Source organism: Giraffa tippelskirchi, chromosome 5, assembly GCF_054371585.1.
Source record: "Giraffa tippelskirchi isolate mGirTip1 chromosome 5, T2T-mGirTip1v1.2.pri, whole genome shotgun sequence".
Classification (NCBI taxonomy): Eukaryota; Metazoa; Chordata; class Mammalia; order Artiodactyla; family Giraffidae; genus Giraffa; species Giraffa tippelskirchi.
In genome coordinates, this window is record NC_137279.1 from 172,341,325 (window position 1) to 172,485,503 (window position 144,179).

Here is a 144,179-nt window from a genome sequence, read left to right on the forward strand (position 1 = left end):
CAGGAGTGGGAAAACAGAATTAAGAGCACTGAAGGGAAAGGTGTATCAATTCTGAGTACTGATTTTGATATGTCTATGGTGAAGATAGCTAGCAGGCAAGTGTATCAGGATCTGGTCTCAGGTCATGACTAGTGAGATAATGAAATTATCAACTTAACAGAAATATATGAAAGCATAAAATTAGAATGATATTGCACAAGAAAATAAAACTATGGGGGTAGGAAAGGTAAAAAAGCTCTCTGTAATACAAATATTTTAGAGAACCATCAAAACAGAGGATTATGAGGATAAATATCTGAAAGATACAGGGTTAATAAAGCCATCACTGCTTTCATCAGAAACTTTGCTAAACTAAATCTCATGTTGTTTCTTTGGTACAAATTGCTAACTGCTAAAGAGTAAAAAAATCCACTCCTTGTGGCTAGTTATGCTGGCCATTATACTTGAAAATTCAGTTCACTGAATTTTATACTAGTGTTTTATCTAACCTGAGGCTACTACTAAAATGTAATGGGGCATTATGGTAGAATGTCATATTTCAAGGATGACAAATAAATACTGACACTTCAATACAAATTAGTTTATCAAAACTCAGTAATGACCAATGAGGAAACGCAGCCCAAGACAATGTGACTTTAATGAACTCATTTACTTTCTTGTCACACATCTTAATTGTGAAAAACAACATTGCATTTCAATCAAGTGAAGTTCTTTTCTCCAAGAAGCAACAGTGATATTTATGTAAAAGTTGGAAATATTTCTAGATCTAACCAAGGAAGAGGCAATAAAAAACATTTTCTTAGGTCATTTTAAGTATTTTCCTTAACTTATATATAGTGTTTGTGATTCTAAAATTTAGGTATAACAACTTAAAATAGTGTAATAACATGTATATTTTTAAATCAATATATGAATTGCAATACAGACCATGATGATTTCAGGCTTAGAGAAAAAGAAATGAATAATATGTGTACCTGTACAACCCTAGGGAAAAATATCCTTTTCAATTTACTCTTCAGACCTAACTATACTGAACAAAATATTCCTATTATAAAAATTCAGTCCTGCAGGGAAGTGAAGGATTTCCAGATACAACATAGTCTCAGAAAGATGCTGAACTCAGACTCTACGACTCATTTAATTCTGTCATCAGAGAAGTATATTAACATGTTCCTAATTCTCATCCACCATGTAGATCTCACAGAGGAACTTTTCAAATCACCGGGGACCTAAGAGAGAGGAAGACTGCTTAAAAATAAGCCAGTCTTACAACAGTCCTATCCCTTAGCATCACTGATTGTCTCCTCTTGCTTTATTTCTCCTAATTTCTGAGGCCAAAGCATTAATAATCTTAAAAGTCCAATTTAAACTCCACCTCCAGAAATCTTTCTTTGAGGTGTTAGGTCCCCATTAAACTTTTCCTTCTGTAATCTAGCATTTTGAATTACAGTATAACAGTTCACTCTCTTAAAGTCTCACGTAGACACTTATTCATTGCCTTGGATTGATTTCTGTACTGTGAAAGGCAAGTATATCATGTCTAAATGTGTTCCTTTTCCCAATACATTTCACTAAGTGACATTTGTAGTTATCACATAAATATAGATTAAGACCCAGTGAGATAGCACCACATGCCAACCAAAATGGCTAAAGTTTAAAATGCTGTGTAGTAATCCTGGAGATCAAACCAGTCAATCCTAAAAGAAATCAACCTTGAATACTCATTGGAATGATTGATGCTGAAGCTGAAGCTCCAATACTTCAGCCACCTGATGTGAAGTTGACTCATTGGAAAAGACCTTGATGCTGGGAAAGATTGAATGCAGGAGAAGAAGGGGACAACAGAGGATGAGAAGGTAGGATGGCATCACCAACTCAATGGACATGGGTTTGAGCAAGCTTCAAGAGTTGGTGAAGGACAGGGAAGCCTCGTGTGCTGCAGTCCATGGGGTCGCAAATAGTCGGACACGACTGAGCAACTGAACAACAACAATAGTAATCCTCTTTATCTATAGGAATTACATTTTCTTTATAATTACAAGCATTAATATCAGTATGCATGCATGTGCATGCTAAGTCACTTCTGTCATGTCTGCTTTATGACCCTCTGTACTGTAGCCTGCCAGGCTCCTCCATCCATGGAATTTTCCAGGCAAGAAAGCTGGAGTGGGTTGCCATGCTCTCCTCCAGGGGATCTTCCTGATCCAGGGATCAAACTCACATCTCTCAAGTCTCCTGCATCAGCAGGGGGTTCTTTACCACGTGTGCTACCTGGGAAACCCTAATATCAGTATACAGCTATTATTTTCCAGGTTTTTTTAATCCCTTTACACTGAAACTGTTTTCATCATTACATTTTAGGCATATATACTAGTCATTATTCTCAAGAGAAACAGAACCAATAGGATATATGTAGAGATATATAACAGGACATATGTTATAGGAATTGGATCACATAGTTGAAGATACCAGTAGAAGTACCACAGTCTTCCAACTGCAAGCTGGAGAATCAGGAAAGCCAGTGGTATAATTCAGTCCAAATTCAAGACCTGAGAACCAGGGGAACTGAAGGTGTAACTCCCAATCTAAGACCTAAGAGTCGAGGGTCATTGATGTTAAGTTCTGGAGTCTGAAGGCCTGAGAACCAGGATCTCTGATGTCCGAGGTCAGGAGAAGTAGAGATCTCAACTTAAGAAGAGACAGAATTTGCCCTTCCCCCACCTCTTTGATTTATTCAGACCTTCAACACATTGGATGATGTCGTCCCATCTTGAAGAGAGCTAACTGCTTTATTTGGTCTACTGATTAAGATCTTAATCTCTTTGGGCAACACGCTCACAGACACACCCAGAAGTGTTTTGTCATTTATCCGGGGGTCCCTTAGCCCAGTCAGGTTGACACATAAAATTAACCATCAAAGCATATATCCTGAAAACCAACAGTTTTCTATTTTGCAACTTCATCCAATTTAAGTCTCATTTTGCAAGTCACAGATTTTAGTCCTTTTATGTTTCTGACTATGGTATGTTTGGATTATTTAAGGGAAACATTTAGATTTTATGATACATTTAATTGTTTCTCAGCTTACCACTTTTCCTATATATGAGATAGTCTCCTAGCTTGAGATCTTAATTATGGCACAATTGCACTTGCCTTAGGTAATTTCTCACATAAATTTGCAAGGAAGATACATAGATGATATATTTTAGGAGTCTTAGAATATATATGGAAATTTTAATTTGCTCTCATACATTGGAAATTATTTGGGTTTACACAAAAGTATAGGCTCTTGGTCCAAAATGCTTTTTCCTCAAAGTTTTATACTGCTGGTTCTACGGTCTTCAAGTGTACTATGTTTCGTATGAGAAGTTGAATGTCCATCATTGTGGAAAACTTGTTACAGAAGCAATAATATTGAGTAATATTGAAGGTGTATAAGTTAAAGTCTAATTAGTTAGATATTGGGGGAGTGTACACCAGAGGCCATGCTGGTACTCCATGACATCCACAGAACAGTAGAGATCAAGGTAAAGGTCTACATTTTCTAGATAAAATAAAATTGGACAAAGAAGAACCACTTTGATTGTGATGTTCTATACAGTTAAGTTCTAGCGCATAAACCAATATTAGCAATCATTTTTATGTAAATTACAAGGGTCATTGAAGAAGATTTGAAAGATAGAGAGATATGTAGAGACAAACAAAGATAATGCTTTAAGTATCATGCAAGCCACAAAATTTGAGAACTGCCTTCAATAAACTTGGAGTTCCAGAAAAACATCTATTTCCGCTTTATTGACTATGCCAAAGCCTTTGACAGTGTGGATCACAATAAACTGTGGAAAATCCTCAAAGAGATGGGAATACCAGACCATCTGACCTGTCTTTTGAGAAACCTGTATGCATGTCAGGAAGCAACAGTTAGAACTGGACATGGAACAACAGACTGGTTCCAAATAGGAAAAGGAGTACGTCAAGGCCGTATATTGTCACCCTACTTATTTAACTTCCAAGCAGAGTACATCATGAGAAACGCTGGGCTGGAAGAAACACAAGCTAGAATCAAGATTGCTGAGAGAAATATCAATAACCTCAGATATGCAGATGACACCACCCTTATGGCAGAAAGTGAAGAAGAACTGAAGAGCCTCTTGATGAAAGTGAAAGAGGAAAGTGAAAAAGTTGGCTTAAAGCTCAACATTCAGAAAACTAAGATCATGGCATCTGGCCCCATCATTTCATGGAAAATAGATGGGGAAACAGTGGCAGACTTTATTTTTCTGGGCTCCAAAATCACTGCTGATGGTGATTGCAGCCATGAAATTAAAAGACACTTACTCCTTGGAAGGAAGGTTATGACCACCTAGATAGCATATTTAAAAGCAGAGACATTACTTTGCCAACAAAGGTCCGTCTAGTCAAGGCTATGGTTTTTCCAGTAGTCATGTATGGATGTGAGAGTTGGACGGTGAAGAAAGCTGAGCACCGAAGAATTGATGCTTTTGAACTGTGGTGTTGGAGAAGACTCTCAAGAGTCCCTTGGACTGCAAGAAGATCCAACCAGTCCATCCTAAAGGAGATGAGTCCTGGGTGTTCATTGGAAGGACTGATGTTGAAGCTGAAACTCCAATACTTTGGCCACCTCATGAGAAGAGTTGACTCATTGGAAAAGACCCTAATGCTGGGAAGGATTGGGGGCAGCAGGAGAAGGGGACGACAGAGGATGAGATGGCTGGATGGCATCACTGACTCGATGGACATGGGTTTGGGTAGACTCTGGGAGTTGGTGATGGATAGGGAGGCCTGGCGTGCTGTGATTCATGGTGTCGCAAAGAGTCGGACACGACTGAGCGACTGAACTGAACTGATACAATTTTGAAAAGAGAATAGAGTCTCACAAGACAGATATAGTTCTAATTCCATATTGGAATATTCAGAATATATTTTTCAGGAAAAACATTAAGTGGTATTATTTGGAAGTAGAACATTAACTCAGATATCATAGCCATGACCCATTTCTTTGGCAATTGCAGTCCAGGTAAAGGAAGCCTGATACCTCTGAAACTGCTTGACTTAGAAACAAGTCAGGACAAGACACACTCTGACACCTCTCAGAAAAGGAAATTCGTGATTCACAAGCTTAGGGAACTGTTGGGTATTTTGGACATCAGCAAATTAGGACCAATTTGGAATCTATCTGATCCTCTTTTGACAGAAGGGAAAACCCTTGAACAGTAGCAAGAAAGGGACAAAAGGAGTTTATGTTAGAGTGAACACAGCCCTTTTCTGGTTATTATGCTCTTGCTTTGTTCTTTCTTTTGTTGGCACGCTGTGCTTCTGGAGACATTGTTTAATACATGGATGGTGTGCTACCTCCCCTCCATGTGGACTTTCATCTTCATCTCTGGCAGGAAGCAGAGCCTTAATATAAGTCTCCACTGGGGCAAACACGCTTTTTTGTGTCATTTCTAAAAGTTTTATTTTGTTCTTCTTTTAATATACCTGGTCATTTAGAGAGTCACTTTTTTAATATCATCAAATTTATAATCCCCTGCTTTATTTCTTTTTTTAAATTGGTTTTTGTTGAAGGATAATTGCTTTACAGAATTTTGCTGTTTTCTGTGAAACCTCAATATGAATCAGCCATAGGTATATATATATATATATCCCCTCCCTTTTGAAACTCCCTCCGTACTGAAGAATTTATTTACAGAGCAACAATGGAGAAACAGACATAGAGAATACACTTACGAACATGGGGAGAGGGGAGGAGAGGGTGAGATGTATGGAAAGAATAACATGGAAACTTACATTACTATACGTAAAATAGATAGCCAATGGGAATTTGCTGTATGGCTCAGGAAACAAACAAACACACTTTTGTCCTGTCTTTCTTTCCCTTGTCCTGATTTTTTTGCTTGACTGCTGTGCCTTATTGGACTGGACTTCCTACACAATTGTAGTGGGAAAGTCAACAGGGTAGATCATTGTTGTGTTTATGGGTCTAAGACATTTGGTGCCATTTTAGTTCATGGTATGAAGCTCAACTCAAATTTAAATGGCAGTAGGCTCAGTCTCCACTTGCTGAAGTTTAACTCTTTGCAGAAAGTTCTAAGTACTATGGAGTGGTAACTTTCCTAGCCATGTCTCTGTTTATTACTTGCCTTGGGAATACTGTCTGTGTAATTAGTGGATAGTAAATAATAAGAATAGAGGATTCAGATTCTGTAACCTTGTCTAAGTATCTCTATTTCTTTTCTATTTCCTGTATCTAGAATTGGAAGGAATTATTATAAAAGAAACTAATGTTTAGGTATCTATGGCCCACATGACAAGCCTGTAGAATTAAAATGTCAAACTTTAAGCAAAATGAGAAAAAGTTTCAGTAAGTAGGATTTTTTTGACATTTTATTCATGAACTTGAAAGTGCAGAATAGGAAGATTAATGTGATCTCCATTCTTCTTCACTATGTAACCCCCAAATCCTTAAAGAAACTACACTTGTTTATTAGTCCCAAAGAAGTATAATGACTGAGTAATTAATTAGGGTTTGGAATGATGGCATTCAGAAGGGTATGAAATGAATCTGCTTTTGTTGCTCTGGCTCTTATGCTATTGAATCTGCTCTTTCTTTTTGCTAACATGTGACTCTTACGTGGAGATTGCTCATGATTTGGATTATATGCTACTCCTCCCTGTATGAGTGCCTTCCTCACCACGTCATAAGCTTCAGGTGAAGGAAGAGTTCCATGGAGATGTCAAAGAGGACCTTCCTTGTGGGTCTTCTCTGTAAAAAGAAAATATTCAATAATTAATTGGTCAACAGCTAGGTGTGGTTGGGCTGAGGTCTTTCTCTGGTGACACTAAGTCTTTATTTAATATAAATGGTAAAACCCCTATTCTCACACTTCTGTGTTCTTTTATCAGGGAAGGGGAATTTTAGAATTTAATGGAATGAGCACTTAACAAGGCATGAGGTTAAACCCTAAAATGCCCTTGTTCTGCTTGCTAATGTAGAAGAAAACATGAATAACCCAAGCTACCTTTTTTTTTCTTGTGCTTATTTAACCATGTAAGAGAAGTTTCAAGAGTGCAGGTTTAACACTCAAGCGATTCAGCTGGGGGCATAGGAGATAACATTCTCAGAGCTCCTCCCATTGCTGCCTCACTTACCTTACAGGGTCTGCAGTAGACAATAATTGAGTACGGGGAAAAATATCATCAGTACAGTCAGGATCACACATATATCACACATCCAAGTACTATACAATGGGAATAGGTCATCTGAATCAGAGACTGGAAAAGAGGGAGGATTAAAAAAAAAAGGTATTTTTTAAACAAAATGAAACAGAATTGGAAAAGATGCACAAATAAGGGAAACATGTGTAGAGCCCACTTGATAAGAAGATTGAGCATTGATAAAGAAAAATCTGCCTTGTAGCCCTCATTTACTTTTATTTTCTGAGCCCAGTTTGTGACAGCACCTCCAGGCTTTGTGACAAGATAAGTCTTGCTGGCTTGGATGAACCAGGGTGTGCATGCAGTTTGGACTGAGTCTTGAATGCAAACTGTGAAGTTCCATCTCTACTCACTCATCCACAGATAACTGAAGACAGACTCTTATTTGTTTTTATACTCTTGGTTAGGAGATATAGAAGCAAAATGTTCCAGAAATGTCATAGATGTAATACAGTGGGCCTCTGTGCAGGTGGCTAAAACAAAATTATTTGTAACTGCAGCTCAGTGGTGGAAGGCAAAATTTGAATATGCACTGGATATGATCACAATATTGAAGGAGCTCAGAGTCAATCTATTTAAATAACAAATGGACAAACAGTGATAGAAGGGAGTCATGATCACTCAATTCAAATCTTTAAAGTCTGTCAGAGTGATAAAACCCTGGAAGAACCAACCAAAAAGTTAGAGATAGGAGTCTTCATTTCATTAATGCCAAATGTTGTAACTAAAATGTACACTCCAGGAGGTTAGGGTCTTCTCATTTTTTGTTTATTGCTGAATCATCTGTTCTTAGAAATATGTCTGGCCCTTATTAAATATTTGTTGAATGAATTAGAACTACAAAGACAATATTAAGCATAAATCCAAAGCAGATTCAAAATAATTTTAGATATTTCAATTATAAGACAGAACCTTATAAAACATTATGCATATTATATTTCAAAAATTGAAATAAACAAGAAATATTAGAAATGTAAGAAGTATATGCAGTACAGAAAATGAGACATGGTACCTGTGGAAAGTAGTAAATAGATGGAATTGAAACATAACATCTAAAATAGAGAATTCAAAGGTGGGTTCCAAAACAGAGTAGTCATATTTCAGGAGGTAACTGATAAACTAAATAATAAATGGGAAGACACGAACATGAAGAGAAAACAGAAAATAAAAAAGAGAAGGAAAGAGACATATACCATGGAGTAGAAAGTTCTGATTGATAATTATCCACAGCTGTAAAAAAAGAGGAGTTAAAGAATGGAAAAAGGGAAGAATTTGAAACAATGGTAGTTGACAATTTTTGAGACCTCATAAAAAACACTAATCTAGAAAATCAGGGAACCCTACAAACCTCTATTATGAAAACTTTTTAAAATCCAACAGTAAGGTATATACACGTGCGCATGCGCGCGCGCGCACACACACACACACACACACACACACACACACACACACACACACACACACACACACGCACAAATAAAATTTCTTTAATCAGCCAGAGGATAAAACAGTTCACATTCAAGAGTCACAGTCAAACTGACAGCAGATTTCTGAATAGAATAGAAGCCAAAATAATGACATAATATATTCAATGCACTGGAAGAAAATAACTTTCAACTTAAAATTCTGTAACTATTGAAATAAAGTTGAGGTAAAGGTTGCCAGTCAGAATGTTAGTATTTGTGAAGTCTGAGATGCAAGAAAGAATAAATGTTTTTTAAAAACTGTAAATATATAGATAAACTTAAACAATGGTATATAAAGCAATGGTTGTAATAATCTCTTCTGAGGCTTAACTATACACAGCATTAAAATTCCCAACAACCACAATATGTAACTCAACAAGGCTAAATGCTATTGAATTAGTCTAAAGTCATTTTATCTTCTAACGGTGTTTAAAGTATTAATTCACTTTGGACTTGGTAAGTTAAGTGTACATGTTACAATTTCTAAGGGAATCACTTAGATAATAGAAATGCTGTATAAATTATATGCCAATTATAAGTGAAAACATATGGAATTATTTGAAATTATAAAAATAAAAATGTAATTACTAAAAATATACAACAAAAGTGAATGCAAGAATGGAAACATACATAAAAGAAGAAGATCTCAAAGTATTAAGAAGCACAAAATATTGTTAGAGATTTGAAACATCAATAAGCAAAAGGGATAAGTGATCCACTTAAATGACAATTATTATCAACATCGATTTAAAAACTAAAATTTAATTACATGATTTTTTGCAAGAAGAATATAAAACATAAGCACACAGACAAATTTAAATAAAGATTTTTATAAGATTGAGGGTTAATAAAAGATATACAATGCAAACAAAAGATACCAGTGTAGTTATACTACATTTAACAAAATACATACTAAGGTAAGAAAGCATTATTACCTACACTGTAATGATTAATATTCTCTTTCATCAGTAACATTTATCAATTTTAAATGTATGTATAACCAATATGGCTTCAAGTTAAAGAAGTGTAAAGGAAAATTGACAAATTAAACCATTTATATTCAATGCAATTATTGATATTTTGGATTTACGTTTTTATCATTTTTTAAATTTACTTTCTATATTTCCCCTATTTCTTATTTCTCTGTTTCCCCTTTACAGAATTTTTGAGGTACTTTGAACTTTTTATTATTGTATTTAATTTATCTTTTGTGTTTTGAAATTCTATCATTTTACACAGTTTTGTTTATTTTTTCTGCTTCAATGATTGCACTAGGCATTAAAATATACACATTCAACTTTCTACAACCTACTTGGAATCAAAATTTTACCACTACAATTAGGTCCCTTTAATTGTCACTACTTTATGTTGTAGTTGTCTTTTTTGTTGCTGTTGTTGTTTTTTTTTTAAGTTGTTTTTATTGTGACATTATCATAGTAGAAAAGAATCAAGAAAGAGAAACAGTTATCTACCAGTCCAATATAACCCAGCATTAACTGTATTCACAGTTCTACTTTTTTAGGTACACACACAGACACTTTTACATAATTAGAATATAGACAAAAATTTGTAGTGTGTTTTCATTTAACATTGTAGTACACATTTTTCAGATTGTGCTGAGTCATTAGAATTTTTGGTATTTTATTAAACTTACTAATTGAAATATCAGAAATGTAAGGATAAAATTGCTCACAATTTTATTCCAAATAATAGTATATCATCATTTAAAAATCCACTTCAGTTGTCTTATATATTACATCTATATCTATATACATTAAAATCCAGTGGGACAATATTGATTTTTGTTTTCCACCATCAAACGTTTTGGAAGGTTGTTTTTGTATGTTTGTTTTTTACTTACCTCCATTGCTATGGTCTGAATTTTCATGTCCCTCTCAAAATTTATATGTCAAAATCCTAACACTGAATGTGATGGTATTAGGAAGTGTAGCCTTTGGGAGGTCATGAGGTTGGAACATCATGAATAGGATTAGTGTTATTATAAAGGAGACCACACTAAGTTCCCTGGGTCCCTTCTGCCATGTTAGGACATAGTGACAAGGTGCCAGCTATGAAACAGGAAGAAGGCTCTCACTAGAAAATGATCATCCTGGCACTTTAATCTTGGACACTTCAGCTTCCAGAACTGTAAGAAATTAATTTCTATTGTTTATAAGCTACCAGATCTGTGGCACTTCGTTATAGTAGCCTCAATGGACTAAGACCAAGCCATTTGTTATACACTTCCAGTGATGGTACCTTTGTCCAGAGTCAATTCGTAGGGCAACATGGAGAGAAATAGCCAATGGCTTTTCAAGAACTCAAGAGAAGAAGGACATAATAGATTTATCTAACTATTTACCATTTCTCTTGTGCTCTGCTTAGTCACTCAGTCGTGGCCGACTCTTTGTGACCTCATGGACCATAGTCCACCAGGCTCTGCTGTCCACGGGGATTCTCCAGGCAAGAATACTGGAGTGGGTTGCCATGCTCTCCTCCGTCGGATTTTCCCAACCCAGGGTCTCCTGCATTGCAGGTGGATTCTTTACCAGCTGAGCTTCACAGGAAGCCCACCATTTCTGTTACTCTTCCTTAATTCCTAATGTTCATATTTCCTTCCGGTATTATTTCCCTTCTGTTTGAAAATTTTTTTTTTAGCAATGCTTCTCAATAGCTAACCTGAAACTAATGGTGTGTAGGTACATGATAGATAGATGATAGATAAATATGTAGATGTTAGAAGGTTAGATAAATAGGTAGATACATAGTAGGTATTGCAGCATGTATATTGTAGTCTGACATTGGTTTAGGGTATTTAAACCTCTGATACTGTTAGAATTTCATCTTGTACAGTCTTACATAGTTTTACTGCTTTTTAATTAACTTCATAGGGTTCGCCTTTGTGTTCATCTTTGTAAGGATTTGAGACTTGGGTTTATAAATGGAGGTGCAAATGGTTTATATATACCTGGACATGCAAATAGTTTATATATAACTGGAGATGCAAATAATTTATAACTGGAGATGCAAACTGGAGATGCAAATGTGCTTTGTTTGTGGGCAATTAAGAAATATGTAATAGATGGGGGAAAGCCCTAGCAAATAATAAAGGGATTCTTTTGTTCACTTTGACAGTCATTGTTCTATGTAAATATTTTCCAGTGATTGAAAACTAATGAAAAGTATTGCTAAATTCTCAGATATTAGCATCATAAGGCATATGGCATAGTATAATTGCACTTCTAAATGACACCTAAATATATAGTAAAGAGAGTTAAGAGATAACTTTCAACAGTTTTGAAATTGAGTAGGTAATAAAAATAAGCAAAAATATACATTTTAATTTTTTCATTAATTTTTCAAAGAAGATCTCTAACCCAAAACTGCTTATGAATCATGACTTGGAGTCAATCTATAGGTAACATCAATAATCGAGTTTTACAATGGAAAAAGATATATATAAACATGTAATTAAATCACTTTATAGCAAAAAGTAACTTAACAAAGTAAACTTAACAAAGTAACTTGTAAATCACCTATATAGTTCAATGAAATAAATTTAAAAAAAAAAATTGGGTTTTGTCCAAGTGCCCCTCCAAAGATGATTGGTTTAAGAAGATGTGAGATACACACACACACACACACACACACAGGAAAATTACTCAACCATAAAAAAGAATTAAATATTGCCACTTGCAGCAATATGGATAGACCTACAGAATATCATATAAAGTGAAATCAGACAAAGACAAATACTATGTGATATATGTGGAACCTAAAAAAATACAAATGAATCTATATATAAAACAGAAACAAAGACATAGAGAACAAACGTGGTTACCAAAGGGTAAAAAGGAGGCAGGAGAGGGATAATTTAGGAGTATGGGATTAACAGATACAAACTACTATACATAAAATAAAGAGGCAACATGGATTTAGTCTACAGCACAAGGAGTTATTAATATACTCAATATCTTATATAACCTACAATGAAAACTAATTTTGAAATGAATATATATAAGCTAATTACTTGGCTATATACCTGAAGTTAACACAATACTGTATATCAATGACACTTCAAAGAAATAATAATTGGGTTTTTAAAATAAGTGCCTGGATTTGATAAATTTGGATGAAATGGCTATAAGGCCTGAAGGAATGTATATTTTCCCTTGGAGCACAAGCAAATATGACCATAAGTGGTGGCAGAAATACAGCTACCAGTACAGCCTAACTCTGGGCCTCAAACAGTTCAGGGAGCAGAATCCAAAGCCTCTGGCACGTCACCTAAACCCCAACTCCTTATCCTGTTGCTGCTACAAAGATCACCCAGCTTTATTTAAATACTACTAATCACAAGGGTACCAGGCAAGAGAGATCCCATTTTCATAGTCCCGTTTACCTCCAATCTTGAATTTCAAGTAGACAGGTGAGATGCCAGCATGTATCATGAGAGGGATACAGTATGAAAAGAGAAAAAACCATCTATTCTGTGAAACTGAAAAAAAAAAAGTCAAAGAGAAAGAGAGTTAGGAAGATAGGTCTTTGGGGATACACTGGAATAACAACAAACATTCTGGTTACAGGAAACTTTGGAAATGTCTCATTGCTATATCCGTTCACGTGTGTTTAACCCATGTCAGAGCTCAGGCATAAAAATTAGGAGTTGGGCTGAAGTTTGGGCTTACAGACATTTGCATTGAAGACAGAGAAGGGTTAGGAAGAATTATCTCCCTCTGCACAATGCAGCACATCATCAGCCTTGAAATAAGATCTAGAAAGAGTAGGGACCTGGTCACTATAACCTTGAAAATGCTTAAGGGTCTAAAGTTTATAGAACCAACAAAGTGGTAGTTCGCAGAAACTGAATTAGCTAAGAGGACAAAAGTACCTTGGAAGCCAAGAATTTAACAGATGTAAGAGCCATAAGGTAAAATGAAAGCCTCTCCCCTACAACATCTCTGTCATATAGCTATTTAATCTTTGCTTGAATATTCATATACTAAGAAGCTTACTACAATGTAAGAAAGATCATTTCAAGACTAGACAACTCTTTTTATTAAATCATGAGTTCCTACAGCAAGTAAAATGAAAAAGATTCATTTATTGATTCTTAACATTTCTAGAGGAAAATGACAAGATTGTTGGGTAATCCTGAAATATACTATGCAAGGAACAAATAACTATGAATGCTTGGCTTAGAATAGAGAAGGCCCAGAAAGTATTTGCTTTTATTTTTGTCTTAGTTCTTTGTTTTGTTTTTTAAATCACAAATACCAGAAATTACCAACAAGAAAGTTCCAAAAGGAAGAGTTTTCTCATGTCACCCTAGAAGTAAACTCTACAAGGGCAAAGACTTTTTCCTTGTACTTTATTGTCAATATCTAGAACAGTACCTAGTATCTAAGAGAGGTTTAATATAAATATGTTGAATAAATAAGTCAATTTTCTAATAAGCCAGTGACCTCTCTATCATTGTAAAATAAGCAAAGCATAGTCTTGGTAAGACACAACATCAACATGAAGAAGAGCATGGTGGCTGGAGTAAAGTGATGTTTGAAACATCTGGGTTCCAATCTTGCCTCTATATTTATAGGTTGTTTGAGCTGGAACGAGTCGCTTAAAAACTCTGCTCCTTAATTTCTTCATCTAAAGAATGATGATAATAAATAGAGCCTACCTTATAGGAATGTTTGGGTAAGTTAGTAAGTGGTTTACTACTTACTGTTTGTTGCATCGGTTGACATATGATAAATACTCATTCAAGGTTATAGAAGGATTTATGAATTGGGTAGAAGGCTGGACAAGTTGAATCCTATGTTATTTTTTAGCCTTATATTTCCTGAATCATAGGTAAGTCTCATTTTCATGACAGCTCTCAAAAGGAACTTGTCTTGTGAATTGTGTTTGTGTCATTTTTTCACCATATATCAGATAATCTCCCAAAGTCTCCTGATCCATCTCTTCCTCCTTTCAGAAAAGCCTAGAATGTATGACAGCTTCTTTCTCTCAGAAAGTCTAAAGTATTTGATGTCATAAGCAGTCACTTCTATTACTCATCTTTCATGCTCTTAAGTTCCTAAGGTCAAAGTCATTTTCTAACATATCTGATAACTTCAACTGCCCTCTGTTTTCAGTTCACTTAAATTAAGCTTCCATTTCCTACTTCTAATGGGGAAAAAGAATATATGTTCAGGTTAATTTATAGGAAGAGAAAAAGGGGAGTTGAGACGAAATTGAGAAGGGACAAGAATCTGTGTATTGGTCCATATGTTTTTCTTTTATTCTTGTTATCAGGTAAAATATGCGTGGTACAGGGTGCTCGGGGCTGGTGCACCAGGATGACCCAGAGGGATGGGATGGAGAGGGAGGTGGGAGGGGGGTTCTGGAAGGGGAAAACATGTACACCCATGGTGGATTCATGTCAATGTATGGCAAAACAAATATAATATTGTAAAGTTAAAAAATAAAAATAAATAAAAATAAATATTCTGAACCATTCTAGTAATAGATTTAAAGATCCATGGCTGCCTATGGAAAAGGACAGATTATTATCATTAAGATTTCAGAAAATGGCCCAAGTGATATGAAATGATATCTCTGAAAGGACCAGGAGATCTTGGTAGTAATAGACATTATAGCAGCAGCAGTGCTGGAGAATCACATAAGGAGAGAAGATGGCAGCCTGACCTGACATAACTCAAGACATTGAGACCTTCTTTGACAAACAGAGGAGTGGGGTACATTGAGGTGCAGGTTTACAGTTTTGTATGAGCCTTCCCTAGGCATGTGATATCAGATAAAGAATGGGGTGACTTCAGAGCTTTTTACCTTTCCTGGGTAAAATACATTTTATTGTGCAACACGGAAGAACAAGTAAAATGATCAGATATATCAGGAGGTATAAGTTCTCATATAACATCCATGCACACTTTGATTTGAATAGGATATCTGAAAGAGAGAGAAAGATGTGATAAGCAGGGCAATGGTCTCACAAGGCTCCACTGGGCATAGACTACTGCTGCTAAGGAAGCAGGACCCACTCTCAAGGCATCTATTACACTCTGCACCATGTACCGGGCTCAGATGAAGGCTACTGGAGGAAGACTAAAATTAGGCAATTTGGGGGCCAAGGATGGGACAGGCTTGGATTGGATGGGGGAATAACTTCCTGCTTTTTTCCTTTTAATTCTAGGGGACAATTCCATGAAATGAAGAAAATTACAGGACAGGGACCTGGGCACCACAATACACGCAACATTTGGGGTTGCCAATGGCCGTGGAACTGGATCAGGACATGACTCAATGAAATTTTAGAAAGTTTTAAAATATGAAAAATAGCTGAAATTCTAGAAATAAAACTGAGTCACCTAACTTTCAGTGTTTAAATTCTCTCTAGTTTAAGACTGACATGATAAAACTTCCCCTAGGAAAGAAAACCTAATATCCTTCTCAAAATATTTTGTAAAGCTATGAATTTCTCAGTGGAAATAAATCAAGGAAGTCCTCAAACTCCCCAAAGTGCAGAAAAGTGCAATGCCAGCACTTGCCCCATCATTACTATCAATTGCCAGTGACCTGAAGTTGTGGTTTAATTGCTAAGTTATGTCTGACTCTTTTGCGACCCCAAGGACAGAAACCCCAATTCTAACTATTAAAGTGGCATATGGTCACCAAGTGAAAGATTATATGTATTAGTCTCTTTGGCAGTTAGCTGTGACAATTAATATTAAGTCAATGGGATAGAACTGGAGTGATATATGCAACTTCCAAATGTGAAAGAAAATTGCTTTTTTTCTGCTTCTTCCCTTTCTACATCCCCAAGACTTGGGATAAAGTTGTAATGATGAAAATCAGACCTAACCATACAAGGAGGACTAGAACCCTTGAGGTTGCAGAGCAGTAAGGTAGAAAGAACCCAGGTATCTGATTATCTCAAGGAGTACAGAGAGCCTCATAAACTATTTGACTATTTCTGTTGTGTTTGAACTACTGCTGGGGGTAGTAATCTTTCTGTATAACAGTTGAACTGTTGTTCTAACTAAATGGGGCTTTTCTCTCCTCCTGTCATTTCCATCCACCTTGACTTCTTTGGGGACTGTACCTAGTCACTGGCTGAAGCACAAAGGACACAGTTTATTGTGTTTACCTCTGACTTCCCTGATAACACTTACCCTTTGTCAGAAAATAGCCTTGCTTAGATCATAGGTACTCACCATGTGAACTGGGCCCCAATCTTAGATTTGTCACTTACTGGTTCCTGGATATTTACTAACTGTTCTGTGTATCTATACATAAGGTGGTAATAAAGGCCACTTGTGGCATCCGTAATTGTTAAGTCAATCTCAGTTCTGCATTTTGCTTTATGTCTTGTAAAGCCATTTCATTTGCAATGTTTCATTTCAAATTCAAAATGCCATCTATCTATGCTATCATTTCCAAATGAGAAAAATGAGTGATCTTAAAGGTTAAGTGGATCTAGAAACCTAGAAAGAGTGAATCTAGCACTCAAATAACAAAGTTCACAAAGCTAGAAAATAGTGGATCTAGCATTTGAATGACTTATAATTTTTGAAGCCTTAACATGTTAAACGGAATAAGGGCTCTTTATCTAATTAATGTAATTATTTCCATTTAAAAAAAAATCCCCTTTAACATCCTGTGTTTTCCCTGCTCCTGGGAACTTAATAAGGTTTAAATATTACATGTCTAGAGCAGTTTGTAGTTTATAAAGCAATTTCGCATTTATTTATTTCAGTCAGTTTTATCTTTAGGCTGTCACATAGATGAAAACAGTTTCTCCTTGATAGAGCCAAGCCGCAAGCACTCACCTGGTAGGATAACACCTGCCCTTTTCTCTTGACCAGTGACTGGATTACAAATGCAGCAAGTGACAGGACTGTGGGTGCTGTTTTTAAGAAGAACACTCATCTTCAGGTGCAATAATCCAGCTCCATCCACCGAGGAGGACTTTGATGAGTGTGGAATTACATTTCCCCTGCTGTCTCTCCACTCCATCTGGGGTGATGGGAACCACCCTCCCGAGTTGCACTCCAGCATGAGCCCTTCTGTGTCAGGAACCTGAACATTAATCTGTATATCCAAGCCTAGAGCTGAAGGAGAAGACAGAATGCCATTATAATTATTGTTGTGGACTCAAAAGCTGAAACATAAATGTTTCCTCTGATTCTCTGTGGTCTGTTATATACACCATAAGTTATTACTTATGGGCATGGGATGGGCAAATTAGGACAAGGGTAATACTCCAATCCAAATCCAGGATGGCAGGACACTAAAGGTATGAACCATAGAAGAAAAGATTGTCATTATGTTTATAATTCATAAATTAGACTTTACAATGGTTAATAATTTCTGTTCATCAAAAGACAACAGGTAGAAGGTGAAAAAGCAAGCTATAGACTAGGAGAAGATGTTCATGATACATTTGAGAAAGAATCTGAGTCCAAAATATATTTTTTAAATACTATAAATCAATAAGAGCAAACCTGGTTGTTAAAATTAGCAAAGATTTGAAGCATTTGATTTTATATATATATATTATATATACATATAATATGTGTGTGTGTGTGTGTGTGTGTGTATCTTCAGATGGTCAACACACATATGCAAAGATGCTCAACATCACCAGCTATCAGAAAAAGGCAAAGTAAGATCTCAATGAGATACCACTTTACCCCCAACAGAATGTTTACATGTTTACAACACACAGGACTGGAACCAGCATCACCAAGGGACACGGGGATGGCAGAGGTCTTCTACATGGTTGGCTCCAGGGAGGTAAATGGGTCCAATCTCTGTGGAAAATTATTAGTATCTACTAACATTAAGCATATACTTATGACCCAGCAATTTCACTCCTAGTTAACAATGCAAGAGAAATGAGTACTAATGTCCACCTAAAAGGATTTTCAAGAATATCCATGGCAGTGTTATTCATTAATAGCCCCAAACTGAAAGTAACCCAAATGGTCAACCATGCATAAAATACTACAAAGAAATACAGAAGAACAAACTTTTGCTATTCACAACATAAATGAATAATGGTGAGCAGGTAATGGTAATCATAAATGTTAAACATATGTTTTCACTTATATCAAGTTCTAGAAGAGGCAAAACTTATCTATGGTGATAGAAGTTAAAGGACTGTTTCCCTCAGTAGGAAGAGAATGTTATTGACTACGAAGGAGAAAGATGGAACCATCTGGATATTATCTTCATCTGAAGGGCAAGTTCGTGGGTATCTCAATATGTAAAAATTCACTGAGCTATACATTTAAGATTTGTGCCCTCTACTGTATGTAAAGCATACCTCAATACAAAAAGAAAAATAACTTTTAAAAATCCAAAGCTAAAACCAAATTCCACTAGGTATTCCCATCTCTATAGTGGCTATTTTGAAATTTGAGTCACTCTTTGAGCATAGAAATGGAATCAATTTATTTCAGGGAGTAGATAAGTATACAAATAGTAACTACAACTAAAAAATATTAACTGTGTGTTTAGAGTAGTAATGATGATGCAGTATTTTGAACCAATCTTTCTGCTGAAGACAACCCAAATGTGAATGAAATTACAAAAACTCATCCCCTAATATTTTCTTGAATGTCTAACAAGACAGAGAAATTACAGGACTTGAAGAGGTAAAGGGCTTCCCTGGTAGCTCAGCTGGTGAAGAATCCTCCCACAATGCAGCCGACTCCAGTTTGATTCCTTGATTCCTAGGAAAGATCCCCTGAATAAGGGATAGGCTATCCATTCCAGTATTCTTGGGCTTTCCTGGTTACTCAGATGGTAAAGAATCCACCTGCAATGCAGGAGACTAGGGTTCAATCTCTGGGTTGGGAAGATCCCCTGGGGGAGGGCATAGCAACCCACTCCAGTATTGTTGCCTGGAGAATCCCCACGGACAGAGAGCCTGGTGGACTACAGTCCATGGAGAGGTAATGGATTGGAATTCAGGGAGGGTATAGCCATTTCTGCCTCTGGTCATAGCTTGTCAGGAAGGTAACTCATGACCGTGGGTTTTTGTGTTTTTTTAAGAGAACTTCCGGGAGTAAAAGAGAAAGGATTGGAAACTAGAGGCCCAGGAGGGTGAAGATCCTGGTACATCAACCCCACTCCATACCCATATAGATATCAGACAGTTACTGGCCTTTCCCCTGGAGACCTTTTCTGATTACCTAGAGGCAATTTGAAAATAATGAGCATCTTGGAGTTCCCTAAAAGTATAAGAGGCCCTTCATTAAAGGAGTTTGGTACCTATCAACGCAGAAATTTCAATATAGAAAGTAATGCTATGGATTAGGATCCTGTAGAGTTCAAACTGATGCAGGAGAATAAACTGTACCAGATGCAGAAAGAAATATCAGTTCTCTCAAAATTTCTCTGTCAATTTAATGAAGTCTAATTAAAAGCCCTTTTCATCATATGGGACTGGAATGCAAAAATAGGAAGTCAAGAGATACCTGGAGTAACAGTCAAATTTGGCCTTGGAGTACAGAATGAAGCAGGGCAAAGGCTAACAGAGTTTTGGTGAGAGAACGCACTGGTCTTAGCAAACACCCTCTTCCAACAACACAAGAGAAGATTCTACACATGGACTTCACCAGATGATTAACACCAAAATCAGATTGATTATATTCCTTGCACCCAAAGATGGAGAAGCTCTATACAGCCAGTAAAAACAAGAACGGGAGCTGACTGTGGCTCAGATCATGAACTCCATATTGCCAAATTCAGACTTAAGTTGAAGAAAGTAGGGAAAACCACTAGACCATTCAGGTATGACCTAAATCAAATTCCTTACGATTATACAGTGGAAGTAACAAATAGATTCAAGGGATTAAATCTGATAGAGAGAGTGACTGAAAACTATGGATGAAGGTTTGTAACACTGTACAGGAGGCAGTGATCAAAAGCATACTCAAGAAAAAGAAATGCAAAAAGGCAAAATGATTTTCTGAGGAGGCCTTACAAATAGCTGAGAAAAGAAGAGAAGCTAAGGGCAAAGGAGAAAAGGAAAGATATATCCATGTGAATACAAAGTTCCAAAGGATAGCAAGGAGAGATAAGAAAGCCTTCCTAAATGATCAGTGCAAAGAAATAGAGGAAAACAATAGAAAGGGAAAGACTAGAGATCTCTTCAAGAAAATCAGAGATACCAAGGGAACATTTGATGCAAAGATGAGCACAATAAAGGACAGAAGATATGGACCTAACAGAAGCAGAAGATATTAAGAAGAGGTGGCAAGAATACACAGAAGAACTATACAAAAAAGATCTTAATGACCTAGATAACCACAATGGTATGATCACTCACCTATAGCCAGACATCCTGGAATGTAAAGTCAAGAGGGCCTTAGCAACACTATGAACAAAGTTAGTGGAGGTGGTGGAATTCCAGTTGAGCTCTTTCAAATTCTAAAAGTTGATGCTGTGAAAGTGCTGCACTCAATATGCCAGCAAATTTGGAAAACTCAGTAGTGGCCACAGGACTGGAAAATGTCAGTTTTCATTCCAATCCTAAAGAAGGGCAATGCCAAAGAATGCTCAAACTACTGCACGATTGCATTCATTTCACACACTAGCAAACCAATGCTCAAGATTCTCCAAGCTAGGCTTCAATAGTATGTGAACTGTGAACTTCCAGACATCCAAACTGGATTTAGAAAAGGCAGAGGAACCAGAGATCAAATTGCCAACATCCATTGGATCATAGAAAAAGCAAGAGAATTCCAGAAAAATATCTACTTCTGCTTTATTGATTGAGTAGTACTACTTCTGCTCTATTGAGTCAAGGCTAAAGCCTTTGACTATGTAAATCACAACAAACTGTGGAAAATTCTTAAAGAGACGGGAATACCAGACCACCTTACCTGCCTCATGAAAAATATGGATGCAGGTCAAGAAGCAACAATTAGAACCGGACATGGAACAACAGACTGGTTCCAAATCAGGAAAGGAGTATGCTGAGGCTGTATATTGTCACCCTGCTTATTTAACTTATATACAGAGTACATCATGCGAAATGCTGGGATGGATGAAGCATAAGCTGGAATCAAGATTGCTGGGAGAAATATCAATAACCTCAGATATGCAGATGACACCACCTTTGTGGCAGAAAGCAAAGAGGAACTGAAGAGCCTCTTGGTGGAAGTGAAAGAGAAGAGTGAGAAAGCTAGCTTAAAACTCAACATTCAGAAATCTAAGATCATGGCATCTGGTCCCATCACTTCATGGCAAATAGGTGGGAAAATAATGGAAACAGTGACAGACTTTATTTTCTTGGGCTCCAAAATCACTGCAGATGGTGACTGCTGCCATGAAATTAAAAGACACTTGTTCCTTGGAAGAAAAGCTATGACCAACCTAGACAGCATATTAAAAAGCAGAGACATTACTTTGCTGACAAAGGTCTGTCTAGTCAAAGCTATGGTTTTTCCAGTAATCATGTATGGATGTGAGAGTTGGACCATAAAGAAAGCTGAGTGCTGAAGAATTGATGCTTTTGAACTGTGGTGTTGAAGAAGACTCTTGAGAGTCCCTTGGACTGCAAGGGGATCAAACCAGTTCATTCTAAAGGAGATCAGTCCCAAATATTCATTGGAAGCACCGATGCTGAAGCTGAAACTCCAATACTTTGGCCACCTAATGGGAAGAACTGACTCCTTGGAAAATACCCTGATGCTGGGAAAAATTGAAGGCAGGAGGAGAAGGGGATGACAGAGGATGAGATGGTTGGATGGCATCACCGACTCTATGAACATGAGTTTGAGTAAGCTCTGGGAGTTGGTGATGGACAGGGAAGCCTGGCGTGCTGCAGTCCATGGGGTCGCAAAGAGTCAGACACGACTGGGTGACTGAGCTGAACTGAATAAAACACCTAAAAAATATGAGTGAGTGTGTGTCCATGTGTTCGTGTGAGTATATGTGTGATTTGACAAACTGATGCTAAAATTTTATACACAGACACACACTTGACATGTGTGAAATTACATATGTAGTAATTTATTTAAATAATTAAATAGAGTATTGCTTGCTTATCAAACGGTTGAAAGCAACCTATATGTCCTTTAATAGGATATGGGTAAAATAATTCTGAATGATCCACACAATGGAAAACTTTGCAACCATAAAAGGACTAGGAAAAAAAAACCAATACATTGATATGACTTCAGTTTACATTATTAAGTTAAAGAAACAAGTTGCAAAACAAAATATATACAGTATTACCATTTAGAAAGAAGATATGGATATATAAATATTTATATAAGGATAAATACTTGTATGTCTATATGTTTGCAAGGACATATACATATGTATGTATATTTACATTATGTACATATGTAAATAAGCAAACTATCTCCGGAAGTGGTTCAGGGTAGTGTTACCAAGGAAACTTGGAGATGACTTTTTTTATCCTTACCTGCTACCCTCAGATCCATGATGGCCTCTTCAGAGGTGTCACCATCTTTAAAGAAACAGTGGTACTGTCCCCCATCAAGAACACTGATATTATGGATCCTGAGGGTGACTTTGCCTTCTCCTAGGATGTCCTTCAGGAGTACTGTGCGATTCATATAGTTGTAAGTGCTTTTTCCAGAGACTTCTTCCCCATCCTTGTACAGGTGAACCAGCTGGGAATAGTGTTCATGAAACCAGCCCACCTCCATGTGCTCTGCACTCTGCGGTGGGGACAGCTGGCAGCTGAACTCAGCTTGTCCACCCAGCAGGACCACCTGGGGGCTCCTGGAGCTACTCACAGTGAACTGCTCTGCGGAGAAAGTCGGAGATCAAGGATTTATTCTGAAGGCCACAGGAGAAAGCTTTACCTAGGTCCCTCTGCTCTGGACACATTGGCCTAATTCCTAGTTCTTGATGCCAAGTCCTTTCTGATTTTAGAACTTTGCTCTCAAAGATACCTTCACTCCGACAGCAGTGCTCTTCTTTCATACTCTCCCATCGCTGCCTCCTTCTTACTTCTCAGGCCCCGGCTTCAATGTCAACTTCTTAGGGAAAAATTTTATCACCACCCATTTAACATTTCCCCAGTCATATCTTCATAGCACTTACTATTACTGATATTTTAAATTCCTATCTTTATTTTCTCTTATAACCAACTAAAATGTAAGCTGTGCAATAACAGAGTCTCTATCTTTTTTAAAATGCTCTTATTATCCCCAGTGCATAAAACATTGCCAGAACAGGGGAGGTACTCCATAAATATTTAATGAAGGAATGTGAATAGCTCACACCATTGAGAGGCGGGATGTGGACCACTATGGCTGAGTAACAGCCTTTACTTATCAAATACACCAGCTGCTTTTTTCAGTATCAGTTTTTGGTGCATTAAAGATGGCCACAAATTTTCTGATGCTCCATCCATGAACAGAAAGTGCCTATGTCCCCTCCTTTTAAAACTGTCCTCTGATACTGTTTTGCTCAATAGAACATAGCAGAAGACTACCTGTAATCGTTCCTGGATCTGTCTTAGAAATGAGCAGGTCTCATTCCTGTTTTTTTTCTTTTCATTCTTTCTGGAAGCCATCAGTAGCCATATACAAAGTCTGATGACCCTGAGACCATCATAACAAAAAGGCCATGTGTTAACATGCCAGTTGACAGTGCCAGGGGATCCCAGCCTTCCAGCTACTCTGCCAAAATGCTAGACATATGAATGAAGCCACCTTGAGCTCTTTGGACCACTCTGCGCACAAGCTGAATGTACGAAGAGACCTCAGTCTATCATGTGAAACAGAGGATTCACCCAACTGAGCACCGGCTTGAATTCCTGACCAGCAAGATATGAGATATAATAAAATGGTTACTTTTAATCACTAATCTGGGAGATAATTTGCTTTGAAGCTATCACACAGCTCTTCCCATAATCTTACTTTTCCCTCCTTTCAAGTATACCAAATTCATTCATTTCTCTGCCAGCAATGTTTATCCTTTTCACTATAAGGTATCTGAGTTATCAGACTTAAGGCCTATTGTTCTAAGAAAATTTGTGAACAGCTCTAGTTCATACCAACTTCTTTATCTGAGGTCCTACTAAACTTACAATTCATATTACCACATAAATGACCATGGTTTGTTCTTAAACACAAGGGATCTATTTATTATGATTTGCCAGTGAGGATTTGAGGCTCCCAAAGGTAGATGTTGGACAGGTATTTGTCTCTTATCCTTGGCACATCACTTTTTTTTTTAACATATGGCTAGTTTTATTTTGTTTTGCTTTTCTTTTGGCCACAGCCCATGGCATGTGGGACCATAGTTTCCTGACCAGGGATCAAACTTGCGGCCCCTGCAGTGGAAATGTCGATTCTTAACCACTGGACAGCCGGGGAGGGAAGTCTCCCTCGTTGGCACATTATTGCAGCACTGTGGCATGGAGTTGGGGCTCAGGAAGACAAAGGAATTAAAATGATGTCTTATAAGTTGTTTTAACATTCATTTCTATCCTGAAGACTAGAACAGAAAAGGTAGAATCTGAGAACAGCAATGGAAAAGCTTCCTCATTTCCTTCAGTGTCCTTTATCTTCATTATTTTCCCTTATAGATGTAACATACCTTGAAAAAGAAGTAGATAACCCTACCTGAGGGGAGTACTGCCATTTGTAAGAGGAGAATGGCTACAGAGTATCCAGATACAAAGGAAAATGCAAGCTCCATCACACCTGGAAAATGGAATAGCAATTGTGGGTAACACAGGAAAACAAACAGAGGCAATTTTGAAATCCTGCCTTTTGAGAGAATTCTCTTTGATGTGCCACTGAATAACTTAGCCAAACCACAGGTGTCAGATCCACTAGATTAGGTCTTTTCCTCTTTCTTTCCTGTGCCTTTCCTATGGCTCATGCCTTCATTAGATGACTACTACAGAGGGCAGCTGTGGTAGACAAGAGCATAAACAGTGTACAGAACTCAGCTACGCACATCCCAGATTCACTTGGCCTCAACTGCATCTTGGCTTAAGCCACTCACTCAATTCGGAGCCCTGGCTGCTGGCTCTGACATTGCCTCACTTCCTAATGGAAACACTTGTGTGCCTTCTGCTATGGGCAACAGGCCAGTTTTGGCAAAACATTCATAATTCCTCTATTACAGGCAAGTCTGCCTGGATCTATGACCTTCTGGCTCCATCCACTGCTTCCACATTCAAGGAAACGCCACATCAGAGAGGTGGGACCTAGACTCCCCAGTAGCTGCCCAGAGAGCCTGCATAAAAAAAGCTCAGCTATAAAAGTATGCTAACCGCCTGGCAGAAAATCTTGGATCAATCAGATACAAGAAATAAGTAAGATTTTTTTTCTTCTTCCAATATTATACTCAAACATGTGGAAACCTGATCCATGATAACACTAGGACTGCAAACTGGAGAAAGAATTGTTGTTCTGTGAATGGTGCTGAGACGATGCACAGGAAAGCAAAGCTTTGGAATCTCCATTCACACCACGCACAGATCAAAGACACGAACGTGAAAACCAAAGCTAAGCAAATATTAGACCACTTTGTAACAATAGACTTTTCATGTAATTGGGGTATGAACAAATTCCTCAGACTGAATAAAATGATGGCAAATGTTAAATTAAACTTCATTAAATTTAGGTGTGTTTATATCAAAAGATATAAAGAAAGCAAATGACAAGTCCTGATAAAGAAAACATTTACAACAACTAGAGCTCAAAAGACTCAATATCTAAAATATATTAATTAATCTTTGCCATTCAAATTGCCGGTTGTCTTTTTAAAAAGACAATTCTTTCCTTACTTAGAGAGCATATCTAATGTTCATTGAGTAACTTGGACAACTTTAAGATTACACTTTTCAGATTCCTTGCAGCCAGGTGAGCTATAGGACTGATTTCTGGTCAATGCGATGTAAACAGAACTATAAAGAACTTACTTTAATCCCTAAATTCAGAAGAGAAACCTTCCCTTCCTCTTTGCAGCCAGACTGAAGCCCATCCAATGGCTGTACCTAAGATAGAACCTGGACCTTGAAGAGAAAGCCACAGGCTGAAGATGGAGCAGAAAGTAAGATAGAAGCTTGGTCCTTCACTTTATGAACCTGTCTCTTGGAAACTAACTTTGGTCTTCTTTTACCTCATTTAATGATGAAACATGTCTTTTTACTTAAATGGATTACAGTTACATGGTTGTTCAGTTTATAATGCAAATATATTATCAATAATATTTATACAAATTAAATATTTATCTTTAAAGTTTTCTTAAAATGAAAGACCAAAGGCAAGCATTTCAAGACTGGTAAGCCATCTTACCAAAATTGCTTAAAGTCCTACGTTCCTTCCAGATACTTTGAATGTATCTCACCCACTCTTAAACACACACATACAGGCTAAGAATCACTGAAATTATACCTTATATGTGTGGGAGATTTATATTTATGATTTATAAAAAGTCATGAAGCATATTAATATATATATGCAAATATGTATATATATAAAGTGAATCACCTCATTACAATTTTGTTTTAATTCTCAGAGACTTAGTTACTTAAGGCACAATTTTGGCTTCTACTCTATCTAGAAATGGAACAATTAGTTTAGCCTATTTTAGAGATACCTTGAACAGAGTCAATGTTTTTTTGTTATTATCATCAATTCAAAGGAATGAGTAGCACATACTTGTTGGTACTCAGTATACACAGAGTTATTTCTAAGCCCATTTCCAATGGAATTTGAAATAATAGAGTTTAAAATAATAGAGACCTACTGAACACATAAATTTTCTTAACCTCTAAAGCAAATTACTCTGAAGGAAAGCAGTGAAAAGGAGCAAAAACAAAAACAAAGACAAATAAACATCAAAACAAAACCCAGACAGAATAAAAAGGACCTAAGGTCAAAAACACTGGATAGCTTTATATGCAGCTTATATAGTCAAGCAAAGGAGTAATAAAAGAAATAAACCAAATAGAAGCATCTCAAATTTTCTCATTTACTTGTTCCCCAAAATAAAAGACAGATCTAAGAAAGACTCCAGGCTCTTCAGAAAGGACCTCATCCAAATGCCTGTAAATCTATACCTGGATCAGCTGGGTTCCTGCTGTCACAAAAACCACAAGCAGATGTGCTGTAGTCACATGGCAACCTGCAGGACTTTCTGTAAGAACCCCAATGGATGCCTGTGTGCAACAGCTTATTTTTCCAGCCTAAAATATATATTTCCCTCACAAAAGAAGTGCGAAGGTGGCAGCCTCACCCAGTGTGTAAGACTGCTTGTTCAAACTCATTTTTAACATTAGGATGCAAAAACAATTCTCAAGCAAGCACAGGTTTCAACTTGACTTGCCTCCCCTTGAAAGTAAAGCATGAAACAATGTTTATTATGTAACACGTCGTTTGGATCAATTTAAACTATGAAGGAGAAACAACACTATAATGTCTGAAGAATATTATATAAGGGAATACTGTGACTATAGTCTTTGAAAATGAAAGTAGGAAGGATCTTCCTTATCTTGATAAAGGCTATCTTTAAAAATCTCCAAAAACATTTTTAATGAGAAAAAAATCTTTGCAATCTTTCTCTTTTACACTCTGGCACAGTCTTAGTAATTTTTTTTTTTTGATCTGTCTCCTCTGGCAAGGGAAATAAAAACATAAATAAATGCCACTTAAACTTAAAATCTTTTAAACAGTGAGAAAATCTATCAACAAAATAAAAGGGCACCCTACTGAATGAGAGAAGATATTTGCAAATGATATGTCTGATAAGGGGTTAATATCCAAAGTATAGAAAGAACTCATACAACTTAGTGTAAAAAATTAAAACAACTTGATTTAAAAAATGGGCAGAGGACCTGAATAGACATTTTCCCAAAGACATACAGATGGCCAGTAGGTACATGAAAATACTCAACATTACTGATCGTCAGGAAAGTGTAAAACAAAACCTCAGTGAGATATCACCTCATACCTGTCAGAATGACTCTTGTCAAAAAGACAACAAATAAGTGTTGAGGAGGACATGGAGAAAAGGGAACCTTTGTACAGTGTTGTTGGGAATGTAAATTGATGCAGCCACTATGGAAAACAGTATGGAGGTTCCTCAAAATATTAAAAATATAACTAATATACAACTCAAAAAATTAATAAATAAATCTAAATAATTAAATGTTTTTATCTAACATGATCAGAAAATGAAGCTGTCAAAGTAGCACAAGTATGAGAAAGGAAGGAGAAAAATGAACAAATGTGGATGAAATAATTTACATGGAAAGTAATAAGAAAATAGAGAAATACAATTTTTAAGAATAGTACTTTTCTCTAGCTTAAGTTAAATAATGTGTGAGAATGCTTAGGAATTTTAAGAATATTTTTCGAAACCTAAAAAACTGGATAACAATATCATGTTCATGGAAGAGGAAAATATTAACATTTTAAAAATAAAAGTTGCCATCATATTAGTCTACAGACCATAAAATTTTAATACAATCATAGCAGAATAGTAGGAGCAATAGGGTAGCTTAACCTCAAAATTATGTGGAAGAATTAACATTCACTAATAACAAAGATAATCATAAAACAATGAAGAGACATGTTTCTAAATTTACTGTACTAGATATTAACATATATAATAAAGCCATAGTAAAAGGACACAGAGTGGTATTGGTGCAAAAAGACAAATCCAAATGGAACAGACTAGAGAGATGAGAAAAATAAATGTGGTATTTGATGTAAGTGGTGTATGTAGGTCTTTCTCCATTTGTCCCCTCAGATCCACTCTCTTCTTCTTTCCTTTATCCTCTAGCTTGCAGAGCTGCTCTCTACCAAGTCAGTCACTTCCCTTCTGGCCTATGAGAGTCATGGGAGACTGAAGGATGAGAAGAGAAAGAGGCCAAAGCATGTTTCCTTGCTCCCTTCCTGTTTTGTTGCCACATGTCAGTGGGCTCATCCCCCTACAACTACAGCTCCTGCCCACAGCCCATCATCCATGGCTCCAGATCGCCCAGGCTCTGACAACACTCTTTCATCATTTATCATTAATGTGTGAGGAGTGACAAGTTTCAACAGTAGCCAGACCTTGAGGATCTTGTTGGTTCACTTAATTCCAATCACTCTTAAGTAAACATGTTCTTCATTTGATGATATTCAGAATGTCATTTGAATCTGCCTTGTGTTCCTTGCCAAAATCCTGACTAAAAACAGGTGGAATCACATATCAGTTGAAAAAAGAGGGGTTCCAGCGGAAAATTGGTTCCCTCTATGGGAAAACAGGATGCAAGTAAAAACTCAGGATAATGTCTTTGTGACATTGGGGTGCAAAGGATTTCTTAATATAACTCCAAAATACAAACTGTATAAGAAAAATTAATTTGACAACCTTAAATATCTATGCTAAATTAAGGACATTATAGACAAAGTTAGTGGATGTCTGACATGACACTATGATATTTTCAAAGCCTAATGATATCAAGGGATCAGTACCTAGATAGGAATGCCTGCAAATCACAGGGTAACAAGACAAAATCTGACAAATAATTTGTTACACTATGTAAATAAGAAATCCACAAAGGGTAGAACTATCTATATTTGTATCAAGAAATTAATAATCTTGCTAGTAATCAGGTAAAGGCATATAAATGTAAAAGGAGATACAATTTATTACCCATTAGATAAGCAAAATTAAAAAGTTGAATAACACTGAGTACTGATGAGGATTAGGACACTGGGCATGTGGGAGTGAAAATAAACCCATCTATTCTGGAATCTCTTTAAATGTTAGTTGCTTAATCATGTCCAACTCTTTGCGACCCCAAGGACTGTGTCCTTCCCAGCTCCTCTGCCCACGGAATTCTCCAGGCAAGAATACTGGAGTGGGTAGCCATTCCCTTCTCCAAGGGAATTCCCTTCTTGACCCAGGGAACTAACCCAGGTCTCCAACCCAGGTCTCCTGCATTGCAGGTGGATTCTTTACAGTCTCAACCACCAGGAAAGCCACTGGAATCTCTTAACAGCATTAAATTAAGGATTTAAGTATTTATGACATGCTAAGGACATATTATGGGCTTCCCTGATAGTTCAGCTGGTAAAGAATCCACCTGCAATGCAGGAGACCTCAGTTCGATTCCTGGATTGGGAAGATCCACTGGAGAAGGGATAGGCCACCCACTCCAGTATTCTTGGGCTTCCCTGGTGGCTCAGCTGGTAAAGAATGCACCTGCAACGCGGGAGATCTGGGTTCAATCCCTGGTTTGGGAAGATCCCCTGGAGAAGGGAAAGGCTACCCACTCCAGTATTCTGGCCTAGAGAATTTAAAAAAAAAAAACAAAAAACCCTGATGCTGGGAAAGATTGAAGGTGGGAAGAGAAGGGGATGACAGAGGATGAGATGGTTGGATGGCATCACCGACTCAATGGACATGAGTTTGAGCAAACTCTAGGAGTTGGTGATGGACAGGGAGGCCTGGTGTGCTGCAGTCCATGGGGTTCCAAAGGGTCGGACATGACTGAGTGACTGAACTGAACTGAAGGACATGTTTGGATATATACCTCTAAGAAATTCTTTTGAAATTGTCAAGGTGACATGCAAGAGAATGTTTCTGACATAAGAAGAAGGTTAGAAGCAGTCTCTGTAATAATCATTTCAACAATGGGGAAGAAAAGGCTATTTGACAACTCTGAAAGCAGGAGAAATACAAAGGAAAACACTCCAAGGCATATCATGATTAAATTGCTTAAAACTAAAAGTAGCCAGAGAAATGAGATGTGTTATATATAGGGGCCAAAAGATAAGAATCACTACAAACTTCTTGATAGAAGTGAAACAAGACATAAGTATGGAAATGAGTAACAGGCTGCAAGAGAAAAAAAAGTCAGCCTTAACCTCTGTATCAAGTTAAAATGTAAGTCAGAAATCTTCAGAAAAATTAAAGCAGAAAGAATTCTTTGCCTGAATTTCTGGGCTAACAGAAGTATAAATTGAAGTTTTCAGAATGAAGGAATATTATTCCATATGTAAATTCCAATCTATCAGAGGAGAAAAGTTCTAGAAATAGTAAATGGGTGGGTAAATTTAAAGACATTTTCTTCTTTGTTAATTTTCTTTCTTGAAATTCTATTGACTGATTACTGAAAAATAAAAATATAATACAGTTTATAACATGCAGAAGTAAAAAAGAATAACAATAGCATAAAAATGGGGTGAGAAGAGAACAGAAGTATACTCTTGGGTGTTTCTTATGTTATACATTAACTGACATGATATTATTTTATTTTATTTATTTGTTTTGTTTTCTTTATTTTTTTAAATTTATTTTAATTGGAGGCTAATTACTTTACAATATTGTAGTGGTTTTTGCCATGCATTGACATGAATCAGCCATGAGTGTACATGTGTTCCCCATCCTGAACCTCCCTCCCACCTCCCTCCCCATCCCATCCCTCAGGGTCATCCCAGTGCACCAGCCCTGAGCACTCTGTCTCATGCATCGAACCTGGACTGGTGATCTATTTCACATATGATAATATACATGTTTCAATGCTATTCTCTCAAATCATTCCACCCTCGCCTTCTCCCACAGAGTCCAAAAGTCTGTTCTTTACATCTGTGTCTCTTTTGCTGTCTCGCATATAGGGTCATTGTTACCATCTTTCTAAATTCCATATATATGCATTAATATACTGTGTTGGTGTTTTTCTTTCTGACTTACTCCACTCTGTATAATAGGTCCAGTTTCATCCACCTCATTAGAACTGATTCAAATGCATTCTTTTTAATAGCTGAGTAATATTCCATTGTGTATACATACCACAGCTTCCTTATCCATTCGTCTGCTGATGGACATCTAGGTTGCTTCCATGTCCTGGCTATTGTAAACAGTGCTGCGATGAACATTGGGGTGCATGCGTCTCTTTCAATTCTGGTTTCCTCAGTGTGTATGCCCAACAGTGGGATTGCTGGGTCATATGGCAGTTCTATTCCCAGTTTTTTAAGGAATCTCCACACTGTTCTCCATAGTGGCGGCACTAGTTTGCATTCCCACCAACTGTGTAAGAGGGTTCCCTTTTCTCCACACTCTCTCCTGCATTTATTGTTTGTAGACTTTTGGATAGCAGCTATTCTGACCAGTGTGAGATGGTACCACATTGTGGTTTTGATTTGCATTTCTCTGATAATGAGTGATGTTGAGCATCTTTTCATGTGTTTGTTAGCCATTTGTATGTCTTCTTTGGAGAAATGTCTGTTTAGTTCTTTGGCTCATTTTTTGATTGGGTTGCTTATTTTTCTGGAATTGAGCTGCAGGAGTTGCTTGTATATTTTTGAGATTAATTCTTTGTCAGGTACTTCATTTGCTATTATTTTCTCCCATTCTGAAGGCTGTCTTTTCACCTTGCTTATAGTTTCCTTCATTGTGCAAAAGCTTTTAAGTTTAATTAGGTCACATTTGTTTATTTTTGCTTTTATTTCCATTACTCTGGGAGGTGGGTCATAGAGAATCCTTCTGTGATTTATGTCAGAGAGTGTTTTGCCTATGTTTTCCTCTAGGGGTTTCATAGTTTTTGGTCTTATATTTAGATCTTTAATCCTTTTGAGTTTATTTTTGTGTATGGTGTTAGAAAGTGTTCTAATTTCAATCTTTTACAAGTGGTTGACCAGTTTTCCCAGCACCATTTGTTAAAGAGATTGTCTTTTCTCCATTGTATATTTTTGCCTCCTTTATCAAAGATAGGTGTCCATAGGTGCGTGGATTTATCTCTGGGCTTTCTATTTTGTTCCATTGATCTGTGTTTCTGTCTTTGTGCCAGTACCATACTGTCTTGATGACTGTAGCTTTGTAGTATAGCCTGAAGTCAGGCAGGTTGATTCCTTCAGTTCCATTCTTCTTTCTCAAGATTGCTTTGGCTAGTCAAGGTTTTTTGTATTTCCATACAGATTGTGAAATTATTTGTTCTAGTTCTCTGAAAAATACCATCAGTAGCTTGACAGGGATTGCTTTGGGTAGCATACTCATTTTCACTATATTGATTCTTCCAATCCATGAACATGGTATATTTCTCCATCTATTGTGTCATCTTTGATTTCTTTCATCAGTGTTTTATAATTTCCTATCTATAGGTCTTTTGTTTTTTAGGTAGATTTATTCCTAAGTATTTTATTCTTTTCATTGCAATGGTGAATGGAATTGTTTCCTTAATTTCTCTTTCTGTTTTCTCATTGTTAGTGTATAGGAATGCAAGGGATTTCTGTGTGTTAATTTTATATTCTGCAACTTTACTACATTTATTGATTAGCTCTAGTAATTTTCTGGTGGAGTCTTTAGGGTTTTCTATGTAGAGGATCATGATATGATATTATCTTAAAGTGGACTTTGACAAGTTAAAGATGTATATTTTAAAGCAAAGGGAACCATTAAAAAATCCATAATTAATAAGAAAGTAGTAGAATGCTAAAGGATACTCATCTAGCATAAAACAAGGTGTAAAAGGAAAATACAAGAGACTTCAAACTGGGTAAAAATGAGATATCATATCATTATATTATTATAATTTTAAGTTAAATATAAATACACAGAAAGTTTAAAAGTAAATGCTTGAAAAAATATATACTTTGTAAACAGTAAGCATATTAATATCTTACTATATTAATATCAGACAACATAGACTTCAGAACAAATAATATTAACAGAGATAAAGAGGAACAGTTCAAAGTGATGAAAATGCAATTCATCAAGAAAACATAGCAATCATAAATGTGTATACTTCTAGCTAAAGAAATTCAAAAGACATGAGCAAAAGCTGACCAAAATAAAAAGAGAAATAATCAAATCCACAACTATAGTTGCACATTTTAACCCTTCTCTTTCAGTATTTGATAGAAAAAGTAAACAGAAATAAAGACTTTTAAATCCTACAAAAACTTAACACTATATTTACAAAAGATTATACACAAGTCAGTATAAAACACTAATTTTGCTGCATGGAAATTTAATTTGTACATGGAAATAGTATACCAAAGACTGGGGACAGGGCATAAGAACTGAGAGAGCTCTTCCCTAAGGTACACAGGACATTCTTCAAGTGCAAAATAGTAGCTGCTGATGACTGAAGAAAACATGAGAGAAATTCTTTCAAGAAACTCCCTCTAAAGTTTATACAGAGACCAAACTTAATATCAAAAGCCAAGCAGGTTTTTGAGGAGTAAATTGACATAGTGCATATAAAATGAAATGGAAAAGTTCAGGATATTGAATAGACAATTTTTAAAAGAACAAAGTTAGAGGCATCATTTAAATTCAAGATGTATTATATTATTTAAATTCAAGATATATTGTAAAACCATTATAGATATATAATGGTCAGAGGGATTGATACATATGTTAGTAACTGATATTTGACAAGGGTTCAAAGAACAAAAAATTTGGATACATTTTTAGACTGTATTCTATTTCAGTGATCCATGTGTGTGTCTTTACAGTAGTCGAACACTGTTTTAATTAGTGTAATTTTATATTGAGCTTTGAAATCCGATTGCCTGACTCAGTTCTTCTTTTTTGAGAATCATCATGTAACTACCTACAGATTTGGAGAATAGGCACCCCATCTTCTACAAATAACTATTCTCCTTTAGAGAACCAGCTTCTGGGCTGTTCCTGGACTCTAATAGATACTAGTAACCTGATAAGGAGACAGCGGATGATCATAAAAATCTACACTGGCTCATGAACACCAGCTGGTCAGAATTGTGGAATAAACCAAGTTGTAAGATTAGTAACGACTGAGAAGTTACATGTATGAATTCACCTCTTACAATGAGCCCAAAGTATGAGCATATTTGCAAGTTATTTGCATGTCATCCAAAGTTGCCTATTGTAGGGAAGCCCTCAATTAGCCAAGTGAGAAAAGTGCCCATCCTGTGAACATCCATCGGTCTCTTTTATCAGCAACTCTGGTACTTGTTTAATGGGCTCAAGTATTTGCAGTGGGATGTGGGGTAATGCATGAGCTCAACAAGATGGATTTTCCCTCCCCGTGGCTTCTGCCTACTGGAACCATTGATCTCCCAACTGTCAATACCCAGGATTAAACCTTAAGCCCCATATTTTCAACTAATGCCCTGCATGACAAAACATTCTCCACTAATTGATTGTATTGGACCTCTGCCACCCTAAAGAAAAGGAAAATTTGCTTTCACTGGATGGGATAATTATCCCTATGTATGTTTGCCTTCCTTGGCTACAGTGGTTCTTCCAGCATCACCAAAAACAGACGCAACAATGCCTTATTGTCATTGTGGTGTTCCTTACAAAGTATTAATATAGTTTCTAATTGAGAAACTTATTTTACCATAAAGGAAGTGGAGTGATGAGCTCCTACATATGGGATCCGTGGAACTTACCATATACCCCTTCACAAAGGAGCAGCTGATCTCATAGATCACTGGAGTGGCCTATTGAAGACTCTTGTTATGGTGCTAGCTGGAAAGCACTATGTACAAAGCTGCAACACTACTTCATAAATTGCAGTTCTTTTTCTGAATCAATGACTTGCAAGTGGTGCTTTTTTATTCCATTACCAGAATATATAGGTTTAAGATTAGAGAGACAAAGATAGAAGAGATTTCTTTTACTATCACACCCAATAATCCACATTCCTACTCTTGCTTTCTATTCCCACAATTCCGAACTATGTTAGGTTAAAGACCTTCTCAAGGAAGGAATAACATCATAAAAGTAAGCAGTGTTCGCCTGGTGATGTGTAAGTGGAGATTGTCACCTAACTGATTTGGGCTGTCTATGCCACTGAAAGTGAAAGTCCCTCAGTCGTGTCCAAGTCTTTGTGACCCCCATGGACTATACAGTCCATAGAATTCTCCAGGCCAGAATACTGGAGTGGGTAGCCTTTCCCTTCTCCGGGGGATCTTCCCAACCCAGGGATCGAACCCAGGTCTCTTGCACTGCAGGTGGATTCTTCATCAGCTGAGCCACCAATCAATAGGCAAATAAAAAGATATTGAAATCAGGGTATAAGGGACTTCCTTGGTGGTCCAGTGGCTAAGACTCCACACTCCCAATGCAGGGGTCCCGAGTCCAATTCCTGGTCAGAGAACTAGATCCCACCTGCCGCAACTAAGAGTTTACACCTGCTGCAACTAAGAGTTTACATCTTCGGTTTACAACTAAAGACCTTGCATACTTCAAGGAAAATCAAAGATTCCTCCTGCCACAACTAAGACCTGACACAGACAAATAAATAAATAAATAAGAGTATTAAAGGGAAACAGATACCATCAAGGTAGAGAGAATCCAGGGGATTCTCTTGAATACACCTAATTACTTCAAGGTCAATAGTTCAGTTCAGTTCAGTTCAGTCGCTCAGTCATGTCCGACTCTTTGAGACCCCATGAACCGCAACACGCCAGGCCTCCCTGTCCATCACCAACTCTTGGAGTCCACCCAAACCCATGTCCATCGAGTCAATGATGCCATCCAGCCATCTCTGTCATCCCCTTCTCCTCCTGCCCTCAATCTTTCCCAGCATCAGAGTCTTTTCCAATGAGTCAGCTCTTTGCATCAGGTGGCCAAAGTATTGGAGTTTCAGCTTCAACATCAGTCCTTCCAATGAACACTCAAGACTGATCTCCTTTAGGATGGACTGGTTGGATCTCCTTGCAGGCCAAGGGACTCTCAAGAGTCTTCTCCAACACCACAGGTCAAAAGCATCAATTCTTCAGCGCTCAGCTTTCTTTATAGTCCAACTCTCACATCCATACATAACCACTGGAAAAACCATAGCCTTGACTAGATGGACCTTTGCTGGCAAAGTAATGTCTCTGCTTTTTAATATGCTATCTAGGTTGGTCATAACTTTCTTTCCAAGGAATAAGGACCTGTATGCAGGTCAGGAAGCAACAGTTAGAACTGGACATGGAACAACAGACTGGTTCCAAATAGGAAAAGGAGTATGTCAAGGCTGTATATTGTTACCCTGCTTATTTAACTTATATGCAGAGTACATCATGAGAAATGCTGGGCTGGATGAAGCACAAGCTGGAATCAAGATTGCCAGGAGAAATATCAATAACCTCAGATATGCAGATGACACCACCCTTATAGCAGAAAGCGAAGAAGAACTAAAGAGCCTCTTGAATAGTACATGCTAATTAAAGACCACAGTAATAAAGGCAAGCCTGCTAAAGACTCAGATGCTTTAGGAATAAAGATTAGGGTCTCCCCACATTGGAAGGACTGATGTTCAAGCTGAAACTCCAATACTTTGGCCACCTGATTCGAAGAACTGACTCATTTGAAAAGACCCTGATGCTAGGAAAGATTGAAGGTGGGAGGAGAAGGGGACGACAGAGAATGAGATGGTTTGATGGCATCACTGACTCAATGGGCATGAGTCTGTGTAATCTCTGGGAGTTGGTGATGGACAGGGAGGCCTGGCGCGCTGCGGTTCATGGGGTTGCAAGGAGTTGGACACAACTGAGCGACTGAACTGAACTGAACTGAACTAAAGAACCCCAATACTCTGAAGTGAGGGAAAAGGGAATATGGATTAGATAGAGGAAAAGTTATAAATATTATTTATAGCTTCATAACTAGTTTCTGACATGAGAAATGTAGCAGCAATATCTTCTTTCTCTCCTGTTGGGGAGGTATTATAAGCATACTCCATGTAACTTCTTCCTCCGGGAGTAGGTAAATTTGTACTTGAAATCCTGGAAATCAGAGGTGATTAGAAGGCTTGCTATTCTAAGAACTATGTCATATATGTCAGATATGAAATCATATATATATTAAATATGTATTATATATACATATATAAGCATATATATATATGCTTGCTGGAGAATCCCATGGACAGAGGTGCCTGGCCGGCTACAGTCCATAGGGTCGCACAGAGTCAGACATGACTGAAGCAACTTAGCACTCATGCACATATATATATTCATATATATATGTATTTTCCCCATTAATAGAATATGAACGTGTCCTATCTGCAGTGACCTGTGCCCATTACTCTGTGGTGCACTGACACCTGGCCTTCTGTGTTTTTGAAGATGCTTGTGCTCAGTGGCTTCAGTCCAGCCCTCCAGGCCCCTCTGTCCATGGGATTCTCCAGGCAAGAATACTGCAGTGGGTTGTCATGCCCTTCTGCAGGGAATCTTCCCAACTCAGGGATCGAACCCATGTCTCTTGAATCTCCTGCATTGCAGGTGGATTCTTTACCACTGAGCTACCAGGGAAGCCCATTTCTGAAGATGGCAGGCACTTAAATCTAAGAAAGACCAGGTTAAATGACCCCGATCATTAGGAAAAATCAAAATGAATCATTGTCTTAAAGAGGAATAAGTAATCCTTTTTCTTACCCTGAACCTGGACACACTTCTCCTGCACTCCCTATTGCTGTTAGTGTCCATAACCAAACTGACAAAAAGAAAGCCAACAAGATTTCTGCACCTGCTTTTCCCAGCATCTGTTTGTCTCTGAACTCGTTTTTCTTTGTGAATTTTCCCAAAATGAACCAGTAGCAAACTTCCCTTCATGGAGCAGAGCAGGAGACAATAGAGTAAGGAAAAGCAGACCAGAGCCCCAGGTATGTTTCTAATGAGCAGCCATGTTTTAAAACAACTGGACTATGAGGATCTTTTACTTTTATCTAGCTTGCTTCCCTCTTTCTATTTCATATCCAGTGCTCCATTTCATTTAGTTTATGTTCTCCAGTTTCTTCATCTCTTCTTTCTTCAAAAAACATTCTTACTCAAGCCTTTATCAAGCATAGTAGAAAAGCTCTAGTATACATACATACAAATAATATATATAATGTATATATTTTAGAAAACTTCTGAATTTTTGCCTAACTAAAAAAATTATGACATTTTGATTCTACTTGTTTGACTTAGTATGAATAGAATGCTAGATTTCTTTTTTTTCCCTTTTTTTTTATTTAATAAATTTATTTATTTTAGTTGGGGGCTAATTACTTTACAATATTGTAGTGGTTTTTGCCATACACTGGCATGAATCAGCCATGGGTTTACATGCGTTCCCCTTCCTGAACCCCCCTGCCCACCTCCCTCCCCATCCCATCCCTCTGGGTCATCCCATTGCCCCAGCCCTGAGCATTTGTCTCATGCATCGAACCTGGAATGGTGTTCTGTTTCACATATGATAATATACATGTTTCAATGCTATTGTCCCAGAACGTCCCACCCTCACCTTCTCCCTCAGAGTCCATAAGATTGTTCTATGCATCTGTGTCTCTTATTCTGTCTCGCATATAGGGTTATCGTTACCATCTTTCAAATTCCATATATATGCATTAGTATACTGTATTGATGTTTTTCTTTCTGGCTTACTTCACTCTGTATAATGGGCTCCAGTTTCATCCATCTCAATAGAACCGATTCAAATGCATTTTTTTAATGGCTGAGTAATATTCCATTGTGTATATGTACCACAGCTTCCTTATCCATTCGTCTGCTGATGGACATCTAGGTTGCTTCCATGTCCTGGCTATTGTAAACAGTGCTGCGATGAACATTGGGGTACATGCGTCTCTTTCAATTCTGGTTTCCTCAGTGTGTATGCCCAACAGTGGGATTGCTGGGTCATATGGCAGTTCTATTCCCAGTTTTTTAAGGAATCTCCACACTGTTCTCCATAGTGGCTGTACTAGTTTGCATTCCCACCAACAGTGTAAGAGGGTTCCCTTTTCTCCACACCCTCTCCAGCATTTATCGCTTGTAGACTTTTGGATAGCAGCCATTCTGACTGCTGTGAAATGGTACCTCATTGTGGTTTTGATTTGCATTTCTCTAATAATGAGTGATGTTGAGTATCTTTTCATGTGTTTGTTAGCCATCTGTATGTCTTCTTTGGAGAAATGTCTGTTTAGTTCTTTGGCCCATTTTTTGATTGGGTCGTTTATTTTTCTGGAATTCAGCTGCAGGAGTTGCTTGTATATTTTTGAGATTAATTGTTTGTCTGTTGCTTCGTTTGCTATTATTTCTTCCCATTCTGAAGGCTGTCTTTTCACCTTGCTTATAGTTTCCTTTGTTGTGCAAAAGCTTTTAATTTTAATTAGGTCCCATTTGTTTATTTTTGCTTTTATTTCCAATATTCTGGGAGGTGGGTCATGGAGGATCCTGCTGTGATTTACGTCGGAGAGTGTTTTGCCTGTTTTCCTCTAGGAGTTTTATAGTTTCTGGTCTTACATTTAGATCTTTAATCTATTTTGAGTTTATTTTTGTGTATGGTGTTAGGAAGTGTTCTAGTTTCACTAGAATTTTTGCCTAACTAAAAAAATTATGACATTTTGATTCTACTTGTTTGACTTAGTATGAATAGAATGCTAGATTTCTAATTAAAAAAAATAGATATGTGACAAGCAGCAAAGGTTTACTGTATAGCATGGGGAATTATAGTCAATATCTTGTAATAAGCTTTAATGGAAAATAATTTCAAAAATAATACATGGTAAATGCATAACAGAATCACAAAAAAAATTATGCCTTTTGAAATTTAGTAATGTTTACCTTTTCACCAGTTTTTCTAAATGTCCTACGGACATCTAATAATAATGTTTGAGATACAAACTTTAAATATATTTGTGTAGGATATAAAATTAATATAAATAGAAATCTATTATATTTAAATTATTAATGACAAAATTCAAGTTGCTCCTATTATTTTTTCTGTACTTGATAAAATGTTCTCAGAGAAATTTTAATATGCCTCACTATGATTATATTTTTTTTTGTTTTTCCCTTATATTTCTTCTTATTTTTGCTTTATGTATCTTTGTTTCTTTGTTGTTAGGTATATCATCATTTATGATGTTTATCTTCTTTGTGCATTGTACCTTTTACTATTAAAAATATTCATCTTTGTTTCATTTTTTAAAAAAGTTTACAGAATGGAACCTAGATTGGAAGACGATTAGACTACTCACCTGCCTATAACTTAATCCATCCAAAATTTTGACAAATCCTTCCTCTTTCTATGTTACCAGAAACACCACCTTGGTAACTGCTGCTGCTGTGCAGTGAGAACAGGTTGAGGCAGGACTGCACTAGCAACCAGCTTACTCTTGGTGAGTGATTCAAATGAGCATCCTCTAGTCAAGCCAAGGCAAGTCAACAGTAGCATAGGTATATCCAAGCCTCAGCCACACTCCTAGATGAAGGAAATCCCCTCTCTGGTATCATATTACAGAACTTGATTTGGTCTTTTTTGTTTTTCTGATATAACTCTCCTGCTTCTGGAACTGGAAATTTGTATCATCAATTATCACTGTCTTCTGAAATCCTAAAGAAAGTAAAATAACCCTCACATTTTGGGTAAAGAGAATGAATTAATCAGAGAAGGGATTTGACTCTGACCTGTTATCAAGAGGTTAGGAGACATTAGGAATAACGAAAGTTAGAGTCCAGAGCCAGGATGTGACTTCTCATCACTTCTAATCACTATGCTTGCCCAGCAGGGCCTCCAGTGGTTCATGCTTAAAGAATCTCAGGGCATAACATGGTCACAACCAGACATTTTTCCCCTTTTGGAGCTTTCCCCTTTGCTTGTGTCTGTCAGGGACCTTCCAGTCTCTCAAGAGTGACCTTCTAGAGATTTCTAACTCATAAAGCCCATTGGGCTCTAGACAGCAGCTCCAATAGCCCCTTCCAGGTTATTATGACAAAGCAGAGAAGCAGTTCAGGGCTAGGTCTTAATGAGACAAATGAACAGTTATAATAAGAAAATATGTGAGAAAACCTGTGGGTGTAAAGGTACTGTCAGAAATTGTTATTTTATACTGTAAGATTTCAGACAGGTGGAGTAGTTTCTGGTGATGACAACTGAGGTCTCAGAAGGCTAGTAATTCCAGCTCCTTATCACCAACAAAATTTCTGGCTTAATGTAAGAGCCAAATGAGCTTGTTAGTGCTCCCTGCCCAACCATCCTCCCCCACCCGTATCATCACAGGATCAACCACCTGAAAGGAGATCAGTGTTTGAAGAACAAGCACACTGTCTGGAATTTTATTCTAGTCTGAGTTTAAGAACGAGATTTAATCCCTGTGGTAACTGACTTTTGAGAAATCATCTCCATGCAAATTGAGAAAAATGTGAGCTAATGCTGCCATCAACCAATCATAACACCTTGTCCCCTTCTGACAGGCAAAGGAAAGTCATGGGGCAAGAAGCCAGTAGTGTTTGGGGAAATTTCCTTCTCGTGGAAATCACAGGAATGGTTTTCTTAAACAGACATTTTCTTGTGCTGAAATATATAAAAGGAGTTTGTGATAAGTGGATGGGGAGCTTTAAGGAACGTGCTCCCCTCTTAAACTAACGAAATAGAAGATATTACTGGAGAGTGAGTGGACAAAGAGGAATTCAAGTCAAAGATTTTGCAGTAAAGGTCAAAGCACTTTGAAACTAGGAGTGCTGGAAGTCTTCTTAGGGCTATTGAAGCCCCATGTACAAGGCTGTACAAAGATCTGTACTGAACAGAAGCATAATAATCGCTAATAACACCTATCAAGTGCCTACTATGAGTCTCACAATGTTCAGTGTTTTAGACACACCTAACAACTATTCTTCAAGAGAGATGTGATTTTCTCAAAGCCTAGGCTGGAGCCAGACATTATTATCTTGAATGGATGAGTAGAAGTAGTGTGAAGGTTGGTCAATGTCAAAAGTAAGAAACTTAAAAGTAGCGCTACCTTGGTTGAATAATACCAATAAAAAAGAAAAATGGGTTTTTACCTGAAAGGAAAAGAGTGTGACTTCTGAGAAAGCTTGCAGAATGCTGACTCTGCCTCTTGGCTCTGTGGTCCACTGTGGGAGGATTAAAGTGGTAGCAATTATCGATACCCACATGGTGGAAAGCGGTTTCCACAGGGCTGAGTCAAATTTTCTCAGGGAGTGTATTAGTCAAGGTTTTCCAGAGAAACAAAGCCAATTAGATGTGTATTCATATATAGAGAGATTTATTTTACTTATGTAATTGTGTAGACTGGCGAGTCTGAGATCTGTAGGGCAGGCCAGGAGTACGGACCCTCAGGGACCTTAGTCTTTTAAGGCTTTCAGCTGGTTGGATGAGGCCCAGCCATATCACTGAGGGGAATCTGCTTTACTCAAAGTTTACTGAATTAAATGTCAGTTAGACCAAAAAATGTCTTTACAGCAACATCTAGATTGGTATTTCACTAAACGCTGGGAACAGTGACCTACCCAAGTAGCCATATAAATTTAGCCATCACAGGGAAGCAGTATCCTCCTTGGGGTCAGGTCACTGACCCTTGCCTTGACCCAGCCCAACTTTGTTCCAGTAAGCCCTTCATGTAGCATCACAAAGAAGCGTATTCTAAGCCCCGAGGGTATTACTGACAATCGATTTAGATGTGGAGGTTCATCTAGCAAAAAAAAAGATAACAGAACCCAGCAATAACAACCTCCCTGCCCAATCTGTTCTTTGGGGCTATTTCAGCTGATTCTCTGAGCTGCTGGATCCTGAACCCTGCCAGCCTGCTGAAATATAGTAACTATCTGCTCAACATCCTTATCTGAACTAGATCCAACCCTTTTCTCTTACTGATTTCCAGGATCCCTACTGGGGGAACTTCATATTCTGATGACTTGTGGTCCATGTTGTAAAACCCACACACACCTGGAGAAGGTGAGCAGCGTAACAGATTAAGTCTCACTGGCCTAGGTTATAATCCTGACATCTATTTGCTGTGTGCTGCGTGAATTGCAGCAAGGCTTTATTAAAAAGTAATATTAATTCTGTTCTCAAAGTGTTATTGTATTAAATGGAACCAAGTCTTCTGTTAATGTAACCAAACTGCCACACTGCTGAACAAATGTCACTGCTGAGTTAGTTAAGTATGAATGTGAAGGAATATTAGTATGATTTTGACATCCCACCTGCATTTATCTGAGACAAAGAAACTTAGGGACTGTGGTCCTGCTCACCACTCAGCCAGAAAAGCTTGATTATCATAGCTTCTATACCAAACACAATAACTCTGAATAAACATGGAAGCATGGACCATTTATTTATTAAATTAATTTTTATTGGAGTATAGTTGCTTTACAATGTTGTGTTAGTTTCTACTGTATAGTTTGTGAATCAGCTAAACATACACATATATCTCCTCTTTTTTGGATTTCCTTCCCATTTAGGTCACCACAGAGCATTGAGTAGACTTCCCTATGCTATACAGTAGTTTCTCATTAGTTATTTATTTTATACATAGTATCAATAGTATATATTCATCAATCCCAGTCTCCCAATTCATCCCACCCCCCTTTCCCCCTTGGTATCCATACGTTTGTTCCCTATGTCTGTGTCTCTATTTACTTTTTAAAGATTTCTTAAAATGGTAAGTTCTTCCTTTTGCAATTACATCTTACATGATAATAATTATGCGTCTAAACAGTCAAATCTAGGGCATGTAAGAGAAATAGATTTTTTATTCTTCTTATTTCTTTTTGCCTGCACCATTACACTACTGAGTTCCGTTTCCCCTGCGAGCTAGAAAATGAAACCCTTCTGAATATTCAAGAAGAAAAAGGGAGGGAAGCATGAGAGACACATTACTTCTAACCCACTGCTCCAACACATTTCCTTCCATAGTAGAATCCAATGATGAGGAAGACAATTGATAAAGTTTAAGGTCAGGAATTACAGTTTCCACAAGTTCTCTGCAGACATAATATATGTGGAATGGTGTGTTATCATAAGTAAGCCTTGCTCTAGCTGAAATATCATGTAAGATGGAATGGTAGGTGGGGAGTTTATAGAAGCATAGCAGAAATTCCCTTGCCAGATAGAAGGTTGGACTGAAAGGAGGATATAAACAGAGCCTAGAAGAGAATCCAGGTCATTCCTGGATGAGACTATAGTGACTGAATGGTAAAAAGAAAGGAATGATTGGTAATAGCATCCATTTTCCCTGGCACTGCCAATCCCTTGTTTTTATATGCTGCTTGATTATTTCAGTTCACATCCCTGCCCTAGATCTGCCTGGAATCCCATCTTCTCTGGACTGGACTACTAACTGGTTATGATAGAAAATAGACTGCCTCAACTGATCATAGACTAGGTTTGATTTGCTAATATGTATTTAGAATATGTTGATCTATGTTGATCTACATAAAATTGTAATTTTTCTAGGTTAAAATGATTAAATATCAGCAATTTCATGTTGTTCAAATTGTATAACTTAGGTCATTATTAGCCTGTCACTCTCCTGTTTTATACTGATTTTATCAAGTTTGATATAAATATATAGTGGAGTGTTCACTAGTCTTAATTTTTTTGATGTATTTATATAATGTTTGCATTTGTTGTTATTGTTCAGTATCATTCAGTTGTGTCTAATTCTTTGTAACCCCATGGACTGCAGCACACCAGCCTTCCCAGTCCTTCACTATCTCTTGGAGTCTGCTCAGACTCACATCCATTGAGTTGTTGATGCCATCCAACCATCTCATCCTCCGTTGCCCCCTTCTCCTTCTGCCCTCAGTCTTACCCAGCATCAGGGTCTTTTCCAATGAGTTGGCTCTTTGCATCAGGTGGCCAAAGGGTTAGAGCTTTAGTTTCAGCATCAGTCTTTCCAATGAATATTCAGGATTGATTTCCTTTAGGATTGACTGGTTTGATTTCCTTGCTGTCCAAGGGACTCTCAAGAGTCTTCACTAGCACCACTTCCTCTTTAAATATGTTGTAGAATGTAAAAGTTCGATCCCTGGGTCAGGTAGATCCCTGGAGAAAGAGATGGCAACCCACTCCAGTATTCTTGCCTAGAGAATCCTTAGGACAGAGGAGCCTGACAGGCTATAGTCCATGGGTTTGCAAAGAGTCAGACATGACTGAGCACGCACACACACACACACACACACACACACACACACGCACATTAAAATCGCTCACTTTTGAAATTTACTTCATGGGGTGGTGGAAAGGTTTGATTTCTGGCATTCATCATTCATATTTTTTGCATCATTTTGTGCTGATTTGGTCAAATTTTTGTGTGTAGAAATTTGTCAATTTAATCTAAACTTTTAATTTTATTGATATGGTCCCTGGTCCCTAGCATGGTGTGCATGGTGACATCTAAGTGGCCCGTGGAATTCAAGATGGTGCTGCTGAGCCTTGGCTCCCCAAAGTGGCGACACTGCACTCCCTGCCCTTGCCCACTTCAGGCCTCCCATCTCTGAATGCTAAGCCACTGCCACTATTGCCGCTGCTTCAGACACAGACCCCCACCCCAACTAGCTATGTATCTAGTTCCTCAGCCAGGGATTGAACCTATGACCTCTGCAGTGGAAGTGCAGTTTCTTAACCGCTGAACCTAGAGTTTGTCATACAGAGTGAAGTAAGAAAGAGAAAAACAAATATTGTGTATTAACACATATATATGGAATCTAGGAAAATGGTACTGATGAACCTATTTGCAGGGCAGGAGTAGAGATGCAGACCTAGAGAATGAACTTTATGGATACAGCAGGGGATGGAGAGGGTGGGACGAATTGAGAGAGTAAGACTGACATATATACACTACATATATACAGTACTATGTGTAAGATAGCTAGCTAGTGGGAAGCTGCTGTATAGCACAGGGAGCTTAAGGTGCTCTGTGATGACCTTAGAGGAATGGGATTGGGGTGGGATGGGAGGGAGGCGCAAGAGGGAGGGGGTATATGTATACATATGGCTGATTAATGTTATTGTACAGCAATTATACTCCAACTAAAAAATAAATAAAGAATATAATTGTTATCGAAGATGGAGACATATAGAAGTTGTTCGCAAAGAAGCTTATACTTTGAAAGTCAGCCTCACTCCTTAGCACTCACAGTACTCACAGTTCCCCAGCTTTCTCACGGGTGAAGAAGGATGAGCCCACCTTTACCCTCTGACAAACTGGAATAATATGAGTGTCTCTTAAAAGATGATGAAGATGAAATTCGGGAGGAGTATGAGCAAATCCTCAATACCAAGCTAGCAGAACAATATGAATCTTTTGTGAAATTCACGCAAGATCAGATTATGCAACATGTGAAACAAAGCCAACAAGCTACATGTCCTGAAGCTTTCTTGCATATCTGAGTACCAGGTTTGACCTCATGAGATGGTTGCTGCACACTTTTTACAACTGCTTTGATATCACATTTCAGCTCCAACTCTGCATCCTGAGACCACTTAAACATTTCTACAGGTCCATTTTATACAACTTGAAAGACCTTTAAATTTTCTGGTTGCCACAAGCATATTTTTCTTTTCTGTTCATCCGATATAGAGCTGTGCCCTACTGTGAGAGATTTTGCAAACAAAAATATCTGGAGCAGCAGTTTAGCAAAAATATGCTCTCGGTGGCACTCAACAAATGAAGTTTCCCCAAGCACAATTCTGTAAGTGTGTGAGAGTGTGTGTATATATGCATATGTATTTTAAGTTGCATGTGTGGTCAATCATGTGCAACTCTTTGCGATTCCCTGTACTGTAGCCCACCAAGCTCCTCTGTCCATGAAATTTTCCCAGCAAGAATACTGGAATGGGTTGCCATGTCCTACTCCAGGGGAATCTTCCCAACCCAGGGATCGAAAGCACCTCTCTGGCATCTCCCCCAAGGGCACATTCTTTACCACTGTGCCACCGTGGAGGCCCAGGTATTTTAAATTATTATTTATACTGTGCAAATATTTTTGATTTGGGGGTTCTGGTTGTGAATTTTATGCACAACAATTATAGTTAAAAACGTTTGCTTGGTCTACAGAAGATCATTCATGTTTTGTGATGATATAAGTTGTAACAGTGAATTGTTTTGTGTGTAGGTATTATTAAATACTGGGACTGTTTCTAGGTACAGAATATGAATCATAAGTTAGGATGAACATTAGATGTGATTATGATGGCATAGCAAAGATCTGTGGTCCTAGGTATACAAATGCATGGTGAGGAATTAGAACAAACCCAAGACAGGCCATTTGACAGCTTACTCTCCCTAGCTGTTAGAACATGATTTTTTGACTCCAAGCCCACGTGGAGCCTGTGCTCACCTCACGCACACAGGAGCTCCCTGGACACTGAACCTCTCAGAAGAAAGTCTCCTCTTTGGCAGGAGTATCAGGGTTTGCTTGGGAGCACAACAAACATGGGCACAGGGCTGGGCCAGGCCCCGGAGGCACTGATCCTTGGAAGGTTGACTCTTTGCAACCCCATGGACTGTAACCTGCCAGGCTCCTCTATTCATGGGATTTCCCAGACAAGAATACTGGAGTGGGTTGCCATTTCCTTCTCCAGGGGATCTCCCTGACCCAGGGATTGAACCTTCATCTCTTCACAGCTGTATCCTCAGTGCCTCTACCAATTCTTGTAACATGAGAGGTGCTCGGATATTCATTGAATAAAGGCATGACCATGAGACACTAAGCAGGGTGAGGAGAAGGAGAGATGCTTTGACTCAAGCACAAAATTCAACCAGCCCAGGCTAAGCTTTGTTCTCACAACTTCTCATCCAAACTCAAATCCACTTGCTTCTCTCCATGGCTAGAGAATTGAAGATGACAGGGTGTCTTTCACCAGATCTTGCCTCATCTCCTGTTTCTGTATTCCTACATTGTTGTTTGTTACATCTTTTGGTATATTTCAGAGTCTCTACTTTTCATGATCTTTCCAAATACAATGTTCATGATTGTGATCTTGATTCATCCTGTCTACTGATCTATGGTAGAATGAGTAACAGCAAAGGGAAATAAACATGAAATTGAAGAAGACAGGTTTTCTCTGCTTGTCACTTGAGACAAAACAGTTATTTACTCCAGGGAAGGACTGTGCTGGGATCTTATTCCCTCTCAGCCCCATAGTCCAAGGCTTGACCCTCTGCGAGGATCCAGAGAGGTGATGGAGTCACTAGAAAGACTGTCTCAAAAACATCTGTGTCATCTGATCAAATATGTATCATACAGGATGCCAGGCTGTTCAGTCTCAAATGATAGGGGAGCCTGGTGTGTGTCAGTCCACGGTTTCACAAAGAGTTGGACACAACTGAGCAACAGAACAACAACAAAATAGGCTGAGAAGAGGTATACATGGATGAAGTAAGAATAAACCAGATTAAAAAAACATGTTTTTCCCTCCTGTGGCATTTTATTAACCATCGGTGGACATCCTGACCTAGAGAAACATAGTTGGATGCAAATTTGGACAGACATTGGCCGGAGCCACTGGTTGAGTTCCTTTGAAAGCCAAGTTGCAAAGGCTAAAAAATACATGAGTGCCATCTAGAGGTAAAATTCATAAGGCAGGCTTTTAAAAATCTCTTAGAAAAGGAATAATAGAGATTTGCTTCCAGAGACCCCCCAATCTTCGCAGTCTGATGAATGTCATTAAGTAAGTTTTTTTCACATCTTGGGTCAAAATCTGCCTCCACTTTCCCTGACCACTGCAGACCACAGCAACCTCCCTTTCTCTGACCTTTTCTAGGATATTTTCTTTATCATCAATTCAGTTCCAAGTCAGAGCACTTTCAATCTTCAACAAACATTTTTTAACATATTCTTTGAGCCAGACTGTGCTCAACAAAGAGACTGCCTGCTGACTCACGACCAGTCAGTCCCTGGGCTGGAGGGGACATTGTGCAACCTCCAGGCCCCTTGGTTGGAGCACATTGTACAACGTCTCTGAAAAGTGTCCCCTGCCCTTGTCAGGACAGGATTCTCTGAAAAGCGTGTCCCACCATCTCCAGGACAGTTGAACCTTTGCAGGCAGATCACTATGCAGTGTAGATCATGGGTTTGAAACTCAGCATGATGTAATACTGAATCCTAGCTCAGCTACTTACCCAACGTGCAAACTACCTAATCTTGAGCAAATTACTAAGATTTGATTTTCTACTTTGTTAAATGGAATGATAATAGTTACCTTGTGGTCTTATAGTAAGGATTAGAGACAGTATTTATTATTTATATAGGACCTAGCATAATACCTGAAACAAAGTAGGTGGTAAGAACTTATTAGCTTTTTCTAGCACTGTAATAATAATAAAAATTCAAGCTATGAGATTAACTCACCTACCTTGCAAAATTGTTGAAAGTATTAAATTACGTTCACATGTATGATAGACTGCCAAGTGACACAGAACTTAAGATTTTTTTCGTAAAGAGAAATTGCCAGTGAATTTCTGTCTGACAAACACTGTAAGTTTTGTCACCTTGAAGTAGATCTTTGGTTTTCCTTTGAACACTTTAGACATACCTCTTAGTTATCACTAACAAAAGACCACCAAGTACACACTGAGATGTGGGATGGGATATGATAGAACACTTTCAGGTTCACAAAGATTGCTCTCTGCAAGACCTCCCAAGATCTGACCACTTAGAAGAAGGAGATAAACTTGCCTGGAGTTGAGGAATCTCCAGGAAGATTACAATCTCCTTGACAGACTGACTGCACTTGGAAGCATCATTCAGCCCTCTGTGCTTTGTGATATTCTTGAAAGTTCTTGATGTTCTTGGACCTCAAGGGAGGTAGATATTCTAGGTCGGTAGGCTTGAACAATTAATTAAGAAGTAAAGCATCTTGTAAACCTTACTGATGCCTCAGACTAGTGAAGGGGGTCATTTAAGCATTGCATCTGGATGACGGCAGTGCTCAGTCAGTGCTGGTTCTTAGGACTGATAGGATTGTTTCAGGTGGCTTCTTGCTAATCCAAGCTAGAGCTCGTGTCACTTAGCAGCAGGCTCACCCAGGTCCCCTTAGCATCCTCTCCATGATACCCACTCCGTGGTTCAGCCAGAACTCTCTCAGGATGGAGGGAGAGACTGCAGGGCAGAGGGGCAGGCCAGGCTGACATTCACAGATGCAGCTCGGAATTCTAAAATGTTCTTCACACGCTCCTCCCCTTCAGTGCATGAGGTTCTCTAGCAGGGAGGCATATCTCAAAACAACACTTATCCTTTGGATATTTCTAATATGAACTAGCTGGAAGTGGTGAATCTGAAGAGTAGCTGCCCAAGTTGCAGACCGTTTTTCCTTTCTCTTTTCCTTTTCCCCACCACTGTTCTGTTTCTGGCACAGTTCACGGGATACAGGGAGAACAAACAGGAGAGGGAATGAAGTAATAGTTCGTATGGATGTGACAAAGTCCAGAGGCCTCCAAAGTCTCTTGAGTGTGTTGTACTTTCTCTCCCGGTGGACTTCCTGTGTTTGCTACATGAATAATGCACTTTTAAGCACTTGAAACAACACAATGGTAACCTTAACAAAATGGCATTTTGAAGGTAAACTGCCATCACTAATTTGCATCTCAACAGTGCAGCCTTCTTTTAATGCACACTTAATTACATTAGAGGCATGGGGGATAAATTATATTCCCATGGCCCATTGATGGGATTACCCCACGGACACAAACATCCAGAACTATCTTGAGGTTTATTGGTGACAAACATCAGCCCATTGTCCTAATGGTGAAATAACATCATCTATAGGATGATTTGTACAGGATACAAATTAAATTTAGTGAAATACTTTAAAAGCAATCTCAGAGTTACAGACAATGAGAGTTTGAGGGGTTCGGAAAAATAGCCCACGCCTTTCTCAGCCATGGCAACATACTGTAATCACCTGAGGAAATTAAAAAAATAGCAATGCACAGGCCCCACCTCAGACCTATTAAGTCAGAATCTCTAGGGAGAGAGCCCAGTTATCAGGATATTTTCAAACTTCCCAGGTGATTAATAAGTACAGCCTAGAATGAACAGCACCAACATAAATCAACTCAGTGATTTTGCAGGCAGGGGCTCCAAGGCCCTACGGTGGAGGGTAACTGATTTGTGCAGGGCTCCCAAGGGTGGCTGGAGAGCAGAGTCTGGAGCCTCGAGCTCTGCCCAGCTAGCACTCTTCCCTCATTGGTTCTCTCTTTACCCCACGTCTGCCTTATCAGTAAACAGAGGATATGAAAGCCATCAAGCCACTACAGCTGCCCTGAGGGGGAACCCTGAGGCAACTCCAGTGTGTGTGTGTGTGTGTGTGTGTGTGTGTGTGTGTGTGTTCGGTCGTGGCCGACTCTTGGCAACCCTTAGTCCACCAGGCCCCTCCGTCCATGGGATTTTTCAGGCAAGAATACTGGAATGGGCTGCCATTTCCTCATCCAGGGTACCTTCTTCCTCCAAGGGATCTTCCTGACCCAGGGATCAAACCCAGGTCTTCTGTGTCTCCCGCAGGTGAATTCTTTAACCAGGTGAACCACCGGGAAAGCCCTAGTGGAGACAAATGGACTGCGTGCAGCTAAGTCCTCAGCTACAGCAGCCCTGCCCCGCCCCACCACTGGTGAACTCAGAGGGAACTCAGGATGGAAAAGGATAGGATGCTGGCCCTAGATAGCTAAGGTGCGTATCAAAGGAATGATTTCAATGAGCCCAGAGTCTTGTACCTTCCCATACACAGAAAAGCACTAAACTCCTTAACTTGAGATATCTAGTTTTCTTTAATTAATAGTAATCGTTTGATGTTCAGACTACCTGGCCTTTGTTGCAAAAACTCCCATATATCCTGGCTCCTCCCTTAGTCTGCCAGGCTTGAAGTCCTCAGAATGTCTGCTGAATGAAACATAGTTTTCAACATTTAGGTTGTGCTTATTTTTTTTTCCCCTGACCTCCCCAATGGCTCACCTCAGCCTCCAAGTCTTATTTCATTCAATGACTCTTTGCATAGCACACCTACTGTGTGCCAGAGAACTCCACTGCTGGAATATGCTCTTAGCCAAACCTTTCTCAGGTGGCTCAGTGGTAAAGAACCTGCCTGCCAATGCAGGAGACATGGGTTTTATCCCTAGGTCGAGAAGATCCACTGGAGAAGGAAATGGCAACCCATTCCAGCATTCAGCATTCTTGCCTGGGAAATCCCATGGTCAGAGGAACCTGGCGGGCTACCATCCATGGGGTTGCAAGAGTCGGACACAACTGAGCGCTGAGCGTGCACATACATGTCTACTCGGAAACTGTTAATTTTCTACCCTTAGTGCCCAGCCCGGAAAGAACACATCTGAATGAATGAATGAAGGTTACCTCTGGGCCACAGGCAGCCATACTACTGATCCCAAGTTAACTCCAGGGCAACTAAACAATTACAACCAACCTTTTTCACTTCAGTGATTTTTTCAGTGTTCCTGACAGGCGTCGCTCCTCCAAGCCATCTTCTGACTAATCCAACCACAAGAGGGAGCCAAGTGCCCCGTTCTTTTTTTGGTCGAGACCCACAGGTTGGAGTGATCAAGGAGAGAGCAAGCAGATGACAAACTCAGTTGCTAAAGTATCCGCCTGCAATGCAGGAGACCCTGGTTCGATTCCTCGTTGGGAAGATCCCCTGGAAAAGGAAACGGCTACCCACTACAGTATTCTGGCCTAGAGAATTCTTCGGACTGTATAGTCCATGAGATCACAAAGAGTTGGACACAATTGAGCGACTTTCACTTCACTTCACTTCAAGCAGATTACAGGAGGCCGGGTTGGGGGGAGGGGTCAAGAAATGACCTCTGGCAACATTTCAGGTCAGAGGTGCTGTGCTACCCACCCTGAGGAAGGCAGTACTCCACCCAGAACTGAGCAGGCTTTCCAGCCAGGCCTACCTAGAGCCTTCCTGGTTGAGAGCCCACCTCAGATCATCATCTGTGAAACACAGAAGCTTGTAAAAGGAGTCAGTGTGGTCTGAAATCTAGTAGGTGCCCACTAAACACTGGATGCTACCTTCTGCTGTCCCTCCCCTTGCCCTTTCTCCCACCACCCCCATTTTTATTTTGTTTTTTTTTCAGTCTTTTGGCTGAGCAGCACAGCATGTAGGACCTTAGTTCCCCGACCAAGCCTCGAACCTGCGCCTCCTGAATTAGCAGTGCAGAGTCTTAACCATTAGATCACAAGGAAGTCCCTCTCCCCTCTTTCTTTTCCTCATCTAATGTAGACAATGTTTATTTCCTCCCAAATTCATTTGTTCAGATCCTAACCTCCAGTGTGATGAGCCTTTGGGAGGTGATAAGGTCATGAGGGAGGAGCTATCTCTTACAAAAGAGACCCCAGAGAGCTCTCTTCCCACCGTGTGAGGATACTGCAAGAAGACAGCTCATCTATGAACCAGGAAGCAAGCCCTCACCAGACACCAGCCAGCTGGCACCTTGATCTTGAACTTCCAGCTTCCAGAACTGAGAAATTTCTGTCATCTATATTGCTACCCTCTCTGTGGTATTTTGTTACAGCAGCCCAAATGGACTAAGAAAGCATCATATTCTCTTGCCTTTCCCAAAAGGCCAAATCATGCTGGATGCAGGGACATTCTGGGGCACAGAGGATCCACATCTCCAGGGAAGGTAGGAATTCATTGGTTAGCTTCCCTTGTAGGCTTGAACTCTAAACTTTAAACTGTAAACTTTACATTCTCCAGTTATGAGATGAACAGTGTCTCAATTGGACCTGTTTATCACCTACCTTTCCACCAGATAGTTCCTCCTCTGTCAGGGGATCTGCAGCATCATGGCTCTCCCTTCCCACCCTCCCTGCCTCCCAGCCCCACTGATGCGCAGTCCTTCGCCTCCAGGCCCCACTGAACATTGCCAGGTTTGGAACTCAGTGCCTTCCCAGGCAGCCCACGGTTAGGACAGCTGTCCTTCTACTCAGCCAAAGCTTGGCTCTCTACCACTGCTTCTGCCTCAGCCCTTCAGAGGTTTGGAGTCAGAGACACAGCCCCCAGAGTCTTCTCTCCTTGAGATTTTAACCAACCAATCACTCCCATCCTAGTAAAATCTCCTCCCATGTGTGGTCTCCACATCTGAAGGTGACTGCTTCGTTGTACTTCAGTCAGCCTGTTACCTCCCGTTCATCTGGTGGTCGCATCTAGTTCTCAGATGGTTCTCACATGACTAGTGCGAAAGACTGAGCTCCCCAAGACTAGATATTCATAGCTGGGAGCTTGTACATGAAGTCAGACCAAATCCACCAGCCACCCCTTCCCCTGTGCCCTCTCCCTCTCCTACTCCCCGTGACCTCTCCCAACCCACAGGTGGGTGTCTATCTGTTAACCAATACCTGCAGAGCTCAGCTCTCTTGATTTCAAAAATCTCTTTCTTTAAAGCTTCTTTTTTTTAAAAAAAAAAAAATGTATTTATTTGGCTGTGTTGGGTCTTAGCTGCAGCATGCAAGATCTTTTGTATTGGCGTGCAGGCTCAGTGGTTGCATAGACTTAGTTGCTCCATGGCATGTGGGATCTTAGTTCCCCGAGCAGGGACTGAACCTGTGTCCTCTGCATTGAAAGGCAGATTCTTAACCACCGGACCACCAGGGAAGTCCTCAAAAACCTCTTATGGAAAGAGTCTATCTCCAAGAGTTTTCTCCAGTAGATACTAACCAGTTTCCAAATGAAAAATCACCTGCCCACTCTCACTGGGCACGACCTCAGTTAATCTTGACCAGCAGATAGAGTAACTAGTTCCTCCCAGGACTGTAGGAGGACACAGTTCTCATGTTGTGCAACAGCCAGCTCCCTCGCTTCCCCACCCTCCCAATATACACACACACATGCACACCCAATATACATGCACATACACACACATGCATTGCCATGCCATGCAGCTGCAGAGAGCTGAAAACTCTCTGAAGCACAGGGACTGCCCCAGTTTCATTCCTGTATCCCCAGGAAAGTGCCTGGTGCCCAATACATTCTCTGTAAATGTTTGCTGGACTGAAGAGGGTCACAGAGGAAACAATTCAAGGAGCTTCTTCGAGTATCAGTGAGAAAAATGTCCTGTCTGGATTTCCTGCTGCTCAAATCCTGCATATAAAGTTCTAAATGGAAGATTTTAAATGTAAAAACATTTCTGTGAGACCCACCTCCCATCCTTTCCTACAAAACTTAGACTCCATCTTTGGTTTCAGTGATGTAGCCCCTTATCTCTTGGCTGCAGCCTTTTGAGGAGAGTGTAAGCAATTCTGATGGATATTTCAAGCTCTTTCTTGACCTACTTCTGTGTTCCCAAGAAACCTGGGATCCTGGGGTAGCCTGTCATCAGACAGTGTCTGCCTCATGTAGAGTCCTTCAGTCTCAGAACTTTCTAAACAATATTGTAACCAGTTTAGCCAGACTCCAGAGCCTGTGCTTGAAACCACTGTGCCACACAGCCCCCAACGCTGTCAGCAGTGAGAGGGCCCCTGTGATGGAAGTGGCATCTGCCAGCGTCTTGTGCTGCAGGCAGGGAATCACAGGAGGGGCCCAGCCTGGCTTCAAGAGGAAGCAATCATCATTGTCAGAAAAACCTCTGAGGCTGGATGACTGCTTGGGTGGGAACTCATCCATTCATTCCTAGAAAAGAGACATCATGGAACGTGGCCAAAGCAAGGTTCTAGAGTCAGACACAGCTGGGTTTAAACCTTGGCTCTGCCACTTAAAATCTACACACCTTGGGAAAGTCACTTGAAACTCCTCACTCAACTAAATTTAAAGATAATTACATTCCTATGTCAAAAGCTGTGGCGAAGATTAAGTGAGATAATGTGTACCATATAGTCATCTAATCCTCATAAGTCTGACCAGAGAGATACTGTTATCTCATTTTACAGATGAGGAAACCAAGGCACTTAGGAGGGGAGGAAGTGGTCCAAGTGTGCACAGCCTGTCGCTGGCAAAAAGGGACCCAGGATGTAATTCTTTCTAGCCAGTCAGCCTGTGGGACTTGTCGGGATGTGTGGGGTGCCCACCCTTGCAAGCCAGGCATCACCACAGACCAGGAAAACATCCTCTGTGCCCTCAAAAATCAGTGGCTGCTCTCTTCCATGGGCTTCTTTGCGGCACCAAAAATGGACTGGTCCCTACTCTGGTTCCCTGCCAGGTTTGGGAAGGCCAAAGCCCCACATCCTGCCACCAACATGCACATCACTAAAGCCTGCCTTGTTCCCTGTCTGCAGTGGGCAGAGCCTGAAGCTCTCTCCTGCTTCCCAAAACTACCTCTGCCACTCTCTGATGCTCTGGAAATAAGGAGGAGACTTAATGCTCAGCGCAGGTGTGATGCGTCTCCCTGCCTCCGGCAGCCCCTCACCCCAGTGGGAGCTCACCAGGCCCCTCTCAAGGAGTCCCACCCCACCCATCTTCTCTCTCTGACTCTCTCATCTCAGAACACAGGTCTCCTTGATTTCACAGTTCTCTTGTCTCCAAGTATAGAGGACAAGCACTTCTCTGAGATTAGCCATGTCAACATCATGAAAAAAGTAGATTTTTATGACTCTGATAGATGACAAGAACATAAAAATCACCATAGATAGTTGTTTAAAGTGATCCCCCTGCAAGAGATTTTTATTTGGAAGAGGTTGATGCCAAAGAAGCTGCAGTTTTAATCGTGGAGACTTCTGACACCAGCCCTGGGGAGCACGCTGCTTTAATCCCCTGACTCGGGGTCTTGAAGCAGGACACCAGCCATTAAAACTCAGCCAGGACCTCCAACCGAGGTGAAACTGACAAAGCCCAGGCTTCCACGTCAGAGAAGTTGGCCTCACATCCCAGCTGTACCACTTTCCAGCCATGTAGTTTGGGTCCAATGACTTAACATCTGTGAGCCTGAATTATGCTGTCCCTAGGTCACCCTCCTTTGTGCCTATTTTTAGAGTTATCATGAGGGTTAATTGAGGTAGTACATGTTAATTGAATGGCTGTGAAATCAGATTCAGTTAGTCTCTGCTTCTCTTCCACCACGATGATATCACTCCACCTCTCTGGGTTAGCATCTGCGATAACAGATTGAGAATGTCTGGGTGTGTCTGTCTCTCCCCAGTGGGCTGTGAACTCCATGAGGTGGGTTGTGATTAGACCCTCTTTCTGTTTCTTGAACCAGGGCCTAACGCAAAGTCCAGCACACAGTAGGGTCTCCATGAGTTGCAGGGACTATTAAACTAGAGAGAAAAGGCTTTCCACATGTTCTTCCACCCTTGAATCCTCAGTTCATAAAAGAATAACAAAATTTACCAGTGTTTATTGAACAACTTCTTAGTACCAGGCAACGGGCTAGTGGCTTGGCATACCTCGCTTCTAATCTTACCAAATCCCCAAGGGTATCAGTTACTAAACTTGATCTCTCCACAACCTTTCTCTTTTTTTTTTAACTTTGGAGGTGACTGCCTTCCAAAAGCTAAGGTATCTTGCCTCAAGTCACACAGCTAGAAGATGTGCTAGGACTAGAACTCAAATTCGTCTAACCTCAAAGCTTATGAAACAAGAGCCTCACCCCCATCATCAAGAACAAAACCCTTTGCCCACAGCTCTTTTCCCACCTTCAGGACTCGTGGAGGTCACAATGAAAGGCACAGTAGAAGTCCAATAAATCCTGGGGCCCACAGCAGGCCTTCATGCCCATCTGATGCATACTCATCCAAAATTCTCAGCAGACTGAAACTATAAAGATCATAGCCTTATTTAGTGTTTCTCCAAATCGAGCTCTGAGGCAGCTCCATAACTCTTGGCCAGGAATATTATTTCAAATAACTCATGCAGACAGCTGAGTAACCAAGAGGAGAGATAGATGGGTCCTGGAATGCCCCGTTGCTGTAGATCATAACCCCCCACTCTTGCGCCCTCCCCCAAGCTGCCCGGACAGAAAGGGTCAATGATTAATTATGCTAAGATAAACAGAGTTAATTTTCTTCCTGGATAAAACTAATTACAACTGTGTTTGTTTTGGTAGGACACGGAATTACTGTCCCCGGTGACAAATCTTCCTAATTGAAAAGAGTGTTTATTTTAAAGGGGTGGGGGCTGGGGTCACTAAACAATAGTTAGCTAGTGTTTTCCCCATTTTTCATTTGAAGAGGGACAGTGATTAGGTGTTGACCTCAAAGGAACAAGCAAAATCTCTTGCTCTGGGTCCCCCTCCCTCAGGCCTGCTCAAGAGCCAGGCAACAGCATGGGGAGAAGAATTTGGCAGTTTGGGTGGAGATTTCCTGGAAGTCATGGCCTGTGGTTGATTCACTCTTGGCGAGTATTGTATGAAATCAGGGTAGCATCCTCTTTGGCAACCCAGTGAGGGCCAAGGAAGGAATATTTTGAACCCCACTGCCCACCAACATTATAAACTGTGGGAGAACAATGACCCAACTCAGATTCTTGTAGCATCACGCTGGTCAGATTCAGTGCTAAGGCACCACAGAGAAAGAAAAGAGAGAAACAGACTCTTTGCTCTCAAGGAGGCCATGACCCAGTAAGGGACCTGGTATGAATACTTGTAAGGCCCTGAAGGAGCAGAGAGGTGAGGCCTGGAGGAGAGGTGGGGGTAGGGAGGGAGACAAGCCTTCGTGCGAAGGGACCAGCATGAGCGGAGATATGCATGTGTCTGGTGTGTTTAGAGAGCCCTAAGCAATTGGATGTGACTGAGATGATGGGGACAAGACCGCTGATGAAGCTGAAAGAGATTTGGAGGTTGGTAGTCGATATGTGGATTATGCTGCTGCTGCTGCTAAGTCGCTTCAGTCGTGTCCGACTCTGTGCGACCCCATAGACGGCAGCCCACCAGGCTCCGCCACCCCTGGGATTCTCCAGGCAAGAATTCTGGAGTGGGTTGCCATTGCCTTCTCCAGTACATGAATGGGAAAAGTGAAAGTGAAGTCGCTCAGTCATGTCCGACTCTTCGCGACCCCATAGACTGCAGCCTACCAGGCTCCTCCGTCCATGGGATTTTCCAGGCAAGAGTACTGGAGTGGGGTGCCATTGCCTTCTCCATGTGGATTATGACAAGATGTATTATGCTGCTAGGGCTGCAGTAACAAAGTACCACCACCTGGGTGAGTAAGACAACAGAAATTTGTCTGACAATCCTGGAGGCTGGAAGTCCAGAATCAAGATGTTGGCAAGGCCACACTCCCTCCACAGTGCCTAGGAGAGTTTCTCTCCTTGACTTTTCCAGTTTCTGGTAGCAGCCCCAGGACCTCATCATGCCAGCCTCCACCTTCATCTTCACATGGCCTTCCTCCATCTGTGTCTGTGTCCAAATTCCTCCTTATTAGAAAAACACCAGTCATATTGGATTAAGGGCTTACCCTCCTTCTATATGACTTCATCTTAACACATCTGACTTAAACACATTTTAACCAGGCATCTCTGGTGGCTCAGATGGTAAAGAATCTGCTGGCAATGCAGGAGAGGCAGATTCAGTTCCTAGTTCAGGAAGATCCCCTGGAGAAGGAACTGAATCTGCCTCTCCTGGCTACCCACTCCAGTATTCTTGCCTGGGAAATCCCATGGACAGAGGAGCATGCACGTATTTTAACTACCCCATTCCCCAAGAAGGTTGCATTCTGCAGTACCAAGGCTTAGGATCTCCACAGCTTTTGGTGGAGACACAACTCAACTCATAACATGGGTTATAGAGGCCACCTTCGGGAGCAGGATGCTCACCCTGCAGGCAGAGGGGAGACACTGAAGGGCTATCAATGATGGAGTGGTTTTGTTTTCTTGTTTGTTTTTGAGAAGAGTTCCCTGGATCCAGTGTGGAGGACTGATGAGTGAGCATGAGCAGTTAGGTAAGGGTTGTCATAATGGCCCAGGTGAGAAAAGAAGGGTTGGAGAGAAAAGAATCTGTGAGAAGGATTGTTATAGCTCCAAGATTCTGTGATTCGAACAACATCGTGATTACCGGGATGCCAGAGGAGCACAGGAGAGGGAGGCTTCAGAAATGACTTACAGGTTTTCCAGAGCTCAAGGAGGAAAAGCCGGTTGGGAGAGAAAGAAATTGTTTGGGACAAGTGCCGTTGAGCTATCAGGTCAGAGGTGTTCTGGAGGCAGGTGGATACAAGGGTCAGGAACTCACAGAGCCTATTCTTTCTGCAGATACAGATTCAGAAGCACGAAGAAGTGGATGATCGTTGACTCAGGGAAACAGATGAAACCGCATACAACCACACAGAGTGAGAAAAGATTCGAAGACAGAAACCTGAGGAACCTGGCGGACAAGGGGTTAAAAGACATGGGGAGTCAGAGAGTAGGTTGAGGGGGCACCATCACAGAGGTGGGGAGACCACAGTACAGCAGCCTCCCAACCTCAAGCCAGATGACCTGCCCTCCTACCATCACCACCATTGAACACAGCAATGTTGACATAGAGCCCCTACACCTTCTTCTTGATGCTTAGTGTCCTTGAGGGTGTGTGTGTGTGTGTGTGTGTGTGTGTGTGTGTATCTGTGTCTGTGTTGAGTGTGCTTATGTGTGTGTGTGGACTTTCTCCCCTCAAACTCTGCCAAATCCTTGAGGATAGAAGACATGGATCATGTCCTTCTCTGCTTCTCTTGGATCCCTCACAGCTCCCCTGAAAATAATTTAACACAAACCAAGTGCTTATTGCTAAATATGTGATCGTGTGCATGTGTGTGCTCAGTCATGTCCAACTCTTTGCAACCCCATGGACTGTAGCCCACCAAGTTCCTCTGGCAGTGGAATTTTCCAAGCAAGAATGCTGGAGTGGGTAGCCATTTCCTTCTCCAGAATATGTGATTAAGTGTAAATAAATAAACCACCATCAAACACTTACTTAGTATGTATTATAGATGAGATTCTCCAACACTGACCTAACACACGACACTAACACAAGTGCTCCGTAAAGGCTAATGGAAGGAAAGTGGGAAGAGGAGGGAGAGGAGACAACCAGCTAGCAGTCAGGAATCTGTGAAATAATAATAGTAAGAGGTTCCGTGGAAGGGCTGCAGGGCCATGTGCCTGTGATACGGAGGGAAGGACAGGGGTACAGAGTGAGTTCGCCTAGATTCGAACTCCCCTCTCACAGTCATCCAGCTTTCTGGGCTCCATTTCTATAAACTTAGGGGTTTAGGATATAGATTTTTCCAAGGTCCTAGGCCTCTAGGAAACTAGTATTGAAAGTCAGAGAGGGTTTAGAGGCAAGATAATCCCTAACTCTTTTCTACAATTACACACACAGCAGTGCCTACATTTTCTCATGCAATCATTATCCCTGTCTCCCAGAGGAGGAAGCTGACACCCAGAGAAGTCTTGATTTGCCCAAGGACTGTGAGAGGATGGAGGGGGAGCAGAGTGGGGTACAGAGTGGGAGGCAGGGAGAGTTGCCCAGGTGCTGGAGGAAGGGCCGTGATGCAGTGCAATTAAGAACATCGTCTGTGGGACCAGGCCACCAAGGGGTGAATCCCAGTTCAGGCAAAAACATGTTCTATAGAGTTTTGAATTATTGGGGAGTTGGGGTTGTTCCAATAGCAGCTAAAGACACTGATTCAGGCAGGGGAGTCTTCCTGTAGCTTTCAAAAGTATTCTTAGGTCACTGGGCTAGTGGGGAAGTGTGACAGCATCGTCACCACAGAGCAGGTCTCTGACCTCAGGCAAGCCCTCCTGGCCTCGGTCTCCTGATCCTTACTTTGTGCTGCATTAGTGAGCCGTCAGGTCAACTCTGTCACGCTGTAAAACCCCTCACCCACTGAGGCCCAGGAGCCCAGGGTGGTGATCTGTGCTGCCCTTCATGCTTGCGTGCGGCTACCACTCTCTGGAACACTCTAAAGCAGTGGCTTCCAGATGCAGGTCTCTGCAACCAGCTGAACCGTAATTCCCTGTGGAGCCTTTAAAAAATGCATATGCCTCGGCCCCACACCAAACCCACAGCATCAGCATCCTGGGCTAGGGCCTAGGCATCTGGGTTGTTACAGATCTCACAGGGGATTCTGGTGCCACCAGCAGAACTGGTTGTGTAGCAGCCCCACCCACTTTTCAGATGCAGCACCTGCTGCCTAGCGCACATGGAAGGTACTGTAGGGACCCACGTGGCTACTCAGGCCTTTGCAGAGGGAATGGAACAAGACTCCAGAGCTTCTCATCTGGGTAACCAGACAGAGATGGGCTTAACTACCCCCTCTGACACCCTCCAGCAGTGTAACCAGAAGTATACTCTGGGAAGCTGGGTAGAAATCCACTGTCAGATGTGGGTTCTTTCCAGGAAGAGCAAAAATTCTCCCCCTTCTTGCTCTTGTGAGTGGGGAGAGTGGTTTTGCTAAGTAAAGATATGTTTCTTGGGGGTGATGATGGACATGAGAGAGGAGACATGAAAATACAGAGAAAAAAGTTAATGCCTATGTTTGGGTTCATTCAGATATTTTCCTTCAGTAGGGGAAAGGAAGTTACCTAGTATTAGAGGACAGATAACAATAATGGTTAACCCTTGGCTAGAGGAGGCCATTGGCCAGATATTGATCAAGGGTTTTGTCTATACTGACACTTTGTTCTTCACAACAGTGCTATGGGCTAGGTACTATTACTGCTATGGTCCCCCCAAATTCATATGTTGAAACCCTAACCCCTAAAGTAAAGATATGAGTATGTAGGACCTTTGGGAAGTGACTCAGTCTTGATGATAGAGCCCTGGTAATGGGGTTAGTGCTCTTATGAAAGAATCCAGAGAGGTCCCCAGTACCTTCTGCCAGGTGAGGCTACCAAAAGGAGTCTGAATCTGGAAGAGGGCCCTCACTTCACCACGCTGACACCCTGACCTGAGACTTCTGGCCAGCAAAACTGTGAGAAATAAATTTCTGTTGTTCCTAAGCTTCCACTGTGTGGTATTTTGTTAGAGTAGCCCAAAAGTACTAAGACAATTACTATCCTCATGTGACATGTCAGGAAGACAAAGCACAGAGAGATTAAGTGACTTGTTCAAGGCCACCCACCTATTTGATGTCTCTCGGTCAGACAGGAGCCCTGATCCAACATTTCATCTTCTTAAAATGAAGGTTTTCCAATAATATCCCCTTCTCTCATCTGCCTCCATCACAGTAGTTAAGCTGCCCAGGTCTCAATAGGAAATGCTTGACAGAACATAGCCCGGGGAAGTGGAACAAACTCTGAATACAGGCAAAATGTTTAGGAAAGTATTGTGAGTAAGAGTAATGCAGTTGAGTAGAATGGGTTTTCCTTAGACTAGAGTGATGCACATGAAATTGTTCCCATCAGTATTTCAGATCTGAAATTTCTACATTCTATATTTAGGCAAATCAGTGGTGTCTCAGTTTACCTCACCTGCAAAATGGAGGAAATAAAATGGTAACTATCTTGTAGGTTATGAAGAACAAATATGGTAAGTACATCACTCAGTATAGTGCCTGTCTCAATATTTGGGAGCTATTGCTAACAAATCAGATGTAGCCAGTTTACTGAGAAGCCTCAATTCACTGGAGGTATAAATAAAGATCAATTTATTTTCTTCATTCCCTGCAGTTAACTAGCTCTGTCCAGTCTCTCAGTCTCACTGCCCAAGGAACCTCCAAGCAGACTCCAACCATCACTTTCCTGTCAATGTCATTACTCAAAGTCCAGTCCAGTTTACAACTTCAATATTATATCCAAGTCTTTCCCCCTCTTCAGAGTTTGCCAGACTTGTAACTCAAGTTCCAAGAGTGAGAAGAGGACTTGATCTTGTCTTCTTGTCTCCTTGTCTTTTATTCCTTCTCCTTTCTTTACTCCATCTAGTGCCTCTCATGTGAAGGGAAGAAGGCAGAATAAAAGGAATAGAGAAGGCCACTTTAAATAAATGGCTTCTTATCTCTGGTGGAAAGAGGTCCCTGCTCTCACACTGGCTTGACCTGTTTCTCTCTGTTGTTGGTGGCTTCTGGCAATATGTCAGTCTCCTATTAAATAGTATGGGGTGTGGAGTTGTGTTTTTAGAGGGAGATGTTCATTTTTATGCCACACCTTCCACCACTGAGAAACCCAAGTGGGGGGTAACCATGTCTCCCTTCGTCCTGGAAACAATCTTTGCCCCCAATTTTTCTCCATCTGGATGCCATCTTACTTGGTCCATGGCCACAAGAGCTGTCACCTTCTCCTATGATTTCTATTCTCTCATTGTAGTGGAGCCGGTTAAATTATTGGAGTTAGATTTACCCTCCTGCCTTAAACAAACAAAACATAAAATAGAAACAGATAAAATATTTTTAAAAACACACAATTTTCAAGACACTTAACAAAGGATAGGGATCCTTGAGAGATAAGAAACAAAGGAGGTAAGCCAATGATTGTCCCAGCTTGATGCCTTCAGAGTTTCCAGGCTGTGGTGCAGAGAACAAAACTCTGAGTATAAGAGATGATGCTGAGAGTTGGATCACCAAGTGGCAATTCATAGGACAGAGCAACAGAGGAAGAACCAACAGGGGGAGCACCCCAAAGATCTGCAAAGGACCACCTTTCTGATATTCAGGAGGGTACCAATCAATAAATGCAGGTGAAGAAACATAGTGGCCAGGGAAAAAATAATCTGAAAAGATTAGAAAACAAAGTCCAACATTCACCCAGGGCTGGGAATGCTGCATCTTCCCCTAGCTGGACTGAAAAGAATCATAACTCCTGAGCCTGGGGTTTGAGTACTCAAGAAGGTTTTGCTCAGTAGTGGGGAATAATTCACCTTAGATTGCTGCATATAGATTGCTGGTATATATACCAAATATATCATAAAAGCAAGACCCAAGAAGAGCAAATTATTCCTAAGTAGTATCCCAGAACAAACTCAAGATTTATAAGAACAAAAATGATCCACCATCCAACAAGGTAAAAGTCACTGTTTCTGGCATCTAATTGAGGATTTCCAGACATGCAATAAAGCAGGGAAACACAGTCCCTAATAAGGAGAATAATCAATCTATCAAAATAGTCCAAGAACTGAGACAGATGTTAAAATTAGCAGTCTAAGATTTCAAAATAATTGTTTTAACTGTATTCTATGTATTCAAAAAGTTGAGACAGGAAAGATATCAAAAAGACTCAAATAGAACTTCTAGATGTGAAAAATACATTTTTTATGAAAAATGCTGTGGAATTTAGGATATATTAAACATGGCAGAAGAAAAGATTAGTTAACTTGAAGGCATAGCAGTTTTAAAAAAGAACAAATTAGCATAAAGTAAGAAGAAATAAAATAATAAATTTCAGTGTGGTAATCAGTAAAATAAAAGACACTAAATCAATTTTAAAAATCAGTGAGATCAAAAGCTGTTTCTTTAAGTTCAATAAGGTTGATTAATCTCTTAGCTAGCTTGATAAGGAAAAAAAAGAAAAACACAGATTATAAAATCAGGAATGAGAGAAGTAATATCACCACAGATTCCACAAATATTTTTTTAAATAAGAGACTACTTTCAATAACTTTATACTTATAAATTTGACAATCCAGCTGAAATGGACCAGTTCCCTAAAAGATGCAAACTACCAAAGCTTAGTCAAGAAAGAATAGATAACCTTAATAGCTCTGTATCTATTAAAGAAATAGAACTTGTAGTTTAAAAACTCTCCTATAAGGAAAACTCTAGACCACATGGAATCACTAGTGAATTCTACCAAACATTAGGGAAGAAGCAATACCAATTCTACATAAACTCTTCCAGAAAATTGAAAAAGAAGGTATGCCTCCCAACACATTATTTGATGTCAGCATTGCTGTGAAGATGAAACCAGAAAATGCTATCACCAGAAAAGAAACTGTAAACCAATATTTTTCAAAAACACAGCTGAAAAAGCCTAAACAAAATTTTAGCAAATCAAACCCAACAACATATAAAAAAGGTAATATATTATGGTCAAGTGGAATTTTTCCAAGGAATGTAGGGTGGATTTAACATTCAGAAATCATTGCAGATACTGAGAATCTGTTGCACAGCAATGTGAATGTAATTAACACTTTAATATGGTTAAGACAGTAAATGTTATGTCATGTGTTTTTTTATTATAATTAAACATTTTTAAAATCAATGCAATTTATCATATTAACAAAACAAACAGGAAAAATACATGATCATCTTAATAAATGCTGAAAAAGCATTTAACAAAACCCAACATGACTTCACTTTCACTTTTCACCTTCATGCACTGGAGAAGGAAAGGGCAATCCACTCCAGTGTTCTTGCCTGGAGAATCCCAGGGACGGCGGACCCTGGTGGGCTGCCGTCTATGGGATCACACAGAGTCGGACACGACTGAAGCGACTTAGCAGCAGAAGCAGCAACATGCTTATAAAATCCAATCAATCTGGATACAGACTCAACAAACTAGGTACAAAAGGGAACTTCCTCAATTCAAAACGCATTATCTACACACGCAAAAAAAGATACCTAACATTCTACTTAATGGTAAAAATGTTTAAAATATCAGAAACAAACAAAAAAAGGATCACCACTTTTTTCAACATTGTATAATATAATAATTATATAAAAAGAATAAAAGGAATCCAAATTGAATGGAATAAGTAAAATTATTCTCATTCCTAGGCAAAATGAGTATCTATATAGAAAATCTAGTGGAATGTGCAGAAAATCAACTATAACTAATAAGCATGTTTAACAAAATTGCAGGATGCAAGATCAATATAAAGAAATCAACTGTATTTCTATGTGCTACCAATAAATTATCAGAAATAAAGATTTTAAATAGAACTGCCATATGACCCAGCAATCCCACTGCTGGGCATATACACGGAGGAAACCAGACTTGAAAGAGACACATGTACCCCAATGTTCATCGCAGCACTGTTTATAATAGCCAGGACATGGAAGCAGCCTAGATGCCCATCAGCAGATGAATGCATAAGGAAGCTGTGGTACATATACACAATGGAATATTACTCAGCCATTAAAAAGGATACATTCGAATCAGTTCTAATGAGGTGGATGAAACTGGAGCCTATTATACAGAGTGAAGTAAACCAGAAAGAAAAACACCAATACAATATACTAACACATATATACGGTATTTAGTCAATCGGTAAAGATAACCCTGTATGCAAGACATCAAAATCATGTCAATGTATGGCAAAATGAATACAATATTGTAAAGTTAAAAAATAGAAAATAAACTAATTTAAAAAAAAGAAATAAAGATTTAAAAACATTTACAAAGTATTTAAAGTACTAAATAGTTCATGATAAATATGACAAAATTTATGGAAAAAATGTACACTTAAAACTCCAAAACATTACTGAAAGTAAAGATGACCTAAATAAATGAAGATATATCTTGTTCATGAGTCAGAAGATTAACCATAGTTAAAAATGTCAATTATTTCCAAATTGATCTATAGACTCATAAAATCCCAAATAAAATCCCGAAACCTTTTTGCAGAAATTGACAAGTTGATTCTAAAATATACATGGAAATGCAGAGGACCTAGAAGAACTAAAACAACTTTGAAAAAGAATAGTGCTAGTGGGATAATTATACTTGATTTCAAGACTTACTAAAAAGTTACAGTAATCAAAAGTGTGGCATTGGAATACAAATAGACATACAGGTCAATGGACTAGAACTAGGAGTCCAGAAACAGATTTACACATATATAAATAACTGATTTTTGACAAAGATGTAAAGATAATTTGGTGGAGAAAGAACAGTCTCTTCAATAAATGTTGTTGGGACAATTGGATAAACATAAGCAAAAAAACCAAAAAAAAAATAGTGAATGTTCAGTCCATAATTCACACTGTATACAAAAATTTAACTAAAAATCCATCATAGACTTAAATGAGGGTCATAAAGCTATAATATTTTTAGGAGAAAGTCTTTGTAACCTTAGGATAGCAAAGTTTTTTTAGATTTAACATCAAAGTACAACCCATAAAAGAAACTTTTGATAAGCTGTTGTTGTTCAGTCACTAAGTTGTGTCCAACTCTTTGTTGCCCCACAGACTGGAAAACACCAGGCTCCCCTGTCCTTCACTATCTCCCAGAGTTTGTTCAAACTCATGTCCACTGAATCCATTTTTTTTGTTGTTGTTGTTGGGGGCTAATTACTTTACAATATTGTAATAGTTTTTGCGTTTAAAACTTTTCAAAATTTAAAACTTGTATACCTCCAAAGGCATGAAAAGACCAGATACAAGCTAAGTGAAAATATATGCAGAGTGTATATTTGATAAAGATTTGTATCCAAAATCAATCAAGAACTCTCACAACTCAGTAAAAAGAAAACAACATAATAAAAAAAATGGACAAAATATTTGAAAAGACATTTTCCCAAAGATATGAAAATGATCACGTGAAAAGGTGATCATTAGGAACTTTAAAACCACAATATGATACCACCACATATGTATGAAAATGGCTATAATTTATAACTGATCATGCTGGGTGTTGGCAAGGACACAGAAGGAGTAGAATTCTTATACACTGCTGATGGGAACGAAAAATGGTAAGACCACTTCAGACAACAGTTCGGCAGTTTCTTAGAATGTACAGCTATCATATGATCTAACCATTCCACTGAAGATATAGGAAAGCATGTCTATACGAAGACTGGTACATGAATGGACATAGCAGCTTTATTTACAACAGCCCCAAAGTGGAAACTACTCAAAGTTCCATAGACTGGGGAATGGATAAGTAAATTGTTGTATATGTATACAATGGAATGCTGCTCAGCAACAAAAGAGAATGAGCCAGTGATACACACAGCAACATGGATGAATCTCAAAGTATTTATACTGAGTGAAAGAAGCCAGATAAAAAGAGTACATACTGTATGACTCCACTTATACAAAACTCTAGCAAATGCAAGTGAATTCTGTAGTAACAAAAAGCAGTCTGATGGTTATTTGGTGGAGAGTTGGTATGGAGTGGCATGAGGGGAGTAATTTATGGAGGGGCAATCTTTTACAAAGGAGTACTGGGGATGTGGCCTTACTCACTGTCTTCTTTGTGGTGATGGTTTCATGAATACATACATGTCATGAAATTGCATACTTTAAATATGTGCAGTAGGTCAATTGTACCTCTTTTTAAAAAGAAGCAAGTAAAAAAAAAAAAACCCTAATTAATCACTTTTAAAAAGAAGCAAATATCAATCTCTAGTTTATGTGTACCCTCAAATTCCAGTGGACAGAGGTCAAGCTCTTCCTAGAACCCTCTCTCTTGTTCTGCTGTGCTCTCGTGACAGGTCTGGGAGGTGCCTGCAGATTCAGCACCTCAGCAAGCATCTCACCAAGGAGTGAACTCCCAGTTCCTTCTTCCTACAGACACTCCCAGTCTCTAAGGGTCTTTCTCTTGGAAACTCCTCCATCACTTAGATTAAACTAGAAGAGAGAGGAGGAGGGAATATCCTCTCCATGAAAGCTGCACTTCCCATGATGATTATGACAAATTTCCCTTTCTCGCCTGACCTATCTTCCTGTGCAGGCTTGATGGTGGAATGCTGCAAAGCTGCAGTGAAGATTGGATTTGGCTGGGATGTTTACCTGGGAAGGATGTATCTGATCCCAATCGTTAGCAGCTGCAGGGCAGTCTCTTGCACAGATAAAAACAGGTCCAGAGGAGAAGCTGGATGGAGGGAGCCTTACTGTTTGCCCCAGGCTGCAGGAGAAGGAGGGGGCTTCTAAATGACGAGTGGGTAGGGGCAGCCGTGGGCCCAGAAAACTTCAGGCTGCATATTGAGCTAAGTCAACAAGTCTTTAATGACGGCTCTCTTGGGGGGATTAAGACTCAGGTCAGCCAGATCTTGAAGCCAGCAGTTTTGTGTCTTCCCCCACATTCTTCCTCCCTCCATCCTTCCTCCTTTCAGCGCTTGGCATCGCTGAGCAAGTAGAAGAGACAACTCTTTTATGTCTAATGTTTTTCCACTGTGTTCTTTTTGGCACACAAGTGTTTAGCCTTGACTTAAAACAATTTAAATATCAAATCATGTACAGGTATACCTTGGGGGTACTGAGGTTTTGTTTCCAGACCACAGCAATAAAGAGAGTCACACGAATTTTTTGGTTTCCTAGCACATATAAAAGTTATATCCACATTATATTGTGGTCCATTAAGTCAGCAATAGCATTATGCTGGAAAAAACATGTATATATTTTTTAATTAAAAATACTTTCTTGTTTAAAAATATTAACCATTATCTGAGCCTTCAACTAGTCATAGTAGTAACATCAGAATCACTGATCACAGATCACTGTAACAAATATGACAATAATGAAAAAGCTTGAAATATGGCAAGAATTATCAATATGTGATGCAAAGACATGAAATGAGCAAATGTTATGGGAAAATGGTACTGATAAACTTGCTCGATGCAAGGTTGCCACAAACCTTCAAATTATCTGTGAAGCTCAATCAAGTGCAATAGTACAAGGTATGCCTATACATGTCATGTCAACCAGGTATATTTTAATGATGCCTGCTCTTTGCTGGGACCTGTTCTGGATGAGAGAAGATGAGGAGAAAAATCCTGATAGGGATTCCGTAGAAAACTCTAGGCAGTTTTCTCTCTGAGCTGTGTCTAGAGTCTGTCTTTTATTCTCCATGCCCACAGGCTGACCTCTCACTTCTCACCTGCACAGAAATCCTCTGCCTCTTCTTTGAAGCTCTCAAAGAGACCATGCAAAGATGCCTGAGACACTGGCTCCCAGACAGGCTGGGGTTAATGTAAGACTTAACACGCAGATTTGCCAGGAAGCATGTCTCTGAGCTCCCAACTTTGCCCAAATGGACCACATCAATCACTACTGAGACTTCCTTCTGAGGAAGTGAGGATAAGGGCCTGGTTATTTATGACAACCTCCTGAGGACTTTCCTCTGCCAACTGGGTTCCCCAGGAGGGGAGATGGCCATTAAACTCCCCGCCTCTGCTATGCCCTTCTTTATAAACAAGATCCCGTTCTTCAAGAGGAGACCAATGCCAAGAAAAGGAGGCCAAGAGAGGCACATAAATGGGGCAGACAAGCTTACATTGAATCTGAGAGTTATTAGGAAAGTCACCTTGCTAACTGCCCAGCAAGGGCCCTAAGGTCCAGCTCAGGAGTGCCCGAAGCTGCATAGAGAGAGACGCAGGCCTAAAACTAGGGTCAAATGTCTCCCCTACTCAACCAAGGGTCTTTTTTTTTTTTGGCTGCATTGTGTCTTCATTGCTCTGCATGGGTTTTTCTCTAGTTGTGGCAAACAGGGGCTACTCTTCGTTGCAGTGCATGAGTTTCTTACTTCAGTGGCTTCTCTCGTTGCAGAGCAGGGGCTCTATAGAGTGCGTGGGCTTCAGTAGTTGTGGCTCATGGGCTTAGCTGCTCTGCAGCCTGTGGAATCTTCCCAGACCGCTGATTGAACCCTTGTCCTCTGCATTGGCAAGTGGATTCTTTACCACTGGACCACAAGGGAAGTCACAACTGAGGGTCATTTTTTGCAGTCATTTTCATTTTCAAAACAAATTTCTGAGTAACAGAGATTTCTCAGAATCCTGCTTTTAGATACCTTGAATACTGAAATTTCTTCTTGCAAAGTTCTTCCTTCTCCTAGAGCTGAGTTTTGTAATGAGGATGGAATTTCATTTTCTGGAATGGGGTATCTCAGAATTTTCTTCTGAGTAGACAAAGGAAGGATCACTTCTCCAAATGTAGGCCAAGATAGAGCAGGAGAAACCCTCACAGCAACCCAAGGGAGGTAAATTTTATTACCTCCGTTTTGTAGATTAGCAGAGCACCAAAGAGTTAAAGCAGTTTGCCTTAGCAAACTGAAATCGTGGTTAATCCATCTGAATGACTTAAGAATTAAAAGAACCGGACCTCTATGGTGGCCCAGTGGTTAAGAATCCTCCTGCCAATACAGGAGACACGGGTTTGATTCCTGGTCCAGGAAGATTCCACATGCTGTGAAGCAACTAAGTCCATGTACCACGACTGCTGAGCCCACACTTTAGAGGACACATGCTGCAACTTCTGAACCCCCTGAACCCTAGAACCAGTGCTCTGCAACAAGAGAAGCCACTGCAATGAGAAGCCCACACACCACAGCTAAAGAGTAGCCACCACTTGCTGCAACTAGAGATAGTCTGCACACGGCAACAAAGACCCAGGGCAGCCAAAAAAATATTTTTAATAAATAAAAATTTAAGCAGTAATAGAGCATATATTAATAGATAGAGACCAAAACAGTACCTTTATTGGCCAGAGCTGGAGACGACGTGTCTCAAGACAGATCCTAGAGGGATGCTCAGCAGGTCTGCTCCCCTTCTTCCTGGCCATCAGCCTCTGCACATTCCAGTCTTGTTCCCTGGTGGGTGTGGCCATGTGACCTAGTTCTAGCCAGTGGACTGTGGGCAGAACTGCTGTGCACCACTTGTAGGCAAGACTCATAGGCTCCCACACGTAATTCTCTATTCCCCCACTCTTCTTTATCTGCTGGTAGAATGTCCCAACAGGATTTTTTTTTTAACCTCAGCACTATTGGCATTTGTAGCCAGACAATTCTTTGCCATGGAGCCTTCTCATGCATTATAGGATATCAAGAGCATTTCTGATCTCTACCCATGAGATACAAATAGCATCCCCACTTGCCAATGTGGCAACCAAAATGTCTCCAGACACTTTCAAAGGTCTCTGAAGGGCAGAATCAGCTCCTGTTGAGAACTGCTGCTCTACAAGATGCCAAAGACACACAGTGGAAGAAACTTGGATCCTGAATGACTGCATGGAGCAGAGCACCCATCTCACATTTGTCAGTAACATGAGCAAGAAACTTTTACTGCATAAAGCCACTTCAATTTAGGAGCTGTTGATTCAAAAGTAGCTTCCTCTGACTAATATATTACTGCTAAAGGCTCCCCATAAATAGACAGACTTATCCACCCAGATGGAGTACTCAGACCACTGCCTACATGGCTTGGGCCCAAGAGGAACAGCAGTAATTCACTTCCTATGGGTAGACCTTGCACAAGATAAAGAAAATGACAGAGCTGAGTTCTACATGCTTAGAACTTCTGCCCCAATTCACCATAAAGTCACTTCTCATCCATAAAAGCAGAAAAAATCTGAAATGTGCTTGGAAGAAAAGCTTTCTTCTCGAAAACTCCCTACTCATGAAACCAAGAGGCTCTGCACAGGGAAACTCAAGAGCCCACTTGTCTTTTTCTAACCCGAGAAGATCTGCTCAGTACAAAAGATAGCCTGTACTCTGCTCAGTACAAAGTATGGCCTGAGTTCTAATTTTTCCTCTAAATGCTTTATCTTACTTTGTTATCGAAGTCAAGGCTCAGGCTTTGGCCAAAGTCAGCGCTGGCCTCACATTGTGACCACGGTCCAGGTGTAGCCCAGCAAGCACAGGACTTGTTCTGTGACAAAAACATAGAATGGACCAGAAGAGTAAAACCCACAGCCTTGATCTGAATTAACTGGTGAATTTTGTCAAGAGCTCCCATCATACAATTCATTTCCTTTCTCCATTGTCCTTTATATTTCCATTTACTAAATAGCCCAGTGATATACTGCCTGCTTCACATAAAGCTGTCAAAGGAATGCTGTGAGTGACCTTAGTCCGGGAGAGGCAGATCAGTGGAAGGGAAATAACTGGCTGGAAGTCAAAAAACACAGATTTGTGTCCAGATCTGATCTGTCACTAACTGATTGTTCCAAACTGGACCTCTTCTCAAGACCTCTGTTTCCTCAACATAAAGTAAGAACACTGGGTTGAGTATCTCATAATTTTACTGTTAACTCACTGGGAAGCATTAAATTGAGATCTTGTTTATATCTCTATTGTTAATAGTAACTATGTGCCTTTTCCTCCCCCATCTCCTGCATGCCCAGCTCAAGCCTTGGATGCTATTGTATTCAACAAAAGTTGCAATAGTTTCTCACAGGTCCTCATTCTTCCAGACCCTCCCCCAGCCCCAATCTATTCTACGGTGAAAGAGACTGAATCAGATACAGTCCTAGGTCCCTTTGAGCTAAGGTTCTAGTACAGTAAGTCCCCCATGTACGAACGAGTTCCATTCTGAAAGTCCGTTTGTAAGTCCAATAAAGTTAGCCTAGGTATCCAACTAACACAATTGGCTATATAGTGCTATACTGTAATAGGTTTATAATACTTTTCACACAAATAATACATAAAAAACAAACACAAAAAATAAAGAAAACATTTTTAATCTTACAAGGAAGTGCCTTGAAAAGTACAATAGAACACTACAACAGCTGGCTTACAGGTCCTGGCATCAAGTGAACAGGCAAGAAGAGTTACTGAGGAGAGGATGGAGAGAAGGTGAAAGATGGTAGAGATGAAAGATTGTCAGCAATAGGAGATGGAGGGCAAGCTGCAATTTCACTCATGCCTGACACAGATGGCACAGGTTCTGGTTCCTTGCTGCACTGAATTCTACTTACCCTCTTGAAAAAACAATCCGGTGATGTCTGAGTGCCTGTATGCTAAGTCGAGTCAGTCGTGTCCAACTCTGTGACCATATGGACTGTAGCCCGCTAGGCTCCTCTGTCCATGGGATTTCTCAGGCAAGAATACTGGAGTGGGTTGCCATGCCCTCCTCCAGGGGATCTTCCTGACCCAGGGATCGAACCCATGTCTCTTATGCTTCCTGCATTGGCAGGCGGGTTCTTTACCACTAGTGCCACCTGGGAAGCCCAATGTTTAGGTGGTAGCTCTTTTTCTCTTGTCATAGATGACATGGTAGCCCTGGACTGCATTCTGAATGGCTGCTGTGACCTTCGTGTACCATTCTACATTTGAGTCCTTTGCCTCAAAAACGAATAGTGCCTCCTCAGATAAAGAAAATCCCCTAGGCATCTCCAGAATCTCTTTGACTCTTCAGTTACTTCTTCCTCTTGTCTCTCTTTATCCTTTCTCTGGGTCTCCTGTTCCATCAGGTCTTCATTAGTAATCTCCTTGTGGTACACAGCACGGAGTTCAGTGAAGCCATCCTCTTGCAGATATAGCTTGAAATAAAGATACTGTACTATTGTACTCTGTATAGTACTGTGCGGTAAATCACACAAAACCACTCGTGGAGGGTGCACACACATGACAATGTACACAAGACATGTGAAATAACTTGTGACTGGACACACAAACACATGTTCGCATCTTTGAAAGTTCACAACTTGAAGTTTCGTATGTCGGGGACTTGTTGGGATTTATGTCTTTAATATTCCAGATCATAATCTAAATATCTGGGAGCCTAGAATTCTAAAGGGCTAGGAGCCTTAAATCCTAAAGTATTAAGAGTATAGAATTCTAAGTTTAACTTGAACTTCTCCAGGAAATATATTAAGAAAGTGGAAGATGCTAGTATTGCAGACCCATTACGTGGCATCACCAACTCGATGGACATGAGTTTGAGCAAGCTCTGGGAGTTGGTGATGGACAGGGAAACCTGGCGTGCTGCAGTCCATGGGGTCGCAAAGAGTCAGACATAACTGAGCAACTGAACTGAACTGAATAACTCAAAAATTCATGGCTTCTGCCCCATAGGCATATTTCTCATAGGTAGCTCATATGACTTCCTCATGACACATTTGGTCAGCTAGAAGGCAGCACCTTCTGGGCCTTTCACTGGGTCATTTAGCAAATGGAAATACAAAAGATAATGAAGGAAGGAAATGGATTGCCCTTTTCCACCCTCCTGCCAAGTTGACATACACCAGTTAGTGATACATGTTCAACCTCATCTAAACCTCAGAGGTAGGTGGAGGCCTGGATGCAGTATACTTATCATTAATATTGAAGTCCTCCAAATTTCAGGTTTTAAAATTCCAAGTTTCTCACAATTTACAGTTTGAAGATTCTTAGATGTTAATAGTGTAGGCAGAAAAGTTTTTTTTTAGATTCTGAAATACTCTGATTCTAAGAGAGTGGAAGATGATGCTAGGGTATCTCCCACTCCCTCTGGGAGGCTCTGGGATGAAGGAGGCAAGGAGGCCTGAGCCAGTTCAGAGTAAGGTTTTGGGAGGCAGTAATGGGCCTCAGGGGTGAATACGATCATCTGGATAGAGTGTTATAGACACAGGGCAAAAGGAAGGACAATCAAGTGCCCATGGTAGTCATACCCTAGGGGGCTTCCCAGAACCCTGGCAAGCAATGAGAACCAGTTTAACAGCTTCCAACCAAATGTGTTATTTATTTTATGAAAGTGAGAGTGAAAGCCTCTCAGTCATGTCGGACTCTTTGTGACCCCATGGACTGTAGTCCATGGAATTCTCCAGGCCAGGATACTGGAGTGGGTAGCCTTTCCCTTCTCCAAGGGATCTTCCCAAATCAGGGATCAAACCCAGGTCTCCCGCATTGCAGGTGGATTCTTTACCAGCTGAGCCACAAGGGAAGCCCTATTTATTTTATAAGTAACTGTAAATAGCAAAATAAAACCAAGAATTTTCATCCATGAGCAGACCCCAGAGTTATTCAAGCTGCTTGCAGCTGTACATTGAGGGGTTCTCCTCCCATGGATGAGAGTAGACCCCCAGCCCCCTACAGATCTGGTCTCCCAGGGTTTGGAGTTTTGGAAGTTTGACACTTGGCTGCTGAAGCTGAAGCTCCGATACTTTGGCTACCTGATGAGAGGAGCCAACTCATTGAAGAAGACCCCTTTTCAGGGCTGGACCTGAGAAAGATTGAGGGCAGGAGGAGGAGTGGACAACACAGGATGAGAAGGTTGGAAGGCATCACTGACTCAATGGACATGAGTTTGAGCAAACTCAGGAGATAGTGAAGGACAGGGGAGCCTGGCATGCTGCAGTCCATGGGGTGGCAAGGAGTCTGACACAACTGAGTGACTGAACAACAGCTTGGCTGACCACTCCTCTGACTCTGGAAAGTGAAAGTCGCTCAGTCATGTCCGACTCTTTGAGACCCCATGGACTATACAGTTGAGCCACATGGAATTTTAAACTTTTAAACTCCATATTTCAGGTTTTAAAATTCCAAGTTTCTCATAATTTACGGTCTGAATATTCTTGGATATTAATAGTGTGGACCTAACAGAAGCACACGATATTAAGAAGAGGTGGCAAGAATACACAGAAGAACTGTACAAAAGAGATCTTCACGACTCAGATAATCACGATGGTGTGACCACTCACCTAGAGCCAGATATTCTGGAATGTGAAGCCGAGTGGGCCTTAGGAAGCATCACTACCAATAAAGCTAGTGGAGGTGAAGGAATTCCAGTTCAGCTATTTCAAATCCTAAAAGATGATGCTGTGAAAGTGCTGCATTCAACATGCCAGCAAATTTGGAAAACTCAGCAGTGGCCACAGGACTGGAAAAGGTCAGTTTTCATTCCAATCCCAAAGAACGGCAATACCAAAAAATGTTCAAACTACCACACAGTTTCACTCATCTCACACGCTAGTAAAGTAATGCTCAAAATTCTCCAAGCCAGGCTTCAGCAATACGTGAACTGTGAACTTGCAGATGTTCAAGCTGGTTTTAGAAAAGGCAGAGGAACCAGAGATCAAATTGCCAACATCCGCTGGATCATCGAAAAAGCAAGAGAGTTCCAGAAAAACATCTATTTCTGCTTTACTGACTATGCCAAAGCCTTTGACTGTGTGGATCACAATAAACTGCGGAAAATTCTGTAAGAGATGGGAATACCAGACCACCTGACCTGCCTCTTGAGAAATCTGTATGCAGGTCAGGAAGGAACAGTTAGAACTGGACATGGAACAACAGACTGGTTCCAAATAGGAAAAAGAGTATATCGAGGCTGTATATTGTCACCCTGCTTATTTAACTTATATGCAGAGTACATCATGAAAAATCCTGGGCTGGAAGAAGCACAAGCTGGAATCAAGATTGCTGGGAGAAATATCAATAACCTCAGATATGCAGATGACACCACCCTTATGGTAGAAAGTGAAGAAGAACTAAAGAGCCTCGTGATGAAAGTGAAAGAGGAGAGTGAAAAAGTTGGCTTGAAGCTCAACACTCAGAAAACTAAGATCATGGCATCCGGTCCCATCACTTCATGGCAAATAGATGCAGAAACAGTGGAAACAGTGACTGACTTTATTTTTTGGGGCTCCAAAATCACTGCAAATTCTGAGTGCCGCCATGAAATTAAAAGACACTTACTCCTTGGAAGGAAAGTTATGCCCAACCTAGATAGCATATTAAAAAGCAGAGACATTACTTTGCCAACAAAGGTCCATCTAGTCAAGGCTATGGTTTTTCCAGTAGTCATGTATGGATGCAAGAGTTGGACTATAAAGAAAGCTGAGTGCCGAAGAATTGATGCTTTTGAACTGTGGTGTTGGAGAAGATTCTTGAGGGTCCCTTGGACTGCAAAGAGATCCAACCAGTCCATCCTAAAGGAGATCAGTCCTGGGTGTTCATTGGAAGGACTGATGTTGAAGCTGAGATTCCAATACTTTGGGCACCTGATGCGAAGAGCTGACTCATTTGAAAAGACCCTGAAGCTGGGACGGATTGAAGGCAGGAGGAAAAGGCGACGGCAGAGGATGAGATGGTTGGATAGTATCACCAACTCAATGGACATGAGTTTGGGTAGACTCCGGGAGTTGGTGATGGACAGAGAGGTCTGGCATGCTGCGGTTCATGGAGTCACAAGGAGTCAGACACGACTGAGCGACTGAGATGAACTGAATAGTGTAGGCAGAAAATTTTCTTTTTAGATTCTGAAATACTGTGATTCTAGGAGAGTGGAAGATCTCCTAAATCTTCCCAGAGATTTGGGATTTTCCCAAACCAGAGATAAAACCCACGTCTCCCGCATTGCAGGTGGATTCTTTACCAGCTGAGCCACAAAGGAAGCCCAAGAATACTGGAGTGGGTAGCCTATCCCTTCTCCAGTGATTTTCCTGACCCAGGAATCGAACTAGGATCTCCTCCATTGCAGGTGGATTCTCTACCACCTGAGCTATCAGGGAAGGGGAGGAAAGGCCTGGAAGTCTTCAGAGTAGCAGAAGTGGTTTAGGCTTGTGTTCGGAAACTGAAGCCTGACCTGAATCTCATGTTTCCTAAGAAGCCCAGGGGGCTGGCAGAGATTCCTGGCCCAACACATCTCAGATCCAGGAGCACCCCCTACAGCCAGAAGCAGTGAAGTCCCAGCTTGGAGGAAGTTAACCGCAGAAACAGAATTTTCTCTGCTCAGCAAGGCTGGGCCTGCAACAGAAATAACCCCAGTATACTATCTGGTGCTATAGAGAAGTTTTGGCAAATGCCTTTATCAACCAATCAGTTGGATTTACTAAGTACCTACTATGTGCCAGCCACCATGGGGACAGGAGGGTCTTTCATTCTTTTTTTTTTTTTTTTTAAACAATGGGTCATTTGAAAAACACTTTTTTTGTTTTTGGCCATGCCATGTATATCATGTGGGATCTTCATTCCCCAACCAGGATGAAATCTGTACCCCCTGCAGAGGAAGCGTGGTGTCTTAACCACGGGACTGCCAGGGAAGTCTTTTACTCTTGAAGACCTCACACAGGCAAGTGCCTCAAGACAAATCCCCAGACCATGGACTGGTCTTCATGTCTTTTACACACCAACCCCATGTTCCTTTCCAATCTCACATCTGGCCCTCTCTATTGTAAACCCCGCTGGTTCCCCCATATTGCACATGACAGCAGCACAGTTATCTGCACTCCCCATTCCTCCAGCTGGAATATCCTCACCCCCTTCTGATGCTCACTTCCTCAAACTCAGGACTAGCTCAAATGTCTCCTCCTCCTCTGTGAATCCAGCTCTAATGCCCCACATTCTCAGGACACCCTTCTTTGAGTTCCCATCATATTCATTTAAGTGTCATTCTCCCCAGTAGACTTCAGTTTTTCTCTTATCTGTAAGAGTTCTTAGCACAGGGGCTGGATCAATATTTTATTTAGGATATGTGCAGTCATGGGGGAGTGGAAAGTGTTCAAAGCATGTCTGAATAAAGTGGAAGAATCTGTGCAGATTTGGTGAAAGCAGAGTGACATCTAACTGGACAGCAAGAGTGAGACAAGAAGAGAGATGGTACAGGCCTTTCAATCCCAGAGAGATGCCCAGGCTTTGATGGCTGTTTCCACTCTTTACTACAATTCAGATGAACATAAACAGATGACGTTATTAACCGCATTGTCTCCTCTGTAAAATGGGGGTAGTTGTGAGGATTAAATGAGTTAATACAGATATACTACTTAGAACAGTATCTGGCACTTCATAAGAATTCAGAAAATATTAACTTTGGTAGTAGTAATAGTAACAGGAGAAAGAGAAGTGCTGGGAGTTGTAGCATCATTGTCTAGGGTGTGAGGAAAACAGAAGGTCTTGCTGTACGTGTGTGCTCAGTCGCTTGGTCATGTCTGACTCTTAGTAACCCTGTGGACTGTAGCGCACTAGATTTCTCTGTCCATGAGATCCTCCAGGCAAGAATACTGGAATAAGTTGCCATTTCCTCATCCAGGGGAACTTCCCAAACCAGGGATCAAACCCAAGTCCCCTGCTTTGCAGGGTGGATTTATCACTGAGCCACCTGGGAAACTGAAGGTCTTGCTGGCCTGGGTGGAATCGGGTTGCCTTCTAATGGAAAATGGAGCTTCCTTACCCCTTCCAAAGTGCCCTGAGTGGACAAACCTCAAGTGCATTCCTGAGTCACAGAGTAGGGCTAGAGCTTGCACTTGCTGACAAGTGCTCAAGCTGTCATGTGACATGGTCCGTTTGGGATGTAATTCCTTATCAATTCCAGTCCTGAGCCCCTGAGCCTCTCTCTCTCTTCCTCTTTTTCTCTCTGTCTCCCTCAATTAGTCCTTCAGTCACATTCGACTCTTTGTGACCCCATGGACTGTAGTTCACCAGGCTCCTCTGTGCATGGAATTCTCCAGGCAAGAATACTCGCGTGGGTAGCCATTCCCTTCTACAGGGGATTTTCCCAATCCAGGGATCAAACCCAGGTGTTCTGCCTAGAAGGCAGATTCTTTACCATCTAAGCCACCAGGGGAACCTTTCTTTCCATTAACTCTCCTTTTCCTTACAATTTTCTTTCACTTGGTTCTCTACCTCTCTCTTCTGTCTGAGAAAGATGACTAACAGCATAGTGAACTTCAAAGAACCCAGATGTGAAATCAGAAGGCCTGTGTTCCAGTCCCAACCTTGCCTGTAATTTCTGATGGCTCTTGGGCAAGTCCATTCTCTTCCCTGAACCTAAAGTCTGCTTCTCAACAGCAAAAACACTGAGCTGTGTGTCTTCCTAAAGTCCTTTCATTCTGAACGTCTGTGCATCTCTGCCGCAGTGTTTTCTGTAGGAAACTCCTCTGCACCCACAAGAATCACACAGAGAACTTGGTTTCATTCATCATTCAGCCAGTGTTTATTGAGCATAGATAATATGTCAGGTTTTATATCAGGTACTGGGGATCATGGGGTGACCAAACCAAAGTCCCTGCACTTAAGGAGTTCACATTTGAGAGAGTTTAGAGGAAGATCAGATGATAAACTCATTACTTTGCAATTAATCATGAACCACTTAAGAGGGGAGAAAATTGATATGTGCTAAGTGCCTCCTGTAGGCCAAGCCATGTGCCAGACACCTCAGTCTAGCTACTGCAATTGATCCTCCCAATAATTTTATGAAGTAATTATGCATGTGTTAGTCACTCAGTCATGTCCAACTCTTTGTAACCCTATGGACTGTAGCCCACCAGGATCCTCTGTCCATGGGATTCTCCAGGCAAGAATACTGAAGTGGGTTGCTGTTCCCTTCTCCAGGGGATCTTCCTGACCCAGGGATGGAACCCAGGTCTCCTGCACTGCAGCAAATTCTTTACCATCTGAGCCACCAGAGAAGAAGTTATGGTCCTTCCTATTTTAAAGGAAAAGGACACGAGGCCAAGACCATTCAATCTCTTGGTCAATGTCACTCTGTTAGATTTGATGGAGATGCATCTGGCACACACCGGGCTCTCTCCACAGGAGAGGCTCCTGAACTCTGAGGCCAGAGCACACCCATCAGGAGAGAGGACCCCAGACCCTCTTCCTATGGAGGCATCCAGGGCAACCCCTGCAGGCTGGCTGAGGTTTCCTGGGGCATTATCCTTCAGACGGCTACAGCTCACTCCCTCCATCCCACCATCTCGGCGGGCAGAGCTGTGAGATTTGTAGCTGAATTCTACCCTCCTGGCCCATAACCCCATAAAACAGCAAGCAGCCTCTAAGATAGGGGGGGGATAAGGGGGGCAAGGCTAAAAAATAAACACAGATGAAGATTAAAAATGACTGGTGGGTCTCGGGGATTTACGTCTCATAAAGTGAGATGGTCGAGGAGGCCAGACAGGGAGCAGACAGCCCTGACGCCTCTGCCTGGTGGATAATTTATCCCAGAAAGTGGAAGCCTCTATTTTTGACTCACACAGGCCAGGGTGGTTCTCACCATCCCCCCCCCGCCCCCCAGCACACCAACACACACACACAAACACACACACACACAAAACCCACTGATGAGGAGAGCCAGGCTGAGTCAGATGTTTTGTTTTCCCAGACCAAACCCACGCGTTTGATACTTTTTCAACACTTTTCATTTCTCTGATCTCGTCAGAGTATTGTCTTACACTCTCAGTGAGGCTGGCAGGATGGGGACCCTCACCCACGCTAGTCAGATGGGAAAACCCAAGCTGGCAGAGGCTGATTCATCCAGGATCTCCCAGGGAGTCAGGACTCTGAGCCAAGCCATCATTGGTTGATATGACAACACCCACTAGGTACACAGTTTCCATCCTTCTCTTTCTCCTTCCTCCAATCCTCGCCCATTCGCAAATGAACTGTGTTCAGCCAGTGAAATGGCTAACCCTCTACTGAGTAAGAGTATTTATTAAGAACTATTGTAAACACTGAGATGAGTAAGATTAAAACAGATGCTAATAACAAATTAACACTTTTTAAATATGTGGTGTTGGTGATGATGTTAATGGAAGTCCTCTCTGATATAATAGAGGAACTGAAAGAGCTGGAAAAAAATTTAAAGAGGAGTTGGGAAGGGGGAATCAATGTTGAGGTCAAGTGCAGGAGAGTCTTCCAAAGCAATCTCCTGGACATCAGGAAGGATTTTTGTCCTGGATGATTTCCCATCAAATGAGTTCACAGGTTGGAATATGTTTTAAGATGAATAAGTAGCTGACAGTCACAGAGGATTCTGATGCTGATGGTGGAGCTCCCAATCGCTCTGTCCACAAGATGCACAGTCAAACATTATGTATGTCGCCCCTAACTGCTGCAGAGGTAAAGCCTCAATCTTCATAGCAGAGTAGGAAGAACTCAGGTTTTATGTTTTGTTTGTTTGTTTGTCTGTACCACACAGCTTGCGGGATCTTAAGTTCCCAGACCAGAGATTAAACACGGGCCACCATAGAGAAAGCCCAGAATCCTAACCGCTGCACCACCAGGGAACACTTAAGGAAAGAATTTTGATTTTATTTATTTTTTAAATTATTCATTGATTTATTTATTGGCTATGCTGAGTCTTCACTGCTGTTCACAGGCTGTCTCTACTTGCAGCAAGTAGGGGCTACTCTCTAGTTGAAGCGTGCAGGCTTCTCATTGCAGTGGCTTCTCTTGTTGTGGAGCACAGCCTCTAGGTGCTCGGGCTTCAGTAGTTGTGGCATGCAGGTTTAGTTGCCCCATGGCATGTGAAATCTTTACGGACCAAGGATCAAACCTGTGTTGGCAGGCGGATTCTGAACCATGGACCACCAGGGAAGTCCTAGAACTTAGGTTTTAGAATCCCAATTTTCAATTCCAACCAGTTGTGTGCTTGAGAGTTAGTTTCTTGGCCTCTCTGAACCTGTTTTATCATCCATTAACTGGAGATAGCAACACTATCTCAAAGTTTTGCCTTGGAAAAAAAAAAATGGAAAGAGGATCTTCAAACTTAACTACATTAGTTCAGACTTCATGGGAGGCCCCCAGATAATGGATAACACATCCCCAAGTGAAGTGCAAGACCACCAAGCAAGGGCTGCAAAAGGTGATGTTGAAAACTGTCTTTGTGGTCCTTTGTTGACCACCCAGCTCTGGCACATAAAAGAGGAGGGAGGGGCCAAGGGCAGGCATTAGACGGGGGAATTCTGGAATGAGCTGTGAGTACATCGTGCATCTTCTTGTACTCCCTTCTGGAGCTCAAGCCTGACAAGAGTGGATTTTAATGGGATACTTGGAGAGCTTGATATTTTCCTTTCCTTGGGGGACACAGTGGAGTGGAATCTGACCCCCACAGCTAAATCTAAAGGGCAGAGGCTAACTGGCCAGGTCTTCTAACAACAGAGTAAAGAGAGGTGACTGTACAGAGGGCAACCTGCATTCTCAGAATTTACCAGGCAGAAAACACCAAAGTGTTTCCTCTGAACCAGATCTGGACCAAATGAGAGGGAGATGGCGTAGATCAGCTGGACCCTGTCAGAGGACCATGTAGAGGAAGGAAAGACCTCATCAGAAAGAGGTTGGTGGTACCGGCAGCTACCTAGAGCCTGTGAAGGAGTGGGAAGTAGCCAGCTGGAATAGAATTACATTTACCCACACCAAAGAGGAACCTGTATGGGGAGGGGGTGGATTTTCTCCAAAGAACCCACAAAAACACCCCATGAGAGAACAAGCAAGGTTAAATCTCTTCCAAGCCCAGAGACCATTGACCCTAGGTCTTCAAGTCTGTACTAACTAGTCAGGTAAGTACTCTGTTGGCCCCATTTTCTTCTCTTTCTCTCTTTCCCTGACAATGGAGAGATCAAAAAGCCACGATGGTTAGCAAGATGAAGGAGAAGCAATGCTCTAGGCAGAAAAAGAAAGAAGAAACTGAGTCTTGTTCTCACTGCAGGAGACTTACCCGCAGTAGCTCCAAGTCCAAGTGGAAAAGTGAAGTTTGAGGTTTATTACTGCTCATATTGCTAAACAGTAGTAATAGTAGTCCATTGGACAAGATATGTTCATTATTGAGCAGAAATAATATTTTGTGAGTTAAAATAAACTGGGAACTCTGTATTGTCAAAGAAAAAACAGAACAGTCATGTTTTCATCCAATGGAGTGGAAGAGATCTATTCCTGCAGAATGACTAGTAAAAGTTGTTTCTTGATTACACCTCTGTGAGTCTCACTTGTTCAATGTGACAGTTACATGACATGACGTTTGTCATCCCTTACTTGTATCTGGACTTGAGTACACCTGAGTTTGCTTCTGCCATTTCTCTTGGCCTGGGTGATCAGCAGTGGACAAGGTCTATCACCTAAGGTATCACTGAGTAGCTACTGTGTATCTGACCTATACTCTATTCCAGGTTAGAGATAGGAGGAAAAGATCCAGTCTTAGCTCCTGGTTGATCATATAGGTCACAGGGCTGGGGAGCCCTCACAATGTCCAGATAGGGAGACAAAGACCCAGAGGGGAGCTATAGCTTCTTAAATCTGTTGTAGAACCAGATATGGAACCTGGCCCTCTTGTGTCCATCTTCTACACATGTCCATGGCTCCATACACCTTCCTCTTAGAATATCTAAGACAGAATGGAATCAAGTGCCTGGTTGGCTAATCTGATCTATCATTTATTGAGCTCCTACTATGTGTCAGGCTCCTTATGTATGCTAGTTCTGCCAAAATAGACATATCACTAGAGAAAAACTGAGACCCATAAGGTTAAGTGACTTGCCTAGAGTTATATGGCCATTCAAAGGTAGAGCTGCGATTTAAATAGGTCCATCTGACTCCAAAGCTAGAGATCCTGTCACCCAACCATGCCGCCTCTCCCAAGGACTGCTGAAGTCAGGAAAGAGAAATTTCAACCAGGCTTCTGTCACTTCTGCATCATCAGAGCCCCATATGGGGCCACCAGCTGTCGCACAGTGTCATCTTTGAGGGAAGGAACCAGTCCAGACTCACCCACAGACTCACTAGCCATCCCAAAGCCAAGGCAACTGGAGTAGACTAGCACTTTCCCAATTCCTTTCAAGGAACAAAAAGCTATGCAAATTTTTTAAATTCATAAAACAGTGTGAATAACTTTTTAATTAGTTGGCAAATTATATGGCCAGGGGCCTTAGGCTATTCTCTGAAGTAGGCATTAACTTTATTAACTTGTTTATTTCTTATGCAGGTTAAGTTGGTTCTTTGTGAAGGTTGGGTGCATAGGTGTGTGGTAAGTTCTGATTACATCTGGCAAGAATCTTGGCTGGGGTAGACAAGGAAAGTTCCTTGTAGATTTTACTTCTGATGGTGAACTTGGCCTCCGTCACTCCCTCCTGAAACCCAACTATTTGCAGGCGGAAACAAGGGATTTTTAAAAAGATAAGGAAAGAAATAAATTAGAGGGGGAAACAACTGGAGGATAAATAATCCTCTTAAAACAGTCACTAGGAGAGGCAATGGAGAGAGTCCTGGATTGGGGGTGGTGTGGTTTCTAGTTGGGCTCCTTTACTCGGTGTTTTCTGGGCCTTATGCAGAGAGCCATCCTGTTTAGGTCTCTGTCTCCCTGTCTGTGACATGGGATAATCCATGCTCCGAGGTCCTACATCCTATCTGCCAAGAGGATGGAGTGGGACATGATCTGATAAAGTGACTGGACTTTTACAAAGCACTGTCCACACAGAAAGCTACGGAATATCCTCGATGCCTGGACCAAGGTCCTTGGGTATCACCAGAGCCAAACCCCGTGCCAGTAAGGGAGCCTTCAGGGTGATGTGTGAGAAAAGGATGTCCCTTAGTGAGCTCCTGGAAGGGATCTGCAGGGGATCTACAGCATGGGGACGTGGTGGGAGTGAGTATTCTGGACCTGTCTAAGGCATATCAGCACATGTCCGGGCCCCTGAAGTGTATACATGATGGCTTGTACGTGTGGGTGTGGTGTGTGTGAATACCTGTGTTTCAGTAGCGAGGAAGGGAAATTCATGATTTCATTCACTCCACTGACATGGTCTGAGGATTTATCAGTCCTCTGCTCTAAGCGCTGGGGATTCAGTGATGCACAAGACAGGCTAGTTCCCGTGAGTGTGTGCATGTGCATAGATGAGTGCATGAGAGGATTTACGTATGTTGGTGAGGATATGTCTGTGTGAAAACATACATCCACGTCCATGTGCATGAGGGAGTGTGTGCTTGTGAGAGTCTGCATGTGAGCATTTGGGAATCTGAGTGTTTGTGTGTTTATGAAAAAGAGAGGCACAATTCCACGAGAAACAATTCCCCACCATCCTAGAGGGTATCAAATCTTGATAAAATGCCTTAAAGACTTGAAGGGCCCTGAGATATCATCTTGCCCAGTCCCGACTTCCAAGATAGAGATGGAAGCCCAGAGAAAAACAACTGTTCATAGAAGTCAGCCAGGAGCAAAACAGAAGGTCCAGAATTTACACCTGCTGACTCTGAGCCCAAGAGGCTTTTTCTACTGAAGATGTGAAAATGCAAATTAACTGAGACTCAGAGGTTTTAGGAAAAAGGCCAGAGTGCACAGCTGGTTCAACCTGTACCTGAATGCAAGCCACTGAATTCCAGTGCCTAGAGTCTTTCAACAATCCTGCATTTCCTTTCAAAATCAGGACAAATGTGTTTACAACACAGCTGAGGATGAAGTGAATTTAAGAACTCCCGTCCCTAAAAAGTGTACCACAGCCCAGTTGGAAAGACTTTTGTCAAATGCCTGGTGACAGGCTCATGCTTGGGACTAAATGGCCCCCCTCCTCCCAAGGACAGAGGAGCCTAAAGTGCTAGAGTCCATGGGATCGCTAAGAGTTGGACACAACTGAATGACTAGCACACACACTCCTCATCTTCAGGAGCCACATGTAGGAAGTCAGATTGGGCCTCCAGAGCCCCATTTCCTGCCTCCTCCAGAGACAGAGCAACTGTGATCTCCAGGGGCTCCAAGGACAGCCCTGTGGGTCTGGGGGCTGCAAGTCAGGACACATGGGACACGTAGCCCCAGTAATCTCATTGTGATGCTCAGGTGAGACTTTTTCTGTATGGGTCCTTCCAACCACTGGGGATTCTGTGCCCTCACACCCATCAGAGATGCAGCTTATTTTCCCTTCAGTGACAAAGACACGGGCCTTTGCATCAGTGCCAGCCTGGCTTCCCCCGTCCTGAACTAGTGCAGGCACCTAGAGCCTCCACACTGCACACTCAAACCTGCCCCATCACTAAACCCAGAGGGGACAGTGGCCCCTCCCATCAGAGGCTGAAATCTAGACTTTCTGCTTTTCCTAAATCTGCTGTCAGGTTTATCTGCCCAAGACTCTCTGGCCTTGCCACTCTTCCTGGATATTTCCTGCCCTCACCTCCATTCCTATTTCCTCAAATTGCTGACAGTTCCTGCTATAACAAAGGCAGAACACCTAGCAAGTGACTTCAAGGACAACCAAATCCTTCCTGGACAACCAAACCCTTTCTGGACATTCCCACTGCTGGCCCTAGTCAGAGGCCCTAGAACAGAAGGGGCCTGGACACCCCACCCACTGCTGAACTTTGAACTCCAAGACTGGTCACTCTGCTGACCTGAGGCTATGCCAGCCCTAACATCTTCCTTGCCTTAGCCACCAAGCCTTCCACATGCCTTTGGTCAAGCTTACCCAATTTACCACACTGAGCTGATTTCATCTGACTTTTTGGCCCCAGAGCCTCTAACCTCACTCCACCCTAAACCCTGAAACCAACTCCTGGCCCGACTTGAAAGCCTTTCAGACTGAGTGAAAGTTATCTTCTGCCCCAAGTGTGTTGTCATCAAGACCCCTTGGGTACTTCCTTCCTGACCAGAAATGTCATCAAAGAGTCCAGTAAGCGCTTGGCTCACCGCCCTCATCAAGGTCTCCCTAGAGTCTGCTCCCAAAACAAAGTTGTCAGAAAATGCACCCAAGAAAATTGTCAGGAAGCCACCAGTCGTCCAAATTATTTACTGTCCCCTGGCACATAGCCAGCTAGATGCTGGCCATGCAGACGCTGGGAAAATATTTATGTGGGTCCTGATGGATGCTTGGCCAGGAAAGACTGCCTGCTGTCATCTTTTCTTCCTGCTGATAAGGCAAAGCAACACATGTCAGACAGCTCTTAGAAGGGCCTGGCGGCGGGGACCTGGCATCTGATCAGAGTGAGGTTAATGGCTGCAACCCTCTGTTCCAGTTCCATCTCTGCCACCACCAGCTCTACTCTTCCCAGGACTGTAGTTCCTCCATCTATAACATCATGGAGCAGACTGGATGACCTCGATGTCTCAGATCCTATGAGATTGTGACTCAGACAGAATCTGATCTCATTTCCAGATCTGCCATTTTGATGGCATTGGCTCATCACAGAGCTATTTTTCTTGGCACCCTGGAAACGTTCCTGAAATTCCAGCATCCTAGAATTTCTCTTTCCACTGATTCAGTTTCAGTAACCAGATGGGAGAACTCCATCTGGAGGGGGAAGATCGGAGCCTAAAATAAGAGTAAACTGGAAAAGGGGAAATTGAGGTCAAGCAGTGTTGGTCATGCACCCAGTGTTGACAAAGCTCAACGATGAGCCCACTGGGACAGCAAAGGGTCCCAGCAAAAGGCCTCCTGTTCTTTAAGCCACACTGAGCTCCAGTTCTGTCCTCCAAGAGCTCCCAACAGGCAATGTGGAATGGACCCCAAGGCTCATCTTATTCCCAAATTGATCCTATGCATGCTTCTTCCTGCCCACAAACCCAGGGCCTCCACCCACTGCTCTCAGCTCTGCAGCTCTGTCCTTGTCCGAGATCATCTTAGATGCCTCGCTGGGAGGAGTTTCAGCCTCCCCAGCTCCTACCTCTTGTAGATGACCTGATGCACAGGTCCTTCTCCATTTCAGAGTTTACACCTGCTCCCTCTGAAGACGCCTGCAAAGTAACAAAGTCACAGATACAGACACAGGACAGAAGTTCGGGTGCCCCCAGAGTTCCTTCATTGTCTCCTGATGGTGTCTCTGAAATGTTCCATGACATCTCAGGACCTTCTGCTTACCTCAGTTTCCCTGAGTGAGGAGCTCCCTCAGCCTTCCTCTCTCCTCAGACCCGAACATCTCTGGGAAGTTTCCATGTGCCAGTCTGAAGGGGCAATGCTGTAGCTGTGCTGGCTACTGAGAAATTGGAATGTAGGAGCCTTCCAGGAAGGATGAGTACATTCAATGGCTATTTCCCTGAAAGAGTACTTCGGATAGACATCACTTCTGTTTACCTGATCTGAAGAAGTGCTCCTCTAGAACCTCTTTTTCTCCATTCAACAGACTCACTTAATTCCCCTTCTGTGCTGGACATTGTACAAGGTGTGATGGAGGGAAGGCGCACAGGTAGACACAGTACTGCTCCCTTTACCTGCCCCAGGTGTCCAGGATCCTGGAACAAGACCAGACCAGCCTCTCAGCCTCTCAGCCTCTACCACCTCATGCCCTCATCACAACTCCTCCCCTCTTCACCTGCCTCACTCCTGAAATCACGATATCATAGGAGGGCAGAGACCAATCTAAGGAACTCAGACAATCTGTGAAATGAGTAAGAATGAAGCTGTATGAACAAAGATGTGGATAAAGAAAACAGATAAGGACTAGCTTCCACCTGGAGATGAATGGAGAGAGTAGCATAGAAGCATATACAGTACCATATGTAAAATAGATGGCCAGTGGGAATTTGCTGTATGACTCAGGGAACTTAAACAGGGCTCTGTAACAACTTAAAGGGGTAGGAAAGGGTGGGAAGTGGGAGGGAGGTTCAAGAGGGAAGGTACCTGTGTACACCTATGGCTAATTCATGTTGATGTATGACAGAAATGAAATCAATACTGTAAAGCAATTTTCCTTCAATTAAAAATAAACCTGGCAATCCTAAAGGAATCGGTCCTGAATATTCATTGGAAAGACTGATGCTGAAGCTGAAGCTCCAATACTTTGGCCACCTGATGGGAAGAGCTGACTCATTAGAAAAGACCGTGATGCTGGGAAAGATTGAGAGCAGGAGGAGAAGGGGACTACAGAGGTAAGATGGTTGGATGGCATCACAGACTTGATGGACATGTGTTTGAGCAAGCTCCGGGAGTTGGTGATGGACAGGAAAGCCTGGCATGCTGCAGTCCATGGGGTTGCAGAGTCAGACACAACTGAGCGACTGAACAGAACTGCACTGAACCGAAATGTAAAAAATGACTAACCTCCACCTGGAAGACGAGGCCCTGTATGGTACAGCCACTTGACCAAGCCTGAAAACCTCTGATAGTAGAATCGCTTGTTACAGACAAGGAAACAGACCCAGAGAGAGGCAGGGCCGGGACCTAGGTAACAAGACTGCTAGTCCCAAGCCTCAGGGCAGGAAGTTCTACCCTTCGGTGAAGACATCTCTTACAATCCTCACAAGAAGCCTAAGAGGTAGGCCTTGTTAACATCCTCACTGTTCAAACAAGGAAACAAACTGAGAAAGTCTAAATAACAGGCAAGGAGACGCACTTTGAAGTGGCTGAGTATAGATTCATACTCAAGTCTGTTTGATCTAGAGCCATCTTGTCTAGAACCCAGGTACACAGCTTTGAGAAAAAGCGTGCAGAGGAACAAATGACCAGGACTGTTATTGCTGTAATTAGTTAAAGTAAGAAAGTTGGCCCTCCCAGGGAAGATGCATTTTAATATGCCTTACTCATTCAAAAAGAAAAGCAGCTAAAACCCAAACAATACACTGACAGTACTGTAGCAATGAGAGCTCCAATGTGCTACAGAAACCAGGCGGAAGCCAAAGCTAAGTTCATCAGAGGTTTGTAATGGGGAATCAGGAAGGCGTCTCAGGAAAGGAAATTGCTAAACATGGCCTTGAAAGATGAGTGGAAATTCACCAAAAGAAAAGGGGTGAGGAGCTTGGACGTGCCAAACTATATGGGTATCAAGGGCCAGTTTTCTGCATCTGGGTGGAAATTGATGGGTGGGGAGAAGTAACAGAGACAGCTGGGGAGGAATCAGCTGACTGTAAGCTGAAGGGCCTTTGACATAAGGCAAAATGGTCCTGACTTTATATTTAAGGTGCCAGTATATCTAAGCTTTCAAGCAGAGAATCAATCCCTTGTCAGTTGAAAAAGACTGGGGAAAAAGAGTGAACACATCCCAGGGACAGGGCTCATATGTTAACAATGATAATGACAGCTCACATGTGAGTATCACTCAAATAAATCTCAGAATAAAACTTTCACTTGAACTCATTTATTCTTCACATCAGTACTGTGAGGTAGGTATCCTTCTCCCACTTTTATAGAAGGGAGAAAAAGGCCCAGGGTCACGCAGATCCACCCCCTAGTCCAGGCTGTTCATCAAGGAGTTCCCCCCGGCATAGTCTGGGGCGAGTGTGCAGATGAGCCTGGATTTCTGCCTGTGGACTAGCTGTTCTCTGCATCTCATCTAAATTTGAGGTTGTAAAATTCTGCGACTTGGTGGCAGGCTGGCTGCCTTGTGGGGCTGCTGGTCTGAACCGTGGGTGGTCAGGAATGTTTCAGGACTTCCTGGGCCCCGTGTTCCAGGCTGGAGTGCCTGGATTAATGATCCATCTGCAGGCAGAGTCAGCCGAGGCCCTGACGCCCGGTGCAGGGCATCGATTAGACTTTACTCTCTGAGCTTGCTTTCATCTGAGGCTCTCCGGGTGGGCTGGGGCCTAATAATTAACATTCCCTGAGCCCCACAACATGAGTGAGCTGAAGAAGGAGAGAAAGAATCTTTTAGCAGGTTCCCTTCAGTGGTAGGAGTTGCCCCCCCGATCCGAGAAAACCTGGGCATGGCTGCCAGGCAGACGACCACATCGCCTCAGTCCAGCCTGGAGTTGCACAGTGAGTGGTTTTGGTCTCATCTTTGAGATTCACAACATTTTTATGGGGAAGTAACACTAGGATTATTATCCTCACTGTACTCATTGGGAAACTGAGGCCCAGAGAAGGGCAAGGAATCGCCCAAGGGCAGAGGAAACAGGATTAGAGCTCAGGTCTCTGGCTTCCCTGCCTGGCAGCCTTCCAACGTGGGAGGCTGTCTCTTGCAGGGATGTCTGGATGCCCTGGCACCTCGAGGTGAGAGATGATAGGAGTGTGCTTTGATTTTCTATTTCACAAGAGAAATCATTACAGTGTCATGTTACTCATTCATGCATTGGTTCACCAAATACCTACTGAATCCCTAGTCTGGTCCAGCCTCTGTGCCAGGTGCTAAGGACAGTGGAAAATAGCCCTTGACACTGAAGAGCTTATAGCTGGGAAAAGGAGGGGAGTAGAGAGTGTGGTAGGGGAGGGGTAGATACAAAAGTACTAAGTGCATGAGGCACCACAGTGCTTTACTAGTAAATCTAGTTGATAGTACAGAGTGCTTGGAGTACAAGGTCCCATAAAAGGCAATAATAAGTTCTCCCAGAGGAATGAACACAGGTAGTGATGGGGATGTGATCAGAAAAGGTTTCAGAGGAAAGATAAACTGAAAGTGGAATCTTAAAGGAGGGCTCGGTGTTCATCAGGCAAAATGGGAGATAGAGGGAGGATATACAGGTAGGATCATCCCCAAGGGCAAGAAAAGAGTTGATCCAGGCAGTGAGAGAGAGGCGTGAAGTTGTTCAGTTAACTGAGAACAATGGTGTTGGTTGAAGAGGAGGGTTTGAGTAAGAGATGTTGGGAAATGAAGTTGAATAAATAAGCAAGGATCAGAGCAAAAGCTCCTCCTAAGCCAAGGTAAGGGAACTGAAACTTATCCTGAAGGATTCAAGGAAGGAGGCAACATGGTCAGAACTGCATTTCAGGAGGCTCCCTCCTGCTGTAGGGTTAAAGACATAATGGAGGAGTGAGAGATTGAAGTAGACACCCCTGGAAGGCAAAAGTGATGGTTTGTAGCCACAGAGGACACCCCAAACTCTCTGGTCTGGAGAGCCCTCTGTCCTGAGAATTTTCTTATACAAAAAGTGCTCCCCATGGTTGTTGACTTATGCCAAAACCTGTGGATCTGGCCCCATTCCACACTCCTTAGTCTGCGAGGAAACCACAGCATCCTTTTCTCTCTTTCTGTAGGACTCCTCGTACCTAGCCTTCCCACTTCTGCAAGGGCACATTTTGCCACAGGGGGCTCCCCACTGCAAATCACTGCCACCAACACATGGCAGCAAAGCACACACCTTCATAACCCTCTGCTTCAGACCACTGTTGTTGTTTATTTGCTCAGTCATGTCTGACCCTTTGCAACCCCGGGGACTGTAGTCTACCAGGTTCCTCTGTCCATGGGATTCCCCAGGCAAGAATACTGGAGTGGGTTGCCATGTCCTTCTCCAGGGGATCTTCCCAATCCAGGGACCAAACCCACATCTCCTGTTTGGCAGGTGGACTCTTTACCACTGAGTCACCTGGGAAGCCCTGCTTCAAACTGTAGATGACTCCATGTTATCCGGTGGCACCCATTAATTCCACATCAGGTATGGGTTAACTGACACACTAACTATGTGCCAGGCACTGCTGGGCTCTGCGAATGTGGCCTCTGTTCTCACCTCCATGGGCCCCTATGGTTAAAATCTAAACTCCTTAATCAGCATTTCAGGACCTTCTTAGACTGACACCAGCCCACCTCCACAGTCTCACATACTCTCTCCCTCCAACACTCAGCACGCGTCACATTGAGTCGTTTGATGTCCCTTAAATATCCTCTATTATGTTTTCTAAATAGAAATAGCTTTTCATTAGAATGTTAATACACACACACACACACACTAATTCTAATACCAATAGTGGAAAGTTGAAAGTAAAACTGTGTCCTCTATCATCTCCTACCCACTACCCTCCAAATCCCATCCCCTGTAGATAGAAACTGTTAATATTGTGTAAATATCCTTCCAGATTCTTTTAAAAACGTTTGTGTCCTAGGACATCACCTTTTGGAAATTCTTTCCTATCCTTCAAGACTCGTTGCAACGTCTATTCCTCTTCTGCTGAGATGTTCCCTATGACCCCAAGGGTGGAATTAGGCACCCATGTGTTGTTTTTGCTTGCAACAAATATAGACTTTATTGCCCATTATTGAAATCATCATATGGTATGCCTCCAACAGGTTGAGTGTGGGATTGTAGTCTGTGATTACAAGGACAGGGCTGTGACAGCCTTCATCTCCACTGTATTCATGGTGCCCTGCACATAGTAGGTACTCAGTGAGTGTCTACTACAGAGTACATGGTGGGTGAATGGATGGATGGAAGAGAGGGTGGACGGATGGACGGATGGCAGGTGGAAACTCCTACAGCATGCTCCACAAGATACACAGGAGGGGATAAGATTGGCACCGAGGAGTGGAAAGGACCCCAGCTGGGGGTTAAGGACCTGGATTCCCGTGCTGGCCCTGCCTTCTCCCTGTTATGTAGCTTTATAGAAGTTCCTCACCTTAAGCTTCAGGTTTCCCACCTGAAACTAAATGGGGAGGGGTGGGTATTTCCCCGGAAACCTCCCAATGGATGCTCCAGAACGCTCAGCTGGCCCTGGCCCAGCACCGCTATTTCACACCTCTGTAATTACCCACCTGCACGCCTTTTATTACAGAGATTGAGGTGGGGGCGGGGATCATTAAATAAAGGGAAAAAGGAAATTGCTGGCTTGCCGAAATGACATTATTGGCATTAACTAGATTAACTTCTGAAATGAAAAGCCCACAAAAGCAAAACCAAAACAGAGAAGGAGCCATGGCTTCCGCTGGGGGCTTCATGGTTCCCTGCTTCGGCCTGCCTGACCCCCAACCCAGGGCTCCCAACCATCCTCCCTGGAGAGGCTGGAGAGGCGGCAGGAGCCCCTTTCCTGTCTTCACACAGGACTTCACCTCACGGATCTCAGGAAAATAGTACTGGGCACTGAGCCCCAGACCAGGACTGGGGAACTCTTCCAGAAGGTTCTAGTCCACAGGGGAGATAGGCAGACATGTCGACACCATGCAGAGTGGAGAGAGATGAGTCAAGAAAGCGAAGAACTGATGGACCCAGAGTCCAGGGATCAGAGAAGCAACACCCCAGCTGAGTGATGAGCAGGTCTCCAGCCAGAGCTTCTTGGAAAGGCAAACCAAGAAGAGGTTAAGAGGAAGACACAGAGACGTGAGGAGGAGCCAAGGGCAGTCCTCTATGGCTGGAGCATAGAGGGAAGGGATGACACTGTTGCATTTAGTGGTCCCATCAGGTAAGTTTCTCAGGATGACATGATGACTCGTGACTCAGGGAACAAGCCTACAGTAGCCTGGGCTGGGGGCTGAAATACAGAATCTCTGCACCAAGTCAAGGATGCCGGATGCAAGAGCACCTGTTAGGCAGCAGTGGGAAGGAGCTGCTGCTGACCTCAGAGCTGGTGTCAGCTGATGCTCAGACACAAAACCGAGGCAAGGGGCAGTAATGGACTCAGACCAAGGTGCTGTCTCAGCTCACCACGTTTACAACCATCAGAAGAGGTGGACAGACACTGAGGGATATGGATCCAGTTCTGCTCTCTGGTTCTGGTTCCAACAAGGGCAGGACAGGATGGAGTCTTGATGCCTAGCTAACTGTCCACTCTCACAAAGAGAGAACCAGTCCTTGTAAACATCCCAGAGCACACGAGGAAAACCCTCCTCCCCGAATAAACCTGGATTCTTCTACTGCAGAGGGTCAGCCAAGGTGAGCCAGAGGAGGGAGGAAGCAGGAGAAGAAACACGATGCGGTTTGTGCTTCCTCTCGATAAGACACTACATGGACTTGCTCTTTCCTCCTGAAAAGAGTCTGGATGGGAGTATTCTTTTCTCCACTTGAGAGGCCATGAAACTGAGGCTGAGCGAGGTTTACCCGCTTCTCATAGCCAGTGACAATCAGAGCTAGACTCAGCCCTGAGGTCTCTGCAGTTACAAATCTGGGAGTTCTCTCCCCACACATCTTTGCTTCCAGACCCTGCCCTTGGCCATAAAAAGCTTACAGTCTGCTAGTGCTGTGGATCCGGTGATGTCACACTAGCTCACTAACCTTGGACTAAAACTCAGAAATCCTGTAATTCCTCTGAGCCTCTAGACACCAGGACTGTCAAATCAAATCAACTGTCCAATGAGGATTTTATTTTTCTCTTTTTTGGACATGTCATGCAGCATGTGGTTCCCCAACCAGGGATCAAACTCATGCCCCCTGCCGTCGAAAAACAGTGTCTTAACCACTGAACCACCAGAGCTTTAAACATGACTTCTATTCCTAGCTCCCCTGACCAGGGGCATTTGTGATGTCCTCATTCTGAGAAGTGACATCTAATGATAGAAGTCTCAGCACAGGATGGAAGAGATTCTTTTAGACAGAGGGAGGCTGTCGCAGCACCCCTCAGCTTCATCCAACTGCACCCGAACCCACACCTGGGCCTGCAGGCCACTGGCACCCTCGTGGGTCAGTCCTGGTCAGGATCACCAGATGCCAGGCTAGGTCACTGGGTATTAATCATTGCCAAGGGGGAAGTTAAACTGAAAACCAGTTCATTAACGATTAAGCTTCCTCTCTGTAGCCCTCAGGGAAGGGGAGCTCAGGTGGAGGGCAGGGTCTTGTGTCAGGAGATCTCCTCCTGTGGAAGTCTTCCCAGAGAGTCTGTGGTGAGCAGCAGGGGTCCTGGGTTCGAGTCCTGGCTCTGCTCTCAACCTGCCAGGGGACCTTGGACAGGACACTTCCCCTTTCTGAGCTTCCAAGTCCTCCTCCGACACATGGAGAAAATTCCATTGGGTTCCTTGTGACACATTAGCATACGGTGTCCTAAGAATAGTGTATATGTATTTGCTCTTCTCCGTCTATAATAGTTCTGTACCCTCAGGGTTCCCAGTGCATGTACACTTAACTGTTCACATCTTCATGGCCATGGGAGCTCAGTTCAGTTCAGCTGCTCAGTCATGTCTGACTCTTTGCGACCCCATGGGCTGCAGCACGCCAGGCTTCCCTGTCCATCATCAACTCCTGAAGCTTACTCAAGCTCATGTCCATCGAGTCGGTGATACCCTCCAACTACCTCATACTCTGTCATCCCCTTATCCTCCCACCTTCAATCTTTCCCAGCATCAGGGTCTTTAACTGTTTGCATCTTAAGGCCATGAAAAGTTGGCTTCAAATGACAACTCCACCGTGAGACCTGGGGTGCAGGGACTCACAATCTCCTCTTTGCTCCCACACCAGCCAGGCAGATCTCTGACCCCAGAACATGCCCTCTTTGCTCTCTGGGCACTGACCAAGTTATATCTGAAGGGAGTTCTTTGGAGCCTAGTGATGCACAAGAACCAAAATTCCCCATTTGGCCAATTCCAGGTATCTCCTTTTGGATCATCCCATCCCATCCCATTGGGACCTGCTAAAACCAAAGCTTTGCACAGGACCTTCACAAATGTTGACACAAAGCAATGACACAATATACAATCAAGCAGAATCCTAAACCCTATGTATTCTACACAAGGCACCAGGATGGTGCCAGGGCTCCAGTGGCAGTCCCAAATGGAAGTGACACCATATGTACCTTGGTTTGCAACCAGAAATGTCCATTAAGGTGAGACATCTGATGACAACAGTGGTGAACAATGACAGATTTTTAAACATTAGGATAATAAGATGAGAGAGGCAGTTGGGATTGGCAACTAATTTCTTTCCTCTTTTCCCAGTTGCTCTTAACCAGGCTTTCCTAGAAGTGAGTCTAATCACTCTTCTGTCTGTAGATGGCAGCACTGGCCCCTCTCACACCCCAAGGGGGACGATGATTTTCACTTGAGAACATGTGCTCCCAAGAACGGGGTAGAATAAGGATAAAATAAGAGGAACCAGCTTCACAGCAATTAGCCTCACCCACTTAAGATGTGAGCATATCTGACAGAGTCACAAAATTCCCGAAGCCTCGCTCAGGATTCTAGCAGATACCCCAGGTCACCAATAACTGTCTAAATAACCACTGCAAGGGGTCCATGAAACTCAAGGGTTTTCCCCGGAAGTGTGTCAGGATCCACAGAACACAGCTGGAGCACCCTTGAGCAGGAGAGTAACAGACAGACAGCAAGCTGCCCTCAGTCTGTTGCGAGTCGGCCTGGAGTGTCTCGCCCCCAGGCATTGTCCCAAACTCCTGTTTGCTGAGTGCTGTCTATGTGCCTGGCAGGTTGCTGAGTGCGTTGCCGGCACTATGCCATCTACCCCTCAAGATGGGCACTCCTGCCATCTATTTTACAAAGAGGAGACAGTGGATCCAGGAGGGTAACCATCACTTGCACAAATGTGGAAACTGAGTGAGTGGAGGACTTTATTCAATATCAAGTGTTAGGTCACCAATCGAGCAGGACAGGAACCTATGCACATCCTGGAGTGAAAGCTTACCAAAGCAGCCTAGCAGTACAGGAGACCAGAGCCATTGACGTGAGGAGGGAGGAAGAGAAACAGGGCTATGGTCTCAGGACACACCTGACATCTCCTCTGAATATTGTCGCCCCCTACTAAGAAAGTCCTGGGAAGGGAGTCAGGAACACCCCTCAGATCCAGTACCAGTTCTGCCCTGAATGAGCTGTGTGGCCTCAGGCAAGTCCCTTCACCTTTCTAAGCATCCAAAACCTTCCCCAAGCAGGTGGTGAATATCTAATGAGATAATGGCAAGAAGAAAAAAAAAAAAAGCTTTTAAAAGTATAAAAGCTCTCTTGGAGGTATTATTATTAATTATTATTATTATTATCATCATCATCATCTTTCTCAGTTATTAATGACCTGTTACCTGCAAGAGATCTGTCATCCAGGAATTTCTCTAAGCCCTTCTTGAATCTGTTTATATTTCTAGTCAGCAGCACCTTCCTTGCTTTTGATCCTCAGCCCCCAACCCAGGGAGCCACAGGCAAAGTCCTCTGCCTAGAGGCCCAGGTTCGAATGGCTTTTCTCAGTCTCTTGTGGATTCTGTCACCACCAACTGAATTGAGCAATACAGCAATACAGCCTCACTTCCTCCCCCAAACCCCATTTGTAAGCCCAGATCTGTGTTAGGGATCTTAGGAAGACAGACAGGAAGAAAGAGGCCTTGCCTTCTCAAATCATCCCCCATAAGACCACATGTCCCCCATAGGTGGAAACATAGGACTCCCTCTTAAGCGCCTATACTGAGCTGAGAACAAGGTCCAGACTCCACAGGTCTAGAGCCCATCCAAGAACCAGGGCCCCACTTGCTCTCGAAGCCCTTTTTCCTCTTCACACCAAAGGCAAAGGACTTGGAAACCTTTCTCAAGGACTACATAGGCCAGAAATATAAATCAAGCTCAGTTAACTTTGATACCTACCTGGGATGAGCTGCACAGATTTCAGGTCAAGTTAAACATGGTGTGGTCCTAGCCTCAAGAAGTTCACAGCCTGGTAGGTGAGATCAAGGCACAAAACAATGATCTTGCAAGGCAAGGTTAGCTGAAGGTTTGTCTAGAGGATTCAAGAAAAACAGTTTAGGGAAGGGCCTACCTAGCTGTGCCTGTGACAATCAGGAAAGTTTTTTTGAAGAAGGGACACTTGAATTCAGTGCTAAAGAATAAACAGGTGTCTGGCAAGTAGAGAAGGTGGTGAGTCAAAGGGAAGAAGGTCTGGAGCAAGGAGAACATGAACACTGTGTTCAGTGGTCAGAGCACAGAGTGATCCGTCTGGGTGAGAGCCACTGGATGTACAGTGCTGCCTGTCACTGAAATTGACAAATATCCTCCCTGATCTTCAGAAAAAAAGCCCTATCAACAATTGATTCCTGGCCCCCTAAGAGAACTTCCTGACTTCCCTTAGGTAATGCCTTTGCGTGTCTTGTGTTGTGCAGATTGCAGAAGCTGGGCATCAATGTATTTTCAACCCCAGGCCAGCGTTGTGTCTTTACTAAGACTGTGGGTCTCAGAATGTCCCTAGTGAAAAGGGCTTCTCAGATGTACGCCTTTCTACCCTTTAACTGCAGGTGAGGAAACTGGAGAAGAATCCCCTTCCTCACAAGTCAGGGACTGGGTGGGAATGGAACCCAGCCCTCCTGCCCCTCCTCTCCCCTCTGCTCCCACGATGAGGTAAAGCTCACCCAACCCGACTGGAGGAAAGCTCCAGACAGGTTCAAGGTGATTGTAACAGTAGCATTTGTAGGCAAATTATATTCCATGAGCTAATTAGGCAGGGATTGGGGCCCTTGGCCATAATTAATATCTTGTCCCTAACAACTTAATCCTGAGTGAGATCATAGCAAGGATCTACTCTGAATGCTGAAATTCTTTCCTCCAACAAATCACCTATATAAATACATATATTTTAATAGCAGCAATTATAAAGTTCTCTGCCAACTTATGGGGCTGTTTAACATTCCTGGACTGAGTCCACAGTTTTTTCCCCATATCCTCCCTCCCCACAACCAAAGCCTAATGAATAGTGACTCTTTTGTGGCTCTGCGTTCCATTTAACCAATATCTCCTACCCGATGGGTCTTCGCAGGGAGTTAATAAGCAGTCTGGGAGGACTGCCTAAGGAGGTCCACGAACCTGATCGTTAACTGCAAGGCCTAATCAGCATGTGCTTCCCACCCAGAGTCCCCTACAGCTACACAGCCCCGGTCCCCCAGTAATGGATGGAAAATCGGCGATTTCCTGACAGTTAGCAACCAATTTTCCACCAATTAGAAGAAAGACGGTGGTCCCTGGAGGAAGCTGGATGGGTTCACCGCACAGAGCCGGGACCGGAAGACAGATGATCCAGGGAGCATCAGGGAACCAAAACCCTGGGGGCAGGGGACCCCTCCCTCCGCATCTCTTCCTGGATCAGCTTTGGCTTATATCAGGGGAAGGCGACTTAGGGGACAGAGGCTGCCTGCCTGGGCACTTTCCTCTGAGCTCGTCTCACTCAGCCACCTTGCTATATGATAAACCACTCCCCTCTCTTCTCCTGGGCCACCAGACATGGGTTTCTGCCGGGTGTCTTTTCTCAGTGCCCAGGACAACTGAGAAATTCCTCCAAGGCAGTTGATGTGGAGGCTTAAGAAAGCACAAGCTCTGGAGTTGAACAGTTATGCCTCAAAATCCTGAATTTGTTTCTTTTCCATGATGTGTGACCTTGGGCCACATACCTAAATTCTCTGGGCCTCAGTCTCCTCATCTGTAAAATGGGGCTAGCCACATCACCTACCAGATAGGACAGTTATGAGGATTAAATGAAATAATGTGGGTAAAGTCCTTTACATCACAGTAAATAGTGTTCAATATAGAGGGGCTATTATTATTCTTCCTATTACTATGTTGATAATGTACAGTACTAACTGATATCAGCAAGTATGTGTCAAGCATTGTGCTAAGCACTATAAAATCACTATCTAAGACATTCTTGGACATTTCTCCAGTTTGTTGGCCCTGTCGCCATCATCTTCCATCTGCTCTTGCACCCCTCCAGCTCATCCCCCACAAAAGTGCCAGTGGTTTTTCTAAAATACAAGCTTGACTGTGTCCTCATTGCTAGACAGATTAAGATCCCACAGTGGCTTTTGCAGCACAAGCATCTTTCCTGGGGCTCACAAGCCCTGAGCCGTCTCTTCCCTGCTTACTCCTCAGTCTTAGCTCTCCCCTCTCCCTTCCCTGTTTCTTATCATTCTTTAATGCCCACAGTCCTGGAACATCAGACCCACCTTTGCAATGAAAGTGAGGATGCAATGACATCAAAAAGAAAGCGCACCGAATAGGTGCATAGGAAGCTGGATTCTCCCCTACTCCAGGGCGCAGCATGGTGCCCAAAGGAGCTGAGTGATGGCGTTGCCAACAGGCTTTCAAGTTGTGAGAGAGAGACAAGGTCACCCTCAGCATCACTTTGGCATTTATTGGACTTGATTGTGCTCTAAATTCTCAGGTAATTGGCCATTCTCCCAGCCTTTGCCTCAAAGAGCTCAGTCTGTGGGAACAAAATACCAAAAGGGAACTTAACAAGTACTTACTCTATGCCAGGCACTCTGCTCAGAAACTGTACATGGATTATCTCATGGGATTATCTGATTTGATCTTCATAAGAGCTTCAGGAGCAGGGTTAACATATAATTTATCACATAAACTAAGACACTTCTGGGAGTGAGGGGGGCCCTATTAATAACTACATGGGACAATAGGCATAAGCTTGGGGCCCCCAGGCACGCCTGGATAGATGGATGCCCTGTCTACAAGGTATATATCCTTTTTTAAAAAATTCATTTTTGTCACTCTGCACAGCTTGCAGGATCTCAGTTCCCCAACCAGGGATTGAACCCAGGCCACCGCAATGAAAGCCCAGAATCTAACCACTAGGCAACCAGGGAATTCCCAGTGTATCTTTATTTTAGAGGCTTTAGGAGAATAGGGACTTTGCCCACATTTACATCCTTCTCAGAGACAGGGGCTCAAACCAGGCCCTCTGATTGCAATCGCTGGGCACAAATAAGATGCAAAGTGAAACAGAATGTTTCCTAAGAGGAGAAGGGAGAGAGGTGGCTCCAGGCTGGAAGGTGAAGTGGGAAAGTTGGGCAACAAATGGGAAGGGCTGAGGGGCACACGTGAACTGAGGACCAGAGGGCATTTGGGTTTTTGGAAAGCAGATGGGAAAGTTAAGAAAGTTGTGCAGGAGGGAATGGTTCAGGGAGTGGAGGGGTGAGTAAACAGGCAAGGAAGAAGGGAGGCAAGAAAGGCGGGAGCTAGAGTCTAAGTTAGAGACATGGCCACGGACCCAGGCGAGGGCTGATCAGAGAAGTTGGGAATGCTAGTGGCCCCCGCCCTGCCTCTATCACACACTCAGTACCCACTGCTCATTCTTGGGACACAGTCACCCCATAGCCCTCAGAGAGCTTCCGAGTCTCTCGTTTTCCAAATGCACCTTCAGTCCCTCTGCCTCTACAAAGCAGCTAGAAAGCCCTTGGCCTTATGTTCCCACCAGAGGAGTGAAGGGCCACAGAGCTCCCTGACCCTTCCTGCGACCCATGCGCTATGAGTTCTCCAGATTTGGGCAGGGTGGGACAAGTTCGCTTTGCAGAGCTGAGACTCCAACAGCAGTATCCTCTTTTCTCAGACTTTGCTTGTTTCTCAGACTCCCAGAGCCCATCCCTGCTTCCCACTACTGCCTGGCTTGCCCATTTGAGCCTGTTCTGGGTGCTAGTATCACCTCCCGTTCCTCGTCCGTGGAATCCAGCACCATGACATTGCTTCCCCAGAGGAAGTTCCTGAGGGTCCAGAGCTGCTGGGTTGACAGCTCAGGCAGTCACTGGGTTCCAGGCTCTGGAACTGGGAGGGAGGCTGTCTCGTGTCTGTCCTGAGAGAGACTCCACGTGCAGCTTCCTACTGACTTGCAGGCTCAGGCAGGTGATGTTTGTGCTGGTGGAAAAGGAGCCCCTCAACCATGAGGGCCAGGTTTGAGGAGTGCCCAGTGGTGCCTCCACCTCCTGCACTTCCTCCTGCTGCACAGGGAGCTCAGCCGTGCACCTAGCTCTGCCTTCCTCAGTCTTCAGAAGCCAGAACCTGCACCAGCTCTGCCCAGTCCCACTCACCCAGCTCCCAACTTAGAGCAGAGTGGTGACAACACGTGGCTGATGGACCTTGCTCCAATCTCACCCCTCTGGGCCACCTCTACACCTTTGCCAGAAGGATTGTTCTAGCAAGTTGAATCACTCACTCAGTGGCTTCCCATCACCGACAAGAGAAGCACTCAGCATCTTCACATATAGCTGTGGGGGGCAGGTCCAGGCACTGCCCAGCTCTCCAATTTTACCTCCACCTAGTCTCCTCACTATCACCCATGCATCTTCATTTAACCACTTTTTCATTCATCCAGTATGTGTTGAAGACCTTCTTCATGCTAAGCCCTATGCAGGGTGCTGAGAATCAATCCTGAAATGATTCTAACACCCAATTCCAACATGGCAGGTGCAGGGCAGGTGGCATCCCACAGCACCAAGAAATTCTCCACCACCATCAGCTGGGTGTCCTACAATCAAACTCCATTCTGACAACACCTGCCTGGAGGCAGTGGCAGATTCCACAGAGTAAGGGCTCAGTCCCACAAGACTGCCCCCAACTTCAGAGGCCAGTCGCAAGTCCAGGTTTCACTGTGCTTCCAACCATCTGCCTGCAAATCAGAGGTTTCCATGACTCCCTCCTTGGGTTCAATTACTTTGCTAGATGGCTCACATAACTCTGGGATCCTATTTACTCACTGGATTACCCATTTATTACAAAGGATATTTCCAGATAAGGCAATGGCAACCCACTCCAGTACTCTTGCCTGGAAAATCCCATGGACAGAGGAGCCTGGTAGGCTGCAGTCCACGGGGTTGCGAAGAGTTGGACACAGCTGAGCGACTTCACTTTCACTTTTCACTTTCATGCATTGGAGAAGGAAATGGCAACCCACTCCAGTATTCTTGCCTGGAGAATCCCAGGGACGGCGGAGCCCCGTGGGCTGCGGTCTATGGGGTCGCACACAGTCGGACATGACTGAAGCAACTTAGCAGCAGCAGCAACAGCAAAAAAGGATATTAAAGAATAGGAACCAACAGCCAGATGAAGAGATCCACAGGGTAAGGTCTGGAACAAAGGAGCTTCTCTGCCTCTGTGGAGTTTGGTACCCAGCACAGTGAAACGTGGACGTGTATTGGTTCACCAACCTGGGAGCTCTAGGAACCCAGTTCTTTGGGGTATTTATGGAGGCTTCATTAGGCAGGATTGATTCAGTCATTGCCCACCAGAGATAAGTTCAACCTCCAACCCTCTCCTCTCCCCAGAAATCAGGGGGTGGGACTGAAAATTCCAATCATGCAATCCTGTAATTGCACTATTGGTTCCCCTGGCAACCAGCCCCTATCCTGAGGTGCTTTCCAAAATCCATCATATTAACATAAACCCAGTTATCATGGAACAAGGCATCTTGAATAACAGGACACCCATTTCACCTTGATGGCTCTGAAATGTTTGGTTTCAGGACAAGAAACCATATATTATGATAAAAGATGCTCTTATCCTCCAGGAAATCCCAAGGGTTTGGGGAGCTGTGAGCCAAAAGCAGTGGATGAAGATCTCAATTATATTGGAATTATACTTTGGTCATCTGAATGTCCAAATATCTATTTCTTATAAATCACAACAGCATGTTGCCCATTTTCCAACATCCCCAATGCTGCCTAGGCTGCCTCTCCCAACCTCTCCTACCTGCATTCTCTTGATTATTCTCTAGGACCTAGGGCAGGAGCCTCCATCCACACCCTCCTCCAGGCTCCCACAGCCTCTCATCATGGTCTGTTTGGATGTTTCCTGATTAGATTGGAGCTTAACAAGGAAGGGGTTTCCCTGGTGCTCAGATGGAAAAGAATCCTCCTGTAACACAGAAGATGTGGGTTCAATCCCTGGGTTGGGAAGATCCACTGGAGAAGCAACCCACTCCAGTACTCTTACCTGGAGAATTCAATGGACAGAGGAACTTGGTGGGCTACAGTCCATGGGGTTGTAAAGAGTTCAACACAACTGAGAGTGACACTTTCACTTTTTCATATTTTCAATAAGGAATTGAGTTTGAATCAACCCTATGCCTCTCACAACAAAATACATTTGTCATCCTTCTCCATCCCTTTATCCCAGGGTTTACATTTTCATTATTTCATCACCTTCTCCACCACTCCTTTGCCTGCTGCTAGAACTTAGAACACTTGTGTGTGTATTAGAAAAAGGTGCCCTTTCCTCTGGTTGGATGCAACTCCTCGCTAAAGTGCGTGTCTTGTGGGCAGAGCCTGGCTGCATCTAGGCTCCAGTTGCTGCTGGTTCCAGCATCTTCATGCGGGACACACCAGACAGTCAGATGCATCATTCCTCACCCCACCAAGCTGCTCACCCAGTTATATTTGGGGGACCACTCTCAATTCAAAGTCACATTGACATCAGAGAGCTAATGACCTCCTACCTACAAACTACCTCTTCTAAAAAGAAATGGTTGTGGAGAAATTTTGAAGCAATCATGGGAATTGTAGATGTTCTGCACACCAGTTGGAAGGTGTGTCAGACAGGCTGTCCAACCAACAGCACATGCCACTGCTTGAGTGGGTGCTGCTGCTGGGAAGGGCTGGACCAGTGTCCCATTGGAAGGACTTTCAGTCACGTCACTTCCTGTCTTTGCCTTCTTTAGTCTTAGTGTTTTCGGCTTCTGAGATCCAACGTCAAAGCTCCCTTCCCAGCTTCTATACATTTGCACACACAAAGGCACACACGTGAACACACACACACACACACATGCTCACTCCTGTAATTATTCACGGAAATGGGCTCTGAGAGTCGTGCTCCAGAGAAGCTCACTTGCCAGAAAGAACATGATCTTAGACCAAGTCAAAAAAACGATGGAGGGACATTTGGAAATGTGTAGAAATACCAAATCACTGTTTCATACCAGAAACTAACATAATGTTGTAGGTCAATTATACCTCAGAAACATACTAACTCATAGAAAAAGAGATCAGATTTGTGGCTACCAGAAGCGGGAGTTGGAGGGGAAGGGGAAATTAGATGAAGGCATTCAGAAGATACAAACTTCCAGTTATAAGCACTAGGGACATAATGTACAGTATGATAAAGATAATTTAGCACTGCTCTATGTTATATATAAAAGTTGTTGGAGTAAATCTAAGAGTTCTCAACACAAGCAAAAAATATTTTTGTCTATTTCTTTAATGTTCTGTCTCCATGAGATGATGGATATTAAGCTATTGTGGTAATCATTTTATGACGTATGTAAGTCAAGTCATTATGCTGTATACCTGAAGCTAATATAGTGCTATATGTCAGTTTTATCTCATGGAGTACCATCTATAAAAAATATTGAATCATTGTGCTGTACACTTGAAACTAATATAATATTGTAAATCAACCATACTTCCATTTTTTTAAAAGAGACATGAAAAAATAGAATGTTGGAAGCAGATTTTTAAAATAACTTGAAAGAGTATGTATCATTAAAAAACTTTAGATACATGTACATTGTAAGCTGTCTTAGTGGATGGACAGAGGGATAGATGAATGGACAAATGCCTGATAGAGAAAGTCCAGCAAAATGTTAACATTTGTGCTTCTGGGAGGTAATATATAGGTAATCACTATATAGTTCTTTCACCTTTTAAGTTTGGAATTTTTAATGCAGTGTTGGAGGAAATATATAAATGTACTAAATGAAATAATGTTTAATATTTAAAACTTGGAAAAACTATGTCTCAATAAAACTAGAAAAAATATATATATATATACCCCTCAAAAAAAAAAAGACAGTGGAGGATGACAGAAGTCCCTCTGAGCCCTGCCATGGTCAAGTTCACCTGGTGTTCACTCTGGCACATTAGGTGGCAAGGCTTGGTCAGACCAAGGCAGCTTATCACTGACATGATGGAGGCCTTTGTTCTAGAAGAAAGCAGCTCAGAGAAGAGCAGGCGTTGGGTAAATCTCTCCCAACCTCTCAAGGCTCTCCTGGGAAGAGGAAGCAGAGACACTCTGGTGGCCCAGAGAGAAATAGGACCAATGGGGGCTGACAATTTAGGCAGATATTTACTCAGTATTAACTTCCTGGGAGGCAACTTTTGGAGGTAGAAAACTCATGGTCATGAGGATGTGGGAGCAGCCACTGGATGGCCAGTGTCAGGCTGACATTGAAGACCTTAAGATGTGAATATCATTTTGTTTCATAGTCTAGGATTATGTGAATCTAAGGCTCCATGTTGCTCATTATTATCAGATTCCATTACTATATGATCTTCAGAGTTTTTAAACTCAGTGCCTCAAAAATGCTAAAGTTTCATTATTCCCTAATTCCAGAACCTGAGAAATTTAGAATTATAAAGCTATCTATGAGACGCAGTCATTTGTGTGGATTTCTTTGAAAGATGTGTTGCATACATGCTTTTCACCAGGTACTCTTTGGGGGCACTTTACATATATTATCTTATTTAATCCTCACAATGTACCTGTAAGTTATGTACATTTATTATCCCTATTTTTCAGATGAGGAAACTGAAGCACAGAGAGGTTAAGTGACTTACCCAGGACTACAGATGTAGTATATAGTGGTCCTATAATGAAAACCTAGGGTCCGTATTCATGGCCACTGCCTTAGGCTGCCTTCCTGTACTATACAAGGAATATACCCAGAAGGATGGAGGGGCTCTGGCCCAGCCCAGGGCTGAGTTATGGGTCCTCTGCCCAGCTGGACTCCACTGGCCCCTCTGAGTCCCAGCCCTTGGGGCTTCCCTTCCTTTCCCATCTTTCCAGGGAGTGTTCCCTCCACAATCTCAGGTCCTGAATTCCCCAGGCAAAGCCAGCCACATTCTTTGGGCTGGGGTCCAAGTTTATTTAAGAAGAGGAAAATGTTATTATGGAAATTACAACAGCTTTATGAAACAGAGCGTCGCTGTATCAATCCAGGACCACAAGAATGCTCATCAACTTAATAGCTTCCTGTTGGGAGCCTTTCAAGCTACGACTGAAACTGGCAGGCTTCAGGCATGGGAGTGGGGCCAAGCAACTGGGTGACACCACACTCCGCCCCCTGCCCACGGGATGAGTGGCAGAGTCCCAGCAGGAGACCACAGGAGACCCCTCCCTGCCTGCTCCTGCCTGCATCCCTGAACAAGACTGCAGCTTGGGTTTCCCATTCTCCAAGGTGGAGCCACAGTGGTGATGGTGCTGGTGGTGATGTGTGTGTCTCCAGGTAGCAAGCAGGGAGGAGAAGCCTGGGGCTCCTCCTTCCACCCACCCCATTCCACACCCACAGCCTGACTCAAGTACAAACACAGTTGTGATCCTTAGACCTTCTTCCAGAGCCAATGTGGAGGGTCTGTGGCTAGGTCCCTGATAAGGACGGGCTTTAAGGAAGGGGCTGCTTTCTTTAACTCCTAAGCCCAAGGAGAGAGAAAGCCAGGACTTAACTCTTTTTATCTTTTAAAAAAAAAAGAAGAAGAAGAAAAGAAAACCATTAAAGTGAAATTCCTGGGGCTGAGAGCAGCCAGGAGTCTGGCACGTGTCTCCTCCTGGGTAATTATCTGGCATTTAGCACCTCTCTTCCCAGCACTTGTAATTAGCAGGGAAATTAAGATGCTGTCATCCTACCTCCCAGCTTCTCTCTGCTATGCCCAGAGGCCCAGGGAGAGGCCCAGAGAGGGGAGGGTATCAGTACAACAAGAATTGAGACTAAAACTCAGGGAGGACTGAGAGGGGACATTTGACAGGAGAGCAGCGGTGGGTCCTCGAGGGAGCCACTTCCTGCCACCTCCAGCCACAGCCATCCCTTTTGTCTGAATTCCTAGAGTGTGTGCAATGGGTCTATGCTCTCTCCCATGGGATGCTGTTATGGCTCTGATGAAATGACTAGGTTCCAGTGGGGTCTCATTGCCTTCACCAAGATCTTCACAGAAACTCTTTGGTGCCCACCTCAGTGCTGGACCCTGAGATCAGGGATGAATCAGATCCACCCAGAGTTGTAGATGGTCCCCAGGGAAAGGATAAGGCATTTGGTTGGTGGGGCGAGGCGGGGTGGGGGGGAGCTACAACCATAACACAAGGCTGAAAGTGACAAGAGTTGAGGGAGGCAGGATCAGTTATAGAATTTGGAGGGACTTACTGAAGATGTGAATTATTGAAATTCTAAATAATTTCAGACAGCAACAGTGGAAGATTAAACTAAGCATATGGACTCCTCTAAGGGACTCCGTGAGCTGCATATTCATGAGGCCAGCCCTGGATCGAGGGCAGTATAGGTATTGCCAATTAAGAAAGATTTCTTTTTTTGTTTTTCAAACTTAAAACTTTTTATTTTGTATTGGGGTATAGCTGATTAACAATGTTGTGATAGTTTCAGCTGAACAGTGAAGGGGCTCAGCCATACATATATGTGTATCCATTCTCCCCCAAACCACCTTCCCATCCAGGCTGGCACATAACACTGAGTAGAGTTCCATATGCTGGTCCTTGTTGGTTATCTATTTTGAATATAGCAGTGTGTATATGACTTGCCCAAAACCCTAACTATCCCTTTCCCTCTGGTAACCAGAAGTTCATTTTCTAAGTCTGTGAGTCTCTTCTGTTTTGTAAGTTCATTTGTATCATTTATTTTTAGATTCCACATATGAGGAATACACATGGAATATCACTCAGCCATTAAAAAGAATGGAAAATGCCATTTGCAGCAACTTGGATAGACCTAGAGAGTGTCATACTGAGTGAAGTAAGTCAGACAGAGAAGGAGAAATATCATATGACATCCCTTATACAAGGAAGAATTCTTAAAGGCTGCAGTATTTGAACTGGTCTGGTTCAAGGAGTCAGCTTTGCTTAACAGGAAAATTACCTTTACTCTATGTGGCCAGTTTTCTCATCCTTCAAGACCTCAGTAGATGCCCTCTCCTCCAGGAAGTCTTCCCTACTAACTCCGTGCTGGAATAAGACTCTCTAGGCTCTCACAGCTCCCCCCCTCCACCCGCTCCAAACCTGTGCTTCCCTAGATAGTTCACCTATTTCACTCCAGTACAGATGACCAGTTTATACATCTGCTTCTTCAGCTAGCTCATGTGCTCTCTAAAGACAGGTCTATGCCTTATTCCTGTCTGCATTCTTGGTGGCCCATGGAGGGCCTAGATAAGACAGGTGCTCAAAAGTGATTGAAGAATGAATGAATGAATGAACACCCCCAGAGAGAGCAACTTGAGAGAAGACTTAATTGTGCTTAGGGAACACAAGGATGAATATTTACCCATGGGCCAAAAAGTTAAATTGGGATTTGATCAGAAAGGCCCTAATGACAAGCCAAGGGAAGGGTTTGAGCTTTTACAGATGGATCTGGCTGCTCTAGAGAAGATGGCTGGGAGTGGAAGACAAGGGTGGGAGGGAAGGAGCTGTAAGCCAGGCAGAAAGAGCAGTCAGAAAGCTGTAACCATGATCCAAGCCAAAGGTCAGAGTGGCCTGGACCAGATAACAGCCATGGGAATGGAGAGAGGGGAAGAGTTAGATGGGAGCTTTGAAGCCCCAGCCACCCTGGTGGCAGCAACACTGGGTCACCAGCCAGCTATTCCAATTATTCATAGAAATCAATCCCATTCCATGGAGACTCAGATAAAACTCGTGCACAGTAATGGATGGAGAGCTTAGAGTGAGGAGATAAGAGGAGGCCCCGGGTGTGGGGTGATCAGGTGGGGCTTTGCAGGAGGGGGAGGAATGGTAAGAGGTTATCAAAACAGCCCTCAAATAGCAAAGGCTCAGAGCCAGTCTGCCCAGCTGTGACTGCAGAGGGACACACAGGCTCACCCCCCAGGCCTGGGAGACCCATACCTAGTGGTCCTTGGGCATTAGTCCCAGCAGCAGGGGAGACTGATTGAATCTTGCTACCCTGAGATGATATTGGAGGTCTGATACCTTCTATTAGGAGGCCGGGGGCAAGGGGCGTGGATATGGAACAGGCGGGGTACCCTCTGGGGCCCCTTTCAGTCCCAGCTTTCTGGGATCCTAAGTCCATGAATCACCACTGTGGCATTTTGTTTGTAGGATCAGGAAAAGCATGGTCTGTTCTCCAGCACAGGGCAGGCGCTGTGGGAGATGGAATAATGGAGCCTACTCACTCTAAGCTGGGCCACAAAGCCTGTGTCCCCATCAGCCTCAGTCCCGAACACTGGAAAGGGATCACTGAACTTCCCTCCCTCTGAGAAGGGAGAGAGAATATGGGTGTGAGAGAGGTTTGCCCCGGGGAGAAAGGGAGACTGAGAAACAGTGGTGCTTCCCAGAGCAGAGAGGGTCCAGGAGGATCAGTGGGTGAAGTAGAGAGAAATGCTATTAATAAACAACCAATACTCACATAGTACCCACCACTGTACCAGGCATTGTCCTGGGTGCTTTGGCTGAATTAGCCAGGGTCATTCTCACAATCCTCATTTTCTAGAAGAGGAAACCAAGGCTGAGTTGAAGAAAAGTTTCTGTAAGTTCCCACAGCTGGAGACACAGAGCTGGACACTTGAACCCAGGCAGTCAGGCTCCCTTCTATCTCTGCTCCGTGATGATCTTCTGTCTGTAAAGAGCTCGCTCTGTTCCAGGCACTGGTGTCGCTTGGCCCCTGGGAGGGGTTATCATCCCCATTTTACAGATGAAGAAGCTGAGGCTCAGGGAAGTGTGCTTATAAATCCGTTTCCCAGAAGTAGCAGAGCCGGGATGTGACCTCACAGCTCCCTCGAGTCTTGCACCCCAACTCTAGGCTCTGCAGGACAGGGGGTCTGTTCAGTAGACACTAAAGAAGCAAGAGATGGGGCATCTTCAGGGGAGGGCAGGGCCCAAGGGGTCCCCTTCCCACTCTCTTCAGACAGCTTTTCTTCACAGCTGTGGATGGAGGCAGCCGGAGGTGGGCCCAAGAGTCCCCATCTGCCGACACTCAGGCTTAGGAGGAGATAGCACTTTTTATCTCTGGGGTGAGTTCAAGAGTTTATTCCCACCCAGGCCAGTGGGGAGCCTGGTGTCCATTCTTGGAGGGTGTCCAGTGACAGGACAGAGGGGGCACTTGACCCCCTTCCCTGCCAACACTAACTCCCCTCCACACCCCACCATTACCCAAGGCCAGCAGGAAACATCTCTGACAGAGCACTTGGGTGCAGGCGCTGGGTCTGGTGGAGCCCAAGGCTGGTTTGGAGGAGTCAGGGGTGGCTGGTGGGAGGGGCAGAGCTCTGGGGTCAGGCACTTAGGGGATATAGGTGTGGTCCTGGCTTCACCACCTTCTCACTGTGCCACATCACACAGGGTGCTTTAAGCTCTGAGCTTCCATTTCCTCCCTTGAAAACTGAATTAGTATTTCTATCTAAGAGAGCTCTCCTCAGGGTTAAAATAGGGAAGATATGTATTTCAGCCACCTGGCTCACAGCCTGACCAATAGCTGGGTCCCTAAGATCACCCCTCCTTTCTCGTTTGCACAACATGAACTGACTCCAGTCACTGAAACAAAGTCCGCTCCAGGATCCCAGAGACACAGCAGAAGAGCTCAACCCCCTCCTCAGGGCTCCTGGGGCTCCCCCTGCCCTGCAGAGGACGCAGCGCATTCTCAGGGCATTCAGGGCCCCCAGGGGCCTGCTAGCTACCTGTGTCCAGGCCTCATTTCCTGCCTCTGGCCCCCAGGTGACTCATTCTCCCTGAACAAAGCAGGCCCTATCTTCATTCCCCAGCGCAGCCTTCAAGGACCGGATCATCAGGGCCTGCTTTCTGAAGCCGCCCCCGAGCCCCTGAGGGAGAATGAATCACTGGCTCCACTCGGCCCCCACAGCTCTGAACTTACTCTGCTTTGCGCTGTGGGTCCAGCTCCAGTGATCTGCCCCCCGGCACACTGGGAGCTCCTGCAGGACAGCACTGGGATCCCCGTCGCCTCATAAAATGCCTGCCCGCCATCAGAGCTGTGCTCGGAAAATGTTATGTAATCAATTAGTTAACTAATGAAAGAGAATGTCCCAGGGCAGGAGCATCTCAGAGCTGGAGGAGCCTTTCGTCCCAGGGCCTCATGTTCTAGATGAAGAGGCCTGGACGTGGAGGAGGCTGAGATCTGGGGCGGGAAGGACAGGCCTGGGCCCCACGGTGAGATAAGAGCAGGGGAGGCGCTAAGAGGCTGCTCTCCACACCTAATCAAGTGCAGGGTGGTCAGTTCCGGTTCACAGTTAGATAGACATGGACCTATAGGTGACTCTCCACTGCCCCTTGAGGAAGTTCAAGTTTGTCATCGTGGCCTTCTAAGTCTCTTTGTGCTCACTTCTGCTTGTGAGCCTGACTTGCTGTTCTCTATGCGGGGAACACCTGCCCCTCTGCCTGACCAAAGCCTGTAATCCTTCAGGTGTCCGCTTAGACGTCGCTTCTGCAGAAAAGGCTCCCTTGTCCCCCGTGTCCCTCTCCTTTGGCCCCCTGTGATCCCAACTGTCATACGAGGCTCTGATTGTTTACCTGCCTGTCGTTTAGTCAGAGATTGTTCATCTTGTATCCCTAGTGCCCAGCCTGGAGGGAATATATGTGAGTCAATGGATGAATGAATGAAGTACAAGGACTGGATATTTGGGGGGCTCCCCAGGTGGCTCAGTGGTAAAGAATCTGACTGCAATGCAGAAGACAAGAGTTTGATCCCTGGGTGGGGAAGATCCCCTGGCAAAGGAAATGGCAACCAACTCCAGTATTCTTGCCTGGGAAATCCCATAGATAGAGGAACCTGGTGGGCCACAGTTCATGGAGTCACAAGAGTCAGACACGACTTAGTGACTAAACAACAACATAAGGATTGGAACTCTGGACCACAGGCAGCTATATTGCTGATGTCAAGTTAACCCCGGGGCCTCGCAGGGGGTCGAGAGTGGGGAAGGCACTGACTTGGGAGGAGATAGAGAACAGGGTTTGCTGTAGGACACCCCGCAGGGGCAGAACTGAGAGTGTTGGCCATGGAGGGAGTCATGTTCTCCAGAACCCAGAGAAAAATACCCAGGATTTGCCTGAGCCCTCCCTTCTGTTCTGGTGGGTTATTTCGGCCCAGTGACCTTTGTTATTTCAGGCAAAGCCTTCAGTCACTGGGGAAGCATTTGGAAGGAAGAAAACCCTTGGAAAAAAGTCTGACCCATGTCCTGAATGAGCCTTTACTGCCCCAGAGGCCCATTCTTTGGCAGGCCAAGCGGAGCCTGTTCTAGAAGGCTGGTGGGAGGGGCATCTGGACGTTGCTGGATGGAGAAGGGGAGGCCAGGGAAGCATGGTTGTTCGGATAACAGTGAAGACTCTGGGGAGAGGGAGAGCTGAGCCTTGGGGGTGAGTGGGGTATTTATGGTAAAAAAAAAAAGACCTGGTAGGAATGCCAGGCAGAGAACCTTAGGCTTCCCATGAGTCCAGCCCCTTCACCACACATTCATTGCACTCCTCCTGCCTAGGCCCCACCTCAGAGAGCTTACAGTCTGGTGAGGGAGAGGAAAAAGCAAGGGATACTCAGGATCCAGTGTGAGAAGGGATGTGGCACAGAAGAACCCAGAGGGGCGTCTAACCCAGCCTCCTGGGGAAGTGGTAATTTAGCTGAAAATTGCACAACAAATAAGACCTGTTTTTATTTTCTTCTCTTTCTTCCTTCCATTCTCTCTTCCTCTTTCATCCCTTACTTTTTTACTCCTTCCTTTCTTTCTTTTTTCCCTTTGTCTACCCATTCTTTGTTTCATTCAATTATTAAATGAGTCATCATGAAAGAACAACTATGGCACACCCACTCCTCTTAGGCAGGGCTACACGAGGTGAAGTGATCAGATGTGGCCTCTGCCCACATCTGAAGGTTATGGTCTGCTGGGGAGAAACATAATAGACATGGTCACACCATATATACGTCCACATACAAAACATCCCACAAGCCATTGTTGTTCAGTAGCTCAGTTGTGTCTCACTCTTTACTGGTTTTTCCAATAGTCATGTACAGATGTGAGAGTTGGACCATAAGGAAGGCTGAGCACCGAAGAATTGATGCTTTTGAACTGCGGCGTTAGAGAAGACTATTGAGAGTCCCTTGAACAGCAAGGAGATCAATCCAGACAATCGTAAAGGAAATCAACCCTGAATATTCATTGGAAGGACTGATGCTGAAACTCCAATACTTTGGCCACCTGATGCAAAGAGCCAACTCATTGGAAAAGACCCCACAAACCATTAAGGGCTATGAAAAAAAGAAGTATTTAGTGCCATGAGAAAACTTAACAGGCCTGAGACCTGTGAGAAGAACAGGAGTGCTCAGGCAGAGACTGAAGCAGAGCATCCAGGGCAGAGAGCACAAATAAAGGCTAGGAAGGGGAGGTGCATCACATGTCCAAGAAAACAAAAAAAGGTAGTGTAACAATCTACCCAAGCCTGTTCTTTGTGTCTGATGCTAGGGCAGAGTCTCAGGAAAGAAGTTAAGATGGAATCCTGATGATCCCACGGCCTCTGAAACCCCACCTTGGGTTACGCGGGTAGCCTGCGGAAGCAGGACCCTTCACTGTGGAGCTAAACACTCCTCTGGGCCTGAGAAAAAGAAGCCAAAGGATGGTGTGGCAGGAGATGGAGGAACTGAAGGCCAGCCTTACCCCAAGCCATGTGAGGGACTGACCAGTCACTGCCTGGGACCCTGCACTTGGAGTTTAGAAGACTACTGTTTCGCTTCCTCCTTCTAAACCTCCAGCAAACCCTCTCTGTGTGCCTTGCACACCTGGGGTATGCAGCAGAGGGAATTCTAGGAAATGTAGTTCTGGCATAGCTGACTTGATATGCTACAAATGCAACACAGGTATGCAGGGGCCAGATCATACTGGCCCTGTCAACTTTGGAGGATATTTTAAGAGAAGTGGGAAATGATATTTGATTTTAAGCAGAGGGATGGAGAATGGCATGATCCATTATATGTTTTAAAAAGTCCGTTGGGGCAACTTCTCTGGTGGTCTAGTGGTTGGGACTTCACCCTCCAATGCAGGGGGTGTGGGTTTGAACACCAGTCAGAGAGCTATGAGTCTTCCCAGGTGACTCAGTGATAAAAAATCCTTCTGCCAGTGCCGGAGACACAGGAGATGCGGAGTCAGTCCCTGGGTTGGGAAGACCCCCTGGCGGAGGAAATGGCAACCCACTCCAGGAGCTTGCCTGGAGAATCCCATGGACAGAGAGCCTGCGAGTTACAATCCATTGGGTTGCAAAGAGCTGGACACGACTGAGCGACTGAGCACAGCACAGCACCCAGGGAGCTAGGATCTCACATAACTCTCAGCTAAAAAGTCAAAACATAAGGTAGAAGCAACATTGTACCAAATTCAATAAAGACTTTAAAAATGGTCCATATCAAAAAAAAAAAATCTTTTAAAAACAGGTTCCTTTTGGCTGCTATGTGAAAATTGGCTTAGAGAACAGTAAGACAGAAGCAGGGATTCCAGACAGAAGATTCCAGACAGAAGATTCCTGAAGGGATCCCAGCAAGAGAACATGGGGGTTTAGATTCAAGGGTGGGGGCCTTGTCAGCAGAGTCGGAGAGAACGTGGTAAATCAGAATGATTTTAACATCGAGGTAGAGAGAGTAAACCTGATGACCGGGGATGATTGCCTGCAGCTAGTGGCAGCATTTACAACACTGAGAAGCATTAGGAGATGCGGGGTTTGGGTGACAGGGGTCTGATGGAAGATCAAGTTAAGGCTTTCAGGTAGAATCTGGAGGCTGAAAATCAGGATAGCATTCTGACCGTGAGATGTATTTGAGAATAAATAGCACAGAGGTGGTATCCTTGGAGGTGGACAAGGCCCACTGAGGGACAGGGTGCTGAGAGAGGAGAGAGGAACCCTGGCAATAACAAGGAATTTTAAGGAAGGATCCAATTTTCATTTTAGAAAGATCTTTCTGACTGTCATGCAGACAACCATGTGCAGGGTGATGCCAGAGATAACAGAGACAAGATCTTGGTGACCAGCTGCAACTCAGGTAACTAAAATATCAGTTTTCTCTGCTTTAGGCTATATTGACTAGTGAGGCAAAGTTATACAGGTTCTGATGATCCAAAGTTCTGATTTTCTATTATGTCATGATAGGTGGTGGGTGGTAAGACCAGTTTCCAAAGCTGCACCAATAAAACCCAAATGATTCCATATTAGTTCCCTTACTGTAACTGTGTTGGTGGATGTAATCATTGAATGGCTTAAAAGATACAGTGAATTTGGAAAATTAAAGGATTCAGAATTCAGAGTTCATGGGAACGAAGGTCCTGTTGATTCCACCTCCACAATCTCACAAATATATCCATTTATCTCCAGTTCTGTTTCTACTACGGCAGCGCATCCATCCTCCTTCTGCATCTGATTCACTGAACCAGTCTCCCAACTTGTCCCCAGACCCCTCTCCCTCTTGTCCATCTTCCACACAGCATGGCTGACATGTCTAATTACATATGCAACCATGTCACTCCAGCCAAAAGCTCTCACTGGCTCCCACTGCCTCCAGGATAATGTTCAGCCTCCTCCACCTTCATGAGTCCAGACCCTGCCTGATCCTGGGCCCCTCCTTTCCAGCCTCAGGTCCTTCCCATGTCCTGAACTCCCCTCCCCAACTCCTATTCCTTGATCTACACCAGTCATTCACGGGAAAGAAACAGCACCTGCAGGGCTCAGAATGAACCCTGCCCTTTCCCTATGATAGGCTTTTGCAGGCATTGCTCCTTCTCCCCAGAACAGGCCAGTTTCATCCCTACATTCCCTTAATCTAGCAAATTCTTGCTTAGACTTCAGAATTTTTGTCTGGCTCTGCCACAGCTGGGTACCAGCCCCCTCTGTCCCATAGCCTTCTGTGGGTTCCTGTCGGAGAATGGACTGCCTTGTATCATAATGCGTGTCTCTTTCTCCCCAAGTGAGACAGGGGCTCTTCTTTCCTCCCTTCCTTCCTTCTTCCCTTCCCTCCTTCCTTGTCTCTTTCTTCCCTCCTTCCCTCCTTTCTTTCTTTCTCTTTCTTTCTATCTATCTTTCTTTTTCCCAGTTTCCAAAGTCTTTTATTGGCAGGTATTTTAGGAAGGAAAGATTAATCACACTGTTTCCACATCCATGGAATGCAGAGCCATACCCAAGGACACATTATGTGGTGTGAAAGAGACCGCTGCTTTGGTTCCCTGTTTTTCATAGATCCAGTCAAAAGCAAAAAACTTGTAGTCACCAATTCTTCAGGTTTAAGCCATAGGCTGATTTATTTTTCAGGACTTTTGACTGCATCACTGCTCTGAATGATGTTCCTTCTGACTTGTACGCAGAAGTCCCCTTGTACTGTGCTTGACTTGGATTCCACTGGTTTGGTCTCCCTGCCTTTGCCACTTTCAGTCCCTCCAGATCACGGCCACAGCTGACCCTGCGTTCAAGCACTTCTCCACCTCCAGGAAGAGTGGATGGTCTTTCAGGTCAATGCTGTGTTGCTTTAGAGGCTCCTCAGGGGCCTGAGGGAACTTCCTGGCCACGAAGCAGAATCCCTTCTGCTCTAACACTTGCAGATCTCGAGCCGCCTGCCCTCTGGCTGGATGGCAGTGAAGGTGTGCTCCACATTGGTGGGGTCCCATAAACTAGCAGAGATGGCTGGTGGGTGCACTACAGGGCCAGAGCCAAAGGCTATTTCTTTCTTTCTCTTTTTTTGGCTGCGCTACGTGGCATATGGAATCTTAGTTCCCTGACGAGGGATTGAACCCATATCTGCTGCACTGGAAGCATGCAGTCTTAACCACAGGACCACCAGGGAAGTCCCACAGCCATTTCCTATTCACTGCTATACCTCAGTGCCCAACACAGAACCTGGCATGTGGGAGCTGTTTGTTTTTTTTTTTTAATGTTACTCATAATTAAAAAGGGACTTCCCAGGTGACAATAGAAGAACCCGCTTGGCAATGCAAATGATGTAAGAGAGAGATGTGGGTTCAATCCCTGCGTTGGGAAGATCCCCTGAAGGAGGACATGGCAACTCACTCCAGTATTCTTGGACTTTCCCGGTGGTGCAGATGGTAAAGACTCTGCCTGAAATGCAAGAGACCCAGGTTCGATCCCTGGGTCAGGAAGATCCTCTAGAGAAGGGTATGGCAACCCAGTCCAGTATTCTTGCCTGGAGAATTCCACGGACAGAGAAACCCAGCTGGCTACAGTCCATGAGGTTGTGATGAGTTGGATACCACTGCACAACTAACTGTTTCTATAATTAAAAAGATCTCTGGAGAAATTAGGAAAAGTTTTGGACCAACCTCAATGAGAGTCAGAGAGAGCCCTGTGTACCCATATCCTCCCATAGAGCCCACATTGCAAGAGGAAGACAGACAGGAACGACCTCCATATCCTAGTCCCACCCACAGAGCAGAGCTCACCTCCCTGACCTCAGCAGGACAGGGATGCAGAGAGATGCTCCCCACCCCGCCCCCTGGACAGAGGCCACCGAGCTCTGTGCTCCTGCCATCCTCTCTCCGCACAGGCGGGGGAGCCCATCAGCGTGGCTGGGCCCACTCCATGCAGGACATCAAGGGTCAGCTTCACTTTCTCCACAGACCAGAGGACAGTCTGGGGTCCTCCATCCCCCTCTGCAGCAGCCAGACAGAGCCCCAACTGGGCCCAGGGCCAGAGCACTAAGATGTAGTCTTTCTCAATTCCCCGCAAACTTGACACTCAGTTTCTGCTGCAGAAAAAACAAATCACCTTCCACTCTTGAGATACCAGGAAACTGCAGTGATTCAGAGCTGTCGGGACCCTGAGAGAGCATCCAGTCTGCCCTCCCCATTCTCTGCTCCTCACTGCATTGTGCAAATGAAGGGACTGAAGCACAGAGATGGAGAGGGATTTTGAGCAGGTTCACGTTGACAGTAAGAGAGCTGGGGACAAAAACATGTGTTCTCTGCCTCCCAGCTTCATGTCCTTTTCAACCCCCAAGTTGAATAAAGAGCTGGGAATTGACATCTGCACCCTGGAGGAGCTTCTACAGCCTCACTGAGCTGACTCACCTCCCTTGACAGGGAGCTCAGCAGTCTAGAGAGCTCTTAACTTTAGAACCTTAGAAAGGGCTTCTCTACCCTGAGTCCTAACCTGCCTTGGGTCCACAGGGCCTGGGAGATTAATATGGAAGGGAAAATAGAGGAGAATAGGTGTGTCCTTTGGAATTTTGGGGCCTGGGGAAGGCAGACTGGAAGCCCTCCTCCCTGCAAGAAAAACCGTGGGTTGGGGCAGGAAGGTACAGGGAGACCCCCTGAATGACATTTCCCAGAAGCCTGAGGAGAGGAATCACAGGTCAAGAACTTGGAGTTTGGAAGGTGGGGAGTTGTACCTTCTCAGTTGGTAAAACCAGTGATCCCTCCCCCGTGACACCCTCAAATCTTCAGTAACGTGGTGGCAAAATTCTCAGGGCAATTATGTTTTTGTAGAAAAAGAGGACGAAATGTTGTGTGTGGGTCTAGTGGTTTAACACAACATGGAGGAGGTTGCCCTCTCCTTAGTAGGGAATGAGAAGTGTGACAAACTGTGCAACAGATGAACAGTCTGAGGTTCAGAGCAAGTTTTCACCAAACCTCCCAGGAGCATGGAAGTGCCAGGTGGCTTAGGGTAACACACAAAGTCTATGTCAGTCTTTCTTTATTCCCTCCCTTGACAGAAATTGACTGAATGCTGGCGACGAGCATTAGCACTGGCTGCTGCTGCTGCTGCTAAGTTGCTTCAGTCGTGTCCGACTTTGTGCAACCCCATAGACGGCAGCCCACCAGGCTCCCCCGTCCCTGGAATTCTCCAAGCAAGAACACTGGAGTGGGTTGCCATTTCCTTCTCCAGTGCATGCTATTAACAGATCAGACATGGCATTAATATATTATCTGCCCTGCTCTTAATGGGTGTCGCATCTCCCCCCAAAGTTTGCAAGTCCCTCAATGGCTGGAGCTTCTGCTTACTTCCTCCCCCATGAAACACCCTTCAAGATGAGTCTCTAGTGATCAGCTTAAGAATTCATGGGAAGGTACAATTTCATCAGCCACATTCACTCATCAGTCATGTAATCAGCTAAACAAACAAAGCAACTGCCCACTTCTTATGTGCTTCCAACCCCTGGAACTGAATCAGGCAGACCCAGAGGGGCTCAACTCTCAAGGTCATCAAGTCTATCCTTCTGCCGCCAGACCAGGCTGCAGCCTAGGCTAGTACAGAGGAAGAACAAAAGTCTGGGAGGCAGAGAGGCAGATGGGAGCTGGATTCTGCCACAAGCCCACTGTGTGCTTAGCAGTAATGGAAATGTCCACTGGTGGTGGTGGTGTGTTTTAGTCACTAAGTTGTGTCCGACTCTTTTGCGGCCCCATGGACTGTAGCCCTCCAGGTTCCTCTGTCCGTGGAATTTCCCAGGCAAGAACATTGGAGTGGTTTGCCATTTCTTTCTCCAGGGGATCTTCCTGACCCAGGGATTGAACCAAGTCTCCTACATTGACGGGTGGATTCTTTACCACTAAGCCACCAGGAAAGTTCACTAGTAGGCAATCTGGAAACCCTTTCACTTGTTTGATCCTCTCAACAACCTATGAGTTAGGTAACATTATCCCTGTTTTACAAAGGAGGACCCTGAGGCTTGGAGAAGTCAAATGGCTTGCCCCAGGGCACAGGGCTGGTGTGGTGGCGCCAGCGTTTGAGGCCAGATCTGTCTGGCCCCAGCAGCCACTTTCTCCCGTGCATGTACTATACCCTTGGGGTACATACTCCAGATGCCGCTGTGCTGGCTCCCACTGACAAGAGCCCCAGAGCTGAGCCGATTCATGAAGTGATGACTTCAGCCTCCCTGCATCCCCTGCCTGATGGATCTGCTGGCTCTTCCAGCCCCAGCACCGCTGGCTAGTGACCAAGGAGAGCACAAGAAGGAGAGATGGGGGTAGGGGGGTGGGCAAGGGGGACAGAGCAGAGATAGACAGGAAAGACTCAGTGCATCCATCACCAGGGCCAGTCCCCTCTGGGATCTCAGCTGCTGTCTGATCTGCCCAAGTTCTCATCCAAAAGTCAGCCCCCTGACAACCTGTCAGTCACCACTCCCCACCCCCACCCCGGGGTGGGGGTGTGTGCTCCTTCCCAGGCTCCCTCGGCCTCAGGGCCTGCTGGGATCCAAGCAAACAGGCCAAGCATAGCTGGGCTCTGACGGGGGAGGAGAAGCAGCCACTCAGACGTCAACCACAGAGGGACCCATGCCTGAGGAGTTGGCCAGACCTTCTTCCTGCTTTGGGGGGCTCATTCTCAGAGCACTTTGTCCCAGCCCTCAATTCCTTAAGCTCCTTAGCAAGGCCTTGCTGAGGTTTACTGGGTTGATGAGGTGTGACTGCTTGTCAGGCATGTCTCTGGCCCCCACCTCACCTCAGTATGTTCTCGTCCTCGCCTCCTGGGTCGGCCTGCTTGGCTGGACATGTGTGGCCAGCACACATCTTGTCTTGCACATCCTGCTGGTCCCAGAGTACCTGGGACAAAGAAAGGAGGTTGAGGAAGGAACCTGGGCCAACAGCATGGGGTCGCGCTGCCCGGGGCCATCCAGAGAGAAGAGTGTTCTAATCACAGACTGTGCCCAGTGGAAGTGGGGAGACAGTCGTGATGTGCTTCTGATCCAGTGTCATCTCGGCCAATGTGCACTGATAGCTGCTCTGTGCCAGATGGACCCCAGGCCCTGGATCATAGGCAGGATCAGATATGGTCCAGTTCCTGAAGGGCCTCTAGGCTGCGGGGACAATAGCTCAGACAACAAATCATTAAAAAGCCAGTGATAACTTCTCTGAGAGGGCCCCAGGTAGAAGGAAGGCCTGAGACAGAGGCAAATTAGCTCTGTGGAAAGAGATGGGATCCTGAACAAGGGGATGAATTCATATGACATCCTGCCACTGTACCTGACTTCTCCAAGCCCAGCAATTTATCCATAAACAGGCAATGGTGTTACTCATCTCACAGCATCATTCCAAGCACTGGATGGTAAAGTATTTAGTACAATGCCTTGTGAGAGATCAGGGGAAAGCCTGGATGGCTTCATGGAGGAGGCAGAGCTGAAAGGACGAAGGGAAACAGAGGGCATTTGACCACTCAGGGAAGTCTGAGGAGACCTTAAGATCACTTCAGGCAGCACTTCTTCTTGAAGGTGGTCTTATTTCCACTTGCTGTGTGGCATTGCTCTTGTCTCTCTGTCTTGGCCTTGAGGCCATAAGTTGTTCAAGGGCTAGGGCCCACCGCATTCACCACAGCATCTATAGTGCCTACTGCAATGGCACTTAGTGAATATCTATCAGAATAATAATGAATGACTCTAGAGTCTGTCATGGGCTTCCCAGATGGTGCTAGCGGTAAAAACCCGCCTGCCAATGCAGGAGACATAAGAGATACAGGTTCCATCCCTGGGTGGGGAAGATCTCCTGGAGGATGGCCTGGCAACCTACTCCAGTATTCTTACCTGGAGAATCCCATGGACAGAAGAGCCTGCCGGGCTGCAGTCCATGAGGTTGCAAAGAGTTGGACACGACTGAAACGACTTAGCATGTATGCCCAGAGCCTGTCATACAGAGTGAAGTAAGTCAGAAAGAGAAAAACAAATATCGTGTGTTAACGCATATATCTGAAATCTAAAAAAAATGGTGCTGATGAACTTATTTGCAGGGTAGGAATAGAGACACAGATGTAGAGAACAGACAGGCGAACTCAGTTGGAGAAGGGAAGGGTGGGACAAATTGGGAGATTAGGATTGACAAAAATACACTACCATGTGCAAAAATAGATAGCTAGTAGGAAGCCACTGTGTAGCACAGGGAGCTCAGCTTGGTGCTCTATGATGACCTAGATCGGTGGGATGTGGGGTAGGGAGGGAGGTCAAAGAGGGAGGGGATATATATACACATATATGTAAATATATAGAGCTGATACACTTCACTGTACAGCAGAAACGAACACAGCATTGTAAAGCAATTATACCTCCAATAAAATAAACGAATTAAAATTTTAAAAAATAATTAATGAGTCTGCAGAGTGAGAAATCAGGAGAAAAGGGATAGGGAAGAAACGGAAGGGAACTAACGTGTTTAATTCCCCTATCGGAGAAGGCAATGGCAGCCCACTCCAGTACTCTTGCCTGGAAACTCCCATGGACGGAGGAGCCTGGTAGGCTGCAGTCCATGGGGTCGCGAAGAGTCGGACACGACTGAGTGACTTCACTTTCACTTTTCACTTTCATGCATTGGAGAAGGAAATGGCAACCCACTCCAGTGTTCTTGCCTGGAGAATCCCCGGGACGGCGGACCCTGGTGGGCTGCCGTCTATGGGGTCGCACAGAGTCGGACACAACTGAAGCGACTTAGCAGCAGCATGTGTCAGGCATTAGGCTGTTTACTCTTGTGTATCATCAGATTTTGTCCTCCCAGAAGACTGCTGTGTGTTTTATTCTCTCCATTTTACAGATAAGGGAATGCAGGTTCATAGAGACCGGGGGACCCACTAGAGACCAGGCAGCTGGAATGCAGCAGCCCAGGACTCCACGTCCTATTCTTGGGTCTGCAGGCCCCTTTCCATCATTCTGGGCTACTTCCAAGTGGCCTAAGTATATTTGGCCAGAGCCTCAGGACCCAGAGGGCAGCCCCTTCCCACCCATCCTCTACCCCCACCCCAGCTGTGCAAACAGACTCCAGCTGGAAGGTTCCAAGGAGGCTGGGGGGAGGGTCTGGCAGGTCTGACAGGTCAGCATGAGCTGAGCTTTCCTGAGAAAGCCAAGGTGGCCTAGAATGCATCCTTCAGCAGGCCCAGGGGAGGGGTGTGCGCCCGGCTGGGTCTGGCTGACTCCAGGTGCTGTGATCTCAGCCCACAGGCAGACTCTAAAAATAAATCCACCCACCTCCCTGCCCCAAGTGCAGTGGGGACGGACCCTCCCTGGTCACTTCTGCACTGATTGGAGTCTGGGCAAATCCCTGAGGCTTGCAGCAAGCCCCAGGCGTAAGTGACATCAGGGGTCACCCACCTCCCACTGCACCAGAGCCATGGGAGGGAGGGAAGCCAGGAACGCTAAGGGCTTGCTCTCCCTGCCCAGCACTCCTTTCTCTCCAGCCTCTCTCTGCCCCATGGTCTTACCTTTCACTTTAGCTTCATCTCCCACTTTCCTCCCTCCAGGGCTCCTGCAAGAGCTGCTGTTGTTGTCCTAAGGGTCTTGTTACCAGTTCTTCAGTAACTAAGTTGCTTCAGTCACGTCTGACTCTTTGCAATCCCATGGACTGTAGCTCTCCAGGCTCTTCTGTCCATGGGATTCTCCAGGCAAGAATACTGGAGTGGGTTGCCACGCCCTCCTCCAGGGATCTTGCAGACCCAGGGATCCAACTGGAGCCTCTTATGTCTCCTCCATTGGCAGGCAGGTTCTTTACCATTAGTGCCACTGGGAAGCCTCAGGCAGGCAGTGAGACTTCCCTGCAAAGAGCACAGGCAGGACACCCACTGTCTGACACCCACAGTCAGAACCTCCAGCCTGACATGGCCCAGCACTCGTTTCCTTAGTGGAGTGATTTTCTTTCTGAAGAACCAGATGATCCACTTCTTGAAGGCAACGGGCATGAAGATTGATTGTTTCACAGTAAGACAAACACACGCTGCCACATACGCGACCGGCAGCGGGAGGCACACGCGCTCCCCATCCACCCTTGGCTCTCAGACAAGCCGGCACGGTCTTGCATGTACCACCCAGAGAGAGTGGGGATCCACCCTGCCCAAGGGCTGATACCACCAGAAAGGAAAGCATAACCTCGTCAGGGGATCCCTGCCACCTCTGCCCTGAGGCTGTACACAGATTCTCCTCTTTGAGATCAGGCCCATGAGACAAAGAAGCAGTGTCTAGTGGGGGACTTCCCACCTCAAGAAAACACACCCCATCCCTTCTTTGGGTGGAATGCAGAGAAGTAGTCAGGCCAAGGCAGACACTGGAATTCACAAAGATTTCATCAACCACTTTCCAGACATTGAATGCTCACCTACTACATGCTAGACCTCTGGGATGGGGGATGGAGTGGCAAAGGAATCAAAGAGGTTGGCGTCACAAAACACTGGCCTTGTCACTTCATTACTCATGTCAGACTACAGTTCCACAAATGTTTCTCGCATACTGATTGGGTGTGGACCATGTTCACATGAGCTATCTCATTTAACTCAGTTCTCTACACCAGTGGTCTCCAACATTTTTGGCACCAGAAACCTGTTTTTCAGAATTTTTCCACAGACAGGGTGAAGGGTGGTTCAGGCAGCAATGCAAGCAACGAGGCACACTGAGGAGCAGCAGATGAAGCTTCGCACCCTAGTCCTGCCACTTACCTTTCGCTGTGCGGCTTGATTCCTAACCGGTCATGGACCAGTACCTGTCCACAGCTCAAGGGTTGGGGATGCCTGCTCTATGCTATAAGTGTAAAATCTGGGACCTAGAGAATGGGTCACTTGTTCAAGGTATACAACCACTGCCTCTACTTGCTCATACGTAAAATGGGTCCATTGCCGTAGCCCCCTCACAGGGGTGTTGCGAGGATTTTTAATGAGTTAATTTATGTAATTTTCTTAGAACCATGCCTGGCACAAAGCAAGTAGTTAATAAATGTTACTAATAGCTGAAGCCATTGCCATAAATTCTGTTCAAAAAAGCAGCAGACACTGGATTCTAGTAACTCAAGTCTTATTTTTCTCCCTACTATACCAAGGTTCTTTTGTATTTTGTTGGTTTGTAGTAATTTCCAACAAACAGCTACTGGGCATCACTGCTCTACAGGGGCAGCTCCAGATCTGGTGTTTAAAGCCCTCTGCAAAGGAACTGGCTGTCTCTTCCTCACCCATCCTCCTCTCCTCCCTTAAGCAAAGGCTCTCCTCAGTCACGAGAGAACAATAATCACTTCTCCACTGATGTGACCCCACTCTCCTGCTTCCAGGGCTTTGTGCAGGCCCAAGACTTTCCATCTCGTTTCTGTCGACTCTGATTCCAGGACTTGTATCAGTGGCACTTCTGCTGAGAGAAAGTTTAAGATCCAGTGATAGAAGAGAAATCAGCTGGCTTTCAACTTACAGCTATGGCACCACATCCCTGCTCTGCCCCTTTGGCTGTGTGATCTTGAATGAGTTACCTAACCTCCCTGAACCCAAGTGTTCTTATCTGAAGAGATTGTATGTAATAATCTTCATCTGTATTGTACTGAAGAAAAGACTGTAGAGAGAGTAGTCCTCCCTTCAAGTTTTCAATTCACACACAAACTACATGAGGAGGTACAGTTTTTCCAATTTTTAATTTTTTCTAAAAGCTTTTCATGGACTTTTATGCCCACAATATCTCAACCATACTGAAATCCACTATAAGAAGGCATTCATTTCAACCAAGGTATTTGCTCATTTTGAATTTCATGTCAAAGTGGCTTGTGACATGTTGCAGGGAGTTCAAATCCCAGTGGACTGACCCCTGAACCTCACTGAGAATTCTGCTTAGTCATGTCTTCAGCATGTAGCCACAACACTCTCCACGTTTCAAGGCCCATCTCCAAGTTGAATTACAACAGTGGTGTCATCGTCTGTCTATTGTGAGCTCCTTGGGGACAGAGGCTGGGTCTGATTCATTGCACGGAGTATAAGGAAGCATCCTATAAATCTCTGAATGGACCACCATCCGTTTCAGCCACCCATCCTCCAGCCATCCAATCATATCCCCTCTTCAAATGTGGATTAAGGACTTTGTCTAAAGTAGGGAATTCACCCTTCAAACTGGGGGCTTTCATCCTCCAATTTCTTTGTCCTCTAACATTCTTTCCTCCTCTGGGATCCTTCCAGCCAAACCCACCACTCTCACTGGAATCCTCTGCTTTCCTAGGGCAGCCTCTTTCATTCCTATCCAAGCAGGTCCTCTCACCTCCATGCAGGTGAAAGTTGAGGCTGGCACCTCAGAAGGAACAATGTGCCATGGGCCACAGCTGGAGGTCTTTAAGAACATCTGGATGTACCATCAGTTGCTTGGTCAGCCTTTCAAGCCCCAGGGTGCCAAATCTGAGCCTAGGCAGATAAGGAAGCTAGATTTTCATGTGCACATTTGGTGTGGGGTTGCGGGGGAGGGAAGACTGGGGGAGGGCCGGATCTCACTTAGCCCAGAAAGCCCTTCTTATCTACAAGTCCTTTGAAGTAGGGGAGCTCTCAGAGACTGGCAGCCGGAGGAGAGCCTTTGCTCCACACTCCAGTCCCCACTGTCCCTCAGCTGGAGAGGTTGGGCCCATTCTGGAGAAATTCTGAGATCTCAGCTCTCACAAATCATTCATTCACCCATTCATTCATTCACTTTCACTTCTGACCGTAGCAAGTGCTGGGCTCCATACTAAAGGCTAAGGAGGCTGAGATGAATCAGACCCACATGCTTCTTTGCCAACACACAGCTCTCAAATTGCTCCCTGCCCAAGAAGGGAGGCAGACATGGAACTCCAGCGCGCTGGAGTGCTTACAATCGTAGGTTCTGGTCTGGAATGTGGCAACTGTATATGATGCTTAAACACCCTCTACAATGTCAGAGTAAGCAACGAGGTCCAATTCCCAGCCCATACACCTCCGGAGCTGGCAGAAATCTTTTCCCCCTCTTCCCTCTTGCCCTCCTGCCAGCAGAGCAACCCTTTAGAACATTGGGCCCTCTGACTAACAGACTGAGCCATCTTCCACAGAGCTGAAACCTGCCCTTGCGCTTCTCCCATGGGTCCTGACTCTGACCTCTGTGGCTGCCAGAACCTGTCTGGCTGCACCTGTCCCAGGACAGCCCTGGAGAGAGCTGGAGGCTGCGTCAGCTCCCACAAAGCTGTCAGACAGCCACTGGAAGGGAGACTCCAGGGCAATTATGCTGGGTTTTGGGAGAAGAGAGGCTGGCTTAGCAGGCTGTCCAGAGGGAGTGCCCCAGCTAATGAAGGAGCCTTAATCCCTCTCTCAGACTAGCAGGGGAGATAAGACCAGTGAAAATGAGGAAACAGGAGCAGCTTTCCAGCTTCCAGCCCCTTCCTCCCTCCAGCACCTCCTCCTAAAGCATCTGTACTCAGGTTGGATGCACACTCATCCTCCTAAGGCTGAAGTCCCCGCCTTAGGAGCTGGAGGGCAAGGGTGGAGCCTGGTTCATCTCTTTCTCATCTCAGCTCCAACCCTCCCTGCAGCTTGCCCAGGACCTGTGCATGGCAAAGTCAAAAAATGTACACTGAATAAAACATTGCACTGGTGTGTGCTCGTTGTAGCTGATGCAGAGGCTGTGTTTCTAAGGAGTAGGAGTCAGCCAACCTTGGAGTTGGAAGACCCAATCTTACCCTTGGCTCTGCCATGCACTCTTTTGCTCAAGAGGGACCTTGAGCAGGTCTGTTTTTCTTCCATGGGACTTGGGGTCTCCATCTAGGAGGACCACACAACTCCGAGACCCATTGAGTCATAACATGCCCCATGATAGTTCAGGACACCCCCTCCACCTTTATTTGGCACAGTCTATTCTCCTGTCAGGGACACCTGAGAACACAGCATCTCCTTTCTCCCAAGGCACCTCCATGCCTCCACCAGACTATTTCTGAACCCTGGGAACCAAAGGAGGAATGTGTCCGACTGTGAGTTTGGCCAAATCAAGCCAAGTCACCTTTGCTATTTAAAACCTCTCCCTGGGCAGAGGCAGTCTGTTGAGGCTGGGAGAAGAGGCAAATCCCTACTCATTTAGGAGTCCACTTTACAGTGACTTTAAAATTCCCTGGGATTAAGAGATCTCCAACACCAGCTTCCCGCTGCCCTTTTCTCTAACGCTCCCCTGAGGCCACTTGGCTGATCGTTCGGAGGGGGTGTTTAGCTCACCCCCTCCAGGGCTAGGCAGGATAAGCACCCTCTCTGGGGACACTTGGCTGGCTGTCGCGTTTCCCAGAACTAATCCATGCTGACAACCCCTGGCCCTGGCATTTCCAAGGGGTCGAGTTCTATAGTTCAGAAAGCCAGGATCCTCTAGGGATCAGAGGGTAGCTGAGGATAAAGCAGGGCAAGACTAGAGACAGTTGAAGATGGATGGTGGGGTCCCACGTCACAAGCTTTTGGGTCCTGGCATATTCACACTGGAAGAGGCCATCAGGATAACATGTCACGCACCCCCACTGGACAAAAGGAAAAGTGAGGCTCAGAGAGGGCAGGGCACTTACCAAAGTCTGTGGTAAGGTGAGGTCTCAGGTACTTAGGTACTTAGTACTCAGGGTTCAGCTACTCACTTTCCCCACATCCCCAGATTTCAAAGCTGGACAGTTGCAATTCTGAGATACATTCATACTCATTTAACAAACACTTCCATGAAACCAGCTATGTTCCAGTCACTGTTCTGAGCACCTTATAAAATATGATCTCATTTAATCTTCGTAAGAACCCTGAAGGTAGGTTTTACTATCCCCAGTTTACAAATGAGAAGGCTGAAATGCCAATAGCGTAGATGAAAATAACTTTTCCAGGATCACAGAGCAACTAAAATGTGATCACTTCAAGTCTGAACTCAGGTCTGTCCTGTACCCTTTCCTCTACTCCCAGTTGCTTGGTTAGAGGTCAGAGAAGTGAAGTCCCAGTGATACACAGTGCTGGCAGCAGGGGGTCCAGGCCCCAGGGCAGAAGGGTCCATGCAAATAACCTCTGAGAGCAGCAGGTTCACACAGCTGGGGAAGTGGCCCAGCAACAAAGTGCCCTGGCAGCCTCACCTCTGCCCAGTGTGGCCATGCTGCATGTCTCCAGGGAAGCCCATTTGCTTTGCCTTCTGAGTGAAGTTTGCCCCCAAGGTTGTGTGACGCAGCAGCGGCCCAGCCCTCACCTGCCCTGGCGACTGTCAGCCAGAGTGTGAGCCTCTGCCGTCCAGCCGGCGCTGCTGCTCTTGGGGTGAGCACTCCTGGGCCCAGGACGGAGGCCTGGCCAGCCCCTGGGTAATGTGCGCCAGCTGCCACTGCAGCCCCCACCAGTTCTGCAAGAGCAGGCCGGCAGCAGCCTGCGGGTCATATGTCTAGACAGTCAGACTGAGAATGGGGCTCGGCATCTTGGGAGAAGTTTCCTGAATTCCTTCCACCTTCGGGAATGGAAACTGAGCTAACAGGGAATTTGTTCTAATTATAGAGAAATAAGGAGAATTGAACAATAGCTACTCAAGGTTGAACTCTTCTGTCGGGTTTCTCCAATGCTCTCCCCTGTTCACCTCTCCAGTGAGAAACCCCAGAGCACCGGCTCTGGGCCAGCATAAGGCTGGGCACCAGGGACAGAGAGGATGAGATGGGGCCCCGCCCACCAGGAGCACCCATCTGGTCGAACGGTGAACAGTGGACCGTCAACAAGGAAGCCTGAGGATGGAGTGGGTGGAGGAGGGCAGCGGGGCACAGGCTCCCAGAAACCCAGTCCCAAGGCCAGCAGAAGCTCCTGGACCAAGTGGACGCTGAGGTCCTCCTCCCTCGTTTCTGCTACACCTCAGGGCCCAGCGGAAACACCACCTCTGATTCCCTCAGGACACACTGATGGGCACTCAGTCAACAGATACTGATTGAGGATAGAAGAGAACCAGAGAGACCAGTCACAACTCGAGGAGTTTAAAGTTGCTCCCTTCTGAAAGGAGTCTTTGCACATGTTTCATCCAGCAAAGCATCTCAGAGGTGGGGGGGGTGTGTGTGTATGTTTTCTGGCTCTTAAGTACTTCCCAAGTTTCTTTCAAGAAGTACTCAAGTAGCATGACTAACCCCTGGAATCAGACAGTCGCATTGGAACCTTGGGTCCGGCCCCTGTGTAATCTTGAACAAGCTATTTAGCCTCTTAGAATCTCAGTTCTATTTGTCAAACTTGTACAATAGTTATTTGGGAAGGCTATGTGGATTAAATAAAGTAACTCATGGTAATTACTTAAGCCAGCACTTGGCTGTTAGTGTCGGTATGAACAAGGACAGTCTCCACTGCCAGTCTAGTGGCCCACAGGCATCATTTGCTTTGCAAATGCTTGCTGGTTGATTGTTGTTTGGCAGAGAATGGAGGGTAGATATAGTGGCCTTTTAAAATGTGGTGAAACATACATAACACCAAGTTTGCCATATTAACTATTTTAAGGTGGACAATTCAGCAGCATTAGGTGTGTTCATATGTTGTGCAACCGTCACAAATATCCATCTTGAGAACTTTTTCATCATCCCAGCAGAAACTCTGTACCCATTAAGCAATGACTTCCCCTTTCTTTCCTCCCCTCAACTCCATAGTTGACTTTATTCTACTTTGTTTCTATGAATTTCCTAGTTTAGGTACCTCATATAAGTGGAATCATATGGTATTTGCCCTTTTGCAACTAACTTATTTCACTTAGCATATTGTTTTTCAGGGGCTTCCCAGGTGGCTCAGTGGTAAAGAACCCCACCTGCCATTGCAGGACATGTAAGAGACAAAGGTTCAATCCATGGGTTGGGAAGATCCACTGTAGGAGGAGGGCAGGGCAACCCACTCCAGTATTCTTGCCTGAAGAATCCCATGGATAGAGGAATCTGGCAGGCTACAGTCCATGGGGTTGCAAAGAGTCGGACATGACTGAAGTGACTCAGCACCCACGCACACATTATTTTCCAGGTTCATTATGTTGCAGCATATGTCATAATTTTGTTCCTTTTTAAGGATGAATAATGTTGTTGTTGTTTAGTCGCTAAGTCGTGTCTGACTCTTTTGCAACCCCATGCACTGTAGCCCGCTAGGCTCCTCTGTCCATGGGATTTCTCAGATAAGAATACTGAAGTGGGTTGCCACTTCCTTCTCCAGGGGATCTTCCTGACCCAAGGATCGGACTTATGTCTCCTGAATTGACAGGCAGATTCTTTTACCACTGAACCACCTGGGAAGCCCAGACATTTGGGTTGCTTCCCCCTTTTAGCTGTTGTGAATAGTGCTGCTATGAGCATTGGTATACAAGTGTTCTAGTTCCTGCTTTCAATGTTTTGGGGTCTATTCTGACAAGTGGACTTGCTGGATCATACAGTTACTTGTACTTTTAATATTTAAAGGAACTGCCATTCTGTTTTCCACAGCAGCTGCACCATTTTACATTTCCACCAGCGATGCCATATGGTCTTCAAGGAGGAGGTGAAAGGGGTGTGCAATGGTCTCCCAGGGTGCCTTTGTGGAGACTTTCCTCAAAGCAGTGGAAGCAGTGCAGTAAGAACTGAGGCAAGCCCAGAGGAGGTGTTTCAGGTGTGGAGGGAACTGGAGCTTCACAGACAAGGGATGGAAGGGCCCAGAGTGTGGGGTCTGGTGAGAAGACCCTGGAGGTGTGACGGCTGCTGTTGTGTGTCCACCATTCTGCCTGGGAGCAGAGTGGGCTGCCTCGGAGTCAGGGTGAAGTCCAGTCAGAGTGTTCCAGGCAGACCAGATCCATCTTAATATGAGGAAGACTTTCTGAGAGTCAGAGCTTTCCAGCATGTGAGTGGGGAGCGCTCCATCCTTGGAGGTGTGCAAGGAGCCACAGAGGCCCTTTGGAACAGGAGGCTGAAGGGCACTGGAGGTCAGCTGAGAGCCTCTGGAGCCTGTAGAGCAGTCTGTTCTGAACATTTGGGATTTCAGAAGCCTGTGGCTGGATTCCGTTTGAGCCCCTTTGCAGGCAAAGTCTCTGTAACTTGCTATTCCTGCCCATCCCGATAGTCCTCCCCTGGCCTCTCTGAGGCCCTGTACCAGCACAGACATTGCTCAGTCCCAGCCAGGGTAAGCTTCACTTCCATTCGCTGATGAGGATATTATATGATACCCTAAGCTTCTAAGTTTCTGTGGCTCCTGTCTACTTTTTCAATTAGAAATAGTCCTGTGTGTGTGCAAAGTTGAGCAAGGGACACGAACTTACCTATTCAGCCCACTCTCCTGCCGCCAGCCCCTTACCTAGGCACAGAGCTGACCTTACTTCTCTACTCAGCATTAGCCTCCCTGCCCTGGCCTTGCTTTCCCCTGCACTCTTCTCTCCTTCCACCCATTCAACTTGTGCTCCTGGCTAGACCTACTTCCTGGGACACTATCTCTGAATCTCTCTACCTACACAAATCCCACCATCTTTTTATGGCTCATCCAGGTTTCCTTTCCTACAGAAAGCTCACAAAGTTCTCCTTCTTCCATAAGGCTCTGTTTGCCAGGATGCTGCTTAAGGCAGTCCTTCATAGAAGTTTATTATTAAGCACCACTTGGCACCTGGCGTGTTTCATATGCTGGGGACACATCAACAAAGAGAAGAACAGCTCTGCTATCACTGAGCTTCTGCTGCAGCAGGAGACATAGAAAATAAACAGGGAAATACATAAAGTCACTTATATAGGGATGATTCCTGCAAAGACAATAAACGGCTGACATAAGGGAGGTTACTCTGGAGAGAATGGTCAGGGAAGATCTCTCTAGGAAGTGATTTGAGCCAAGACCTGAATTATGAAAATAGTCAACTGTGAGAGAGAGGCTGGGGTTGGGGAGCCTGGCAGGGACAGATGAAGGCATTCCTTAATAACCTCGGTTTGTTGAGAAACAAGAAGGCGGTTGCTGTGGCTGGAACACAGAGAAAAGGTGGGGAATGGATGATGTGACAGTAGAGAGATAGGCAGGGGAAGTTATGTCAACCACAGCAAGGATCGCAGTGGACAGCCATCGAGGGTCTTGAGTATTAATCAGTTCTGATCTATGATGCATGAAAGATCACCCCAGCTGCTGCAGACAGAACAGCTTGTGGTGAGAAAAGATTAGAAGCAGGCAGACCAGTTAGGAGCCTACTGGAGTAGACCAGGAAGGGGATGATGGTGGCTTGGAGATGGGAATTGGCAGTGCAGACAATAAAGAGTCAGGTTTGAGATATGTTTTGAAGGTACAACTGCCCAGGAATTGGGAGATGGAAAACCTGACAGAGAAGTGTCACCTTCTTTGTTGGGTTGTGGGGTTAGAGAGAAGGATGAGGAGTCTTCCAGACAGAGAAAGAGAAAAGAACATTTCAGGCAGTATTTGTTAAAGATTCAGAAGCAAAAGAGTGGATGGTGCTTTCAAAATGATGGTTGTAAATGGTATGAACTCAGTTTTCAAAAATGACACGTGAGAAATGGGACAGATAAATCCATAAGGGTGTTGAGCATGGGAAGTGTTTAGGCTCCATTTCTTGCAGGCAATAGGGAGCTATTGAAGGTGCTAGCACATGAGAATTGCTCAATATACATTTACATAAGAACCACATGTAGGAGTGCCAGAATTGATGTACAGAAAATGCTTTCACAGGTATTTCATGGGACCCTGTAGAAACAGCATGGTGTTTGGCAAATGTAGATTCTTGTCTCTGCCTGCCAAAGCCAACTTGTGCCCAGATTGGGCTCTTTTCCAGGATGCAGTCTGCCTGTGAGTTCTCTGGGCATAAAGATACCTGTGAGACACAGCCAGGTGGCCAGAGGCAGGAAGACAAGCATCTGACTATGCATCCCAACTAGCCTTCACTGTTCTTCTGGACCTCAGCAGCCCATGCCCAGCATTATCCACAGATAGGGCAAGCCCAGTCCATGTACCTGTGGCATTTCTACCAGCCAGTACAAAGAGAAGCTTCTGGACCCAATTCCTCAGGGACATTCGGTTATCACTCCAGCTTGCCCAAGATTTTAGAGAGACATCGCTGTATTCCCTGCAGCCACAGTTCAGTCTCCAAGAAGCTGTTTGACACTAGGCCAACACCTCGCTCTGGGCCTCAGTTTCCCTGTCCTGAAAGTGAAAAGAATGGACTTAGTGACCCAACGTGCTCTCCATCCTTGGAACCCTCTGTTTACTTTTCTCTCTTCCTGCTCCCAACCCACTGGCATGTCTGCTCTTCATGCAGGGAACAAAGCCACAGTGTTTGGATGGAGCCTGGTCCACAGTTGGTCACAGTCCCGGGGGCCAAGAGGCCCAGTTGGATTTCACTTAAGGGAAATCAGAACTCTGTAAGGTCTGCCATGCCCATACCTTCTGGAAAGTGTTTGCAAAGCCTGAATTCCCAGCCCACACTGGAGCAAGCCATCCTCCCTTTGAAACCTAAGAAAGTTTCAGGAAGAGCCATTGACCTGTCACATGGTTTTCATAATTTCCCTGGCACCTCCGTTAATCATTGAAGTGGGTGTTGGCAGGCAGAGGGTGACCTCTGGGTCTGACGCGGACGTGCTGGACCGCAACTCACTTGGAGGAGAAGAACTGGAGCCGAGATCTTACAGGGCCCTCCTGAGGGTGTCCAGCTACAGGGATCTGCTTGTGAATATCGGGGGGTCCTACACAAGTCCAGGAAGCAAGCTGAATCGCAGGAGGTAAAGTGGTTGATGCCTTGGAAAACCAAGTCAGTTAGCATCTGTGAGGCCAGCCCATGGGGTGGAGGGAAGGGTGGACGGCTGTGGTGCTGTCAGAAGATACTGAGCAACTCAGGACCTGACAGGTATGCAAAGCACCTGGTAGGTCTGTGTACTCCCGAAAATTAAACTTCTTCACCCCTTCTCTCAATAGAGATTACTGTGTGTGTGTACCAGGCACTAGGGGTACAGGGTAGGGCATCCATCCAGTCCTTCCCTGCCCGGAAAGATGGACCGACAGGAGATGTGCCTTGTGGTTTCAACTGTAGACACTCAGAAGTGAAGATAAGCATGGCCCTGGGTGACAACCAGGAAGGCTTTCTGCAGGTGGTGACATCTAGTTTCCAGACAAACTAGGTAAGGCCCAAAGAGAAATAATGGCTCCAGAGCACTAGTGGAAAAAGCTTGGACTTGGAACCAAATGGACCCAGTTTCAAGCTGACTCTCTGAGCCTTTGTTTTCTCATCAGTAAAACAGGAACTGTTATGATAGTTTAGGAGATTAAACGAGTTAGGGAGGAAATATGCCTGGTTCAGTGTGGTGTCTCCTGAAATGGTTGGTTGGTAGAGGTCAGGATTCAGGGGTTAATACAGAGTCTGGGGAGAAAACCTCCAGTATTGCTTCCTCCTTAGCTTTGAATGGATTCCTCCCACCTACCCCTGTGACCAAGGTGGGGGGAGGTAGGCTCCGGGCCAGCATCCAGGTCGTGGTGGCCTCTTGCCCTGAGCTCCCTGAGGGTGTCAGTATAACAGGCTTCTGCAGGCCCAGTGAATTTCCACAAGTCAGGAGGGCCTCACTCTGAGGCTCACACCTCTGGAACTTGAGCTGTTGGCCAAGTTCAGGCAGTGGGAGGGGAAGGTAAGTGCTGTGTTGGCTGGATTTGGTGGGGAAATGGGCCTCCAGGGTGGAAAAGAAAAATAAAGAAAAGGATTCCTGCTGGAGCTTGCTTGTAGAAAGAGGGAGTTCTAAAGGTTCCCCTCCTGCCTCCGCTGTCCTAGGTCTTTGCTGGAGAACTAGCTTCAGAATCTGGCCCAGCAAAGATCGCTTCCTCCAGGAAGCCTTCTTGGATGGCACAGTGCCTTCTGAGCTCTCATTCTTCTGACCTTGTAGATTTGAGTGTGGTTTTGAGTACTCACCCTCACAGGCTGAGTACTTGCCACACAACCAGGCATATTTTGGCTCAGATTGAAAGCTTCCACCAGAAAAGTAAAAGATAGAGAGGAGAAAATTCACATTTATTAAGCCCCTTACTATCTATCTCACCCTGGGCTGTGCATTTTTTATGTTACCTCACTTAAATGTTGCAACAACATTTCAAGGTAGGGATCACTCTCCATTTTATATATGAAGAGCTGCTAAGTCGCTTCAGTCATGTCCGACTCTGTTGTGACCCCATAGACGGTAGCCCACCAGGCTCCCCCATCTCTGGCATTCTCCAGGCAAGAACACTGGAGTGGGTTGCCATTTCCTTCTCCAATGCATGAAAGTGAAAAGTGAAAGTGAAGTCGCTCAGTCGTGTCCAACTCCTAGCGACCCCATGGACTGCAGCCCACCAGGCTCCTCTGTCCATGGGATTTTCCAGGCAAGAGTACTGCAGTGAGTTGCCATTGCCTTCTCTGATATATGAAGAGACTGAAGCTCAAATAGTCCAAAGATGGGAAATGCAAGTCCGATGGACTCTGAAGTTTTTTTAACTCTGGGTGGGGTGGTGGGAGCAAGTGGGAGGGAAGTCCAAGTGAGAGGGGATATATGTATACATATAGCTGATTCACTTCATTGTACAGCAGAAACTAACACAACATTGTAAAGCAGTAGTACTAAAGTGAAAGTGAACGTGAAGTCGCTCAGTCGTGTCCGACTCTTTGCAACCCCGTGGACTGCAGCCTACCAGGCTCCTCCATCCATGGGATTCTCCAGGCAAGAATACTGGAGTGGGTTGCCATTTCCTTCTCCAGGGGATCTTCCCGACCCAAGGATTGAACCTGGGTCTCCCACATTGGAGGCAGATGCTTTAACCTCTGAGCCACCAGGGAAGCCCTAGTACTAAAAGAAAAAAAAACCACACTATCAACCCACTCTTTAAAATAGTAATAAAAATTTTAATATCCAAAAACAGCAAGGTCCTCTGTGGAAAAACTATGCACTCTGTGGAGAAGGGAGTTTGGGAAATGTTGTTTGTTAAGCATCCCTCTTGGATCTTCCAACCCACCTCCAATAGTATGTTCAAGGCTCTGAGAAGTCCTGCAGAGAAGATATCTGATTGACTTTACTTAGTCCAACACCCCCTGAGGGACACCTCTGTCACATGACAGTTGTTAACATTCCCTGAGCTCCGTGGGCACACATTTTGGGACATGCTGTCTAGAAAGCAAAGACCACCAAAGTGGGCATACTCGGGAGCAAGTTCTTTGAGCTGAATTCGAAGGCTGAATTAGACCTGGGGCAGGGAGGAGGGATGAAGAAGGAAGGGCATAGCTGCTGGGAGTGAGTACCATGAGGGTCTGGATGGGGAGGCCACAGCCTCAGGTGAACCTGAGTACCCTCAGAACCTAAGTACCCAAACTGTTAACACCTTTGACCACAGAAGTCTGTCTTTAAAGCCAGAAGCATAGAGAGACACTAGTCACACTCTCAGACATTGCAAGCAGGGGGCAGCAGTTGAAATGAGTAAGAGTCTGTCTCCTCTGCGTAAGGTTACAGGCAAAATGCAGCCCAAGGGGCTTCAGTCAGAATTCAGTCAGGTCATCAGTAGAAGATCTAACTTGTCTCCTAAAATCGCATGTATGGTCCTGCCACAGCACTTTGCTCATGTTCCACACCCTGAGATGCCCTCCTTCCTGTTCAGCTCCATCTTTCCAGCATCCACCAGGCAGCGCATCTGTCGAGAAGACTTTGAAGATGCCGTGTTCTCTGCCTTCTCCGGCATCAGGAAGCCCTGATGCATTTCCGCTTCTAAAGGAGATGCTGGCAACATCAGAGAGTTCTGATCAACATCAGGACCTGAAATCTTGGTTAGAAGATGAGGCAAAGAAGTGGTCCTGCTGAATTCTGCCCCAGATTGATCGCCCCTGGAGTACTCTCCACTGGCTGGCCACTGCACATCCAGAAACACGGGTGTGTCCACGTGTGGATAGCCCAGGTGGGAGAACCCTGGAAACTATCAGGTGAGACACAGGTGAAGGAAAGAGGTTGGAGTTCATTTATAGATGGGAGTGCGACCCAAATCTTGAAGCAATACCTCACACCTGTCTAGAGCAGAGCTTCTCCAAATGTGCCCCCGAACCAGCAGCATTGGCATCACTTGGGAATAAGTTAGAAATACAAATTCTTGCACACCACCTCTCCCAGACCAACTGAGTCAGGAGCTCAGAAAGAAGCCCAGTCAAGGGTTCTGATAAGGCCTCCTGGTGATGCTGAAGCACTCTACATTTTGAGAAACGATGACCTGTAATTATTGTTATAAGAATCACTCCTCCGGAAAACAGTGTTACTCTCCCTTGCTGTGGAAAGCAGCTCAGAGAGGATATTTGTTCCATCTGAGGATCCACAGCAGATAAACTGCAGACTGGGGCTCCCAGTCCAAGGCATTTTCAAGTCTCTCAGCAGCCAAGCAGAACTGTGTGTCTAAGGTAGTAAGAGTGTTGGTTGCCTAGGCCCCAGAGAAAGCCTTAATTGGCTCATTAATAGATGTGATTAGAAGGAATGGAGAAGCCTTTATCTTTGAAGTCCCCGGGCTGTGATAGAAGCTCATGCAGGGAGCTTGCTGTAGCTAATTAAAGCTGAGCTGTGTTTCCTGTCAAGAGCCCAGAGTGTTAATGGCTTCAAGCGAGGAAGATCAAGCTTCCATTTCCATTCAGGGGTAATGGATAGAACCAGCAGAATGCAGAGGAGAAGAAAGGGCCTTGTAAAGGCACAGAGCCCCTGGGCCCTCTTCTGAAGTATGTGTCCTAAGAGAAAATGCTGGCATTAGGGGATCTGGGGGACCCCGGATTCCCAACAGAGACAACCCAGTCTGTCATTGTCTTCATTCTTTTGTTTTATGATTTTTGACCATTTCAGCCTCTGGTCTCTAATCTCACCTGCTCAGGTGTGTGTGAATTGGAAGTGATGAGAGAGGGCTAGGTGACAGCCCCAGTGGTAACCGAATCTCAGGGGCTGTGAAGGTTCTGGTCCCAAAAGTCGTATCTATGATCAGCTTCCACTGCTGTAACCAGGACTATTTGATCAACCACCTTTTCTCAAGTCCTTAATAAGTGCCAGATACAAGCTGATAATGTTTTACACGATCTCATATGATGCCCTCAGTGATCCTACAAAAGATGCAGGAGGCACAGGTACATTAGGTAAGTGACTTGCCTGAAGACAGAGCTGATTCAAAATCCCTTGTTCTTAACCAGTAAGATAACCAAATCTTCTCTACCCTTGAACTTTCTTTCTTGGGGCTCAGAGTCCTTTCAAGCTGGGAATGCTAATGGTGCTACCCCACCTTCCACCTGGTGAGGGGAACTGGGACCCCTCGTCCTTTCATCTCCTTCTCCCCACCAGCCCCTCCACTTCGGGGGAGCTGACTGAGGACAGAACCTTTCCTGAGAACAGCTTGTGGTTGGGTTAGGAAGTCAGACTAGACCCCAGCTGGTGGATAGAAGCACAGAGCCGATATTTCTGAACCAAGAATCAAGACAGGTGATATTGAGAATGGCTTTTTCTTATTTGATTGACTTTATTTCCCTGAAAATTTGATGAAAGCAATCAAATCATAGAAAGTCTGTGAGCAGATATAGCTTTAGTGAAACTATTATTACATAAATATGAGTACAAAAAAACCAACCCCAAGTTGATATTTCCATTCAAATAAGACCCAGGTAGTTTAAATAAGAACTAAAACTGGATACCCAGCAGGTGATCAGTGCGATTCCCCAGGAACCCATCTTTGTGCAGGGGTCCTGGTTTGATACCTGGTCAGTGAACTAGATCCCGCATGCTGCAACTAAGA

The 144,179-nt window shown here is 43.7% G+C and overlaps 1 protein-coding gene across 1 annotated transcript; it reads right to left on the minus strand.

Moving 5' to 3' along the window:
- Positions 1 to 6,390: 6,390 nt before the first annotated feature.
- On the minus strand, positions 6,391 to 73,744 carry LOC145504417 (putative selection and upkeep of intraepithelial T-cells protein 1 homolog). The gene is made up of 8 exons (XM_081485178.1): positions 73,619 to 73,744; positions 25,328 to 25,408; positions 23,152 to 23,499; positions 17,537 to 17,818; positions 15,537 to 15,656; positions 13,108 to 13,203; positions 7,174 to 7,296; positions 6,391 to 6,787 (listed from the first exon to the last, which is right to left on the minus strand). The coding sequence occupies exons 2-7, from the start codon at positions 25,401 to 25,403 to the stop codon at positions 7,175 to 7,177; spliced, it is 1,044 nt and encodes a 347-aa protein (XP_081341304.1). The 5' UTR covers positions 25,404 to 25,408; positions 73,619 to 73,744; the 3' UTR covers positions 6,391 to 6,787; position 7,174.
- Positions 73,745 to 144,179: the final 70,435 nt, after the last annotated feature.

Bases quoted from the DNA above. Each gene is read 5' to 3' on its own strand.
- LOC145504417 (XM_081485178.1), bottom strand. From the start codon at position 25,403: ATGGAGCTTGCATTTTCCTTTGTATCTGGATACTCTGTAGCCATTCTC. The intron at 23,500-25,327 runs GTAGGGTTATCT...CTTTCTCCGCAG, and splicing joins AATGGCAGTACTCCCCTCAG to AGCAGTTCACTGTGAGTAGC. The intron at 15,657-17,536 runs GTGAGTGCTTGC...TCTCTCTTTCAG, and splicing joins GGCAGGTGTTATCCTACCAG to ATATCCTATTCAAATCAAAG.